The following is a 107,554-nucleotide window of genomic DNA, read 5'->3' as shown; positions in this document are numbered from 1 at the left end:
ACAGCAGCCCCTGGACCCACATACTCCCTTCCTGGCTTTGTCCACTCTGTGGCTCCAGAGCCTGGGGTTCTCAAACTCATTCCCTGGACCTGTCCACTTACCTCTTCTCTTGTCAGTACCCATCTTCTTCCCAGAATGCTTCTGCCCGCTTCATCTTGTTCCCTGCCCATCAGGCTTTCCCATCCAGATCTCCTTTATCCCACTCCTGACTCTGCTCACCATCTGACACCACCTCCTGACCAAGATCCTGAGGTGGGAGGGAGGGGAGTCCTCTGCTTTCCTCGTTCCGCGTGAGAAACAGCCGTGGCTCCGCAGTTCTCCACACGCTCTATCCTGTGTCTCCCCCCCATGCCTTGGAGTGTGCTGTTTCCTCTGCTAGGGAATCCCTTTCTCCTCTCTTTGCCGGGCTATTTCAAGAATCAGCTCAGACACAATGGAAGCCTTCCTTGATCTCTCACAGACCCTCTCCTTGGCGGTTTGCTGTTCCTCTGAGCTCTTTTCGTGTCCTGTTGACCTCTAACATGGCCCTTACCATATGACATTTAAATTGCTGGGAGATGTGTTTGTTCCCTTAACCTGACCATGAGCTCTTCAAGGACAAGGCAGGGTCCAAGGTCAAGGGCCGTGTCTCGGTCATCTTTGGATCCACTGCGTGCACAGCAGAGCCAGCCACACAGTGGACACTCAGTGTATACCACTTACTGAACTGCACTGAACACGAATGAAAAGAACACTGGTGGATTAATCAGCTCAGGCTGCCATAACAAAACAGTACAGATTGAGTGGCTCAAACAACAGACATTTATTTTCTGGAGGCTGGAAGTCCAATATTAAGGTACCAACAAGGTTGGTTTCTATTGAGGCCTCTCTCGTTGGCTTGCAGATGGCCACCTTCTGGCTGTGTCCTCACATGGCCTTTTCTTCTGTGCTTGTGTGGAGAGAGAGATTTGGAATCTCATCCTCCTCTTATAAAAAGATGCCAGTCCTGGGCACCTCGGTGGCTCAGTCGGTTGAGCATATGACTTTGACTCAGGTCACGATCTCACGGTTCATCGGTTTGAGCCCCACATCAGGCTTTGTGCTGACCGCTCAGAGCCTGGACCCTGTTTCGGATTCTGTGTCTTCCTCTCTCTGTCCCTCCCCTGCTTGCGCTCTGTCTCTCTCCCTCTTTCAAAAATAAATAAGCATTTAGAAAAAAAAAGATGCTAGTCCTACTGGATTAGGGTCCTACCTTTATGGCCTCATTTAACCTTAATTAGCTTCTTAAAGGTTCTATCTACAAATATAGTCACATGGGGGGGTGAGGGCTTCAACCTATGAATTTTGGGGACACACAGTTCAGTGCATAACAACTGGTGAACTTGAATTTAGAAGATAAGAGCTCAAGTACTAACTTTACCTGAACCCAGGTGAGAACTTTTAGGCATTAAGTCTGTTATGTTCTAGGAACTTCAACTGCTATATCTGTGACCTGTGACCAATTTTACAGGGTTGTTGAGAGGCTGAAATGAGGCCACGGCTGGAAGACATTTTATGAACCGTAAGTTCCTACACAATAATAATGACTTGCAGTTTACAATGTGATTCAAAATTCAGTATCATTCAGCCTATGCTCAAGGAATCATTGTTACAGGCACACCTAAAAAAGAAGTTTGTTTACAATCCATACCCACTTCTTACAGAAGGGATTCAAGACAGTTTCTGAGGAAAACTCTCTCGCATGAAAGGGCATTTACCTATCACTTCTCACAGAGGCTGCAGAAAAGTCCCAAGAAGCTGTTGATGAAATGAATGACCACCAGGAGAATCTGGAGGAGGCTGACGCACAGAAGGGTGGAGAAGAAGGACACGTGCCAGATGACGGCTTTAGAAGGCTCCAGGCAGACAGAGTTCCAGAGTGAACGGTCATACAAATAATTCCTATCCCCAAAAATAAGGAGACCAGGGTTTGAGGAAAAAGAAATAAAAGCCAAATAAGCAACCTCGATAGAAACCTGGTGCCTCCCCCAGCCAAGGTCAAAGGACTAGACTTTTGAGGGTAACTATTGCTGCTGCATCTGCAAAATTCTGAGCATCTTCCCAGAGAAAGGAGATGCTAGAATGTGTGACCAAAAGGAGTTTGTGTGTCTTTCTGTCATCTTTCTCTGCCTCTGTGAAAAGACTCCATCCATTTACCTGTTATGCAAGTCTTTGAATGGGTAACCATATTTCCAAGCTTGCATCTGATTGAAGGATGAGGCATCGAACATGCATAAAGGGCCATCTTTCAGGGCTACACCAGAAGTGATAAAGCAAATCAAGGCTCCTAGAAAAGCCAGACTACTGGACAGCAGAGCAGTGAGCATCTGTAGAGGGAGAGAAGAAGCCATAAGGTGAGACGGGGTCGTGACCAAGTGGTGGGGTGATGGGGACAAGTCTAACTTCTCTGGTGCTCAGGCTTCCCCCCATCATATCACATGGGAATAATTCTGCCCCTGGCACCTCCTTTAAAGGATAACCAAGGCAAAGGTGACTGATGTGGGGTCAGTGGTAGAGCCAGGAAGTGTGGGGGGTAGGGAGGGAGAGAAAGCACTGAGAAGGGGGAAGCAGTAGCACATGGACCTGGGTCTCCCTGACCCAGCAGGCTCTCCAGAGCTTCTCAGCAGGTTGGCATTAAAAGCTTTTATACTCAGACTGCAGCCATTCACCCTCTGGGTTGAAGGGTTTGATTGTCATTTTGCATATGCCCACTTCTGACTCTTCTAAGGGAAAGCTGTGTTCTCAAAGCTTCCATACTCCCATCCCTGATTCCTCACTTTCTCAAATCAAGCAAGAAAGGAAGCAGGGGAGGAAAGAGGGAAGGAGGGGAGGAAAGAAAGGAGGGAGGGAGACAGAGACAGAGAGAAATGACAGTCAACTCTGAAGTGACTCCAGTGCTGTCACTGCACTTTTCTAGTCTTTGTACCACTCACTTCCCTCCTAAAAGATAACAATGAGTTGGCAGGATTCTAGCTTGCTTTTTTTTTTTTTTCCAATGTTTTTTTTTTTTTAATTTTTTTATTTTTGGGACAGAGAGAGACAGAGCATGAACGGGGGAGGGGCAGAGAGAGAGGGAGACACAGAATCAGAAACAGGCTCCAGGCTCCGAGCCATCAGCCCAGAGCCTGACGCGGGGCTCGAACTCACAGACCGCAAGATCGTGACCCGGCTGAAGTCAGACACTTAACCGACTGCGCCACCCAGGTGCCCCTCTAGCTTGCTTTTAAATTGGCTTCTTTCTCAGGATACTAGGTCATTTTCTCCCTTGCAAAGAGTACATATTTTAAATTTTTAAATAAAAAATATATATGTATGTATATATATGTATATAAATATATATGTATGTATATATATGTATATACATACATACATGTATATATACACATATATACATACATATGTATATACATATATGTACATACATATATACATATATATAGCTTTTATACAGAATCACAGAGTCATTTTATGTCAAGCCAGTTTGGAGCTTGGGAGGGGCCAGGGAAAGGCGCATGGTCAGTTTTGACTCTAAGTTAAAGATTCGAGGTGAACTAGTCTGATGGAAGCCTAGGACAGTGGTTCTCAAAATGTGATCCCTGTCCTGGCAGCATCACATCACCTAAAACTTGTTAGAAATGCGCAATTTCCCACTTCACCCCACTCTGAATCAGAAAATCTGGGGGTGAGGCCCAACAATCTTTTTTTTTTTTAATTTTTTTAATGTTTATTTATTTTTAAGACAGAGACAGAGCATGAATGGGGGAGAGTAAGAGAGAAGGAGACACAGAATCTGAAACAGGCTCCGGGCTCTGAGCTATGAGCACGGACCCCGACATGGGGCTCGAACTCACAAACCGTGAGATCATGACCTGAGCTGAAGTCAGACGCTTAACCAACTGAGGCACCCAGGCGCCCCCCCTGGTTTTGGTTTTAACAAACCCTTGAGGGATTCTGATGCAGGCTTAAGTCTGAGAACTACCCACTCGCCTAGGGGAAAACCAGGAGAGACTGAGAACAGATTGTGAATGAAATGCGTGGGTGTTGATATTTAATTCTTTAGCATATAATTCTGAATCAGAGGAATTCCCAGTACATGGGCCGCAGATAGCAAAGCAGGCTGTAGAGTTACTGCAAGGAGGCCACAAGTTCATGTGTCTGAGACTGAATAAGCAATATATCTTATACTATGTATGTACTGAGATTTTTCCGAAATGCCACTGTAATTAATAAGTGCAGATTTATTCTGGGCCTCAGTTTCATTATCTGTAAAATGGAGGGGTTAGACTAGAATCTAGTCTAGTCATTAGATGATTTCTGGAAGTTTTTCTAACTCTAAGAAAAGTTACACAAAATAGCCAGGAAATTTTCTATCAGACACATGATTGCAGTGCACTTAAATCGTGTCCATATTGTTCAATAGGCTAAAAATAATAGTAACAGTTCCTACATGATTATAGACATTTCTGGCTCATTAAACACCTACTCTGTTGACTTGATCCTGTTCACTCCCATTTTACAGAGGAGGACCTGAGGCTCAGAAAGGTTAAGGAAGTTGCCCGATAGCTTAGGATTATTAAGGGATACAGTAAGCACCTGACTTCAAGCCCCAAGACTGACACTGCCTCTTTACCACTCTGCCTGTAGAGTGACAGAATGTAGGGATATTCTAGGTGTTGGAAGAGTAGAATCTGGTGCTTACACTTTGACAGGGCCCACTTTCACTGAAGCAGCCATATCTCCAGCCCGTCAAGGAGATGAGGGTAGCTGCAATGAGTACCTGGGAGAGGAGAGAAGAAAGGTAAAAAGAGATTGGGTAATTGACATTTCTACCTGCCACCTGTGGCTGTTGAAATAGATTGGCTGGGCACCTCACATGGACTTGATGATCCTATCTTTCCCAGAGGGTTTGGCTTTGACTGTCAGGACCCAGTTGGGTGACTAGCCTGATCTGCCTCTCTGGCCGGCAACGTTTACCCCTGGCCTGCTAGTCCCGAGCCAAAGTTCAGCCACAAGACCTGACAAGTCTTCCTAGAGTCTCCTATTCCTCAGAACTGATATACAACTGAGACCAGCTTGCTAGGTCAAGCATTCTTTTTTTTTTTTCCTTTAAGATTTTATTTTTGAGTAAATCACCCAACATGGGTCTCGAACTCACCCTGAGATCAAGATGGCACATGCTCTACCCGTTGAGACAGCCAGGCGCCCCCGAGATCAAGCATTCTTGCAAGGAACCAAAACATGACTCCCCTACCACCTCCCTGTTCCACCCCGAGGGGTGTCTGGCAAAGTCACACCTGGGGAACTCAGAACACTTACCATGAGGCCTCCTCCCCAGAGCCCAGAGCCCAGCATGGCTTGCTTGCCAATGAGGCCTCTCAACAGGTAGCTCGCATCCCAGTTGGGAAAGAGGAGCACTGTGTTGGCTCCAGCAGCAAACAGGGCAGTGGTCCCGAGGCTCAGCCCCAGGATGCGGGAGCAGGTCCGTGAGCATGCCATCACACCAGGAGAGGACAGCATCCTGGAACCAATGGACGGAGGGTCATGGTGGCTCTGCTGCTGGGAGCATCAGGAAGGAGAACACTCATAGCAAGGGTGGGGTGGGGGAGACAGACTACAGGTACTATGACCTCCCAGGTACAGATCAAGAAGAGCCAAGGAACCTGCTTTGAAACGCTGCCTTTTATAAATATGCCCCAATGGGTAGGATTTAATTGCTCCATTTTCTGCCAGCCCCCACTCACATGCACACACTCCTCATCCCCTCATGTTTTCCTGTACCTCTGTTACAGCTAGTGATTATTTCTATTTGGTACAGAAAAAAATGTTTAAAGGTGTCACCCTCTCTCTTTAAAAAATGCCATTTTAAAGATGTCTACTCTTACCACTTCCATTCATTATTGTGTAGGAAGTGCTATCCAGTGCAATAAGAAAATAAAAAGAAGCAAAAGCCATAAGGATAGGAAAGAAAAAAGTAAGATAACATGATTATCTATGTAGAAAATCCAAAAGAATCGGGGAGCCTGGGTGGCTCAGTCAGTTGGGCGTCCGACTTTGGCTCGGGTCATGATCTCATCGTCTGTGGGTTCGAGCCCTGCATCTCTGCATCAGGCTCTGTGCTGACAGCTCGGAGCCTGGAGCCTGCTTCGGATTCTGTGTCTCCTCTCTCTCTCTCTGCCCCTCCCCCGTGCAAGCTCTGTCTCTGTCTCTCTCAAAAATAAATAAATATTTTTTTTTAATTTTTTTTCAACGTTTATTTATTTTTGGGACAGAGAGAGACAGAGCATGAACGGGGGAGGGGCAGAGAGAGAGGGAGACACAGAATCGGAAACAGGCTCCAGGCTCTGAGCCGTCAGCCCAGAGCCCGACGTGGGGCTCGAACTCACGGACCGCGAGATCGTGACCTGGCTGAAGTCGGACGCTCAACCGACTGCGCCACCCAGGCGCCCCAATAAATAAATATTTTAAAAAATCAAAAAAAAAAAAAAAAAAGAAAATCCAAAAGAATCTATCAAAAAGTTACTAGAACTAGTAAGTGAGTTTAGCAAGTCACTGGATAAGAACTTAATACACAGGGGTGCCTCGGTGGCTCAGTCTGTTAAGCATCTGACTTTGGCTCAGGTCATGATCTCATGGTTTGTGAGTTGGAGCCCCCATCAGGCTCTCTGCTGTCAGCAAAGAGCCTGCTATGGAACCTCTGTCCCACTCTCTTCTGCCCCTCTCCCACTTGCATGGGCTGTCTCAAAAATAAACATTAAAAAATTTTTTTTAATTGAAAAAATTAATATACAAAGATTTTGTTGTATTTCTATACACAAGCAATGACAAATTGAAAAAATTAAACAATATCATTTAAATAGTATAAAATAGGGGCACCTGGGGGCTCAGTCAGTTAAGCATCCAACTCGTGATTTTGGCTCAAGTCATGATCTCACGGTTTGTGAGTTCAAGCTCCACATCAGGCTCCATGCTGATAGTGCAGAGCCTGCTTGGGATTCTCTCTCTCCCTCTCTCTCTCTGCCCCTCCCTCCCTCACTCTCTCTGTCTCCTGTCTCTCTCTCAAAAATAAATAAATAACTTTAAAAGATTAAAAATAAATAATGGCATAAAATAGAAAATACTTATGGATAAATTCAACAAAATATGTGCAAGACCTGTGCACTAAAAAGAACAAAAGATTCCTGAGAAAAATTAAAGACCTAAATAAATGGAGAGATATACAACATCCATGGGTCAAAACTCTCATTAACATGTCAATTATCTCTAAATTGATGTTTAGTAGAGGCATTTGGGTGGCTCAATCTGTTAAGCATTCGACTTCAGCTCATAGTCTCGCAGTTCTTGGGGCTCTGTGCTGACAGCTCAGAGCCCGGAGCCTGCCTTGGATTCTGTGTCTCCCTCTCTCTCTGCTCCTCCCCTACTCTCTCTCTCTCTCTCTCTTTCTCTCTCTCTCTCTCTCTCTCTCTCTCTCATTCTTTCAAAAATAATGGATTTTTTAAATAAACATTAAAAAATTAAAAAAAAAATTGATGTGTAGATTCAATGCAATCTCAGCCAAAATTCTAGCAACATTTTGTTGCAGAAATTAACGAACTGAATCTCAGTTTAGATGGAAATGCCAAGGTCCTAGATTAGCCAAAATAATTTTGAAAAAGAACAAAGTTGGAGGACTTACACCATGTGATTTCAAGACATTATAAAGTTACAGTAAAGGTACAGAAAGTAAAGTGCTGGTGCATAAAGACATACAGACCACTAGAACAGACTAGAGAATTCAGAAATAGACATACACAGATATGAGCAAATGATTTTTAAAAAAAAAAATTTTTTTTAACATTTATTTTTGAGACAGAGAGAGACAGAGCATGAACAGGGGAGGGTCAGAGAAAGGGAGACACAGAATCCGAAACAGGCTCCAGGCTCTGAGCTGTCAGCACAGAGCCCGACGTGGGGCTCAAACTCACGGACCGTGAGATCATGACCTGAGCCGAAGTCAGACGCTTAACCGACTGAGCCACCCAGGTGCCCCGAGCAAATGATTTTTGAAAAAGATATTTCAGTGGGAAAAGGATAGTCTCGAACAGTGCCATGACAATCTATGTGCAAAACAATATATATATAATATTATATTGTTTTATATATATATTATTTTGTGTTAGATAAAACACAAAAAGTACAATCCATAAAAATGAGAAGTTAAACTACTTCAAAATTAATTTGTTCTACAAAAGACACCATGAAGAAAATAAAGAAGCAAACCACGGACTGGCAGAAAATATTCACAACATAAATTTTGTAAATGTGTATGTGAATATGAGTGCATACACATCTGATAACACACTGTAACTAGATTATATGAAGAACTCTTACATCTCTATGAGACAGGTTGATTTAGAAAATGGCAAAAGGATTTAAACAGATATTTCATTCCATCTCACAGAAGAAGATATATGGATGATAGCTAAGAACAAGAAATGATGCTGAACATCATTAACATAAGGAAACACAAATTAAAACTAAAATAAGATCCTACTGCAGACCCAGCAGAATTGTTTCATTAAGTTAAAAGGTTGGACTACACCAAGTATTGGGGGGGATGTGAAGCAACCAGAACATTCATATGTAGCTGGTGAGAATGCAAATGGTACAAACCACTTTGTATTTTATTTTGTTTGTTTTTAAGCCTACTTATTTATACGAGAGAGAGAGAGAGAAAGAGAGAGAAAACACACAAGTGGGGGAGGGGCAGAGATAGAGGGAGACAGAATACCACACAGGTTCCGCACTGTCAGCATAGAGCCCGATGCAGGGCTCAAACTCAGAACCAAGAGATCATAACCTGAGCCAAAATCAAGAGTCAGTCACTTAACTGACTCAGTCACCCAGCGCCTCCTCCCCGCCCCTGCCCCCCCCCTCCCCCGCGCCAGACCACTTTGTAAATTAGCTTGGCAGTTTCTTATAAAGTTAAACATTGAACTTACCAAATGATCAAGTAATTCCACTTCTACATGTTTATCCAAGAGAAATGAAAGTACACGTCCACACAAAGATTAGGACTTGAATGTCCATAGCAGCTTTATTCATAACAACTACAAGTTAGAAAAATGGGAACAACTTAAGTGTCCACCAACAGATGAATGGATAAACAAAATGTGGCATGTGCATATAATGGAATATTATACAGCCATGAAAAGGAAAGAAGTTCTGAAGCATGCTACAACATGGATGAAACTTGAAAACATTATGCTAAATGAAATAAGCCAGACACTGAAGGATAAATATTGTATTATTTCACTTAAGTGAAATATCCAGAGTAGGCAAATTCAGAGAGACAGAAGTAGATTAGCGGCTACCAGAGACTGAGGGTGGAGGAATGCGGAGTTATTGTTTAATGGTTACAGAGTTTCTGTTTGGGGTGATGAAAGAATTTTAGAAATAGATAGAGGTAATGGTTACACAATATTTTGAATGCAATAGATGCCACTGCATTGTGCACTTTAAAATGTTTAAAGTAATAAATGTTATGATATATACATGTTACCATAATAAAAAAAATTAACTGAAAATGAGAAATAATTCAAATGTTCATCAATAGGTGAATAAATAAATTGTGGTATATCCATTCAACTGAGTACCTCTACCAGGCAATAAAATACGAGGTTATTGTTTTTTTAATTATGTAACAATGAACTTGAAAAATTACATGTCTCCACTAGATAAGGTAAAAAATGCCACCTAGGCACCTTTACTTATAGCCGTTTCTCCTTTTTACATTTTCACTGATACATGCGCTTCTTGTTGTTTTTCTAAATGTGAGTTAGAATAAGGCTGGTGAGATTTGGTAGACTCCTGTCAATGCGGATCTGAAAAATATCAGTGCTTTGACATTCCGAAGAAGTTGCCTGTGCTGCTTTGCAATTTAGCTGAGTCCATGTCACCGTAAGGCTCTTGACACTCCCCTCCTAACACATTACTTTGCACATAATCAGAAAATATGTGTGAATCAGGGACCCGCTTCTCTCTTTTACACACACACATACATATACATACATAATAAAATATCTCAGAGTTTAAAACATTAAACACAATGTATATACTTATAAGTTCTATGGAAAAGCTAAGCAACATCCGTATAAATACAACCAGCTTACAAAACAGGTCGCTATCACTAATATTATTGAAGCCCTATGTGTGCCTATCGATCCTACATTTTTTGTCATACCTTTTTAAAAAAAATTTTTTTTTTAAGTTTATTTTGAAAGAGAGAGAGCATGCACACAGGGTAGGGGCAGAGAGAGAGGGGAGAGAGAATCCCAAGCAGGCTCTGCACTGTCAGCACACAGCCCAGTGTAGGGCTTGAACTCACAAAACCATGGGCTCGTGACCTGAGCCAAAACCAAGAGTCAGGCACTTAACCAGCTGAGCGACCCAGGCACCCCTATCATACCTTTTCAAAAACAGCTTTGTGAAGTGCCTGGGTCACTCAGTCGGTTAAGCATTTGGACTTTGGCTCAGGTCATGATCTCACGGTTCGTGGGTTCAAGCCCGGCTCTGCACTGACAGCCTGGAGCCTGCTTTGGATTCTGTGTCTCCCTCTCTCTCTGCCCCTCTCCCACTTGTACTCTGTCTCTCTCTCAAAAATAAACATTAAACGAAAAAAGCAGTTTTACAACTTACAAAGTCAGTTCTTAAAAACAAAAACTTGATTGGCCCAGCATTTTGTATTTGTCCGGCTGCAGCTCATGGTAAAGAGATTGGTGCCAGACACAGCGCTGAGCAGGCCTTTGCGTTGGGGGTTATGTTCCTGTGCCCTTCCCATCATTCCCCAACCCCTGCAGCCCCTAGGGACCTTTGCTTCCCCTAATCTCGGAGCCCAAGCTTGCCTCTTGCAACTCTTCCCAAGGGAGAACTTCCAGCTGCAGGGGCTAGTGTTTAGGGTGGAGAGTTGTCTCATTGTGTGCCCTTGCCCCAGGGTATTTGCTCCTGAAGCCATTTTTCTCACAGTGAATAAAAGAACTTGCCCCTGGATGAAAGTAAGTTCAGGCCTCCAGGGAGAGGGAGTTGGAGGTAGGATGTGGGGGAACAGTGACCCTTAACCCAGGGATGGGAGGAAGCTGGAGGGAAGTGGGGACCAGGGATCAGGAGGGATGCTGTGGTTTCTTCCCCCTGCCCTCTCCCAGCGGGCCCACTGCAGGGGGCCTCTTTTCCTGAAGTACTTGCTGCTGCAGCCTGGGGCCTTTAGGGTGATGAGCTGGCCCTGCTGTCGGGAGACAGGGCACCTGTAGGAAAACAGTTCTCCCCACAGTCTGCCCACCAACCTTCAGGATGTAAGTGCGTGTCTGCGCAGCCTCCCTCCCAGACTGTTCGGTCATTGAGTGCAGGGCTCTCAGTGTGTCCGTGTTGCTCGAATTAACCCCTCAGGGGTGTTAGCAAGTAACTTTAACCCGCACCCCCTCCCAGAGGACTGACATCTTGTCAAGGGCCCAGGTAAGGACCAGTGTGTGGTTGGACTTTCAAGCATGCGCTGTAGACCACGGGCTGGGAGGAGCTTTTGTTCAGGAATTCGTTGGGCCACCTTTGAATCCACCTGTGACTAAGTCCTGTCTAGACTTAGATAACCACCCCCCTCCTGCCTGGACGATCCCTTCTGTGGAAATATTTCTATCAGGAAAGAGGTTTATAAAGGAAACTAAAAAAAATATACACACGCAGAGGGAAAATTAAGAAGTTGAGCACGGCCTTTGGGATGAGTGGAATTCAGAGAATCCTGGCCGTCCACTAATCTTCTAAAAAAGCATTTGCTGGGCTGCCTCAACTAATTCAGATTAGTTTCAATTTCACTCCTTCTCCCTGACTCTGTTCCCCAAGAAATCACAACATTCTGAGAAACATTTCCACAACTCTGAGCCAGAAATTAGCAGAGTTTGGCCAATTTGATCTCTGAAGAGAGAAGCAGGTTCGTAAGGTGAAACCTTAAAACCAGGCTTTCGGGCAGGCCCTGTTTTATTTTTATTTATTTATTTATTTATTTTAACATTTATTTATTTTTGAGACAGAGAGAGACAGCATGAACGGGGGAGGGTCAGAGAGAGGGAGACACAGAATCTGAAACAGGCTCCAGGCTTCGAGCTGTCAGCACAGAGCCCGACGCGGGGCTCAAACTCACGGACCTCGAGATCATGACCTGAGCCGAAGTCGGCTGCTTAACCGACTGAGCCACCCGGGCGCCCCAGGCAGGCCCTGTTTTAACCTGTGATCCTGGCCGGGTAAACAAATCACTGGCCAGATGTCTAGGCAACAATAGAAGTGATCCGCTAAGTCATATGAAGGAAAAGACTGCATATTCTCTGTGTGTCTATCTACCTCACTCATCACCCCGACAGCCTTTTCTTTCATTCCTTCAGCAGTCAATATTTATTAAGTGTAAGTGACTGCTTTCTGGCAGTCACGATGCTAGGAGCTGGAGATACCACGGTGAATCAGAGACGGTCTCTTCTCTTGAGGAGCTTAAAGCCGAATGGGGACAATGACAGGGCAATTAACAGGTGCTGAGCAGAGGCCTCCAACCAAAGGTATAATGGAAGCACACCAGGGACCGCCTAATCTTGTCCTGCAGAAGTGAGGTAACACCTTCTGGAGGAAGTGCTGACCAAGCTAAGACTTCACAGACAACGAGGCATTAGGCAGGCAAAGTTGGCAAGGAAAAGTATTCTAAGCATGTGGAGAAACCCAAAGTTGACAAACCGAGGCAAAGAGAAGTGACGTGAATTGCCTGAAGCCACACAGCTGCTCTGTGGCAGAGCCAGGTCTCATTCGAGTTGGAAGTTTGTGCCCTTAACTGTTAGGCCATACTGTTCCCTGGCTATCTCCTCACTGAGCCCTTTCATCTCTGCTTACCTGCATCCAGTGGCAAGAATCAGGATGGGAGACAAAGAAGCTGGAGAAGGGCTCTGTCTTCAACGTAGGCCTGTGCTCCCACAGCCCCGGCTGGGACTGTGACTCCTGCAGGGCAGGCCAGAGGCTCCCGTTTCAGGACCCTCCAAGAGGGCAGGGTGGCTCTGTATATATGGGGAGGTCACCCAGGCAAGCGAGCCTGTGAGTGTGCATGCGCCCCCACACCACTGCCCACAGGCCTCCATTGAAGGAATTTTCTCTTCTTGGTGAGCCCTCTCCTGATGACCCACCCTCTGCTCATTCTCATGTGACCTTAAGGAAGGAACCAGGAGCCATGGCCTCGTGAGCTAAAGTGTCTCAATGAGTCAGACAAGAACCCGTGAGAAATACCTTATCCTCCCGTCTTTCTCAAGCAGCAATACTTTTTCACATACTAGCAGCCCGTATCTTTCACTCATTGCAGAATTGGGGCTCTTTGGAAAACCAGCACTGGACAGAGCAGCCACCATGTTTTCCTTATCACCCTCCTTACTTTGGAGATGTTGCATGGTTCCTTTACTAGCCTCCTAACTTTCTTGTTCAAGCCCCAGGCCACCATCATCTTGTAGCAGTCACACGAGAGTGCTGAGCATTTTGTGGTGCTCTCTGCATGGGAGATCTCTCACCCCCTTCTGACACTCTCCTATTCAAGATTCAGTTCAATCATCCCCAGGGAAGTCTTCCCCGATTTCTTCACTCAGAGTTAGGCACTTCTTTCTCTATGTTCTCACTGTACTTTATTATTTTTTAAACTGAGGTGTTCTATACACACAATAAAATATGCCACACTTTTATATTTTTAAAGATCTTTTTAAAATAATCTCTACACCCAATCTGGGGGCTCAGACTTACACCCCCAAGATCAAGAGTCACATGTTCCACCAACTGAGCCGGCCAGGCACTCCCACAAATCTCAATTATAAAACTTAATGAATTTGTATATGTGTACCCAGGGTAACTGGGTCATTACAAATCAAGATACGGGACATCGCCAAAATCTCCAGAAGATTCTAGTATGTCCCCTCTCTTCATTATCCCTATCCCCAGTGTATTTATTTTGGCTTTTATCACCAATTAGCTTTTGGCTATCTTTGAATTTCATATAAATGGAATCATATAGTGTACACTTTTTTGTGTCCGGTTTTCTTCACACAATGTTGTATATATAAGATTCATCTTTCATATAATTCATTCTTTTTTATTATTCCATTATATGGAATTATATTACAATTTATTCTACTTGTTGGTGGACATTTAAATTATTTCCAATTTTTACCTATTATAGATAATTGCCACTATAAATATTCTTATATATGTCTTTTGGAAAACCTATGCACTAATTTTTCTAGGGAATATACCTAGGAGGGGGATTGCTGGGTCATAGGGTAGGCAGATATTTAATTCCAGTAAATGATATTGTTAGTAGCCCAAAGTGGTCCTGCCAGTGTGCACCCAGCAACAGTGTGTGAGTTCCAGTTACTTCCCATTCTCACCAACATTTTTAATTTTAGGCCTTCCAGTGGTTTAGTAGTTTCTCATTGTGGTTTCAATTTGAATTTTCTTGATGAGTAAGCACTTTTTGTATACTTACCCGGCCATTTGGAATTCCTTTTTTGAGAAGTGCCTGCTCAAGTCATTTGCTCAGTTTTTATTGGTTCTTTCTTACTGATTTGTGGGAGTTCTTTATAACTCCCAGACATGACACCTTGGTCAGATGTATGTATTATGAATGTTTCCTCTCGTCTGTGCTTTGCTTTTCTGCTGATGATGATACCTTTTGATGAAGAGAAGTTCTTGATTTTAATTAAGTCCCATTTATCAATCTTTTCCTTTACGGTCACTGCTTTTTGTTGCCCACTTCCAACGGCATTTGATTTACCTGTGCCGTTTTTATGCCTCTTCTCCCACAACTGTGAGATCCCTGAGGGCAGAGGCTGTATCTTACTCTGTTCTGTATACCCAGAACCTACCATAGAGCCTAGAACTTGGTAGGAGTTCAGGAATCACTTGGTTAATGAATTAATTCATCCACCAGACCAAGTAACACGCATAGTCTCTGTGCACAGATTTTACTTCTAACGATGAAAACAAATAATCCTGAGAAAACCGTTGATGCATGTATATGAGAAGGGATAATTGTAACAGACTATTACATTTTTTTAAAACTACATACGAGCTGCTTTCTTTTTTTTTTTTTTTTTAATTTTTTTTTTTCAACGTTTATTTATTTTTGGGACAGAGAGAGACAGAGCATGAACGGGGGAGGGGCAGAGAGAGAGGGAGACACAGAATCTGAAACAGGCTCCAGGCTCCGAGCCATCAGCCCAGAGCCCGACGCGGGGCTCGAACTCACGGACCGCGAGATCGTGACCTGGCTGAAGTCGGACGCTTAACCGACTGCGCCACCCAGGCGCCCCTTTACGAGCTGCTTTCTATGTATGCAGATGTACATGTGCCTGAAGACAAGCTGGTAAATAACTATTGGAAAGTTCATTAAATAGAACCAGTTTTCATTTTCACTGCAAAAGGGAACCATTTAGAACCTAAATGAATTCTTGTGTCTTTCCAGAGAACTGAATTTTGATAAAAGATACTAGGCTGAGTATTCACAAAGCTTTATAGTAAGAAGAAACATTTATTCACCTTATACAACACATGTACAAACTATCTCATTAGATCTTTACAACAGACTTACAGCAAGTAAAATACATGTTAGGTTAGCTTTATTATGCAGATGAAGAGATTCTAGAGCAGAGGAATTTGACTTGCTCAGAGTTAACAGTGAATGAGATTGGGGAAATGATCCTGTTATCTGACTGTACGCTCTACACAATTCCACACACTTCATGCTTGAGGTTTTGTTTTTTTTTTTTGCCCCCAACCCAGATTCCAACCATCTTAAAGTATTTCTTCTTAGAGGCGGTACTGTGGTGCTTCGGCACCTAAGGGACCTGGGTCTCAATTCCTGTCACAAATACCTATTAGCTATGTGAACTTGAGTGGTTTACAGAGCCCCAGTAATAATCTGGGCCTCAGTTTTTCATTTATGAAACGATGCCTACCTTGTAAGTTTATTTTGAACATTAAATAAAATGTGAGATGCCTAGAATGAGTTAGTCCCCTCCCGCTGTCCTTGGATCTCAGCTTAGCAAAAGGATTTTATATGCATTATCTGTTAGAAATCTGTTACTTGGGCCATTAGAGTGATCTGATGGCTAACTGCCAGATCTCGCTCAGATTTTTAGAAGGGGTCTCTGTTCCCAACTCAATGGCTTATCTAAGAGCTGACACTCTCATATGGCTATCATTAAAATGGTGCTTGTGGAGCAAAGGGAAGTGATGGAATTTGGCTTTAACCCCTGAAAGAAAGTACCAGACTTCTTTGGGGCTTATGATAGCAGCTGTAGGTTTTTGTTCTTGGGGTAAATGTGTCACACTTCAATGATTAGTCTTACCAATAAGATACTTCTTTTAGAAACGGCATACTTGCAACAGTTTTACTTAGTAAGGCCAGCTTTAGTTCAATTCTTCACGTCCCTGTAGGAAGCCTCTATGGTAATGGAGGCCTGGACACGGCCACAAAAGAACTACAGCATTACCTTTTTACCGATGTGTTAATAATCTTAGAATTTGGCTCCACTGGAGACACACCTACTAGTTACCACTTTGGTGGTGACATTTCTAGGGAGAAGCAGATGGGAGTCTAGGAAAGGCACACATTAAGAATGGGGCTTGGGTGGGAAAATAATTTGCCTAATGCCATAAACCAAGACTGAAAGGCTTAGGAGAACAGGAGAGACAGATGTTCCATTCTAAGGGATACTGGGGGGTCTGGAGGCGGGGTCTGAGCAAGGAATAGAGGAAGCCGAGAGCATGGAATTCACTGGCAGAGGGAAGGGGAAAAGATGATGACCATCAGGCCAGTCTTCCCCAAATAAAAGTGACAGACTGTCAGCTTCCTTGTGGGTGGGCTCTGACCTCAACTGACAGCTGACTAAACAGGAGAGCACATTCCCTTAATTGGAGGGAGATAAAAAGGAAGATAGATGTTGAAAGAATTGCCATTCATACCAGTCCACTGAAGAGGAAGTATTGTTTTTCTTTTTATTTCACTAGTATACAAATATTACAAACGTTAACCCACTCCAATTAGGCTTCCGTTTCCAACACCACACTGAGATTGTTCTTGGTCTCCTCAATGACTTTTTGCATCTAATAAACACTTCCCTGTCCTTTTTACTTGAGCCTGAGACAGAATTAGACCTAATTGGCCTCTAGAGCCTTTTTGAAATTCTTGCTCTTCACTCCTTTGACACCTCACTCTGGTGTTTCTCTTCTCTCACTGGCTGCATCCCCTCGACTGGGCCTCTTTCTGTTGGGTGATCTCCAGACCTGGATTCTGGACCCCCTGCTTCAACTTTGTCCCTAGGTGACCTCACTCTTTCTCATGGGACTAATAAACTCTGTGATGCTGATGGTTTTTCAGATCTCTAATTCCAGTCCACCTCTCCTCCAAGCTTCGAGCTCACATGTCCAACTTCCTGTACTACACCTACCCTTGGAAGTATCACAGTGAACACGTCCAAAATGATCTCTCCCCCGACCAAACCTGCCTGATCACATCTTCCTGCCTCAGTAACGACACCGCTACCTTCTCCCTGCCGGAAACTCATGATTGATTTCGCTTTCCTTCGTTCCTCCACATCTAATCCGACAGGAAGTCTTTCCATTTCTACTTTCATGATGCATCTCTAATCTATACACTACTTCCCAGTTCCACTCTCACTCTTTGGTCCAGGCGACCTCTGTTTTGCTGTTTGATCACTGCGACAGTCTCTGTTCTTGCTCTCTTCCAACTCACTGTCCACATGATAAGGTCTTCTCATTACACCTGGAACATGATCTGGGCTCCTTACCAGGGCCTACTAAGGCCTTATATGACCTGGCTCCTGCGCGCTTTAGGCCACTCCCTTTGCTCACTACACACCAGACCCATTTGCCTTCTCTCGACACCTCAAGTACATCCTGTCCCCCAGCTCTTCAAGTTGTTGTTCTGCTTGGAGGTTCCGCTCCTACTCTTGGCATGGCCACTTTCGCTGCATCCTTTGGGTCCCAGCCTAAATGTTAACTCCCCAACATCTTATTTAAAGCAGAATTCTCTATCTGCTTTTCTATTTTTTTCACAGTATTTGAATCAAACCTTTGTCTTTAAATTTGTGTATTGTCTGTATTCATTGAAAATACGTTCCTTGAGGACAGGGCTGTGCTTGTTGTGCTCATCCCTATATTTCTATTATTTGGCACATAGTGAGGTCAGTTAAGAATAAGTATCCTGTGGCTGGAGGAATGGGAGACCCCCTCTCAGTCCAATTTAATATTTAGGTCCAACCCTTGGCTGACCCATGTGGCCAGGGAGACCTAGTCTTAGAAGAAGATGGCAAGTCCCATCAGGATAGGTTGCTGAAGTGTGGGGATGAGGAATAGTTCCTTAAGAGCAAGAGGCAGGGGCACCTGGGTGGCTCAGTTAAGTGACTAACTTCAGCTCAGGTCATGATCTTGCAGTTAGTGAGTTCGAGCCCCGCGTCAGGCTCTGTGCTGCCAGCCCAGAGCCTGGAGCCTACTTCAGATTCTGTGTCTCCCTCTCTCTCTGCCCCTCCCCTGCTCACGCTCTATGTCTGTCAATAATAAATGTTAAAGAAAAAAAAAAAAAAAGAGCAAGAGGCATAGCACAAACTGGTTTCTGGGGTTACCATGAGCTAGGCAGTGACCTCAATTTCTATGATATAATACAATCATATCTCCTGGCTTTTCTCCCATTAATTTAGTAATTCTGTTTTTCCTTTACCTGTTTAAACTGAGTCCTTAATCACTATTCCTGCTCTGAAAGATTACATGCTTGAATTGCCTAAATATCGAGTTATAGGATCCCACTTTCCTAAAAGGCTAGCTCACCCAAAGATTTCATGACAATTTCACTAACATTTATACAGCACTTACCATAAAGTTTCGACATACTATTAAAAGAGAAGCTAGCAAACATTATCCTTGACAGTGCGACTATGAACTAACCTCTGTCAACAAATACTTCAGGATCCTAAACATGAGAATATGAGGGCAAGCTTTTGAATCCTGAATGATATTAATTAAAAGTAATATCTAGAGAGAGTCGTCTCTCACAAAAACAGTAACAAAAAACTAATACTGAAAAGTTTTTGATTTTATTTCCAAGATCAAATATTACAACAGGACATTTACATGTATTTATAAAAAAATGCAGCAGTTGAATTTATAGATCAGAGGTTTCCTTGAGTTTGGTCCCTCTCTCAGCACAGTGAGCTGATGTCTTCAAAAGACCGATCGTCCCACTCCCCTCCCGCCCCCACCCCAAATGTCCCACCCCACCCACCCCGTTCAAGTTGCAGTACCAATATAAAGCAACTGGGTACAACACAGCAATATTCACAATTTGGTACAGCCAAAACCAGAGGATCACCAACTGAAAGACCCCCATTTTGGAAATTATTTACCTATAGACTATGTGTATCTATAGATACATCACACCCAGTTATCTAAGATTTCCCTGGTTTTAGAGCAAGTGGAAGTTCCATGGAGTCTTAGCCAGCAGTCACAGCTCTGCTTTATCTAATGGCATGTTTTTTTCCTCCTCCAAGTTTAGATTTGCTATCGCCTCCATGTGTCTTCAAATTTAAGGCTTTCCCTAGCACCTTAATTATCACTTGCTAGATGTACAGGAGGGTCTCTAATGTGTCGTGAACAAAACAATTTAGTGGATGATCCAGTTGCCCCCTTGCTCACTGGTCCCGAACCCTTCTTCCCACTTTTGAGAAGAGCTGCAGAAACAAATATCTCCTAGCACCATGGGATTAAAAACCCAGAACACAGAGAACTCTATGTGCCTTTTAAGGAGCACTTGCCAGAAACGCTACAATAGGAGCACTGTCTCTGTCCGTTATCTTCTTGGATTCAATAACAAAGTTACACTACAGATTAAATTTAGAGCCTGTCCTGCATTAAAAATGCAAATCTCACTAAGACCACCACTTTGTCCAGAATAAGGATTCCCAGGGAATCTCTAAATACTCTTAGGAACTGCTTGAGAAACACTTTAAAGCAAACACCCCAAGCTGACCTCACTCAAGTCCCCAACCCACCCCCATCCCTATTCCCCAAACAAATTTCATTCCTTGATTAACCTCTCTGAATAAGATGGGAAGTGAGGTTTGGGAAATGATGTGAAAAATGTTTAAAAAACACAATTAGTGAAGACATGCCAGAATTGGGACATCCCAGATGATTCAAAACGCATTATTCAAACTGAACTCATACAAAGCATGCACAGAGCCTACAAACACTCCTGAGAGTATTCATGGAACAATCAATACCTACTCAAAAAAGGACTTTTCTTAAAGGGTTAAAAAAAAAAAAAAAAAAAAGAAAGAAAAGAAAGAAGACACCAGATGCTTAGAAGTTGTTAACAATCAAAAGGAAAACCATTCTAGAAAAGATTTTTAAAGGAGTGAAAAAACTGTCTATAAAAGATTCATGCCAAAGCTTGGATGAAAGCCCCTCAAAGTCTAAGTATCATGTTAGCATCAGCTGGTACTCATTTGTCTATATCTAAGACTAGAGGATTATATCATAGCTTTACCGTCTGTTTCCCAGCAAGAGTTTTAAACAGGCTTTCCAAAATTGAAGGGATAAACGTAAAAAGTAACAAGGCCCAAGGCCCAAGGCCCAAAATGGGTAAGATAAACAGCCCCTACTACAAGCTTGCTACACTCCTTAACTAAAAAGTGGAGGTCACATACTACTTTCATTCTAATTAGCAGGTAAAAGGGGATTTTCTGGTGGCAATGGTAACTTCATGTGAGGTTTAATGTACAGGGCAATAAATCATCAAAAAGTTATTAAGAACATATGATTAGGGTAAAAAACCTATTTATATTTTGAATCACATAATTTATTGATATTTTCCATTATTAAGAACACAGAAGCTCCAAGAAAAACATACTATAAAACCATTTTGTTGAAAACATTCAGATACCCAGCTGAGCATCAGCATTCCAAAGTCATTAACTTGAAATAGAACCTGGTAACATGTACTCTTCTAAAGCTAGCAAGCTTGACAAAAGGGAAAAAAAAAGCAGAATGGCAGGGAACAGTTCCAGATCAAGAATCTATCCCTTATTAGTTAAGATGCTCATACTGAGTCTATGAAAAAAGCAAATAAAAGATTTTAAGAAGGGGAGAATTCAATTCCAGGTCAGAATTTATCCAATGATTTGAAATGTCTCCCATTTTATTTATTTACATCTAATAAATGAATGATTCGTGGTAGCCCAGTTAGATTAATAACTTTTTTTGATGCAGATAAAATTTTTCACGTTCAGTCCAGCATAGTTTGACTATTCTTCCTATTTGAAGACTCAAGTGACCCTGTAAAAGAGAAAATCTCAGGGCATTTTGGTCCGTATATAGGAAATACCAGACAACAAAAACTTGCTATTTGTTGCCACAGAATTAAGTATAAGAAGGCAACTTCTCGTATTAAGACATTAATGTGGGATTGTTTAGGCAAAACACTACCATTGGTATTTGTATCTCTAATCCAAGTAAATCTGGTCATCTCTTGAAAATACTTTTCGGAAATGCTAAATTGTTTTACTGAAGTAGTTCATATTGGATTGCCCACCTCTGCTTTGAGATCATATGGTAAATAAAGGCTTGAACCAAAAATTACCATGTTTATGAGAATGACAGATTCTAAGCAGTACAGAACATTCTGTAGGACAAAGAAGGGAGGAAGGGTATCATGGAGCTAGCCGTTCTATGTACGGAATAAGAGAATTCTCAGGTGCAGAGAGAAAATGAGCTATAAAACCATTTGCTTCAAATTCTTCCCTTATATATTAATTTATGAAAAATTAAAAATGTTATACATTCAAACTTAGAAATGGAACTTCTTAAACATAGCTAATTTCATTAAAAGTCATGACTAATTTTCAGAAAATGGAATCCAAAAAATTGAGAATAGAGAATGGAAAAGTAAAAGAGAAGGTAGGATAAAAAGACTTTCTAATTCACGGCCTCATAATCACATTCAATAATTTAGTCACAAGTTCACTTCATGGGAAAACGATCAAAGTCATCATAATCTCTATAAAAAAATATTCTTGATTCTAAACTGTCTCTCTAGCAGAACTGACACACGGTTGAGTCAAAGACCAAAATAACCAGCACTCAAATACCAAATGTCTACATAACAAGAGAAATCAAGATAGTGCCTTGGTATTCTCTGTTGGTTATTTTCTGTACTAAACATTCTTGCCACTAATCTAAACTGTGCACAATGCAATACTAAGTGTCAAGGCAAGACAATAATTGATATGCTATGCAAGGCAAATCAATGAAGTTGAATATTCATAGGACACAGCTGTCTTCAAGTAGCCTTTTCATCAAGGCTTGTGTTACTGGGAAACTGCCATGTTCATCAGTAGGGTTGGTTCTTCCTATCTCATTTAATTTTACACAAGCCATCACTTACTCAGCAGCCTGCATCCCATGATTTACTATTGAGTAGTTAAGTGAAAGAGGGCCAGACTGACAGAGAGAGAGAGAGAGAGAGAGAGAGAGAGAGAGAGAGAGAGAGAGACAGACAGAGAGAGAAAATATGAACAACATAACAGAGATGCACTCTTGTGGGATAAGAAATATTTTTAAAAGTTGGTCTAATTAGATCTTGAAAAAGTTGTTTCTGCTAAAACCAAGTGTAAATTTTACAACTTAGTCAAATCAATTTCCTAACAATTGCTCATCCAGTAAAGTGCTTTAAGCACACAGGTAAAATAAAATTTAATTCTGGTGTCAGTGAAATATTTGGTTCTCATTAATTACATTTTAGTCCTACTTAACACTGATTCAAAACACAGCATGAAGTTTTTAAAATTGATGAATTGTGTTTAAAAGATCATTACTAGGTCTAGAACTATGATACTCTCCTTTTTGGAGATTTTGGTCACACAGTGAGGTGAGATGAAGTTACTGGGAAATCTGGACACAGAAAAAAAGCAAAAGAACTGATTAACAAGTAAACTTTTAATTAGCCTAGGGATAATATGTAATAAAGAGGAGAAACTAGAAGCATAAAAGTTTAGAGTGGAAAGGACTTCAGAGATCATCTCATTCGGTGGTCTACAATCTGTGGGTTCCTAGAGTTTTTGCAAAGGGTCTGCAATTTCATATGCACGTTTTCTCCAGCTATGGTCTTAATGTTATTAATATGTAAACCCCACAATTCCCCACCCCTGCCAAACTTGAATAAGTCCTTTAACGTGAAAAAACAGAACTACTGATCCAGTCCAATTCTCTATTAGTATAGCAGAGCTGTTACCCGAGTGCACTCATGCCTACATACAGTGCCCCTCTATATATTTCATTTGTACTTGGGTACAGAAATTAAGTCTTTCCTTCACTTTCCAGCTGCTAGTGGCTCCCTCTGGTATTTTCCTAAGTGTCCAAGTGAGATCCTTGCTAGCTAAAATCTTTAGTCCTAGGATCAATAATCCTTTCCTACTTGGGTGCTGGATATACACTACCAATAAATGTTGTGCCCTAAGTCTAGCAGTTACAAAAGGTGGAGCTAAAGAATACGGGTGAGTCAAAAACTCTGAGCTACAGAGTTTGCCACTTTTCAGTTTTAGTTTTCTGTGGCCTTTCCTAACGAAAGCCTACACAAGTCTTTCCCTTTTCTAAAGTTTTATTGTAATTATAGTTCAGCCCCAGAAAGGTAAACATTTGCACCTTCTTCAATTATCTCATGTGTAGTGTGTTTTTCCAACTGGATAAAACAGGAAGAAACCAGGTATTAGACTTCAAGACATTTCCAACTTTGATTAAGGACTCAATAAATATTTGTTGACTTCTAGAGTCAAGGAAGTAGAATTTTATAGAAGATTAAAAAATATACACATAGCTCAATTTAGGTATGGATGGGACAAAGAAAACTGTATCTTTTCCAAAAAATGGTTTAAAAAAGATAAAATTATTTTTTAGCCTTTCCATCTATTCTTGGCAAATAATGCCACATATTTTCCTTTCACATTTTTATCAGTGCATCGTTTTTAAAAAGGAATAATCAGTCCCTCAAAACAGTGGTGTAAATAAGAACTTACAGGCATAGTGCAAATCCCACAAGCTTTAAAAGGAAACAAACCAAACGATAATTTACAGAGCCAAACACAGGAAGAGAACCTTTTGGGTAAATTGATTCCCCTGTTGTGGGCGACTACAGCAAGGGAGTAAAAAAAGCATGGACTCTGGATGCCTCTTTTGATTCTGCCAATTACTAGCTGTGACATCCTGAGCGGGTTCTATGAACTTCACTTTCTTCCTGCCTACAAAATGGGGAAAGTGTGTATTTTGTAGAATTCTTAAGAAGATTAAAGGAGAAAATGCACATAAAGTACCTAGCACATGCTAGCTACTCAGAATTAGTTCCGCATTCTTCCCTCTGTTCTTTCTTTGGCTGTTCTTTCTCTTCTCTGGTTCCTTTCTAAATCAAATTCAAAAGATGTTTCCTGTCACTTTTTTCCCCACTAATTTTCATTCCATCTCCCCATCTTTGTTTCTTGTCCCTCTCAAAGTCTATCTTGTCCTTTTCCTCCCCATCTTTTCTTTTGAGCTGTTTCCAATACCTATAAGGAATGACTATTTTTAACTAATCTTACTAGCCTCATTTAATCTATTCAGTAAAATCTTTCCTCCAAAGAGCAAAGGAATTTGCAGAGCAAAGAAGAAGACAAACTGGAGGAAGCATACTCCTTTAGTGCATTGAGTTCATGAGCGAAGCAGTACTCCTTTTTATACTTACTCTTCCCATGTATAATCCATAATCCCTCCCCCATGGGCTTCTATATCAAGCCCAGGATAATTACACTTCTGCCTCAAAATAAAATAAAATCCTCTACATCTTGTACTCTAAAAACACCAACTGTATCTAAGTTGGATCAGTATCTCATGCCCTAAGTCTTTGATATGCTTACTTAAATCACTTTATATTTACTCGGTCATCTCACAGTTATCCAAGTTGAAAAAGTCACTTTGGTTTCTCATAAATGGATATGCCACAGCTGACCTCATCAAAAAGAACTACATCCTATCATTAATGAGCATGTCTCGGATTCTTGAGATACGTTTTATAGAGAAGTTAGTGGGTAAAAGAATGAAACGGAGTCCCACAGGGAAAATTCTTGACTTCACATTTTTGACAGATTTGGACTTTAGCTGTGACTTTGCTGAGAGTGGAGATGGGTGCCAACACAGCACCAAAGCTGGGCATACCCTCAGTTCTTACCCTGTGCCTCCCTGAATTTTTAATTTCTGACTTTGTCTACTACCAACAATTTTTAAACCTTCTACTGCACCTTTGCTAGTATATAGCTCTATTCCTCAGATAGCAAGTATATTATCCAAGTTCAGAGATACAATTGAGGAATTAACATGAAAACCATGTTTCCTCAATAAATGAGAAGCTGCTAGTTAGCCTCGAGAGCCTATGAGAAAAACACCGAAATGGTATTACTCAGTCACCAATCTAAAGAGAGAACTTTGACTCAAGGTATAAATGAAATTGTAATTATATAAATATATTTATAAATATTTATACAATTATATACTTATACATAAGCACTTACACAGACTTAGAAAAAAATGTAAGAACATTAATTCAAAAGGACTCACTGAAGAATAAACAGAATTTTCCATGATTTCCTTGAGGAGATACATACTCATTCTTTAGGAAGGGTCCCTCAAAATCCAACCATTAGAAACCATATTCTCTAATTGTGTACTAGCAACACAATAAGCATCTTTTTTTTAATCCCCACGTTGCCGAAAGAGTGATCTTAAAGTAGATGGAAACCTAAAGGTCTCTGAGCAATAGCAATTTATGTTCCTCAAGTAGAAGAATCAATCAATCCAAATCCCCAACTGACAAAATAGGTCCATTCTATAGAACAAGTTAAAGTTCTGATTTTGCCACCAGAATCACTACTACCCCTTCAGAGGACTCTATTTAAAGCTCAAAGTAAGAATTGAGCATATGGTGAAGGTGATAAGTCAGACAGTATTACATAGATTCAAGATGGCCTCTTCTAAATAATACTGAAAAAAGCTTTCACCAGCTAAGTCTGAATGTGGCTTTTGTCGGCAGAAGAACTCCACATCTGAAGATTACCGGTAACCTTCCCCACCTCCCTTACTAAATGTGGTCTTATAAACTGAATTTAAAGGTCTTTGCCTTAGAGAGGCTTTCAGTTTTGATACCTTTTGCAAGAAAACGGTAGAGGAATTAAGCTCATTCAGTCACCAGAACCTTTTAGGAATTGTTCCAACCAGGGGTAAAAAAATGAATCATTCTTTCTAACTGTAGGAACATGGTTAGCGACTCTCAGCTGCATCTTTTTTTTCCCCCCCACCCCCCCGGGACATACATAAGTATGCCTTAAAGCACATAGGACAATCAATTACCATAGTGGTTACAACCACAAGCCACTGTACTGCATGATTAATTGAACAGTTGCTCTCCTACAGATCACTTGTGGACCCAAACAATGGAAGGGCCAAAGGAACTAATATGCTGTACTGGCAAAAACAGCAAGCACCTTCCTATCCGAGTCACCAAAATCGCCTTACTAAACGTCCGTTCCAGGACTAGCAGGATCAATACAATTTATAAAGTAATAATGAAGAAAGCTGTTTCAGGCTAGGATATTGAAAGCCACTCCATGCTACTCACCCTATATTTAACACTCAATCTGCCAATAACACATATCATGGAAAATAATTTTAGGTGGGAACATGGGAATCCTTTGAAAAAAATTTTTAAATATAATGAACAATAATTATAAGGGATGCTTTTTCCATGTAAACAAAAGCCTGAATATTTTGTTACGTGATATTTCTTACATGAACAAAGTGTTATAGAATTTCTTTTCTCTACCAAAAATGGGGCTTACAAAAAAAAGGAGGTTGTTCTTATTCTGAATCTAGCCATTCTTTTACCAAAGGAGCCTGAGGAGTAACATTATCACTTGATCCCAAAAAAGTGCTGTGCAAGAGACCACTTATTGGAACATACATTTCCTGCAGCCAGTACTAGGAGGTCTAATTCTTTCACTTCCATTTGGTCACCAGATTAGGTAAGAAAGAAAGAATAGTAGGAAAAAGAAGAAAACAGAAGAGGAGTGAAAAAGGGGGTTGGGGGAAGAGACTGAATATAGGAGAGAGCAAGAAATAAAACAGAAGGCAGGTGACTTGCTTGCCCAACTTTGGCTCTATGGTCCTATGAGCCAAAATGCATACTTAGTGACATGGTATCTCACAGGAAAAGGGATAAAAGGGGTAAGCTGAGAGAGGTCAGGCCATGATGTTAATTTCTTTCCTGTACAAAGACAGTCTCTTGAGGACAAAGGCCTGCCTCTTGTAATGTAATGTCATAGTCCAGATGAGAGAGTTTCCTTCGAGGGAAGTTGGTGAGAAGTTCAAAACGTTCATTTGGATATCCTTTAGACTGGACATGCTTCACCAAAGCCTATGAAAAACAAGAGAAAAGACAAAGCTGTTAGATGGAAATAAAAAGAAAGAATATATTAAGGTATTAAATATCCTATGTTCATTTTTATCATGTCAGATGAGATATCTGAAGTTTAAGTTATTCTTTCACATAGCCAAAGCTTACCCTTGTGGAAGGGCCAATATAACTCTTTCGATGGGGAGATAACCTGTATCCAATAATTTAGGACCATTAACTGATACTGAAATATACAGGATTATGTTTGTTTCTCCAATAAACCCAATTTCTATTTGTAAAATTATTGTCCTCTTTTTAAAGATTTTATCAATTTCTTTTCTTTTCATCAGAGAAGATATGTCCTTCAGTCTACCTACAATCTTGCCTCCAGTGCACTGAATCCCTTCTTGCCTTCTTAGAAACTGTGCCACTACAGAATATTCCTTTGTAAGTATCTTCAACATCTCCCTCTCTACAGATGCTTCCCATCAGACTTCCGCATGTTCAGTCTTTCCTTCAATCATTTTTTCCCCTCTGGTTATTGCCCATTCTCCCGCTAGCTTCAAAACCAAACCTCTCAAAACAGTGATCTAGGGGCGCCTGGGTGGCACAGTCGGTTAAGCGTCCGACTTCAGCCAGGTCACGATCTCGCGGTCCAGGAGTTCGAGCCCTGCGTCAGGCTCTGGGCTGATGGCTCAGAGCCTGGAGCCTGTTTCCGATTCTGTGTCTCCCTCTCTCTCTGCCCCTCCCCCGTTCATGCTCTGTCTCTCTCTGTCCCAAAAATAAATAAACGTTGAAAAAAAAAATTAAAAAAAAAAACAGTGATCTATACTTGCTCTGTTCATTGTCTCATCTCCCATTCCCTTCCAAATGCTAGACCAGGGAGATAGCTCTGGGTATCAGCACCAGTGGCCACAGCCTACTTGTACTCATAGTCTTGAAGAATCAGATTAACTATCTCCTGCCACAGCAAGCAGCTAGGTATGGACACTTGATCTAAGGGGGATTCACTCATACACTAGGCTAAGCCAGTCAGACCCATTCTCTTTTCCAGGGGTTAGAAAACACAGAGGAAAGGCCCATTAGCTGTGGACTTCAGAGGAAAAGGCCCTCAAGCATCACTATGATGAACCATGTACAAGCTGAGAGGTAAATAAAAACCATCAGTATAGAGAGAAGAATGGTGTAAAGCAGAAAATCACAAGAGGGAAAGAAAACAAGCCCCATGAGAAAGACACAGGAAAACAATCTTGGTTCTTAACCAACCCCTTTGCAGTTTCAGCTACTAGGAAACCCAAGAGCCCCACTATAATGTTCAAAATAACCACCCCACTCCCCTTTGCTAGGTAATAACTTCAGCTGGGTTTCTATCCCATGCAGCCACGAACAGAAAATCCTTGACTGGATAGACCCTTATGTAACTTGCCTAAGATAATTCAAGAAGGTAATAAAATACTTAGAATTAAGATTCACTACAGTAAGTTTTCAATTAGGGGCCAAACTAAATACCATCTATTTCAAAGACTCATAAAGCCAATTATGCCAATTAATTCGTTTCTCTGCTTCAAGTAAACACTTCCAATTAGATATACTTACCAGCAGTTTAGCTTGCTCTGGAAGAGTGATCTGTTCCCTTTTTCCATCTGGATACCGCAACATCAACTGTGCTTTTGGTCCTAAAGAAAGGGTTTAAAAAAAAAAAAAAAAAAAAAAAAAAGATACAACAGCTTAAGACAGAAGACTAATGTAAACAAATACATAAACCCCTCCAGTAACATTCAAGTTGTAAGTAAAGCAGGTCTAGAATGTAACTCACCATTTACATCTATGCCCTCCACTATTCCATCTGATTTTTCAGGTGACATCTCTAGTATTTCTGAATCCATGGCTGGCAATCCTTGGTGGTTTGTGGCTGTTCCAGGCTCAGTTCTGGCTGGGGGCTCAGTCAGTGGCCTTCTATTCTCCTCTTTTCTATGCCCCAAATCTTTATGGGGAGATTTTCTGGACTTGGCAAGATTCTCTATCTCCTCTTCTTCATCAGAGCCACAAACGGATATGAACTCCTCACTGCCAGAAAAAAGTTCAGATTCAGATTCTTCATCTGAGCGGCTATCCTGTTTTGTCTGTGTTGAATCAAAGTGTGTCTCTTGCAAGGAGGCTCTGATGGCAGCTTCTAGCTGGCTGTCTTCACTTGCATCTATAAGGCTCTCCTGCAAGTTGCAGTCATAAAACATGGGTGGAAAGAAAAAGAAAACAGTTAAACCCAAAAATAGATAAAGTCAAACAGGACATGAGAAATATAACAGCTTGCCAATATTATTTCCTGCTGAATGTTTCTCTTTACTAAATTTTAAGCTATTTAAGTGCAACAACTTTGTCTTACACAGCCAAGATGGAATGTATATTTTAAAAACAAAAATAAAACTGTGCTACGACCTGCCACAACGGTGCTGCAAGCACAAGTTTTCTTTACATCAAAATTAACAAAATCAAGAAAACGGTTTATTCCTGGCCCAGAAAAATACAAGAATTAAGGTTTTAAATATAAAACCAAACACTAGTTTTTAAAATAGTCAATACAGAAAAGGATGTCTACCTTGCTCCTTACTATATTCTTCAACTAGTACTGCTCTGACACAGAGAGGATAACAACAACTCGGTAATCACCATTTTGCAAAAAATCTAACAGATCTGTAACATTCAAACCAAAATAAAACAGCATATAATAAATAGGGAAAAACAACAATTATATTTTCCCAAGCTTAATTACAATGAAGGTTTTCATTGTGATCATGAGAAAAGCAAATTCCAACAGTTTTCCACTAGGTAAAGTTCTGTCACAAGTATCACTAAACTGATTAAGTTACAAAATATGGGTTTTTTTGAATGGAACTTATTTAGATCCTAACTCAAATCATTAAAAAAAATTTTGTAAGTTAACAAAATTTTGTAAATGTTGTAAGCTGAACAGTAGACATCTCCTGATATTAAAGAATTGCTGTTGGGGCGCCTGGGTGGCGCAGTCGGTTAAGCGTCCGACTTCAGCCAGGTCACGATCTCGCGGTCCGTGAGTTCGAGCCCCACGTCGGGCTCTGGGCTGATGGCTCAGAGCTTGGAGCCTGTTTCTGATTCTGTGTCTCCCTCTCTCTCTGCCCCTCCCCTGTTCATGCTCTATCTCTCTCTGTCCCAAAAATAAAAAAATAAACGTTGAAAAAAAAAAAATTTAAAAAAAAAAAAAAATAAAAATAAAAAAAAAAGAATTGCTGTTAATTAAGGACGTGTTACTGGCATTGTGATTGTGTTTCAAAAAAATAAAGAGCCTTTATTTTTTTTGTGGTTTTTTTTTCTTTTTTTGTTTTTTAACAGTCTTTACCTTTTAAAGATACATGCCAAAGCATTAATGAATAGAAAATGAATTCTTAGATTTATTTCAAAATAATGTGAATAGGATGGAATATAAATGAAACAAGACTGGCCACATGCAATAATTACTGAAATTAGTTAATGGATACATACAGGCTCAATAAACTCCTACTTATGAATATGCTTAAAATTTTCCACAATAAAAAGGCAAAAAATATATGGGTCAATAACAAAAAACTAAAGGAACCTCATTTTGGCTTTTGTATCATATAGCAAAAAAAAATTAAATCATATAGCAAAAAAAAAATAAGGAAAAAATGTTGAATAAACTTAAGGCTAAGCTACCACCAAAAAAAGGGTAAGTATGTGACCTGCAATGGCTTTGAAGTGGATTGCAGGTTCATAATAATGACGGTGCACAGCATGCAGTTTGATTTTAAAGACTGTCTAACATGGCAGACACTACAGACTTCCTATCCAATATCCATTCTCCTTTCTTTCTTTACTTACAGAATCCTAATCATGTCTAAGAAAGAAAGCACACCCAGCTAAAAAATTCCATTTATCAATTTCCCTTTCAGCTAGAAAAAAATTGTGATATGGAGCTAGAGAAGCACTTACAGAGAAATTACAGAACTCAACACACATAATAGAAAAGTCTGAAATTAATGACTAAGTTTTCATCTTAAATTAAAAAAGTACCCACACAGAAAATGAAATTAAATCCAAACAGCAGAGAAGGAAAGAGAAAGAACAAAAATCAACAACCTAGAAAACAAAAGAAAAATTATTAAAACCAAAAGCTGGTTGTTTAAAATCAGTTAAACTGATAAGCCTCTAATCAGATTGTCAGGAAAAAGAAACCACAAATTACCAGTAACAGGGGATTAATAACAATCACTATAGATGCTACAGGCATTAAAGAGAATAACAAGGAAATATAATGGACAGCTTTATGTCAATATATTCAACACCTCAGATAAAACGGACAAAGCCCTGGAAAGACAAAACCTACTAAAAAGCTCATTAAAGAAGTAGTAGATACTTGAGTAGTCCTATATCTATTAATAAGTTGAATCTGTAGTTTAAAACTTCCCACAAAGACTCCAGACCCAGGTGGCTTTATTGGTGAATGTCATCAAACAATAAGGAAGAAATAAAATCAATTTTACACAAATTCTTCCTGAAAACAGAAGCAGGAAAAAACACTTCCCAATTCATCAAAAGGCCAGCATTAACCTAATACCAAAACCAAAAGAAGGCATTACAAGGAAGACAAATGACAAAGAAACTATAAACCAATATTCCTCGTGAACATATAGACCCAAGAATTCTTGACAGAATTTTAGCAAATCAACTGTATCCATAAGAAACATATAGCTAACATCAAAGTTAATGGTAAAAGAGTGAATACTTCACCCCTACACCAGAAGCAAGTTAAGGATGTCTAATCTGACTACTTCTATCTATCTTTGTATTGGAGGTCCTAGTTAAGAAAAAGAAAAGGCATAGAGATTGGAAAGGAGGAAGTAAAATAAGTCTTTATTTGTTGACGACATGACCATCTATATATATATATAAAAAATTCTAGGGGCGCCTGGGTGGCTCAGTCAGTTGAGTGTCTGACTTCGGCTCAGGTCATGATCTCGCAGTTCACGTCGGGCTCTGTGCTGACAGCTCAGAGCCTGGAGCCTGCTTCAGATTCTGTGTCCTCCTCTCTCTCCGCCCCACCCCTGCTTGTGCTCTGTCTCTGTCTTTCAAAAACGAATAAACATTAAAAAAAAAATTCTAAGGGATCTACAAAAAAGCTACTAGAACTAGTAAGTAAATTTAGGAAGGCTGCAGCCTACAAGGTCAATATACAAAAACTGTAAAATATTGTTCAGAGAAATTTAAGACTTAAATAAATGGAGAGATACATGTTCATGGACCTGAATACTCAATATTGTCAAGATGTCAATTCTCTCCAAAATGATCCATAAAGCAATGCAAATCCAATCAAAATCCCAGCAGCTTCCCTTGCTAAAAGGCAACCAATAGGGGCGCCTGGGTGGCGCAGTCGGTTAAGCGTCCGACTTCAGCCAGGTCACGATCTCGCGGTCTGTGAGTTCGAGCCCCGCGTCGGGCTCTGGGCGGATGGCTCAGAGCCTGGAGCCTGTTTCCGATTCTGTGTCTCCCTCTCTCTCTGCCCCTCCCCCGTTCATGCTCTGTCTCTCTCTGTCCCAAAAATAAATAAACATTGAAAAAAAAAATTAAAAAGGCAACCAATAGAATGGGAGAAGATATTGCAAATGACATACTGGATAAAGGGTATTCAAAGTCTATAAAGAACTTAACAAACTCAACACCCAAAAAAACAAATAATCTAGTGAAGAAATGGGCAGAGGACATGAAATAGACACTCTTCCAAAGAAGACATCTGGATGGCTTACAGACACATGAGAAGATGCTCAATATCACTCATCATCAGGGAAATATAAATCAAAATCACAATGAGATACAACCTTATACCTGTCAGAGTGGCTAAAATTAACAACTCAGGGAACAACAGAAATTAGTGAGGATGCAGAGAAAGGGGAACACTTTTACACTGTTGGTGGGAATGCAAACTGGTGCAGCCCACTCTAGAATAGTATGGAGGTTCCTCAAAAAATTTAAAAAAACAAAGTGACAAACTGATTCTAAAACTTATGTGGGAACACGAAGGATCTGAAATAACCAAACAACTATAAAGAAGAATAAAGTTGGAGAACTTACACCATGCAATTTCGAGATTTACTAAGCTACTATCACTAAGACAGAGAAAAGTGGTGTAGAGAAAGACATAACATAATCACTGGAAGGAAGAGTCCATAAACCCACACATATATATGACCATTTTTTGACAAAGGTGCAAAGGGCAATTCAATGGAGAAAGGATAATATTTTCAACAAATGGTGCTGGAACAAGTGTACAGCCATATGCAGACAGACAAAAAGCTCCAACTCAACCCTATCCTGACACCATATACAAAAATTCATTCAAAATGGATCACTGACTTAAGAGCTAAAAATAAAAAAAACATGGGATAAAATCTTGGGTTAGGCTAAGATTTCTTAGATAAGAGACAAAAGCACAAAGTATAAACGCTGATAAACTGGATTTCATGAAAAATTTAAAATTTGCTCTTCAAGGGGTGCCTGGGTGGCTCAGTCGGTTAAGCATCTGACTTCGGCTCTGGTTATGATGTCGCGGTTCATGGATTTGAGACCCACACTGGGCTCTGTGCTGACAGCTCAGAGCCCGGAGTCTGCTTCAGGTTCTGGGTCTCCCTCTCTCTCTGCCCCTCCCCCACTCATGCTCTGTCTCTCTCCCTCAAAAATAAATAAAAACATTAAAAAAATTTTTTAAAAAGCTGTAACTTTTTTTATACCTGGCTGGCTCAGTTGGTAGAGCATGCGACTCTTGATCTCAGGGCTGAGAGTTTGAGCCCCACATTTGGTATAGAGATTAAAAATAAAATCTTTTTTTTTTTTTAAATAGCTGTAACTTTTCAAAAATAAAATAAAGGCTAACTTATTACAAACATAAAAGCAAATAGATATGCCCACATGACATGCATGGCTTTGACTGCAGATAATAACACTCTGTACCATGTATGTTGATTTTAAAGAATGGCACTATATCAGACACTACTAGTTTCCTATCTCATATCCAGTCTTCTTTGCTTTCTTAACAGGACCTTAATTGTATTTGTGCAAGAAAATATGTCCAGCTAAAATGAGCCGAACTCTTATCTGTATCTGTTTACTTTTGTACAGAGGCACTACCCCCATCTTCCTTGTCCATGCTTGGATATAATGCCTGGGAGCAGAGCATCTATATTGTGATTGTACGAACAAGCCAACAGTAAGGATGGGGGGATGGGAGGGAGGAAGAGGAGAAATCTGGTTTCTTGACATCCACAGAAGTCACATTCTAGACTGCCTGCCTCGACTTCTTGTTGAACAAAGTAGATGTCTTCTTTGTTTAAGTCATTATCTGTTGGTGTTTCTCTTGCACACAGTTGATCAATATTTGTAACATTCATCAAATTGTATCAGAAGTGGGGTCTGAGGTACTGATCACCCAAATCATCCCTATGGATTTGTCCAATGTTATGGTCCCATTCTTTCCCACTAAACGTCTTACTTTTTTCATAAGAGACCTGGTGAAGTTGTTAACTTAATTTATGTTGTTGTAATTCAGCAACTCACAAGCTCAGGCTCTGGTTTTTGAAAATATCAGCCTTAGGTATGACTGCAAAAGATAAGAAACTCTCTCAGGGCAATTATAAAGACTCTTTGGGGTTTTTTTTGCCTTAAAAAAGAATTCTACCTAAGCAAAACTTCTCAGAATAATGAAAAAAACAAAAAAAGTTGAAACAATGTTTTAGTTTTGTACTACTGTATCTACCTCAATAAAAATTTTCTAGGGGGGGGGGGGGGAAGAATTCTATACCACCCCTTGGCAAGCACGCATACCATTCTGTGCCTGTGTGCTTTATTCTAGGTGATAAACTTAAGGAACAGTTTCATAACTGCATTATATGGACTGCTAAAGTCATATCCTCTAAAACTAATTTTATTCTCACTGCCATCAAACCCAAATAGCTCCTACCACCAAATGAGAGTCCCATTGTCTCTGAAGGTCTCTTACTCACCACCAATCTTGACTTCAATTATCAAACAGGTCTGCCTCATAATAGCGTATTATAGAAATTAAGTACAGAAATAATCTCTGGGTGGGCCAGGGAGCCAGACCCCAAAGCTATATAACCAGTACTAATGTCCAGCTACACTATGAAAGCTGTCTAGGAAAAATACCATTTCTACTGTTGCTTAGACTTGGATACCAAAAGGCCTGACATGCTACCCCTGAAGAAGTGGATAGCTTGCCGTTATCAGTTCTCCTACCTACCGGTACACATTCACACTGTTTATTTCTAAATCCAGGTCTCCGGTCACATGCCCTTACCCTAACTGCAAAGGAGACTAGGAATATGAATCTTATAATCTCACTGAGAAGATAGGACACCTATGTGGGAAATTATCAAAATATAAGGAGGGTGTCTAAGATGTGCAGCCACAGACTTTAACTTTTACATTATTACCTTTACTCAAACATTTTACACAAGATATTTATATGCAATTACACTTAATTGCCCATCACCACTTCTCAGTCATACTTACTGAACGGGCACATTTTTTGGGGGGACTGCTAGAAAGTCCATCCAGTTGCCCATGTTCACCCAGAAATCCTGTCACTTGGTCCAAGAAAGAAGATACATCTAATTGGTGCCACTCTACTAGCTTCTGACCTAAAAATTAAAAACCAGGGTATATAATAAAATCAATACTCTTTCTGAATATTCTCATTAAATATTTCTTTTGGTATATGCATAATTAAATTATTGGGAACACACTCCACCCCTCACCAGCCTAAGTTACATAGTATGTTCATAAACTAGAGGATACATTAATTATAATCAACCTAAGCGATTCCTGGCCATCATGACAGAGCAGCTACTTTACCTGCTGATATCATTAACTGCCATTTAGGAAGAGGTTCAGACAAAGCAGTATCCGTATGAAACTCAAATTAATAATAAAACTAACTCTACCCTCTGCTTCTCTGATGGGATTACAACAGCCACTGAACAATCTTAATATTTTAATGATAGAAAACCAAAGGAGATTCCTTATAAAATAACAAGAAAGAAAAAGTTATTCTTTCAAAGGACAAAACTATACAAAAATATAAAAATACTCCCATCTCCCAAAGTTACCAGAAACAGACTCCTAAATATATACTTCATAGATATTTAAATATTTCTCACGGACATGAACAAAAACCCTTCATCTAAAGTATTACAAATAATTCTCGGGATGCGTGGGTGGCTCAGTCGGTTAAGCATCGACTCCTGATTTTGGTTCAGGCCACGATCTCACAGTCCAGGGATAGAGCCCTGTGTAGAGCTCTGCACTACAGTGCAGAGCCCACTTGGGATTCTCTCTCTCTCTGCCCCTCCCCTGCTCATGCTCTCTCTCTCTCTCTCAAAATAAATAAATAAACATAAAAAAACAAATAATTCTGAAACTGGATCCAAGTCAAATATTAAAGGTCAATTATTTAGATAAGTGAAAGAGAAATAAGTTAAAGGCTGTAAGCGGACATAAATCTTACCTGTCCGTGGATCCAAGATAGAAACATAGGGGAAATCCCCTAGCTTATAAAACTGTATGTATCTCTGACCTTCTTCACTGTCGTGATAAACCTGTTAAGTCATAGATATTAAAAAAAAGTGTCAACTATATCTTTGTTAAATATACCAACAGCAATTAATTATCCAAATACACCTTTGGTATATGTTAGATTTTCACTCCTTAGATAATTAAAGCCATCTGATTTGAACTCCCTCAACTTCCTGCCTTCAATGCCTCTGGAAACTTGTATAAACATATCACTCTGTTCTTTCTCTCTTCCCAGTTCAGAAGAGGTATTGCCCTTCCTGTTGTTATCTGTCCATTTATGTCATTCCTGACTTTCAACCATATACATCTTAATAAATCACAATGTACTATATATTATATGGTTCAAGTGCCTGGCATAATGCTAGGCAAAGAGATAATCAACAGGTGCTGAATAAAAGGTTACCATTCAGAAAAATCATGTTGAATTTAGGGGCCTATAACACACGAGAACAGGCAAATCAATAGCATATCTTGCATTGGGAAAAGAATTAAGTTCATTCAGAAGTTTTTATTTTCAATTTATTTTTCATAAAATAAAAGACCAGAGCAAGATCATCTAACCTTAGCTTGGATCATTTATATAAAAAGAAACTAGAACCAGTAAGACCCTAAGTGATAAATGTAAGGACACACAGATGGGAGTATCAAACTCAAGCTAAAATCTAGGCCTTAGTCAAATGTTTTTCCATTACTTCAAGAACTTCTATATCAGTACTGTCAATTATAGTAGCCACTAGAACATGTGGTATTGAAGCACTTGAAATGTGGCTAGTCAGATACTGGTTAAATATAAAATACACACCAGATCTTAAAGACTTAACACCAAAAAACAAACAAACACCACCACTTCATATTTTAATATTAGTTTTATATGAGAGAATGTGACTTTATAAAAATATATTAAAATTAATTCCACTTATTTCTTTTGACCTTTTTAAATGTGGCTACTGGAAAAATTACTTATGTAGCTCACATTATATTTCTGTTGAATAGTATAGTTGTACATTCTATTGAAATATATCAACTCTTCTGAGATATAAATACTACATGGCTTACATGGGTTGGTTCTTTTTCCTCCTTCCCTTAGGAGTTCTTCATTGCTGACCTTATTTTCACTTGTCCTTACTACTTCAGCCATTATGGGTAGTTTTACTTTTTCATATATCACAATTTAACTGTTAATTTTTTTCCCATTTTATAACCTACTGCCTCCTCCCCAACATCTCATACTACAATAGTAAAATACTACAAAAATTTTGATTAATTCTCCTCACCTGCCAGAAAATGAAATGTTCCCGGATAATATTCTTCACAGCTTCATTGCTCCACACATCACGGTTGAGGCACTGGCATGCAAAGTCTTGTACATTTTGAATGTTTATCATTAGCCACTTATTTTGCATCTGGCCACACTCTTTGGCCTGTAAAGTTATATAACATTTGTCAGAAACACTTTCTATTTGGTAACTGATATGTTTCAGAATTCAGAAGCTGTCCTCATATAAATACAAAATTTTTTCTCAAATATGACATCTAGAGTTTTCAGTATCTATACATTAATTTGAGTATATGTATGTAGTTACAAGGTTCATTTTCAAGCATTTTTCAAATTTAAATGAACTGCTTTTCATTTATACACTGTTATTATTCTAATGGCTAGATTTTTTTGTACATTAAACATCTTTACCTAAAAAAGATTCCACAAACTAGGTCAAAAAATCATGTAATCCTATCATATCGTCTCTTCCAATCCCTATCCACAAATATCTCTCCTTTTAAACAAATGTAAGCAGTATGTGTCTATTGCTATTTTATAGAACTACCCTAGACATTTCAGTAAAAGCTGTTGAGGGTTTCTTCTCTTGGGGTTATTATTCCTAAGAATGGGTTTCAAAAATGAGATCACAGGATCACAGACTATTTCAGAATGATCTCCAAGACTCCCCAATGTATAATACAAATATCAATCATGAGTATGTACTTTTTGCCTCACAGTTCCTCATTATCACAAAGACCTAAGAAATGTTGATGAACAGGAAAAGAATGGCACAAAAGCAAATGAGCAAATGCTACCTCAAACCTCTGCACAGGAAGTGAAATGAAAGCCATAGTTTTGAATAATTTTGTCCTGGAACAATATTCTTTTCCTAATCAATTTGACATGGGAAAATCTTAAGAATCAATGGGGCGCCTGGGTGGCGCAGTCGGTTAAGCGTCCGACTTCAGCCAGGTCACGATCTCGCGGTCCGTGAGTTCGAGCCCTGCGTCAGGCTCTGGGCTGATGGCTCGGAGCCTGGAGCCTGTTTCTGATGCTGTGTCTCCCTCTCTCTCTCTGCCCCTCCCCCGTTCATTCTCTGTTTCTCTGTCCCAAAAATAAATAAAAAACGTGGAAAAAAAAATTTTTTTAAAAAAAGAATCAATTAACTCAGATTAATAACAATTGAAAAACATCACATTTTGAAAGTATCATAAAATGCAAAACTAAGAATATCTTCTGTTTTAAGGTTTATGCAATCTTGAAAATACTATTATCCTATTGTTTTGTATGAATCCCCCAGAGAAAATCATTTTCTAATATTCACTACTGATTCCACAAGTGAAAACCCAAGTTCTAAAAAGAATTATCCATGTATTTGAGTCAGAAAGCTGTATTCAAAGGCGTAAAGTATATAAATATAATAACTCCTTGCTCCTAGGATGTAGTAGTGCCCCCACTTACTTCCTTACCTATAGCATGCATACAGATTTCATAAATGAGTAGTAAGTATACTGTTTTAATGGAAGAAAAACTATTTGAGAATAAAGAAAAAATTAACACACAAGGTAAATTTACATCTGCCTCGACTACAGCACTTGACAAGGAAAAAAATGTGTAACGTCAAAAATAATAAAAGTCCAGGGGAGCCTGGGTGGCTCAGTCGGTTAAGCATCCGATCTCAGGTCAGGTCATCACAGCATGGTTCATGGGTTTGAGCCCACGTCAGGCTCTCTGCTGTCAGTGCAGAGCCTGCTTTGGATCCTCTGCCTCCCTCTCTCTGTCTCTGTCCCTCCCCAGCTCGTGTGCTCTCTCTCAAAAATAAATTTTAAAAAGCTCAGAGTTTAAAAATGATGCATTCATTTGATTTCTATTTTTTAAAAATTCATTCATTCACATTCATGCTTTCATTAGTTCAGATTCATTCATTCACCAAGTATTTGAGTATCTACTATGTTTCAGGTACAGTTATGGATGGTGGGTTATAGTAGTTACCAAAACACAAAAACCCCTGCCTTCTTGAAGCTTACATGGGGCAAAACCTTATACCAGCAAAAACATCTGAAGATCTATTAAGAAACTACTGCTAGAAGGAAGGAACCACAGAAGATACAAATTTCATGCAAAGCAACATCTGGACTAACTATAAGAGAGTCTTAACACAATCTCACTTAGTATACAAATTATATGAGTCAAGGGCTAGAGGTGTAAGTGGACCATGGGACAATGATGAATCTTCCCTCTTGGAATCTATTAGGCTGTTCTGAGTCAATATTTAAAAGCCATTACAGGGAGACGCAAGGGTAAATATGGCTACACCAAATAGGTATGTGATGGGATTTATCATGACAAGGGGGAAACAGCAAAGACTAACCTCTCTCTCAGTCCCAGACAGATCAGGAAAGTATGAAAAACAAGGATATAGAGGAAATATATATATATATATATATATATATAACACTAAGAAGGAATATACACAGTACTTTTTTATGGAAATGCTAATTATTTTTATTCACATTTATAGCAAGTACTTTTGAAATTACTCTTAGTAATTAGGACTAGGTGCATGTGTAACTGAATGGCAACTTTAACAAATATGCATTAAGGAATATGAGGGAAATTGTTCTGACTCTTTCTGTACAATGTACTCCAGATTATGCCATTCAATCATTTGACACAGATTTAATGAGGGCCAACCTTGTACCAGAAACTCTCCCAGGCACTGTGGAACAGTAAATAAAACAAAGTCCCTGTGTTCATGGAACTTATGGGCTAGTGGAGAAATAAGAAAACCTAAGAAATGTTCCGTTGCCCAGGACAGATCATTCATTCTAAGTGCTATGCTCACTCAGTTCCAGCTACACAGGTTTTCTTGGCTGTATCAGAAATAGGCCTAGATATTTCCAATATCAGTACCTTTACACTTGACTATTTTGTCTGCTCTTCCCTTGGATATTCCTATGATTCATAGTCCTTCACTCTATTCAGACTTCTACCAAATCTCATCCTTTCATAATCTTCCCTGATCTTACTATCTAAAATAGTTCTGTTCTATCACAATTATAGACATATGTGAAACTTATGAAATCAACCTTGCTTTTAATTTCCATTAACAACACTTGTACCTTTAAAAAAAAAAAGTTTATTTATTTATTTGGGGGGGGGGGAGAGGGAGGGAGGGAGGGAGAGAGAGAGAGAGAGAGAGAGAGAGAGAGAGAGAGAGAATGAATCCCAAGCAGGCTCCGCATGCATGGTCAGAGCAGAGCCCAATGCAGGGCTTGATCCCATGAATTGTCAGATCAGGGCCTGAGCCAAAATCAGGAGTTAAGACACTTAATCAATTGAGCCACCCAGGCACTGACAGTGCAGAGCCTGCTCGGGATTCTCTCTCCCTGCCCCTCTCTTGCTTGTATGCACACATGCATGCGTGCTCCCTCAAAAATAAACATTAAAAAAAAAAAATAGCCCTCTCTCCTTCCCTTATTCTATTTTTCTTTCTCCCAGCAACTATTATAACCTGAAATTTTTCTTCCTCTCTCCCTCCCTTTCTGCCTCTCTCTCTATATATATACATACATACCAAACACACATATAAAATATATATACACTAAATATATGTTATATATTATGTTTTTTATTTGTTTATAGTCTGTTTCTCCCCCTAGATTATAAACTCTTTGATGGCAAGAACTCTGTAGAGCTTGTTTATCACTATCTCCCTATGGCAGAAACTGCGTATAGGTACCAAATACCCATTTTCCCCTTCTCCCTCTTAGTAACAGAGGCTCCAATTTTTGCTAAGCATCTGGATTTCCTAGTGTCTCTTATAGCTATGTGTGGCTATGTTGTTGAGTTCTGCTTAATGGGATGTGAACAGAAGTGATATGTACAACTTTTAGGTTGTGCCTTTCAAGGGAAAAAGTGTGCCCCTTCCCCCCCTTCATGCTGGCTGGAAAGCAAACAAGGTGGTGAGCCATCTTGAATCATATGAACAGAAGCAAGCAAGACCTAGGAAACAACAGTGAAATACAGAAAAAAACTCCACTCCTAGTAACTTTATATAGCAGAACCACTAACAATCTGGACTTCTATCTTGTTTTAAGCTGTTTTTTTTCTTCCTGGTCTCTCTCATATGCCGTCAAATCTTTATCCCAACAAATATAATCCCCATTACCTAGAACAAGACCTTATAATAGAAGGCTTTGATAAATAGTTACTGAGTAAACAAGTGAATTAATCAGTTTCTCATTTGGTTAGCATGAACCAGAACACCTGAACATACTCTACCTCTAGTTACACTAAGAAAGTCCAGTTTCTAAACCTGTAAAACTGTAGCTCAAATCTACATCTAAAATGGCGCCCAAACCTATGGCTTTTGCCTGAGCAGCAAGAGTGTCCCTCTAATTTTTAACATTCACCTCCTTAATCTTCAGTGACTTAATTTTATATATTACCTCCCTAATTTTTATAAAACTAATGGATTTACCACTAGCCATAATTAAATGCCTACCTTTTGTGGGAGTGTTTATGTCATTTAAAGACTTGTAAACAATAAAGCTTAATATTATCAGTAAATAAAAGATAGACTGCTGCGAATAATATAGGTCATGAAATACAAAGAAAAACAGGTCATATAATAACTTAAAGTGAATCAAACTTCAGAGGACAAGATCAAACAAGATTCACATTTTCCCTCAACGAACAAGCATCAAAGTAACTGCTTTTATCAGCCCAAAGGGATCAAACGAAATCAAACTCAGTTATTTCATTCAGCCCTGAGCAACTCAGAAGCTACTAAAAATGGGAAACATGGCAAAACAAACTCAAGTCCTTTTTGCCTTTTATATTGCTGCTATTCTCTCAATGGCTGAATTATCACCAGAACAGTAGAGAGGATACACAGCTACCATATTAAGATCACAAGGCAAAGAAAGAAAACATCTTTGAGCTGACTAATGAACACCAAAAACTCCCTCAATCAACTCTAGTCTTCTTTACATGACAAAAAGAAATGCTTGTTTAGTCAAATCACCATCAGTTGGATTTTCTGTTACTTGCAGCCAAACACTCTGAGATTTTACAATTCAGAAAATTAAAACTGAAGAATGGGCTTACAGTTAAATTTTTAATCCTGAGTATTTCATTTAGGCCACTACATGAATATGTCAAAGTACAAAATCTTTTTAAAAAATCAAGCATAACTAACTTCCAAATATGTATCTACAAACTTCATTTTTGTGATTATTGTTTGACCCACTTTATCCTAACAGATAAGACTTACCTAAAATTTAAGTGATTTACATCTATGGAAATGCTATTCTGATTCAAAAGAGCATTAACATGCTAGTCAACACACAAAAGCAGCTGTTTGAACACTTTAAGAGAAGGGTATTTAAAATCCTAACTAAACTCATTTGTTTAACAAATACTATGTTTCTATAAAATACCATAAACTGGGTCTCAATGATTACCAAAATAAAAAGAAACATGTTACCCCTGCCCTCATTAAGCTTATAATTTAGCAGACAATCAAATAAACCTGCTCTGGAAAGTTTTTCTTTGGCGTTAGCCAAATTAAAACCAAGAACTGAGGGAGAATATATTCTGCAACTACATAGATACTCTTTTAAAATACAGTAAGATTCCCATAGAAATATGGGCAAAAGACCTAAAATTCACAAATGGCTAATAAACACAGGCACACTAGTCTCAGTACTAATCAAAGATACACACAAACTAAAACACATTAAGATTTTTTTCAAAAGCTACCAAAATGGCAAAGATTCTAAAGTGATACCACACAAGGGTAATAAAAGGATTTTTATCAAATCATCTCATTTACTGCTGGCATAAATATAAATCATGTAAACTTTTAGGTATCTCACACTTGTGTCATACTTATTAAGATGCCGATTCTCTATAGGCTGGAAACTTTTTTGTTCTTAGAAAGAAAAAAATGGCATTGAAAATGCAAAAGGATTCATACCTAAGGCTTAAAATTTCCAACAACTTACTGTTTCAAAGCTGCCTTTATGCATCAAATCAATGGGTGGCCGGAAAAGATCTGCAAGGGTAGTCAGTTTCTTATCTATTGCTCCTCCATTTCTTAATTCCTGTTCTTGCCGAACTGCAGCACAGGAGGATAAGGAAATTTCAGTTAGCCAGAAAATAAAAGCCGTGCATCCAGAAATATAAAAAACATGCATCAACTGCAAGAATTACTGAACAACATGCCTGACCCCAAATGCAAATATCTAATGCTGATTCTAAAAACAAACAAACCCCAAAACAAAGCAAGGTGGGGAGGGAGTCTTAAGACTTAGCTGGTGCCCTCAATCCAAATGTAAGGAAGGATAAAAGCTGAAAATTATAGTAGAGTCACACAATGACAATATTTCCTTTTCATATTCCAAACCAACTTTAGCAGAGGAGAAAACTCCATCTCCATTTATCCAGTTCAATGATCCTAATGTATCTGCCGTTTCTAGCTACATTCCCAATCTTCAAAGATTCTGACAGTAAGAGAACACCACCACCTGTTGTCACCTTCTCCTGGAAGTGCACAGGCTTCCCTGAATGACCAGAGTTAGTCTGGGTTCCCTTTCAACTCTCTCCAAAGTTACAAGGCCTATCTGTGCTTCAGTGAGCTCATTACAAATCAACTACAAAATCAAGCATGGTCTAATAGTTTTTCACATATTCTCTAAACAACTTTCCTTTTAAGATTCCATTGTTGGGGCGCCTGGGTGGCGCAGTCGGTTAAGCGTCCGACTTCAGCCAGGTCACGATCTCGCGGTCTGCGAGTTCGAGCCCCGCGTCCGGCTCTGGGCTGATGGCTCAGAGCCTGGAGCCTGTTTCCCATTCTGTGTCTCCCTCTCTCTCTGCCCCTCCCCCGTTCATGCTCTGTCTCTCTCTGTCCCAAAAATAAATAAACGTTGGAAAAAAAAAAAAAAAAAAAAAGATTCCATTGCTAAATAAGTACTAAATCCTCTAAAAGAATAAGGCCAAGAATCTCATTCTGACTTAACTCCACAGAAAGATATAAACCTATTCCAAAAAAATTATAGCCAAAATGTTAATAGTGGCTGCTTTGGGTGGTGTGGCTTTTTCCTGTTCTGTTTTTCAATACACTACAATAATCCATTTTCATTATGGTCATTCCTTTAAACTGACAGCTATCGGGATTTTTTTTTTTTTGGCCAATTATTCAATTATTGTTTTAAGTTGAAATATAGTTGACACATAATATTCTTTTACTTTAAGGTGTGTAACACAGTGATTCAACAAGTATATACATTACAAAATGCTTACCACTGTAAGTGTAGTTACCTTTGTCACCATACAAATTATTACAGTATTAACTGACTATATTCTCAATGTTGTAGTTTTCATCACCATGACTTTTCTTTTTCTGAGAGAGAGCGAACAAGCGAGAGAGCACACCCACATGCATGAATGCAAGCAGTGGGTTGGGGAGGAAGGGAGAAGATGGAGATCGAGAATCTTAAGCAGGCTCCACGCCCAGCACAGCCCGACATAAGGCTTGATCTCACGACCCTGGGATCATGGCCTGGGCCGAAATCAAGAGTCAGACACTTAATGGACTAAGCCACCCAGGCGCCCCTGTATCTCTTAATCCTCTTCATTTATTTCACCTATCCTCTCACTCACCTTTGGCAACTACCAATTTATTCTCTGCATGCAGGAGTCTCTTTTTGCTTGTTTGTTCATGTTTTTTTTTTAGATTCCACACGTAAGTGAAATCATATGGTATTTGTCTTTCTTTGACTTATTTCACTTAGCATAATATCCTCAAGGTCCATACATGTTGCTATGAATGACAAGGTTTCTTTTTTTTTTTTAATGTTCATTTATTTTTGAAGGAGAGAGAGAGGAGCATGATGGGGGAGGGGCAGAGAGAGAGGGAGACACAGAATCTGAAGCAGGCTCCAGGCTCCGAGCTGTCAGCACAGAGCCCACCACAGGGCTGCAACTCACAAACCGTGAGATCATGATCTGAGTCGAAGTTGGATGCCCACTGAGCCACCCAGGTGCCCCAGTTTCATTCTTGTTTGTGCCTGAGTAATATTCCATTGTGTAATACCGTATCTTCTCTACCCATTCATCTATTGATGGGCACTTAGGTTGCTTCCATATCTTGGCTACTGAAAATAATGTTGCAATAAACACAGGGGTGCATATTTCTTGTTTTCTTAGGATAAATACCAAGAATTGTAATTACTGAGTCATATGGTATTGCTATTTTTAATTTTTTGAGAACCTCCATATTGTTTTCCATATGCTGCACCAATCTACAATCCGATCAACAGTGCACAAGGGTTCCCTATTCTCCACATCTTTGCCAACACTTCTTATTTCTTGCCTATTTGGTACTATCCATTATGACTGATGTGAAGTGAGATATCAAGACCTTGGGGGAAACCACCTTTTTCTTTTATTATAGTCAACATTTAAGTGCTCGTTCAAAAGCTGATTAACTTTGTAAATTACCAGATTTCTTACATTTCTCCATCACTCTTATTATTCTATCATCAGTTAGGTTAGCATTTGGAACAATTCAGCTCAAGGGGAAGTTAGTAACAATCACAGACTGAACTCACAATTTCCTTTTAAAATAAGGTATTTCAGGGGCGCCTGGGTGGCTCAGTCAGTTGGGCGTCCGACTCCCGATTTTGTCTCAGGTCATGTTCTCACAGTTTGTGAGTTCAAGCCCCATGTTGGGCTCTGTGCTGCCAGCACAGAGCCTGCTTGAAATTCTGTCTCTTGCTTTCTCTGCCCCTCCCCTACTTGCTATCTCTCTCTCAAAATAAATAAAAAATAAACATAATAAATACATATATAATAAATAAAACTGAAATGAAATAATAAAATAAAATACAATAAAATACAATAAAATACAATAAAATACAATAAAATAAATTAAGGTGATTTCTGGGATATCTGGGTGGCTTAGTCAGTTGAGCATCCAACTCTTGACTTCAGCTCAGGTCATGATCTCACAGTCATGAAATTGAGCCCCAAGTCAGGCTCTGTGCTCAATGCAAAACATGCTTGGGATGCTCTCCTTCTCTGCCCCTCCCATGCTCTCTCTCTCTAAAATAGTAATAATAAAAAAATAAATAAAAATAAATAAAATAAAATAGTAATAATAAGATAAAATAAAAATATTTTTTAAAAATTTAAGGTGATTCGTGGGGTGCCTGGGTGGCTCAGTCAGTTAAGTGTCCAGCTCTTGATTTCAGCTCAGGTCATGATCCAGGGTCATGAGATCAAGGCCCATGTTGGGCTCTGTGCTAAGCATGGAGGCTGCTTAAGATATTCTCTCTCCCCCTCTCCCTCCCTCCCTCTCTCTCTCTCTCTGCCCCCCCCGCCCCCTCCCCAATTCACACACACTCTCTCTAAAATAATTTTAAAAATAAATAATAAGGTGACTCCTTAGATTAATCTTTTTCCTTTAAAAAAAAAAACAAACAAAAAACAAAAAAAACCTATATAAAACAAACCAAACCAGGATCTTGACTTGTAGCAGAGTGTATGGGTGCTTTTCCAACTTGTGGTTTTCTATGTGGGAGAGTGAGGGGAGAGAACAGAAGAGAGAAGAAGGAGGAAGAGAGAGATAATAAACTGGCCCAAGATACCTACTAGTTTCAGTTTGAAAATCTCGGAAACCATCAAATATTGAACGTGCAGGCCGTCGTCTTTTAGGAGCTTTAGGGGAAAAAAATAAAATTGATACAGAAATTTAAACCTTAATTTTGAAACAACTCTAAAAACTTCCTTATCTGCACATCTTGCTTTAAAACACTCATAGATTTATAAAGGTGTCCTCTTCAAAAACTAAAATATTTTAAAACCTTTAAGTCATTCATATACAAAAACTCAACCATCTTCAGCCCAACCATTTTGTTTTACAAATAAGAAAATTAAGGCCCAGTTAAGAGACTTAACCAAACTTATGTAAAAGACAGGAAGAAAGAAGATTTTGAGGAGGACTCCCCCTGGTGATGAAGCTATATACGTGCTGCAAATATCTAATTTAGGTTAGCCTAAGGAATCGGACTACCCTTTAGTTGACACTTAAGTACCTAACTTCTAATCCCTAATATTATATATTCTTAGTGAGTGGATTCACAGAATTATAAACACCAAAAACATTTTTAATTTTGGAAAAAGTTTTTTTCCAGTTACACAATGGTTTAATGAGAGGAAAGTGAACAGAACCAAGGTCTTCTGATACTCAGTCTAGTGTCTATTACCCAATCCTTAAGTATTTTATAGATGAAGTTTAGAAAGCAATAATAAAAATGTTATCTTCCTATATGCATATGTTCAAATCATTTGCCAGATCATGTATGTGCATTACAATAAACCAGATCATTTATATATAGTAAACAAGGACACTTAACAATTCTTAAAATATGGGTAACAATTATTAAATTGGCTTATGGCATGCTTGGCCAGCATGTAAACAGAACAATGCTTTGCGTTAATAAATGATAAATTGAGCAGTAAGGTTAGATACAAAGTATAAAAGTCCTCCACCCATGTCAAAGCATCTTTCCCAAAAGTCTGTGTATGTCATTATATAATTCTTTCTAAGAGCAATGGAATAAAAAAGCAAAATGCAGAACCATATATTTTAAAAACTCATTTTTGTTTAAAGTATTATTTGTCTGTATATAATTTATCTACTTTTGTGTATTTATGTTAAAGAATCACAATATTATTTCTAGGAAAAGAGATGTGATTAAGAAAAGGAGAAAGAAACTTCCATGTTTTAGTTCTGTATTGGATTTTATTTATATGAGTTTAAAATTTAAATACTGCAGTATTTTCTCCTCCCTTCAAGCAGCAAGAAATGTTACTCTTTTCAATCCTGGAACTATTTTTAATCAAGAGTTCCTATTTCAAATGTATGTTTCTGGCAAGAATAATATGGCCTGTCAAATAATGCCTTCTTAAAACTCATTATCAGATACTTTTTAACCATAAATTAAGAAAGTAAGGGTATCAAAGGATAAGGCATAGAATGGCTGCCTAAAAAGAGCATATTATGATTGGGGAGGTAGCATATAAAAGATAGTTTTCTTCTACTTTTAAAACTGCCAAAGGCAGGCCACCCAATATTCTACACTATTTCACACACACATACCCACTCTCTTCCCATTTTAGCCCTTTTCTATTAGGCACCTGATGTCTCCTACTTCCTCTTTTGCTAGCCTTGAACCCAACCCCTTTGATTTCTTGTGCTCATTATCTGCTCCTATTTGTTTCCTCCTCATTTATGCTAAGTCTAACCTAGAATCTGTCCCCAGAAAAAAAAATAAAAGGGGCGCCTGGGTGGCTCAGCCAGTTAAGTGTCAAATTCTTGGTTTCGGCTCAAGTCATGATCTCAATGTTACAAGATTGAGCCCTGCATTGGGCTCTGCACTGAACGTGGTGCCTAGTTACGATTCTCTCTCTCCTCCCCCTCCTGCCCTCTCCTCTGGTCACCCTCTCTCTAAAAAACAAAAAACCCAAAAACCGAAGAACCTCTCCTCAGTCCACACACGACACACATCTAGTACTAGGATCATTATTATAGGCATACCTCAGAGATAATATAAGTTTGGTTTCAGACTACCACAATAAAGCAAATATCACATTAAAACGAGTCAAATGAATTTTTGAGTTTCCCAGTACATACAAAATTTATGTTTACACTAAAGTGGACCATAGAATAATACAGAATTGAACTGCAAGGCTCTTCTTATATGCGGATATTTTTCAACAAATACAGTAAAGTTTTTCTCTTATGATTTTTTACTAACATTTTTTCTCCAGCTTACTTTTTTAAGAATACAGTATATGATACATATAACATACAAAATATGTGTTAATCAACTGTTTATGTTATTGGTAAGGCTTCTGGTCAACCGCAGGCTATTAGTGAAGTTTTGGGGAGAATCAACAGTTATATGCATATTTTCAACTGCTTGGGAGTCTGCTCCCTTAACCCTCGAGCTGTTCAAGGAACAACTGTATATTGTAGTCCATTACGTGTGCAATAGCACTATGTCTTTAAAAATGTACACATTAATTTAAAACATTTTTCTTGTTGGGGCACCTGGGTGACTCAGTCAGTTGGGTGTTCAACTCTTGATTTCAGCTCAGGTCACGGTCCCAGGGCCATGGGATCTAGCCCTACATTGGGCTCTGTGCTAGGCATGGAGACTGCTTAGGATTCTCTCTCTTTCCCTCTGCCCCTCTACCCCAATGGCACCCTCTCTAAAATAAAATTTTAAAAAATGTATTGCTAAAAACTGTTAACCATTGTTGGAGCTTACAGCAAGTTGTAATTTTTTTTTGCTAGTGAAGGGTCTTGAATCTACGTTGATGGCTGTGAGTGATTACAGTGGTTGCTGAAGTTGGGGTGGCTGTGGCAACTTCTTAAGATAATAAAGTCTGCTGCATAAATTGACTCTTATTTTCACAAATGATTTCTCTGCAGCATACACTTTTGTTTGACAACATTTGAGATGAACTTCTTTCAAAATTGGGACTCAATCAAGGGGCGCCTGGCTGGCTCAGTCAGTGGAGTGTGCAACTCTTGATCCTGATTGAGGTTGTGTGTTTCAACTCCACATTGGGTGCAGAGATTCTTTAAATAAATAAATAAAATTTTAAGAACTGGAGTCAATCCTCTCAAACCCTGCTACTGCTTTATCAACTAAGTTTATGTAATATCCTAAATCCTTTGTTATCATCTCAACAATCTTCACAGCATCTTCACCAGGAGTAGCTTCCATCTCAAGAAACCATTTCCTTTGCTTATCCCTAAGAAGCAACTCCTCATCCATTCAAGTTTTATCAAGAGATTGCAGCAATTCAGTTACATCTTCAGGCTCTACTTCTAATTCTAGTTCTCCTGCTATTTCTACCGCATCTGCAGTTACTTCCTCCACTCAAGTCGAAGTCCCAAAGTCATCCACGAGGGGTTGGAATTACTGCTTCCAAATTCTTGTTAATGTTATTGTGACCACTTTCTATGAATCATGAATGTTCTTAATGGCATCTAGAATGGTAAATCCTTCCTACGAGGTTTTCAATTTACATTGCCCAGATCTATCAGAAGAATCACTGTCTATGGCCTTATGGGATTCATTTTTTTAATAGTAAGACTTGAAAGTAAAAATCACTCCTTAATCCATGGGCCGCAGAATGGATGTGTGCTAGCAAGCAAGAAGACAACATTAATCTTGTTGGACATTACCATCAGAGCTCTTAGATGACCAGGTGTGTTGTCACTGAGCAGTCATATTTTGAAAAGAATCTTTTCTTCTGAGCAGGTCTCAACAGTGCGGTTAAATATTTGGTAAACCACGTTGCAAACAGATGTGCTGTCATCTAGGCTTTGTTGTTCCATTTACAGAGCTCAGGCAGAGCAGATTTAGCATAATGCTTAAGGGCCTTAGGATTTTCAGAATGGTAAAGGAGCACTGGTTTCAACAAGTCACCAGCTACAATAGCCCCAAACAACAGAGTCAGACTCTCCTTTGAAGATATGAAGCACTGACTTCTCCTCTCTAGCTATGGAAGCCCTAGATAGCATCTTCTTCCAACAGAAGGCTGTTTTGTCAAACTGAAAACCTGTTGCTTAGTGTAGCCACCTTCACTAATTATCCAAACTAGATCTTCTGGATAACTTGCTATAGCTTCAACATCAGCACTTGCTGTTTCCCTTTGCATTTTTATGTTATGGAGATGGCTTTTTCCCTTAAATGTCATGAACCAACCTCTGCTAGCTTCATATTTTTCTTCTGTAGCTTCTTCACCTCTCGGCCTTCATAGAACTGTAGAGTTAGGGCTTGCTCTGGATTACACTTTGGCTTAAGGGAATGTTGTAGCTCGTTTGATCTTTGATCCTGACACTAAAACTTTCTCCATATCAGCAATAAGTTATTTCCCTTTTGTATAATTTGTGTGTTCAATGGAGTAGCACTTCTCATTTCTTTCAAAATTTTTTCCATTGCAGGGTGCCTGGGTGGCTCACTTGGTTAAGGTTCTGACTCTTGATTTCAGCTCAGGTCATGATCTGTTTGTAAGTTTGGGCCCTGCATCTGGCTCTGAATTGACAGCGTGGAGCCTCTTGGGATTCTCTCTCTCCCTCTCTCTCTGCCCCCTGCCCCACCACCCCCCACACACGCTCTCTCTCAAAAGAAATAAACAAACTTAAAAAAATTTTTTTTTTCCTTTCCATTCGCAACTAGGCTAATTGGAACAGGAGGCCTAGCTTTCAGCCTATCTCAGCTTTCAATATGCCTTCCTCACACAGCTTAATCATTTCTGACTTCTGATTTAAAGTAAGAGATATATGACTTTTCCTTTCACTTGAACACTTAGAGGACATTGTAGGGTTATTAATTGGCCTAATTCCAATATTGCTGTGTTTCAGGGAATAGAAAGGCCCAAGAAGAGGGAGAGACAAGGGAATGGCTGGTTGGTGAATCATTGTATCAACCAAGTCCACCAACTCATAAGGGTATGGTTTGTGGTGCCCCAAAACAATTACAATGGTACAAAGATCACCATGACAAATATAACAGTGAAAATGTTTGAAATATTGCAAGAATTACCAATATATAACACAGACACACAAAGTGAGCAAATGCTATTGGTAAAATGGCACTGATAGACTTGTTCAACACAGGGTTACCACAAACCATTCATTTATTTAAAAAAAAAAAAAAAAAGACAGTATCTGCAAAGCACAATAAAAAAGGCATGCCCATACTCCCACTTGCCTCTTCCATATGTGGTTTCCTGACTCTTCCAAACCATCTGCTATACAGCAAACATCAGTCCTTTGTATTCTCACTCTACTGCCCACATACCAGGAGTGCTGGTCACTGAGGTCAAAGAGGCTAAGCTATAAAAAGCTAATAAAAGATTCAAGAAGAGCTTCATAGAATAGGGGAGTGGGACAGGTAGAGAATAAATATTTAGTAAGAAGAGTGGCACTGCACACATTTCACAAATCCTTATTAATAACTGACTTAAGCGAAGATATCTGGATTTTCAGATCCACTTCTGCATTCTATCTGTTGTTATTTTCAAAGTTCAAATAAATGAAAAAAATTAAAATTCAACCTAACACAGATACATAGTTGTAAGGGGAGGAGTATTTTAATAGTGTTTTAAGATCATTGTGAATATTCTCCTTTGATACTCAACTAGTGGTAGCTTCTTAAAGGTTAGTTGCAGCATGGAATCTAAAATCTTATCAATGAACTTTTCATTATCTGTTCCAATAAAATCCACTGGTCTATGTGGTAAGCAGTCTCTAGGATGGCCCCCAATTTTCCCAATCTTCGATATTCATAACCTGTGTGTGAATATCTTGAATATGGGCAGGATGAAATAGAATGTGAAAGAGGTGACGTGATGGGAGGTCACTTCTAAGATTAGATTACAAAAAGATGGTGACTTCTATAATGGGCTGCCTTTTATTGCTCTCTCATTTGCTCTGTGGTAAGGAACTGATGTCTCCAGACAACCAACAGCCACATGAGTAAGCTTAGGAGATCCTCCTCTATTCAAGCTTTGAGATGATTATAGCTCTGGCTGACACCTTGATTACACCCTGTGAGAAAGTCTAACCAAAGACACCCAGCTAAGTCACTTTTGGATTCCTGGACCATACAAACTGTGAGATAACAAATGTTTGTTGTTTCAGGAAGCTAAATTTTGGAGCAATTTGTTATACATCAATAGATAACTTTTATGCAATCCATCTTACTGTCTGAATAGATCTTTTACCCATGCACAATTTTGTAATATGGTATACTGGTCATTTGAATATATTCGTCACAGCTCTTTCTGCCCATGGGTCCTGTCCCTGTGCTTTATTAAAACCATCCTTTTTGCACCAAAAAAAGAAAAAGAAAAAGAAAAAGAAGAAGAAAAAGAAAATATTTGTTTACTGAGTTATGCAAACATTCCAAACACCAAACATTTCATTATACAATAATAATTTAAAAATCACCATCTGTTAAGGCCACCACTAATCTTATCAGAAAGCTTTTAAGTATTGGGAAGCTATCAAGCTCATAATTATGGATATCAACTTGCTAAAATCCTAATTTCTGCCTGAAAGCTCTTTTTTTTTTAAATAACTGGTAACAAATAATGTCAGTTGTTTGTCTTAAAGCAGTAATAGGCTTTTATTCACATTCAAGAAAATGTCTGCCAAATGCCGAAGTCTAAATCACCATAGTTTGTCAGGAATTTTTCAAGTAAAAATAATGTTCCATGACAGAAGCAGCTAGTTTAGCTCACAACTCAAACAACTGTACAAGTGCTTTTCCTTAAAGTAATCACAGTACTTTTCAGTATGCAGAAGTGCTTTATGCATACCCTATTTCATAAAACAGAATGGTTTAAAAAATGTATACTCAGGGGTCAAGATTTAATGAAATTAATTTATACTGCTTCATCAAGCAGTACTGCTTTATTTATTATTAAATAAAATAGGAGTTCTTTTTAATTTTTATTGTGAGCGTATAGCAGTGAAGACTTTACAGTTTGGTGCCACTGTCCTGTTTCAATTAAGATGCAGTTTGATTCATCATTGCTTTTGAACCATCAGTCCAAATGTCAATAATGTAAAAAAGGCAAATAACCTATGAAAATAATTTTGACCTCACACACACCCAGACCACACTTGAAATCAATACTGTCATAAGAAGAAAACAGTACTCCAAAGACCTTTATCAAGTTAATAAGGTCTAATATGAAAGTTAGGACTAACTTCCTAACTATATAGTCATTCTCATCCCCCTGTTTGCTGTGTATCAAACCTGAGGGAAAAGAAGGAAATGGTTCCCAATGGGAACTCTTTGGCCTCTCTACAATGGTAAAACAGCACAGAAATTTATTTCCTGTAGTCTACCCCACTCAGAAATCCTGCCTTATTCCTGGCAATAAAGAAACGATAAAGCTTCCAAGGGCATCACCCCCTCAATTCCAAAATCCATTCATAACATTTATATGAAAAAAATCATGAACAATATTTTATTACTTCTGGTATATTAACAGCACAATGACTGGCTGAATCAAAGTCCAGAAAGCCCATATTATACTTCAATATTCAGTTCTTACAGTTTTCTTCCTCCCATCTTTATTTCTGAATCTAGACAGTACATTCTGTTATTTCTTACTACAGTAAAGTCCAAAGCTGCCAAGTCAAAGATTGCTTTAAAAAAAACTCCAACTAAGGTGTTTTTTCAAATCAAAACATATGGTTTATATCATTTTGTTCATCCTTTTCTTATTTATTTCTTCTCCTTTATTCTAGTTTACCTACAAAACTTTATATAGGTCTATTTCTCTGCATCACTGTTCTCAATATGTACAATATACATTTCTATGACTTTGCCTGCCCAGATTATAACTTTGTTTCCTATTTTTTAATATACCTATTAATGCCTAAAATATTTGGCATGCAAAAGGTAAGTGTTTATTAATCTAAAACTATAAATTTTCTTTAATTCTAATTAAATGTACCATTTTCTATAGTCTCTATATGCACCCAGATTGATATCACAATTTTTTGCATGGATAAGGTATTACTTTCTCCTTTCAAAACAGGAAAAGCGCTTCTGGAAATTAAGAAAGAGTAAAGATGGATATGGCAGTCAAGTAAGTGCCCCCCAAAACAAAAAATACTCGGAGTCTTTAAATGATAGATTTGTTCCATTACAAGGTAGTAGTTCTTTTTGCTAATTTTCCTCTTTTTGGCCTTCCACAACAAATATCAACTTTTTAATCTGGTTCTCTCCTTGGAGACAACTATGCAATTTTCCTGGAGGGAGTACAGAATTATAAGATAAGAATTGACTCTACACTTGAAGTAATAATCTCTGAGTAAGACTTCATATCTTTTGATAGCTTTATTAAAACTCTAAAGATAACAACAGAGTCCAACAAAACTAAGGAAAAAAAGGTGAACTTACCACCAAACAAAGGTTCTGGTTCCACCAATATTTCCTGTTTTTGAGGAATTGGGGCACGAACTTCTTCTCTATTAAAAGAAGTAGGAAAATATCAAAAGGAAAACTGTTTTCTGCTACATGTTCTCTCTGTAACTATTGTGAATACATTCAAATTAACAAGTAACATGAACATCAAACTTAGTGACTTTTAGGAACCATGGTGTTAAATGACTGCTAGATGGTTTCCATACAGAGGTCAACTAGAATAAAGTACCTGGCATAGATGGCTCAAATGATTTCCGAAAAAAGAGAACAAGGGTGTCCGGGTGGCTCAGTCAGTTAAGTGTCTGACTCTTGATTTTGGCTCAGGTCACGATCTCACGATTTGTGAGTTAGAGCCCCGCATCGGGCTCTGTGCTGTCAGCGCAGGGCCTGCTCGGGATTCTCTCTCTCCCTCTCTCTCGGTCATGCGCCCTCTCTCTCTCCCTCCCCCCCCTCAAAAATAAATAATAAACTTAAAAAATAAATGTAAAAATAAAAAAGAAGAGAAGAGAAAAAAAAAATTTTCCCCTTACCTCCCAAGGTCTTTACCCTAGATTCTTTTCACACACACAAAAAAAAAAAGGGAGTTTACCAAAAACAAAACAGAAAATCAGACCAAAAAATTAATGGAGGGGCACCTGGGTGGCTGAGTTGATTAAGCATACAACTCTTGATTTTAGCTCAGGTAATGATCTCATGGTTCATGACACCAAGCCCACACTGGGCTCTGCACTGACAGTACAGAGCCTGCTTGGGATTCTTTCTCCCCTCCTCTCTCTGCCCTTACCCTGCCCAATTGATCACACATGCTCTCAAAATAAATAAACATTTTTTTTAAACTAATGGAAAAATATAGGCATAATAAAAGCAGTATTACATTACTACTGCATCAAACAATACATCACACAGATATATTAAAATAAGCTATATAAACAAGCAGTGAATTTTATGCTAGCTATAAAGATGGTTAACATAGGTATTACCTTGGATTATTTATTAAGTAGACTCCAATACATAGAGCACAGAAAAATTATTAATCTTTTAAAGGCCTATAAACTCTTCAACGTTTATCTCCAAAGAGTTTACTAATGACCTATCTCTTCCAGTAAAAACTACTCATTTAGAAATACTGTAAAAATGGTGTACACTCCTTTAAATATATTTAACTATTTTATAGTTTAACCTCAAATTTTTTTTATTTTTTTTTAATGTTTATTTATTCTTGACAGAGAGAGAGAGAGACAGAGAGAGAGAGAGACAGAGAGACAGAGAGAGACAGAGAGCCAGCATGAATGGGTGAAGGGCAGAGAGAGAGGGAGACACAGAATCTGAAACAGGCTCCAGGCTCTGAGCTGTCAGCACAGAGCCCAACGCGGGGCTCGAACTCACAGTGAGATCGTGACCTGAGCCGAAGTCGGATGCTTAACTGACTGAGCCACCCAGGTGCCCCTAAACTCAAATATTAATCTCTACTTATTATTTTCACAGCAAGGAAAAGTGAATTCCCAATTTATTATTGTCCTGTTTACGATGTTAATTTAAGTTAGGCCTATGTTTTTCATTCAGGTGTTTCTAATAGAAGTAACTGAGCTTAAGGCCCTGCTTTTGATATCAAAGAACTGGAACTCTAAAACATACTTTATGAAATAAACTATGAATACTCATTTGTCAACAAAAACATCCAACAACAACAAAAAGAACAACTGGCTGGACAAATACAATAAGCCAAATGATGGATAAAGGGCAATTCAAAATTATGTTACGTGTATCAGTCACTGCTCACACAAAAAATTTAAATCATCTGAAGTAATAGACAATGCATCTATAAGAGGAAGAGGAAGCTCTATTAACCCTCTTTCATCAAAGAGAATTAATCTATTATCTTAAGAAAATTAAGAATTTAGAAGACCTCTTTTACCTAAATAAATCTTTCCATGATTGCTATCATTTTACAGCATAAATAAAATTATCTCAATCTAAGAGAGAAAACAATTAATTACTCAGAAAACAAACCTTAAATCTGATGAAATACATCAATTAGGGGATGGATTAAGTAGTAGTCCCTATACAAGAAAACTTGGTTACTACATGTTTGAGGGTATCTGTTCCAAGATTTTAGCTACCTAACAAAATGAAAGAATGGAACAGAAAAAGGTAAACTGTAAAGAGTGAAAATTATAGTTTAGGAATTAGAAGCCATTATCAAGTGTTAATCAATTATCAATACAAATAATCTAAGTCAAATTATAATGTAATTCAGTAGGAAAAGACATTCATCTATCAAAACTAGTTTTATTTTTATTTTTAATTAATAAATTAGTTTTTCTTTAGGTAGACTCCATGCCCACTGTGGGGATTGAACTCATGGCCTTGAGATCAAGAGCTGCATGCTCTATTGACTGAGCCAGCCAAGCGCCCCATATCAAAACTATTTTTAAACACATTTAAGAAAACATGTTTTGTATAATGAGAAGTTATATTTCCCCAAATGAGCTGTGAATACCTGTTACTCAAGTTTCTGTAAACTAATCATGTTTTCATATTGATTTCCATGAAAATTTGAGCTATGTTGGGGGAGAATGGGATATCAACATCTGAAATACATGGCCAACACTGCTAGGAAAAAACTTTATTAAGTGTTAATAATGATCCCTAAAGTTCACTCTTCATGTGGAAACAATTATTACTCTAGAATCTGGAGCTAGAGGCAACTCTGTCTTGAATGTTATTTAGATTTTTAAATCTATCTCTAATTTAAAAATAATATCCATCCATGTCTTTAGTCTATTCCCTTGGGAATTCCCTCTAGGAATCCCTAGAGGATTCCTCTTGTCTAGTATCTGGTGTTGTAAACACCAAGAGTTATAAAGAAATCTAAGTATTAAAGTCTTATTTAAGGATCTGCATAATTTTGTTTCAAAAATCAACGGTTTTCCTTGAGTAGCATTCATCCCTAGTATCTTCCAAAGACTTGGAATTTTGCCTATAAGGTATTCATTTCAAATGCTCATTGGTATCAAATGTAAAGGGCAAAAAACATCCAAATCTGTTCACCATTAATTCTCAGTCTCTACAGACTACAGTTCCATATGTTAAAGGTGCTTCTAATTTGGGGCACTTGGGTGGCTCAGTCGGTTAAGCGTCTGACTTCGACTCAGGTCACGATCTCACGGTCCATGAGTTCGAGCCCCACGTCACGCTCTGGGCTGATGGCTCGGAGCCTGGAGCCTGCTTCCGATTCTGTGTCTCCCTCTCTCTCTGCCCCTCCCCCGTTCATGCTCTGTCTCTGTCTCAAAAATAAATAAACGTTAAAAAAAAAAAAAAAAAAGGTGCTTCTAATGATTAACTACATGTAACTATCTTTAAGGCATAAAGGATTGTAATTATTTTTCAAAAAATTTTCATGGCAATGCAAAACTCTCCTGGAACAATGTAAGTAAATGTAGAATTGGGAAATCTGAGCCGTAGTGGGCTTTAGTTCCATCCATATCTGCGAAGTAATTACTGTGTAGCTTAGGAAATTGGCTATGCCTCTGCTTTCTCATCTGTAAAATGTGGATAATAACGTCATCCTATGAGTTCTTTTGAAGATTACGGGGGTGCCTGGGTGGCTCAGCTGGTGGAGCGTCCAACTTCGGCTCAGGTCATCATCCCCCAGTCTGTGGGTTTGGGTCCGCATCGGGCTCTGTACTGAGAGCTCAGATCCTGGAGCCTGCTTCAGATTCTGTGTCTGCCTCTCTCTCTGCCCCTCCCCCACTCACGCTCTGTCTCTCTCTGTCTCTCAAAGTTGAATAAATGTTAAAAAATAAATAAATAAATAAATAAATAAATAATGACATCCTATAGAGTTATTTTGAAGATTAAATAATAGACATGACTGTGCTCTAGAGAATTTAAGGTATATAAGTATAAAAATTTCCACATGACACTTTTTCAGATGCTTTCAACTTTTAATTTTTTCAAAACCACAGAATAACCTAACTGATAAAAATGCAACTGCGCAATTTAGGCAAGGGGTAGCTCCTAACAATAAATAATAAATTCATACTCTGTGTGAGGTCTGACTGTGGAGACACTTGCTGAACTGGTACTGGGCTCTTCAGCAATTCCTCCACCATCCAAAAACATAGTAACTGCCATCTCCAGATTATTGTTGCAGGCTTCGAGCATATGTTTCCCTACACTTTCACTTGCACCTGAAATAGCAAAAAGAGAGGGAAAAAGTTAAAAAAAGAAAGACTCCTTCTTATTATATTCAGTTCATGTTAGAATACAGAATTCCCAAGCAAACTAACAGTACTTTTTCCCTTTTAGAATGAATGACTTAAAAAAAAAACAAATAAACAAAAAAACCCACCTTGTTTACTTTTACAATGTTGGCTGATTAGTAAATATACAAAGCTAGAAAAGAAACTAACAGCATTAAAATAGTGGTCTTCCTTTACAATAAAACCACACTAAATAAAGCATGTCTTTAAATGGACCAACTACATATTTATTAATAAACTGAAAAAAAAAGAGAAAAATGAAAGACTACATTCTAGCAAATGAGAAACATTTTGTTAGAATGCATTTCAGGCAGTTAGCATTTCTGTTTCCATTAAAAAGAAAGCATTTTTTTAGTAACAACGGAGAGAAGTGAGATGGGACATTTTTGTCAATAATATAACCAAGTCAAAATCTGGTTAGAAATGTCAATCTTCATCATTTAAAACTGGCCCTATCACACATTTATTTATTGGTAAAAGTAAAGCCAGCATAGTCTCTTAGATGCGATATAAACTGGTAAAGCCCTTTACAAAAATTTTTACACAATTTTACAACATGTATCAAAAAGTACTCCTTCCTTTTGACCCAGTAATTTGGGCTTTCTAGTAAAAAAAATACCTATTCTTTTATTTATTCCACATCAAATACTACATGTATAAACACGTCCATATACATGTCTAGTATTGTTTCAGTATTGAAAACTTGGAAACATAAATATACAATAGTACTAGAGTCTAAATTGTAGAATTTATTTGCTGGAACATTTCGTGACCATTAAAAAGCATCTCAGGGGGTAACTAGGTTTCTCAGTTGGTTAAGCGTCTGACTCTTGATTTCGGCTCAGGTCCTTATCTCACAGTTCATGAGATCAAGCCCTGCATTGTGCTGTGGGCTGACAGCATGTTGCCTGCCTAGGATTCTCCCTCTCTGTCTCTGCACCTCCTCTGTTCTCTCTCTCTCTCAAATTAAATAAACATTAAAAAAAAAAAAAGGCATCTCACGTTTTCCATCTGGGATGACTTTCCTTCTACCAGAATCATGTCCCTTACAATTTCCTTCTGGGGGGTGTGTATGTGTGTGTTGGGTCTGAAAACATCTTTATTTTGCTGTCATTCCTAAAAGACAGTTCTATTTGGATATTCTATTTTCAGGCTGATAGCTATTTTCTCTCAGTAAAGACAGCATTCCAATGTCCTCCGGCTTCTGTTGTTGCTGCTGGGAAATCAGTTGCTAGACCAGAGAAAATCATTTTTATGGCAATCTGTTGTTCCTCTCTAGTTGCTTTTAAGATTTTTTTCTGTCTTTGGTTTTCTGCAGTTTTATTCTGGTCTGTCATGGCTGATTTTGTTTTTCTCCTTGGGATTCACTGCACTTCTACCATGTAAGGAATGTTATCTTTGATCAATTCTGAAAAATTCTCAGCTATTTCTATTTAACAATTACCATACTCCTTCATTCACACTTATTTCTTTCTGAAACTCCAATAAGATGTATGTTAGAACTCTTCACTCTATGGTGTGCAAGTCTGGTTTTTTGTTTTGTTTTTTTTTTTTTAATTTCAGTTACTTTTTTATAATTAGAGTTCTGTTTTTGTTTTTTTCCTAATATGCCTTACCATGTTTCAGAGACCCTTCATATTCACATTTCAATCTTTTTATTTCTTCAAACATATTGATCAAACTTATTGGAATTACTAAGAAAAAACAAACTTTCTGCAGTCTACAGAGGTCATCATCTCATTTCGGCTGGTTCTTGTTTGTTTCTGGTGGTTCTTGTCCTGTGCCATGGTTTTTGTGCATTCTGTGGTTTTTTTCCCTGTGATCTCTTGTGCCTTGGGTTTTTAAAGTAGTAGTTGAAGATAAATTCCTCCTAAGAGGATGTGATTTGATACTGAGTTTTTTTGTTTTGTTTTGTTTTTTTATTGTCAAGTTAGCTAACATACAGTGTAGTCTTGGCTTCAGAAGTAGAGTCCCATGATTCATCACTTACATACACACCCAATGCTCATCCCAACAAGTGCGCTCAATGCCCATCACCCATTTTCCCCACCCCCATCAACCCTCAGTTTGTTCTCTATATTTAAGAGCCTCTTAAGGTTTGCTTCCCTCTTTGTATCTTATTTTTCCTTCCCTTCCTCTATAGTCATCTGTTAAGTTTCTCAAATTCCACATGTGAGTGAAATCATGTAACTTTCTCTGACTGACTTATTTCACTTAGTGTAAATACTCTCCAGTTTCATCCACGTTGCTACAAATGGCAAGATTTCATTCTTTTTCATTGCTGAGTAATATTCCATGGTGTGTGTGTGTGTGTGTGTGTGTGTGTGTGTATCACATCTTCTTTATCCATTCATCAGTTGATGGACATCTGGGCTCTTTCCATACTTTGGCTATTGTTGATAGTGCTGCTATAAACATTGGGGTGCATTGCCCCTTTAACTACATTCTTTTTATTTTTTGTTAATGTTTATTATTTTTGAGAGCGAGACAGCATGAGCGGGGAGGGGCAGAGAGAGAGGGAGATACAGAAACAGAAGCAGGCTTCAGGTTCTGAGCTGTCAGCACAGAGCCCGACATGGGGCTTGAACCCACAAATGGTGAGATCATGACCTGAGCTGAAATCAGATGTTTGACTGAGCCACCTGGGTGCCCCTAAATATATTCTTAAGTTGGGTAAGACCACATGGAAAATGTGACCCTATAAAGGACCCTTATTATAAATTCTCAGTGACAATATCTCCTGCCACTCTCCAACTGCCAAGGTTGAAACAAAATCTCAGCTTCATTAAGGGGAAGGGTCTCCTTTCAGACTCCTTTCCTTAGGAAGGTCACAGGCTTTGTTTCCCATTTCCTGTGGCCTATGAGGCTATCAAGAGAAGTTTAAAGCCATTCAATTTGGGCAGATTCCACTAGGGTGAAGGCTTGCTTTAAATCTAGCTAACATCTGCATTCCCAATTTCATTTCATTTGTAGCCTCAGAGTATTCCTTATTTTCTCACCAACCCAATGACGTATTTTGAAAAAAAATTTTAAATACTCATTTCATTTAGGATTTTTCTCAGCAAGAGGGTTATTCATGTTATCTCTCTAGTTTACCCCTACTGCCCGGCAATAGAAGTACTGACTCTACTTAATATCTTTCATTTGTTTTCTCTTCTCCACTCTTCTTTCTAAGGCTTTAAATCAAGCCCGTAACATTTGTTACCTGGATTACTACAATAGACTCCTAATTGATCATCATCTTATCTTCTACCTTGCTGCTGAGGTTATGCTCCAAAATACAAGTCTGATTCTTATTCTTCCTCTCCCTCTCCCTCATCCCCCACCTCCCCTCTTTCTCTCACACACACACCCATTTAAAACTCTTTAATGGCTCTCTGACACCACAGTATACAGTATAAATTCCAAAGCCCTCATGATCTGGAAAGCCCATTCTGATCAAACCTCAGCTCATCTCTCTGGTTTTGCCTCTCCTCTTTCCTATCCTACACAATTCAGTACAGTCATACTGAATTACATGCTTGGAATGTCCTTATCTTCCTCACCTCACCTTCATCTAGTTCATCCATGTTCAAGAATTACCCTAAATGTTACTTTGCCAATTTGTGTGCTAAGCATTCTTTACACTACCTCCCCACTCCCATCTCTATGACACTCTTCTATTATGTATGTACATGAATATACTACTAAGCCTCAGAGTATTCCTTTACTGGTTTACTTTCTGGCTCCTCAGAAAGAGTAGAAGCTTCTTCCACACAGGGACTGGCTTCTCTCTTGGTATCCCCAGCACTTAGCATTGTGTTTGCTTCCATAAGATCAATGTCTAACAAACTGACTTAGAACTATCTCACAGTACTTCAGCTCACCAGTTAATACACCAGAGAAAGGTCAGGCTTCAGCCAAAACAATGCTTCCATATCCTCTGAATTTTATACTGTGTGCATATGTTTATGCTTTAACTTTCATTTATAAAGCAATATGGTTACACTGTGCAAATCACAAAGAGCAAGATATGTGTTAAGATTAAATTTCCAGTGAGAGAATTACATACAAATTTTAAAAGTGCTCAACCTCAAACAATGTAAGGTGAAAATCACATGTTCCAAAAATCTGTCAGATGATACAGCAGATATAACTTTGTCAGATAGCTGACAAAGACATATACCTAGGATGCCAGTGAAAAATTATTTCATGAAGGGTTCATGGGTGGCTCAATAGGTAGAGCATGTGACTCTTGAACTCAGGGTCATGAGTTCAAGCCCCAGGATGGGGGTTGAGTTTACTTAAAAAAAAAAAAAAAAAAGTAATAGTAAGACATGAAAAAAAAATTTCATGAAATACAAGTGAAAAAAAACATGAATACATAATATTAGGATTTAATGTTAAATCAGTAAAAAAAAATTACAAAAAACATCTGATCATTTCACTTAGATCCCAAAAATTTACATATTTATGTCAGCAACAAATCTCTCTTGAAATTAGGATAGCCTTTCATTTGGGGTTTGCCATATATCTGGGTATATATATATGGTCATTTTAGTTACACAGAGGCAGGGAGGCTTTTTCCTTTAAAAAGGCTTCATATATTATTCAAACTTAAGAAACTTCCAACCCTTCTCTCTCCTTCAACTGCAAACATCCCATCAGTCAACCGAAAACCCCTACAGGTTCCATATAATTGATACCACTCCTAACCATCCTGTTCACTCTATGTCCATTGCTATAATCTTAGTTCAAGCCTTCACCTCTTACATGAACTAGTACATCTCTCTGCTCTTTGTCATGCTCCCTCTGATACACCTTCTACACTGCAAAATAATGTAAATTTGATTGTCTTCCTCTGTATCAACAGTTCTGCACTGCTGACTGGAAGTTTTCATCTCTCTCAAGCTGCCATTAAGATCTGGTCCTCGTTGGGATGCCTGGGCGGCTCAGTCGGTTAAGTGTCCGACTCCTGGTTTTGGCTCAGGTCATGATCTCATGGTTCATGATTTTCAGCCCTGCATCAGGCTCTGCACTGACAATGTGGAGCCTGCTTGGGATTCTCTGTCTCCCTCTCTCTCTGCCTCTCCCCTGCTCATGCTGTCTCAAAATAAATAAACTAAAAAAAAAAAAAAAAAAAAAAAAAAAAAGATTTGGCACTTATTTATTACTGCTTTCAAATGATACCCCTCCACTCTCTCTCACCCTATACTATTCCCTCCAGCCACACAGGTGGTATATCCTATCTAGCAGAGCCCTTGGTGGTACTTTTCTTTGCATAATATGGATAGTGATATCATCAAATGAGTCCCTTCATTTTTCTTAGAAACACACCAAATAATGACCTTTCTGATAAATTTTGGACCCTCCCACCCCTCCTCACCCTGAAGTAGATACAAATAGACACTTTTCCATTCAGTCTCAATCTCTATCCTTGTCTCTGCTAGCTTTCCTACTTTGCAAACTTTAAAAACTCACTGAACTTGCCCAGTTCTCACTTTCTCATACCAGTTATCTCTCCCTAAGTTCCCAATCAAGCTGAACTAAAAATTCTCCAGTTCTAGTATGTACAAATTTACCTTCTCACCAATTAATAAGAACACTTTTAAAAAATGAAATTTCAAAACACAAACAAATGCAACTTTTTGAGGGGAAGGAGGAGTTCAAATATCCCAATGGCCAACCTTACATTAGCTAATCTCAGGGCAAACCCAGCACAAATCTGATGAACAATTTCAAGACTCATGTGCTTCCATATTTCTCATAAAACCTAAGGCTTTGTTTTAGTGCCTTCCTTATATTTTTCCATTATGTCCAGTTACAGTGTGTTGTATTAGTTATACTTCTTAAATGCTAGCCTATAAGTTCAGTGTCTATTGTACTCCATTTTAATTTACTTACCTAAGCAGCAACTTCTAAAAGTTAAAAGGTTCCTACAAGTAGACTCCTCTGGCTGCTTATTCTAGCAAAGAGATGCATGAACTGTTACATTATCTACTAATCTTTTCCTTTTCAGAGAACGAAATGGCTGAGTTCATATCATTTTTGGCTCTTGTCTTTCTAGGTGCTCACAACAAACTAAAGCACCATAAAAAGCACAAAGAACTTGTTGGTGAGGGAGTGAAACTCCCTCTACCATAATCCAACCAATGCTCGCTGCTTTCACCCCTTCTGAAATGTGTTCATAAGGAAATTAATTCAACTTAAAAATGACCACTGCATACAAATAGTTGCCATCCTCTCCACCACCCTCCAGCTATCACAACTTCAACGCCAATGACATGGGAATCCTTTGGAGAATTTGTGGGCTCTGAAGTAAAATAAAAGATGCTGTTAAAATTGGGAACTTGTAAAGCCAATCCTCAAGTAAGCTAGCCTGTCAACAATATGGTCTGCCTATCCTAAAAGTCTTTTCATAGGTGCCTAAATTTTTCTTTTACTTTATTATGCTGCCTAAAATGCAACCACCTAAGTAAGAGATTACAAACATGCTTTTTAAAATGATAAACACCTACTGAACAATTAAGGATGTATCGATTATTTTACAATGTGAATTAATTCAATCATATTGCTTCTCCCTAAAACTCACTAAGAGATGAAGGTTAAGACACCTTCAGGAAGCTGGGTCAGGAAAAAAGAGATATAAGTAGCTTTAGCATCCCAGGTACCTTTTGGAGGAGAGCTAAGAAAGGTCTACATGAAGTGCCACATAGGGATGGGAATAAGATACTCGGTACCTGGAGACAGAGACACCAAACAGCTGTAATAGAATAACATTTTTTTTTTTAAGTTTATTTGCTTATCTTGGGAGAGAGAGAGAGAGAGAGAGAAAACACGCACATACACATACCCAAACAGGGCAAGGGCAGAGAGAGAGAGAATCCTAAGCAGGCTCTGTGCTGCCAGCATGAAGCCCGATAAAGGGCTTGATCCCACAAACCATGAGATCATGACCTGAGCCAAAATCAAGAGTTGGCCACCCAACCAACCGAGCCACCCAGGCACCCTGAGAATAACATTTTTCATATTCCCTTTAGTTCTCAGGCTAGGGAGTATAATATAGATATTAAGAGCCTAGATACTACTCAGATAAACCTGAATTTGACTTCTAGTTCTTTCATTCACGAGTTATATGACTTTGATCTAGTTACTAATTTCTCTAGCTCTCAGTTTCCTCAGTTATAAAATGAAGATATTATCAACTTCATGAAATACTTGTGTAGATTAAGAAAATTCACAGAAGGGCACTTGGGTGGTTCAGTCGGTTGAGTATGTGATTTTACCTCAGGTCACGATCTCACGGTTCATGAGTTTGAGCCCCAGGTGGGCTTGCTGCAAAGCCTGTCAGTGCAAAGCCTGGTTCACATCCTCTGTCAGTGCAAAGCCTGGTTCACATCCTCTGTCCCCCTCTCTCTTTGCCCCTCCTCCGCTTCTGCTCTCTTTCTCTCTCAAAAAATAAATAAAAACATTAAAAAAAAAAGAAAATTCACATTAAAGAACTTGGCACAGTTCTTTATTGGCAAACAGGCAGGCAGAGTAAGAAATCTCACAGTTTTCTTTCCTTCATTCATCTGATGTATGAACATGTACTTCACTCATGTTAAACACTCATTTTTTTTAAAGCAGGAGTAAAATAAGAACTATCACTCTAGAAAAAGTGAATGTTATAAAGAATGAAACAATACCAAAAGAGATCTGCTTTAAAGAAATTTATAACATGGGGCGCCTGGATGGCTCAGTTGGTTAAGCGCCTGACTTTGGCTCAGGTCATGATCTCATGGCCCGTGGGTTCGAGCCTCACATTGGGCTCTATGCTGACAGCTTGGGAGCCTGGAGTCTGCAGCCTGCTTCGGAGTCTGTGTCTCCCTCTCTATCTGCACCCCCCCCCCCCCCAACGCTCTGTCTCTCAAAAGTAAATAAAAAAATTAAAAAAAAAAAAAAGAAATTTATAACTATGCAGCATTCCAGTATGACTGAGAAGCATCAGGAGCTGATATAGAAACAACAGAAAACTTAATAAAAGTATAGGTAAGTATTCCAAAATCTCCTAGGTCTATAGGTTTATTGAACTTTATGAAAAGGGCTTCTAAAGGGAATTCTTTAAAGTCATTCTTAAAGGGAGTGACTTTAAGACACAAAAATAAAGCCCTAATAAAGGAAACATAACTGTGATATTTTAGGGGCAGATGGTATCAACACTTGAGGCCTAGAATTGCCATCCTATTTATAATCCTTACTTAACCATTTGATGTCAGAATCTAAGCTGTAGGCAGCATATCCCAGAGATGGCCCTATCATATCTCTGCTGACAATCTGACAGGACAACCTGCATCACTGGAGCTTGTCAGGATAGTGACCTGTAAGAGTGTTTCAAAAAAAAAAAAAAAAAAAAAAAGAGGGGCCTCTACCCATGAATATTTATTTTTTAAAGGAAGTACATGCTAAATCTTGGCAAGACTGAAGAAGGTAGTATTAGAGAGGGACCAAAGAAACAAAGTACACCATTCACTTTCTGAAATAAAGTCAAATTATCTGAGTCATCTTGCTCCTATAATCATTCTTGGTGTATCACTTGTATCATTTAGTGTATCATTTTAGAAACAGAAGACAACAGAGAGATAATTAAAGGTTCCAGTGGTTCTTTATGTTGGGAAGTAGTAGAGGTATTTAGTAATGTGAGAGACCATTTTTGGTGTTTCATGACTGGAGGCTGGGGGAGCACTACTGGCATTTAGTGGAGAAAAGCCAGGGATGTTATAGCATATTGAAAAATGCCTCCCCTTCCCCAAAGACTGCTCACACCTTCATTTCAGACTTACCACCTCCAGAACTGTAAGAGAATAAATGTGTGTTAAGCCATGCAGTTTGTGGTAATTTGTTATAGCAGCCACTGGAAACGAATACAAATGCCAAATCTTCTGCAACAGATGGAACAATCCTATACAATAAAAAATTGTCCCAGCCAAAATGCCAGTAACACTCCCACTGAATTAAACAGAAGAATATGAAGAAGTGAAGGTTAACTGAGAAGGCAGAGGAAAAGTATGGAGAACTAAATGATACATAGGGGAAAGAAACAGTAGTCAACAAGTTTAATCAAGTTGCAAGTTTTACCCATATATTCAGAGATAATAAGTATTTCTGATGGGTCAGCTATAAAAAATGTGAAGCTTATTACATTCAGAATAAAAACATACCTTTTTTAAAGGGAAGGGGAACTAATAACGCAAGTTTGCAGATTTATTTATTATTATTATTTTTTTAAGTTTATTGAGAGAGAGAGAGAGAGAGAGACAGAGAGAGAGAATGAATCCCAAGCAGGCTCTGTGCTGTCAGCGCAGAGCCCAACACAGGGTTCAACTTCACAAACCATGAGATCATGACCTGAGCCAAAATCAAGAGTCAGACATTTAACTGACTGAAACGCCCAGGCACCCCACAAGTTTGCAGATTTATATTATCTGTATAATTGTTTAAATAGGCTTATTTTGAAGTCTCAGTATTATAGGTAGCAACAGGATAGCTTAATCTAACCTTGCATCTTAGTGTGTTTGGGATGCTGTAACAAAAATACCATTGACTGGGTGGCTTAAACAACATTTATGTCTCACAGTTCTGGAGGCTGGGAAGTCCAAGATGAAGGCCCCAGAAGATTTGGTGTGGGGTACAGGCCCGCTTCCTGGTTCAAAGACAGCTACCTTGGGGTACCCAGCTGAGTTGGTAGAGCATGCAACTCTTGATCTGAGGGATTTGAGTTTGAGCCCCATGCTGGGCGTAAAGATAACTTTAAAAAATAAAAGAAATTGGGAGCACTCGAGTGGCTTAGTTGGTTAAGCATCTGACTCCTGATTTCAGCTTGGGTCATGATCTCAGTTTGTGGAATTGAGCCCTGTGTCAGGCTCCGTGCTGATGGCACAGAGCCTGCTTGGGATCTCTCTCTCCCCCTCTCTTTGCCCCTCCCTGACTCACACACTCGCTTGCTCTCTCTCTCTCTCTCTCTCTCTCTCTCTCAAAATAAACTTTAAAATACATAAATTTTTAGAAAACATATATAAAAAAACAAAAACAAAAACTGTTGTCTCCTTACTATGTCCTCACAGTAGGGGCAAGAAGGCTTCCTGAGGTCTCTTTTTTTTTTTTAATGTTTATTTATTTTGAGAGAGAGAGACAGATCATAAGCGGGGGAGGGACAGAGAGAGAGCGAGACAGAGACTCTGAAGCAGGCTCCAGACTCTGAGCTGTCAGCACAGAGCTCGATGCAGAGGTTCAAACCCACGAACCGTGAGATCGTGACCTGAGCCGAAGTCAGACACTTAACCAACTGAGCCACCCAGGCACCCCTCCTGGGGTATCTTTTTTAAGGATACTAGTCGTCCTCATGAGAGCTCCATCCTCATGACCTAATCACTTTCCAAAGGCCCCCACCTCCTGATACCATCACACTGGGGGTTTAGGATATCAACATATGAAATGTTGGGGGGGGGCGCGGAGGGAACACAAAAATTCAATCTGTAATCAATGGCAGGAGCCCCACTCTACTGTTTCTCACTACATACACTCTTTTTATTATACCCCTATCTTTTCTTCCTTCTATCTATTTTAAGCTTACTAATGGCACCAAAGTACATTGTTTAACCCATCCTATGGTACACAATTTACCAGTCCCCATTTCTTTGCTGTGGCCTCTTAGTTCACACTCTCTCCGTTACTGTTATGATATGGGAAATAGCCCTAACACAGTCCACATCTCCACTACAGCTGGAAGAGTCAAGAGATTCTTCAAACTATAGTAGTCCCTTATGCCTTTTTTCTACATTACTTTCCAGTGCCAAAAAAATGACAGTCTCTCCACTACTATCAAGGAGCCAAAGTATAGCAGTCACAGAGACAGAGACAGATAAAAAGAAAGAAAAGAAAGAATCCCTCTATAGAGCCCTTCTTATCCCAGAAGGATAGAGAAGAGAAATGACAGAGACACAAAGAGACTTCTTTTTGGTTCTACAGTCCCCCAGAAATAATAACAAAATAAGCTAGACTGTCCACCTAGGAAACAGGAGTGGGTGATAGTTGCAAGAAATACAGTGTCTCATCAGTATCCCATCCTGAAGTTCTTAAACATTCAGGAATAGAAAGCATTACAAAAACCTTTATACCCAGAAAACTAAATTTACTAAGTATAAGAGGAATGAAATGATTAGGTTCAGGGACAGATAAACAAAGATAATTTTTGTTGGATCAACAAAAAGGAAACTAGAGTGAGGTAGTAGTAGTGATATGGTGAAAAATGCATGGGCCTAGGAGTAAAGACACCAGAATTCTAGTCCTTGTTCTGCCATTATCTAAGACCAGTGCTACTCAAAGTGTGGGCTTCACACCAGCTATCTCTAGTCCATGACAAGATTAAAACAGAAATTCCAGTGCAAGCATTTAGAAATTTTTATGACAATTTGATAGAGTAATTTTATGTCTGTGGAATTAAAAGTTCAGGCTTGAAAAATTTATGGATGGCAAATTACCATATGAAAAAATGGCCAGTATCATTAGTCACTAGGGAAATTCAAATTAAAACCACAATACTATACTATTATACACCTATTAAAATGACTACAAAAAATTAAAACTACCAAATGGGTAACTGAACTCTCATATATTACTGATGGGAATGCAGAATTGTAATCATGACCTTGGAAAACTGGCAATTTCTTAAAGTTATACACCTATCACATAATCCAATAATCCCACTCTAGGTATTTATCCAAGAGAAACAAAAACTTACATTCACACATTGTACACTAATGTTTTTAGCAACTTTATTTATAATCTCACAAAGTGGAAACAACACAACTACCCATTTACTTAATGAATGGATAAACAAATTGTAGTACATTCATTCAATGGTATACTATTCACCAAAAAAAAGGGGCAGGAACTACGCATACCACAATGATATGAATGAATTTCAAATGCTAAGTGAAAAGAAGCCAGACTCAAAAGGCTACATACTGTGATGCCATTTATATTACATTCTAGAAAAGAAAAACAACAGACAAAAAGATTAGGCTACAGGTGGGGGGAAGGGTTGACTACAAAGGGGCAGGAGAAATTTTCTGAGGATGACAGAATTGTTTTGCATCTTCACTGTGGTTACAGAATTGTACACACTTATCAAAACTTATAACCACACACTAAAAAGGGCAGATTGTACTGCATGCAAATTGTACCTTAATTTTGAAAAGAATTTGGGCTTATATTTTGTATGTGTTTTATTTCATTTTCGAAGCCATTAATTTTTATCGTATTTTATAAAAGTGCTGGTACACAAAGAATGGAAATTTTTAAAAAAAGGTCCTTTCCTCCAAGTAAGTTTGAGGAGCACTGACCTAGACATATAACCCCAAGTCACTTTACTTTCACTTGATAAACTCAGAAATGGGTCAACATGGTTTTTAATATATCTTCCAGCCCTGACCCCCCCCCCCCAAAAAAAACAACAAAAACAAAAACTATGAATGTTAAATGATTTCTGGTTTCCTCAAATGCCAACATAATACGAGTTACTTCCACACTCCTAATGTTGGAAGCACCGTCACATTCTCCTGGTTTTCCTCCTATACCTTTGGTTTCTTTGGAGTCTTCTCTGTACTTTTTCCTCTGCAGTGCGTCAGAGTAAGTGTTCCTTCAACTTTGGGTCCTGGAGCCTACTGTTTCCTCACAGTACACTCTCCCCTGCAAGAAGCTATCTACTTTTAATAGCTTCAACCGCCATCACTATGACTCCTCAGATGTCTCTTCTCTTTCCAGACCAATACTCATTTGCTTATTGAACAGCTCTACTTGGAAGTCTAATCATCTTCTCCCCAAACCTCTCCTACTATCCCGTAACATTCACAAATAGCACCTTTATATACCTAGATGTCTGAAACAGAATCCTAAGCTTCATTCTGACTCCTGTGACTTTTTCCCATCTTTCTTCCCTTATCTTCCACTTCTCTGCCACAACCTTATTTCAAGACACCAGTATCTTCCTTGGATTAATGCAACAGTCTTCTACTCATCTCTATGCCTACCCCTTCTCCACTATAGGCAAGTAGCTCTTTCTAAAAAAAAAAAAAAACCAAAATCTGGTTATGTCACTCCTCCAATTAAATTTTTCATTGACTCCCCCTACACTTGGGATACAGCCAGATTTCTTAACATGGGTTACAGGCCTTTCCTAATCTGGCACCTGCGCTCTTATCTCTTCAGCTCAATTTACTGCATCTCCCACTAGCTATGCCCTATTCATTTGGAATTATCAATTCCCTAAACCTATTGTCTCTCCTTTCTTGTCTGTATATGTATATATCTGTCCCTCTCTCTTTCTGCCCTTCCTCCTTCAGGCCTTTGTACATGTTCCTCCTGTCAGAAACATCTCTCCTCTAGGTTTAGCTAAAAACTTATTTCTTCTAGGAAGCCTTTCTTTACCTCCATGTTTTGTGCTCCCATAATAGCTCCCTACCATTCTCCAACTGTATTGTAACACCTATTTGTGTCTGTATTCTCATTAACTTTTATGCTTTTTGAGCATAGACACCTTGTCTTGCTCACAGTAGTATCCCCCAGATCTGAACCATGCCTGGCACACAGCAGTCTATCATATTAAGTTTATTAGTAAGATTCCATTCACAACTCAAAAAAAATTTTTTTTCTAATGTTTTATTTATGTTTGAGAGACAGAGAAACAGAGTGTGAGCAGTGGAGGGGCAGGGGGAGAGGGACACAGAATCCAAAGCAAGCTCCAGGCACTGAGCTGTCAGCATGGAGCCTGACACGGGGCTCAAACTCCCGAACTGTGAGACCATGACCTGAGCCGAAGTCTGACGCTCAACCGACTGAGCCACCCAGGTGCCCAAAGACACTACTACTTCTTGTTTTTTTTTTTTTAATGTTTATTCATTTTTGAGAGAGAGAGAGAATGTGAGTGGGGGAGGCAAAGAGAGAGAGGGAGATGCATAATCCAAAGCAGGCTCCAGGCTCTGAGCTGTCAGCACAGAGACTTACATGGGACTTGAACTCACAAACCGCAAGATCATAACCTGAGCCAAAGTCAGACACTTAACCAACTGAGCCACCCAGGTGCCCCCACAACTCAAAATTTATTGCCTCTCTAACTTCTGCTCAAACATAATCACCTTCTGAAATAGTTTTTAAAATTCCAAGAGTTGTCTCTTGATATCTAGAACACTTACAACCACCATTCCTGACAGAGAAACACATTTTAATGTTAACCAAAGAGAAATAAATTGTAGAAAAGAGTATGTATAGAAATTAGCCACAAAGCCAAATACTACACACATCAGTTTTCTAATTTCTGTAACTAATATGCGTTCATTCAACAATTTTAGAGAGAGATTAAACTAAGGTCTCTTCTATAACTGAGATTTTATAGTTTCATTTAGTGGAGCACAAGGGTGGCTCAGCCGGTTGAGCATCCAACTCTTGATTTCAGCTCAGGTCATGATCTCAGAGTTGTGAGATAGAGCCCCCCTCAACTCCCCCCACCCCATGCCCCCTGTCAGTCTCTGTGCTGAGCATGGAGCCTGCTTAAGATTCTCTCTCTCTCTCTCTCTCTCTCTCTCTCTCTCTCTCTGCTCTTCTCCCCCACTTGCACACTCTCTCTCTAAAATAAAAAAGTATATAAATTTAATTAAGTATGTGAATGCCTACTATGCACAAAACTTTACAGAATTCTATCCTAACAACCTTTTGTACTCTCTCAGCCTCCACTTTCTACTCCCTCACAGTTTGTCCTTACCTTCTATTGCCTGTTTATTTCTTCACCAATTCTATAGCATCTATGTATCTTTCATCTAACGAAATTATTCTGATTACATCTGTGCATTTTGTCTATGTGTGCCTGAATGTTAGCCTAAGCTGGTGTTAATGGGATACTGCCATGGTTCAAAACTTTTTTTTAATATTTATTTATTTATTTATTTATTTATTTATCTATTTAAATTTTAGTCCTTTTTTTAAAAAAGTTTTTATTTATTCATTTAAGTAATTTCTATACCCAACATGGGGCTCAAACTCATGACCCTGAGATCAAGAGTCACACACACTTATGACTAAGCCAGCCAGGCGCCCCGGTTCAAAACATTTTTAAAAGTTGTTCTTTTGGAGGGCGGGGGGGGGGGGGGGGGTGGGGGGGGTGGGGGGGGCATGTTGGGTATAGAAATTACTTAAACAATTTTTTTATTGTTCTTTTAGATTTACCTTCAGATCTAGCAGCACATTCCTTCCTCATGTTTTGAGGACTAATGTGACTTTTGAAAGCAGTCAGCAGTCATTCAAACCCAAGTATGATGAATATCAAGAGAGATCAAACTGAATAATACTGCAAAATGTAGTAGACTATAAAGTAACAGGACTGGTTTTCTATGCAGCTTCAAATGATTCCAACATCATCAATGGTAAAGGTATATAGTTTCTCAATGTTGATTATTTTCAAAGACTATCACTTCCCTTGGCTATCAGAGTTTGATCACAGAAAAAATGTTTATGATGTAATATTAATTGAAAATCTTACAATTCTAAATTATGTATACTATGATCCACAATATAAAAATAAGAAAAAGTAAAAATAAAAGTATGCAAACAAGATTTGGAAGATAATATGTAAATAAATAATGCTGCTGTGAGAGATTAGCTTAAACTTCTTTCAAAATAGTTTCATGTTGTGATTTTTTTTGTGTGTGTGATTTTGAATTTTTTTTAGTGTTTATTTTTGAGAGAGAGAGAGAGCACGAGTGGGGGAGGGGCAGAGAGAGAGAGAGAGAGAGAGAGAGAGAGGGAGAGAGAGAGAGAGAGAGAGAGAGGAAGATGCAGAATCTGAAGCAGGTTCCAGACTCCATGCTGTCAGCACAGAGCCCAACGTGGGGCTCGACCTGAGCTGAAGTCGGACACTTAACCAACTAAGCCACCCAGGCACCCTGTGTGTATGATTTTTTTTAATAATTTTTTTTTTTTTTAAATCAGAGTCAGGGTGCCTGGCAGGCTCAGTTGGTAAAGCATGTGACCCTTAATCTCAGGGTCACGAGTTCAAGCCCCAAGTTGGGTATGGAGCCTATTTAAAAATAAATACAAATTTTAAAAATAAAACAAAATACTAAAAACAGAACAAACTGAGGGCTGATGGGGGGTGGGAGGGAGGGGAGGGTGGGTGATGGGTATTGAAGAGGGCTTCTTTTGGGATGAGCACTGGGTGTTGTATGGAAACCAATTTGACAATAAATTTCATATATTTAAAAAATAAAATAAAATAAAATAAAATAAAATAAAAACCAGAGTCATTACACCCGACGCTAATAAAACGTGTGTCAACTAAACTCAGAGAAAAAAAATTCAGAGCCATTATTTCATACCCATATATCATATACATTTGTTCTTCTTAGTAAGAAATAAGACTTAAAATTCTTTCAGTTTTCTATTTTTCTAAATGGCACAGGAAAGGTAAGGCTCACATTTTTGAAAATATATTGCTTTAACCAGAATGTTGAGCGTCCAGATAAGTAAAATCTTTCTGAAATCAGAGCATAAGCTCTTAAGGTCAGATTAATTCATTCAGCAATGAAAAAATATCAAATACCCTTTTGTCATAAATACTACAATTTAAAATATATGTGAACAGAACCCCAAACTATCTTTTTAAAATATATCGAAAAGGCGGCGCCTGGTTGGCTCAGTCAATAGAGCTTGATGTGAGGGTCATGAGTTTGAGCCCCACATTAAGGGCAGAGCTCACTAAAATAAAATAAAATAAAGTAAAGTAAAGTAAAGTAAAATAGAAATGTGAAAAAGACTAAAGGGGTCAATCATGTGTTTCTAACAGTTAATTACTCTCTTGTAAAAAAAAAAAAAAAAACCAAAATTATTAATAGAGATTCATAATACATCAAGGACAATCTAAGGTATTTTCCCTTCTGCAGACTTTCAGATACACTGTTTACTAAGGATCTCCAACATAATTCAGGAATAGAAAGGCCTGTGACCAAGAAATAAGCCATGTGGGCTAGCAAACAGAAACAGATTTAAAGCAAATAAGTGAGCCATTTTATCTCATCACACTTTGGGTTTTGTCCCAAAAAGTTCCATCAGAAGAAATAACATGAGGTTCTGAGTTCCTGAAGGGGTGGTTGTTACTATAAAAACAGTCTGAGTTCCTGAAGTGGTGGTAATTAGCATAAAAAACTGAAATTAAATAGGTGGCATCTTAAATCAACTCCATAAAAATCTAAAGATTAATAATAATTACTTCCATATCTGACTCACTACGAAGATTTTTCTATGAAAACATAATGCTGCAACATTAACTTATATACACAATAATTTTCTAATTTTCCCAATAACTGTGATCTGCTTAGACATTGGGAAGTGTATTACATCTTTAACAGTCCAATCACAAAAGTTTTAAAACATTAAGAAAAGATCATTCCATTCCTCATCCCAATTTTATTACAAATCTTACTTTACCGATTTTGATGTAAACGTTTCATGCCCACCAGCTAGATAATGTATGAAACATCTAGTTGTCATTGCAGAACAAAAGATAAAACTAGCTTTAAACTGTAAAACGGCAACTTGCATACAATCTGTTTGGTTAGAACAATGTAAAATTTTACTTAACCAGATCTCATACGTCAAACTCTAGGTGCATTAACAGTAGAAACATTGTCTGCACCTAACAAATAACCAGATAAAGTATAGATCTGCTCAGGGAGGGAACTAACATTCTAACCTCCTTCCAAAATGACAAACTAGAACGGCAAAATTACACTCAGGCACATGGAGTACTCTTCTCTCAAATCACTCCACAGAGAACTTCATCATTTGCTCCGCCCTCTAATAACTCATGCAAAAAAAGTTCAGCACCATCAGAGGGAAACAAGGCATAGAGAATTCATAGAATGGCTTAGGGCCTTTCCTCCAGGCGGTAAGAGGATCTGCGTGTGCCCTTCGCAGGGGTCCAAAGAAAAAGAATAACTGGGGGCTTGGGGAATACTGACACCCAGAAACTGACTTTCTCTCCAAGAAGTTTCTGCCGCCATCCCTATTTTATCAGCAGGAGGATCCGGCGCCATCGTCCCAGTCTTTATGATTTTATTATGGGGAGGTGGGAAACGCCACCCAGGATTCCTCCAGGCCTTCCCTCTTAAGGTTGGAGGGGGGGGGGGCTCCCCCTCATTCTTTTTCTTTAAACCTCTGTCTTGAAGGTACTCCTCAGAACCCCTCTTTACAGCGGCCTATCCCCCAGGATCGGTAAAGGCGCTGTCGAAGCCACCATCCTCGCCGTTAAGGCGGGAGGGCCCGAGCACGCCAGGGCCACGGCGATGGCTCTGAGGGGCCCAGAAAGGGGAAGGGCAGGCCAGGGACTAAGGGAGAATGACCTGACTAAGGAAGAATGGAAAAAGGAGGTGAGAAGATGCACTGCACCCCAGGGCTGCACAGAGAAGAGAAGATGATGAAGAAGGAGGAGGGCGGTGGCCCGGGTGCGGCCCCCCACCTCTCCCGCCCCCAGGTCCCCGGACCGGCGGGGGCGGATGGGATCGGCCCATTCCCCGGGTCTTAGCTGACAAGGGGGGGTGGTAGGGGGGTGGGGGTGTCTCCCTCCACACTGCGAAGAGACCGAGAACAAGGCATGGGGTACGCGGGGGGGCTGTCTCCCGCCTGAACCCGGAGACCCGACGCCGTCGTCGCCTCTTCCTCAGAAGGGAGGACGGGAGCTACGGGTAAAGCCCGAGGGAGAAATGCATGAAGGTAAGGGGAAGCCCAGGGCGGAACGGCGGTCCGCTCCAGACCCCACTCTCCACCTTCCGGTAACCGCGTCTCTTACCGGTGATGGCGGTGAACTGCTGAATTAACCCCTTCAGCGCCGAGGACGCCGCGGAGCCCCCGTGGGCAGCCATCTTACCGCCGCCGCCGCTGCCGCCGAACAACAACACAGACACACACGGACCTCCCTCCCCCACCTCGCCGCGCGGTTTGCGCAGGCTCATTGACCGCCCCCAAACTCCGCCCCTCCCGCCCCGCCCCCCCCGCGGCAGTCAGCGCAGGCGCACTTCCAAGCCCGTCCGGGAGCGCTCTCTGCTCTCCGGGTTGGCTGCCCGGTTGCTGCCTGCTGGCTGCATCCTTCCTTGCAACCTCTGGTGCCTTCCTCTCCAAGCTCTAAGGCCGGTGTCACAGATGCGATATCTGTTCCTGGTTTCCGAAATAAGCTGAGGGCTCGGCAGGTAGTAGGCTCTTCGCGTTTCAGTTTCACAAGGTTTATTGACAGACCCAACTGCCGTTGACAGTTTTTCCTTCTTTTTTTTGCAGCTCTACAGCCCTCTGCTAGGTTTCCTGCAGCTCCTGTCAAAATACAAATCCTACCTCATCGCATTGAAGCGACTTTCGCACCTGCTCGCCAACCTTTAAACTAATTGTTTGGCTAACCTGGTGCGACGATCTATCCAACAGAAGTAAAATCCCAGAACCCTTCTGTGCCAATAAAGCACTGGACGCAACAGTCTGACATATAGTAGATTTAAATAAATGATTGTCCAGTCCACTTTCCTTCAATACATTCGTCAATCCATGCCTCCCCTCAAGATTTCACTTAGTTTCCTGGCCTATAAAACGAAGAGGTGTCATTTATGTAAAAAGATAACGTGTATATGTATATACACTATATGTGTATATGTATAGAAAGGGCACTGGAAAGTTGTACACAAAACGTTACTGGTTACCCCTAGAGAAGGGAGCAATGGGGGGATGGCAAAAAGAGACTTTGAGGGCTTTTTATCCTTTGTTTTCAAACAAAGATAATATTAGTATATTATATTTTTAAAACAATTATAGGGATGCACGCAAATCTGATTATCCTTCCCTTTATTTATGAGAATAAAATTAAGGAAACTTATTTTTAGGTTCTAACCTCCCACCCACATACTTTGCAGCTACATAGGAAAATGGCCCTATAAAAGATGAGTCGTCTGGAGAATTGACCCACCCTGAGTCTAAATGTGCTATTGGGGTGAATTAAGAAATAACCACGTCTAGGGCGCCTGGGTTGGCTCGGTCGCTAAGTGTCTAACTCTTGATTTTGTCTCAGGTCATGCTCTCACCCTCATGAGAGTGAGCCCCATGTTGGGCTCGGCGCTGAGTATGGGGCCTACTTAGGATTCTCTCTCTACCCCTCTCCCACTCATTCTCTCTCTCTCACAAATAAACATTTAGAAAAAGTTTTTTTTTTAAGTTTTTTTTAAATGTTTATTTGTGAGAGAGAGACAGAAAACACGGGCGAGGGACAGAAAGAGAGAGGGGGACACAGAATCTGAAGCAGGCTCCAGGCTCTGAGCTGTCAGCACAGAGCCTGATGCAGGGCTCGAACCTACCATTGGTGAGATCATGACCTGAGCTTAAGTAAGATGCTTAACCAACTGAGCCACCCAGGTGCCCCAAAATAAATAAACATTAAAAAAAGAAATAAGCAAGTCAAATCAAGATAACTATAGAGTTATAGCTGCAGGAAATATGACTGATATGATTGAAGCTATGACTGCTATGATATCAGGAAACAGGCTCCTGAAGTGCCTGGGTGGCTCAGTCAGTTAAACATCTGACTCTTGATTTTGTCTCAGGTCATTATCATCCGGTTCATGAGATCGAGCCCTGAATCAGGCTCTGTGGTGACAGTGGAGAGGCTACCAAGATCTGTAGATTTATTTCCAAGGTCTTAGAATTCAGTGATGTGATTTTTAGGTTAATCTTGAGAAAGTGGTAAAGATTATGCTATCCACAATTCTAGAAAATATTTTGTAGAGATTAAAAAAATAAAAGATAATGAGGCAGGAAGTTAATAATACAACTTTGAAAAGCCTTTTTCAGGGCACCTGGGTGGCTCAGTCAGTTAAGTGATTAAGCATCTGAATCTTGATTTTGGCTCAGGTCACCATCTCACAGTCGTTGTGTAATTGAGCCCCAAGTTGGGCTCTGACTGAGCATGAAGTCTGGTTGGGATACTGTCTGTCCCTCTCACACTGACCCTCCTGCACTTGCACTCTCTTTCTCAAAACAAATACACTATATTTAAAAAGCCATTTTGAACTAACATATGAAAGATCTTTAGAATCATAAGAAAATATCTTGAAATACATTCCTCAAATCATGAAAATACGTTTTAAAAAAACGGGCTATCCTCAGAAAATAAACTGCAAAAATATTATATATTGAATAATGAAAAACTAAAATTTTAGATAACAAAGTAAATATCCCAAAGCTAAACATCAGTTACTATTTGAATTATTTCACCAAATTACACTAGGATTTGTTTTTAATTTTAGGTCTGGGTTTAAGACTTCCCGTCCCAAAACAATTTGTAACGTGTTACTGTAATTTAATGAAACTGGACAGAGTAAATGAGCTAGAAGGTACAGTCAAAATAATCTGATTCAACACTTGCCTTTTAACACTTGCCCTCCTGAGATTCAGAGTTTGAGTTGTTCAAGGTTATAAAATGGTAGGGTGGATCCTAGAATCCAAATCTCTTGAATCCTAGACAAATGTACTATACTTTGACTTTAAATGGCAATATTCCTTTTGTTTAAAAAACATAGAATTATAGGGGCATCTGGGTGGCTTAGTCAGTTCAGCATCCAACTTCAGCTCAGGTCATGATCTCACAGTTCATGGGTTCAAGCCCTGCATTGGGCTCTGTGCTGACAGCTCAGAGCCTGGATCCTACTTTGGATTCTGTCTCCCTCTCTCTCTGCCCCCTGCCCCCCCCCCCCCCACCACCACATGCTCTCTCTCTCTCACTAAACATTACAAAAATATATTTTTGAACCAGATAATTATATTAGATAGCTTTTAAAAATTCAACTGTTGACACAAGGCATAGCTAAAACATAAGGATAAATGTTGAAGGGAAATGTAAAAAAGACATTCAGAAGTAGTATTAAGGAAATGAAAGCCAGAGTAGATTTTAAAGCAAAATGTATCATTAGAGATAAAGAGGATCACTACATAATGACAAAAAGAACAACCAGAAAGATAAAATAATTCTAAACCTGTATGCACCTAATGACATGATCTCAAGGGCGTACAAATAAAGTTAATGTTTAAAGAAGAAATTTGACAAATATGCAATTATACAACCCCTTTCTCTCAGGCAAAAGTAGTAAAGATACAGAAAATACTTTTTCTAGTCAAGCATATGTGGCACAAAATAAAAATTGACCGCAAAGTCTCAACAAATGTCAAAGAACCATTATAATATAGAACATGCTCTTCAAATACATATCAATTAAAAAATAATAAATAAATAAATAAATAAATGAATATCAGTTAAATTAGAAATTAGTTTTAAAAAGGGCACCTGGCCAGCTCAGTCAGTAGAGATGTGGCTCCTGATCTCAGGGTTGTGAGTTCGAGCCCCACATTGGGTGTAGAGATTACTTAAATAAATAAACTTAAAAAATTAGTTTTGAAAGAATAACTCAAGCTCATATACTTGGAAAGTTAAAAAGAAACTTCTAAATAATTTGTGAACCAAAGACAAAATAAAAATGGTGTATCATCCAGAGTACCAACAGATAACAGATTAAAGGAACAAATTATGAAGGTGTGGGTGGGATATGCTGGAATCAAGGCACAGTGGAGGATGTGCAACTTGCAACAGCAGGATAGTCACAACCTCTGGGTCCAAAGGGATGAGAGAGGGCTTCCTGGAATCCCAAAGGACAGAGAATCATATTTGTAAAGTAGGTCACTTTTATGAAGCAGTGACCTGTCAAGGGTTGTAACCAGCTTGAGGCAATCTCATGGAAGAGACCAAGGGAATAAATACCCTGACCTTGCTCTCCTCCTTTCTCATCTCCTGCCAGGAATCCCGACTGGCAGAACCCAACAAGAAAACAAGAGGGCACAGCAGCCCACTGATGTCTATACAGACAGTCTGTGTGCCAGAGAGCAGGGTAGAGAAAGGAGGAAGTGGGTCTGGAGGGGCAAAAGGAAGTCGATAGGCACAAATAGAAAGTGGAAAATATTTAAAATGGAATGATCTTGGAAATATATATCAAAATTTGTGGGATGCATTTTTCACAGTACCTTAAGGAAAAAAATGTAACCTTAAATGTTTACATTAGAGAAGATTAGAAAATGAGTAACTCAACATCCCTAAACCTAGGGAAATTTGAAGGGGGAAATGTAGGGGAGCTCAGTGGGTTAAGCGTCCGACTCCAGCTCAAGTTACAGTTTGTGAGTTCCAGCTCTTCATCGGGCTCTGTGCTGACAGCTTAGAGCCTGGAGCCTGCCTCGGTTTCTGTGTCTCCCTCTCTCTGTCCCTCCCCCACTCACGCTCTCTCTATCAAAAATGAGTAAACGTTAAAAAAAAATTTTGGAGCCTGGGTGGCTCAGTTGGTTAAGCATCCGAATTTGGCTCAAGTCATGATCTCATGGTTCATGGGTTCGAGCCCTGCATCAAGCTCTGTGCTGACAGCTTAGAGCCTGGAGTCTGCTTCCAATTCTGTCTTCCTCTCACTCTGCCTGTCCCCCATTTGCACTGTCTCTCTCTCTCTCTCTCGAAAATAAATAAAACATTGGGGCGCCTGGGTGGCGCAGTGGGTTAAGCATCCGACTTCAGCCAGGTCACGATCTCGCGGTCCGCGAGTTCGAGCCCCGCGTCGGGCTCTGGGCTGATGGCTCAGAGCCTGGAGCCTGTTTCCGATTCTGTGTCTCCCTCTCTCTCTGCCCCTCCCCCATTCATGCTCTGTCTCTCTCTGTCCCAAAAATAAATAAACGTTGAAAAAAAAAAAAAAAGAAAATAAATAAAACATTATAAAAAAACAAATATAAAAAATAAAATTAAAATAAAAAAATTTAAATAAAAGAATATTATGAGCAATTTTATGCCAATGAATTAGGAATAGATAAATGGCAGTTTCCTGCAAAGATATGATTTACCAAAACTGATTCAACTATGAGTAGACTTATGACAATTAATGAAATTGAATCCACCATACCAATAAACAATCAGGCCCAGATGATTTTACAGGTGATTTCTATCAAAAGAATTAAGAAACAGATAATCCCATATGTAATTATTATGCATATATAATATGCAAATTATTCCAGAAAGAGAAACAAATGGGACAAACAGCTCCTTCTCTGAAGCTAAGATAACCTTAATATCAAAACCAAACAAAACAGCAAATGAAAGCTCAGCCTCACTTAAGTTTACAAAAATAAAAATATTAAAACCAAAATTTAGGAAGCCAGTTATACATGCCCATGTACATGCATATATGTATACATTTTTTAAAATATAATTTATTGTCAAATTGGCTAACCTACAGTGTGTAAAGTCTGCTCTTGGCTTTGGGGGTAGATTCCCGTGGTGCATCGCTTACATCCAACACCCAGTGCTCATCCCAACAAGTGCCCTCCTCAATGCTCATCACCCATTTTCCCTTCTCCCCCATCCCCCCCTATTTTTTAATTGGATTTATCTCAGGAATGCAAGCATAATTTTACCGTAAAATGGTCTTTCAATGTAATTCATGATGATAGAACAAATAAGGGAAACTATTTAATCCATTTGATCAGATACAGAAAAATCAATGATATAAAACAATATCGCTTCGCAAAACAATAGCAAAAAATACGTAATAATTTAGGTAGAGAAAGAAGCTTCTTCAACCTAATGAAGTGTATTTACCAAAAGCACAGAGTAAACAGCACTATACTTAATAATAAAATATTTATTTGAAGTATGCACTCTATCACTATTTTTATTCAACCAGTATGCTGGAAATTCTAGCCTTAGCAGTAAGATAAGAAAGAATATGTAAAAGAATTTTAAAAGAAATTAAAGAGTATTATTATAGACTATATGTTTGCATAGAAAATCTAAGAAAACCAACAGACAATCTTTAGGACCAACAAAAGAGTTCAGGTATATTTCTGGATATGAAACCAATATACACATTTTAAAACTATATTCCTAAACATGAGCAGCGAACAGTTTGAAGCTGCAATTTTAAAAAACCCACTCATGGGGTGCCTGGGTGGCTCAGTCAGTTAGGTGTCTGACTTCAGCTTAGGTCATGATCTCATGGTTCGTGAATTCGAGCCCCACATCAGGCTCTCTGCTGTCAGCACAGAGCCCCCTTCGGATCCTGGTCTCCCTCTCTCTCTGCCCCTTCTCTGCTAGCTCTCTCTCTCTCTCTCTCTCTCTGAAAAATAAATAAACATCAAAAATAAATAAAAATAAAATAAAAAACCCATTCATAATAGCAACAAAAAATGTTTACATGAGGTATATACCTAAGCATAGATTTAACAAAAATGCAAACTTTTATGAAGAAAATGATAAAAGTTTATTGATAGGCATTAAATAAATTCTATACTCATGTCTGGGAAGACTCAGCATTATAAAGTTGTCAATTTTGTATATATTAATCAATAAATTCAATGTAATTCCAATTAAAATCCCACAGAGTTTCTCAAGTATTTTAATAAGGTTATTTTAAAATTCAAGAACAGGGGCACCTGGGTAAACATCCAACTTTGGCTCAGGTCATGATCTTGCGGTTCACGAGTTCGAGCCCTGTGTTCGGCTCTGTGCTGACAGCTCAGAGCCCGGAGCCTGCTTCAGATTCTGTGTCTTTCTCTCTCTATCCCTCCCATGCTCCTGCTCTGTCTGTCTGTCTCTCTCTCTCAAAGATAAACAGAAACATTAAAAAATGTTTTTTTATTTCAAGAATAAAGGATTAACAATAGTCAGGACACTTTTGAAGTAGAACAAGAAGGAAGTTTTACTCTACTAGATACCAAGAATTATTATAAATGTATAGTAACTAAGTCTGTGAGGGATTGGTGGAAAAGACAAATAGAGTACAAACGGAGAGTTCAGAGGTAGACACAAACATATATGAACACTGTACAGAAGTGACTACAAATCAGTGAAGGAAAAGATGGACTAAAGGATGGCCATCAGTGGCCGTGGGACGAAATAAAATTGGTTCCCGGCTCCATGTAAGATACAAAACTAAACTATAGATTGATTAAATATTTAATTAAGAAGAGCAAAACTTGACAATTTCAGAAGAGAATACAGGGGCCTAACCTAATGATTTTAAAAGTAAGACTGCTTTGCACCCGTTAAGGAAGGGATGCCACGCACTTTGTACACCAGGGGGCGCCATTCACGTGAAACACAAGGTGATTGGAGGAAAGCCTTCAAGCGGATCATAAAAGTCCTGATCCAGGAAGGGAAAGATTCCTTAAAGAAGATATAAAAATCACAAATCATAAAGGGAAAAAGTCATACATTTGACAACATTAAAATTATAAATGTCCGTAACATCAGGGGTAAGACTGGAATTTAGACCCAAACAGAAATGAACTGACAGAAATGCTAAGGAGTGGTGTGCACAGCAATTATAAAAAGAAAATCCAAAGAATGAAAATATTTCAGTTTTTTTTTTCAGCGTCTTTCAGGTGAGCCCAGTATTACTGCCATGAACAAGGTATATTATTGTGACCCAGGCATTAAGTCATTTAGGATAGTATGTATTATATAAGGAAACCCTAACTCAGCCTACTAAATAATAAGGAAAGTTAGGGTGGGGTCTATATCCCAGGACCACAGGGCTTCAGCTCTGCTTCTGTTTTGACTTCCCTTCATCTGTCTGAGCTTTGCCCTATGCTGGTGGCAAGATAGAAACAGCAGTTCCAAGCCTCACATTCAGATACATACAATGACATCCAGGGGAAGAACTACTTGCCTTATGTCTCTTAACAGGTCTTTTTTTTTTTTTTTTTTTTTTTTGAGAATTGTTTTCTAGAAGTCCCTTGGGAGACTTCCCTTCAAAATTTATCAGTCTGAATTGAGTCAGAATTTTGTTCCGAAAGCCATCCCTGCCAAGGGATGTGAGATAAACATAACTGGTTTAGTAAAGCATATGGTGTTGTGGAGGAAGGTGGATGCCTCCTTAAAGTCTGATGCTTTTACGGAGAGAGAAGGAGGGGAATAGAATCTGCTCCATTCATAAAGCTTCACCCTGAGCACGATGAAATATTCCTCCACTTCCCTTTTTTCTGATTCTACCTTTACCTAGAACCTTTCTTTTTTTTTTTAATTGATTTATTTATTTTGAGAGAGAAAGAGAGAGCAGGGGAAGGGGCAGAGAGAGAGAGCGAGAAGGAGAGACAATCCCACGCAGGCTTTGCACTGGCAGCACAGAACCTGACGTGGGGCTCAAACCCACAAACTGTGAGATCATGACCTGAGGTGAAACCGACTCGGATGTTCAACTGACTGAGCCACCCAGGCACCCCTCACAGCTATTTTTAAATCCATGTCTGATAATTCCAGTATGTATTCATTCTGTCTATTGTTTACACTGTTTTTTTATACGTAGTGCCTAGGTTTCTGTGGGTGTGCTTAGTTTTTTATTGTTTTTACATGACGTGATTAGTTTTTGCAAAAGTATTTATGGCAATTCTTCGAGGTCTTAGGTGGAGGCACATTTCTCTAGAGGAGATTTACCTTTGTTCCTGCCAACCATTTAGGGGCACTACCATACTGGGACCAATCTAAACTAGATACAATTTTGATGCTTTCTGAACCATACAAGTGATATGAATTTGGACTACAAATTGACATGTGGGAGCTGGTCTGGGGCTACATGTTGTCACAGACAACAACCACTCTCCATGACCCATCTCCAAGGCAAGTTTCCATACAGCCCCACGGTGACAGGAGGTAGAAGGGTTATTTACTTCTGGTTCTCTCTCTTACCGGAGGGGTCTTAGTGTTACAGGGAATGTTTCATATTGTACTCTTTTTATGGGCTGAATTGTGTCCACCTTCCTGCTAAATTCCTATGTTGAAGTTCTGACCCTTAGTACCTCAGAAAGTGACTGCATTTGGAGATAGAGCCTTTAAGGGGGTGATTAAATTAATTGAGGCTGTTAGCATGGGTCATAATCCAATCTGACTGCTTTTCTATATGAAGAGGAAACGTGGAAACAAAAGGAAAGACCAGGGATGACTATGCACAGAGGAAGGGCCATGTGAAGGCACAGGGAAAAGGCAACCATTTGCAAGCCAAGGAGAGAGGCCTCACAATTAAACCAAACCTGCCAACAGCTTGACCTTTGATTTCCAGGCTCCAGGGACTGTGAGGCAATAAATAAATGGTTTAAGCCACCAAGTCCGGGGTATTTTGTCATGGTAGTCCTGGCAAACTAATAGAACTCTCCACTTTGCATGGCCCTGGCCTTTGACTTCTTTATTCTACACCCCAAGTCACTGTGAAAATCATAGTTCAAATGCGCCAGATTTGGTATATGCCCTCAAAGAAAGGAGACTTCAGTGTTCCTTTTCCTTTCTGAGATTCTACACTCTCTTTGACTTTGGCCCAACAATTCCTTATTATCTTTTGTCAGTTCTTCAGTGGTTTTAAGAAGTTGTGTTTTAAAACAGAATCCAGCATTTTTAGTTGGTTTCTCTAACACAGCGTATCCAAACACCTCTCTACTCGGATCAGCTCTGCTGGAGCTACAGCTCCATCATGGTGAGGAGTTAATGGAGTTAATGTAAAGACACCCACAGTCCCAATACTGGAAGACTTCAAGAAGGGAAGAGGAAGGGAGGTGGAGGGGAAAGGGAGGAAGGGATAGAGGGAGGCAGGTGTAGAAAGAAGGAGGGTAGAGAGTAGGAAAGAGGGAGAAGGAGAGGGAGAGAGAGAGCGCGAGGAGAGAAAGAAAAAAGAAGAGTCAAAAAATAGCACATCAGACATAAGATATAAATAAAAAAGTGAAGGACAACCTCAAATCTTCAAGCAGAGGAGAAGAAAGAATGATGGTTTCCATCAAGAAAGTTGGAAGAAAAATGAATTTTCAGAGAAAATGACCACGAGTACTGTTTAGAGTGATAGTAAGACATCAAAGGATAAAACAGGAATAACAGGGGCGCCTGGGTGGCTCAGTCGGTTGAGCGTCCGACTTCAGCTCAGGTCACGATCACTCGGTCCGAGAGTTTGAGCCCAGCGTCGGGCTCTGGGCTGATGGCTCGGAGCCTGGAGCCTGCTTCTGATTCTGTGTCTCCCTCTCTCTCTGCCCCTCCCCCGTTCATGCTATGTCTCTCTCTGTCTCAAAAATAAATAAATGTTAAAAAAAAAATTAAAAAAAAAAACAGGAATAACATCTTCAGTCAAATGAGAGCTACCATATAGTAAGTATAAAATCTTAGCTCACTAACTCATGTAACAAAAAACGTAATTTTATTTTTCCATAACTCCATTTACTTTTTATTATTTCCAGACCGAGGGGTCTTCAGGTATTCCAGAGGTAGAGTAACCTGGTTACTAATCGTCAGTTAATCTCCTAGATCTATACCCCATGCTGTGAGGGTTTTCTTGTTTTTGTTTTTGTTTGCCACCCTGAGGCCTAGGTTTTAAGATTCAGAAGCCAAGGATGGACTCAATTTCTTTTTCCTGCTTTCTACCATGTCACTGGCATTAATTAGGAATGGTTTTGGCTGTCCGTAACAGAAAACTTGAATACCATTGGCTTGAGTAATAGAGTGCTGTTTTCCTTACATAACAAGATATCCAGAAACACGCAGGCTGGTACTGATTCAGTAGAGACAGGGCTGATAACATTTGGCCTTTTTCTCATACTTGGGAGATAGCTTTTGTAGCTCCAGACATCACACCTATGTGTGGGCAGGAGGAAAAGGAAAGGCAAAGCAAAAACTTGCCCAGGAACCTCCAGCAGATTCTTGTATTTTTCTCATTGGCCATGATTGTGTTATAAGGCATAATCACTAAAAAAAAAAAAAAAGAAGAAGACTTCTTATCCAAAAGTCCCTGACCTTCATGGTGAGGGAACTTGGGTGTTTATCCCAAATTAAATTCCACAACGTAGAAACTCCCTCGTACAAAGCAGCTCAGGGCTGTGTTCGTGATACTACCTGTGGTGATTTTTTAAAATATCTAAAAACTCTTTGACATACCTCCCTTCAGAAACTGGCAACTAATTACTCTCCTCTTTAGTGTGGGCCAGCTTAATTAATTAATTAATTAATTTATTTATTTAGTGTGGGCCAGATTTAATGACTTGTTTCTAATGACGGCAGTGGCACTACAAGATTTCCAAGCCAAGGTCATAAAAGGTACTGCGGCCTCTACCTGGCTCCCTCTTGGATCACTTGCTTGGGGAAAACCAGCCGCCACATCATAAGAACACTCAAACAGCTCTGTGGAGAGACTCATGTGGCCAAGAACTGAGGCCTCCTGCCAGCAGCCAGCACCGATGTGCCAGCCTCAGTCAAGTCTTCAGATGATCGCAGCCTCAGATCTTGACTATAACTATAGCATTGAGCCCTAGACAAACCACCCAGCTAAGTCACTCCAGAATTTCTGACCCATAGAAACTAGGTGGGATGATAAATGCTTATTGTCATTTTAAGTCACTAAGTTTCAGAGTAATTTGTTATTGGTTGCTAGTGTTTCAGCTATGCCATCTGCCATCTTCCTTCTCACACTACATAAGCCAACGTCAGGGCCTAGGCTATCTACCTAAGAGCAAAAATGGGCACTAACCAAATTAAGTATCATGGAGACTCCCAGATTATTTTCTAGCTTCTGAGACAGTGTCTTCCCCAAGGCATGACTTAGCTTCTGCATTCATAGCTGAGTTCTGCTTGTGAATTGTCCATTTTAACAAGTCCTAAAATGTTAGCAGTAGAAGTAGAGGGAAAGAGAGAGAGGTGTTTGCACTTCCCTAAACTCTTAACAGCAATCTTTTTTTTTTAAATATTTTTTAATGTTTATTTATTCTTGAGAGAGAGAGAGCGACAGATCATGAACAGGGGAGGGGCAGAGAGAGAGGGAGACACGGAATCCAACACAGGCTCCAGGCTCTGAGCTGTCAGCATAGAGCCTGATGTGGAGCCCAAACCCACGAATGGTGAGATCATGACCTGAGCTGAAGTCGGACACCCAACCGACTGAGCCACCCAGGTGCCCCTTAGAAGCAATCTTAAGGTTCTAAATAATTCCTCATAATTCCACTCCTGGGTGCTGGGAGCTAGACAGTGCTGTAGAGACTAGCCTCATCCTCCAAAACTCAGGCCACCATTTTTACAGCAGATTAAGAGGTGTGCCAGTTTTGAAAGGTTTCTTTTGGGGTGGGGTCTTCTCTCCTTTGGCAGCTGGGGTAGATGCCATTGAAATTACTCTTACTTTCTTAACAAAAGGTCCCGTATTTTAGAAATTTACCCTGAGACAAGGGTTGCATAGTGACTGTATTAGATTCCTAGAGCTGCTGCAACAAAATACCACAAGCTGGGTAGCTTTAAACACAGAAGTTTATTCTCTCACAGTTCTGGAGAATGAGTAGTCCAAAATTAAAGCGTCAGCAGGATTATACTTTCTTAAAGTTTCCAGGGAAGAATGTATGCCATGTCTTGCTCTTAGCTTCTAGTGTTTACTGCCAGTCGTTGGCATTTCTTGGCTTACAGCTATATAACTCCAATCTCTACCTCTGTCATTACATGGCATTCCTGATGGGTGTCTCTGTGTATTCACATGGCCATCTTCTTATAAAGACATCAATCATATTAGATTAGGGGCCCATCATAATCCAATCTGACCTCATATTAACTAATTACATCTGCGACGACCCAATTTCCACATATGGTCACATTCTCAGGTACTGGGGGGTTAAAACTTGAACATATCCTTTTGTAAGGGAGATTCAGTGCAATCGATAATAATGACCTTACTCATTTATGATTTAGGAAATTTAATCATGAGCCCAAACTCTAACGGGTGCCTTCACCCTCCTTTATCAATCATCTTACGTACATCTAGGGAATCTAATCATTCTGTAGGACTCTTCATGCTTGCTCTTTATTTATTTTATTTTACTTTGTTTTATTTTATTTTATTTTATTTCATTTCATTTTATTTTATTGATTTATTTTGAGAGACAGTGAACAGGGGAGGGGCAGAGAGGAGAGAGAGAATCCCAAGAGGACCATGCTGTCAGTGCAGAGCCCAGTGCAGGGCTTGAACCTACAAACCTCATAACTTGAGGTGAAATCAAGAGTCGGACACTTAATCCACTGAAACACCTAGGCGCCACATTTCATGTTCGTTCTTATCACTCTCCACTGGTATTTCTGAATCAGCAAAGATTGCTGAAGGGTCACATTAGCTCTACACAACACATTTCCAACCAGATCACAGACTTTGTCTCAAAATGACTTGGCTCTAATCCTGATCTAGGGTTAGTATTCAGTCTTCAAGCAGATATAGGCTACCCCAGAATTCTGACACCCTGGATGAGCCCCACAAATAGCCAATACTTATCAAGAACAAGAGGTAGTTGTGCTATAGTTTTGCTCTTCTATAATTCAATTTAATTCCTATTGTGAGCCCCTGTCATTTGGGGCGGCAAAATTTATTTTCACTTAAGTTGTTAAGTTGGTTTCCTCACGCTCTACCTAAATTGTGCCTAAGTCTTGCATTAAGCCCCCTGGGGGATGTATATGGTCCTTGCTTGTCATCTCTCTACACCAGCATCTCTGAGATATTGGCACAGCCTTGCTTAGTGTTCCCTCAGGCACCATGGGGTTCTCCCTTGTTCCCACTTGCAGGATTTCTTTGGGCCCAAAGACCATCTGGGCTACATGTCTGCGTCACTTTTGAAAATACAGGAAATGTTTTACTGCTCCCATCCCACAAAGGGGGCAAAGGAAGCTCTAAGGTTGCCTTTTATGTTTCCATGTTGTTTTGAAACATGTTTCTAAGACATGTAGGGGTCTGGGGTATCTCTCTTCCTAGGGACACATATTATACCTGCACTTGTAATACTTCTCCCTCTCTACCAGCCCAGAGATTCTTTAATCTGAGAACAGTGAATCCTGTCTTACACATGTAGGGGAAGAAAGGAATTTTTCCCTCTATCCTCTTAGTTCATATACTTGGGCCATGTAAAGTAAACTAAGATGGCTGCCTGGGTGGCTCAGTCAGTTGAGTGTCCAACTCTTGATTTTAGTGCAGGTCATGATCTCATGGTTCCTGAGTTTGAGACCTGTAAGATTCTCTGTCTCTCTCTCTGCCCTTCCCCCCTCAAAATAAATAAACATTGAGAAAAAAATAAAATAAACTGACAAAAGACAGATTAATGAGACAAAAAAAAGAGCTTATTTACACGGGTAACACACATACATGCTAGAGAATTCAGTGATGAGTAACAACTCATAGGAGGGGTTAGAATTTAGGGCTTCTATACCATCTTTTTTTTTTTTTTTTCAAAAAATTTTGTAATGTTTATTTGTTATTTTTGAGAGACAGAGACAGAATGTGAACAGGGGAGGGACAGAGAGAGAGACACACAGAATCCAAAGCAGGCTCCAGGCTCTGAGCTGTCAGCCCGGAGCCCGACACAGGGCTCAAACCCACAAGCTGTGAGAACATGACCTGAGCCGAAGTCAGACGCTTAACCGACTGAGCCACCCAGACGCCCCTATACCATATTAATAGGTAAAGAAGACTGGGAAGAGAAGCACTTACAGGAAGATAAATGACTTTTTAGAAAGATAAAAAATGTTTGGGTTTTCAGGAGATAAGAAAGTTGTAATAATGCTTGTCTATACACTTACGAGTGGTCTTTCTGTCTTTTTCAGAGCCATAAAATTTCCCTGGAGAAGGAATTTGGGGTAAACTTTATTCTTGTTCTCTCTTCTGGGAGTAGATCTTCCCTGAAGAGGTATTTATGGCAGCCTTATTTCCTAGATGTTGTTGCTTTTAGTCACATAAGGGCTTTCTTATGTGAAGGCTATTTTTCTGCATCTGTTGAATCTCAAATGTTCTTCAGCTTAAAATAATCTTTATACTAAGTGGTATATTTTAGGGTGGCATATTCTGATCTCTCTCACTCATTCTTAGGTATTCTTACAAACCTATTGTTCTTGTGTTGAGTTCTCTGTGGCGGCTAGGTTTTAAGACTCAAAAGCATACAACTAACTTCTTTTTTCCTGTTTTTCTTCCTACGCAAACTTTCCCAGAAGAAATAAATGTCAAATAGCCTCAATGACTAAATGTGACCAAAAAAATGCAAGGACAGAGTAAAATATTCGTTAATATTTTAAAACCTGATCCTGCCATATAAAATCAATGCTCAGAAATTGTTTGTGTTTCTATACACCAACAACGAAGCAGCAGAAAGAAAAATCAAGGAATCGATCCTATTTACAATTGCACCAAAAACAATAAAATACCTAGGAATAAACCTACCAAAGAGGTGAAAAATCTATACACTGAAAACTAGGAAGCTTATGAAAGAAATTGAAGACACAAAAAAATGGAAAAATATTCTATGCTCCTGGATTGGAAGAACAAATATTGTTAAAATGTCGATACTACCCAAAGCAATCTGCATATTCAGTGAAATCCCCATTAGAATAACACCGGCATTCTTCACAGAGCTAGAACAAACAATTCTAAAATTTGTATGGAACCAGAAAAGGCCCTGAATAGTCAAAGCAATCCTGAAAAAGAAAACCAAAGCTGGAGGCATCACAATTCCAGACTTCAAGCTGTATTACAAAGCTGTAATCACCAAGACAAAATGGTATTGGCACAAAAATAGGCACATAGATTAGTGGAACAGAAAAGAGAATCTAGAAATGGACCCACAAATGTATGGCCAACCAATCTTCGAAAGAGCAGCAAAGAATATTCGATGGAAAAAAGACAGTCTCTTCAGCAAATGGGGTTGGGAAACTGGACAGCAACCTGCAGGGAAATGAACCTGGACCACTTTCTTACACCATACACGAAAATAAATTCACAGTGGATTAAAGACCTAAATGTAAGACAGAAAGCCATCAAATCCTAGAGGAGAAAACAGGCAACAACCTTTTTGACCTCTGCCACAGCAACTTCTTACTTGACATGTTTCTAGAGGCAAGGGAAACAAAAGCAAAAATGAACTACTGGGACCTCATCAAGATAAAAAGCTTCTGCACAGTGAAGGAAACAATCAGCAAAACTAAAAGGCAACTGACAGAATGGGAGAAGATATTTGCAAGTGACATATCAGATAAAGGGTTAGTCTCCAAAATCTATAAAGAACTTATCAAACTCAACATCCAAACAACAAATAATCCAGTGAAGAAATGGGCATGAATAGACACTTCTTTTCCAAAGAAGACATCCAGATGGCCAAAAGACACATGAAAAGATGCTCAACATCACTCATCATCAGGGAAATATAAATCAAAACCACAATAAGATACCACCTCACACCAGTAGGAATGGCTAAAATGAACAACTCAGGCAACGACAGATGTTGGTGAAGATGCGGAGAAAGAGGAACCTGTTTGCACTACCGGTGGGAGTGCAAACTGGTGCAGCCCACTCAGGAAAACAGTATGGAGGTTCCTCAAAAAATTGAAAATAGAACTACCCTATGACCCAGCAATTACACTACTAGGTATTTATTCAAAGGATACAAAAATGCTGACTCGAAGAGGTATGTGCATCCCAATGTGCACTATTGACGTGCACACTATTGACAATACGTACATGCAGCACTATTGACAATAGCCAAAGTATGGAAAGAGCCCAAACGTCCACTGATGGATGAATGGATGAAGAAGATGTGGTGTATATACACAATGGAATATTACTCAGCCATCAAAAAGAATGAAATCTTACCATTTGCAACAATGTGGATGGGACTAGAGTGTATTGTGCTAAGTGAAATAAGTCAGAGAAACACATATATATTGCTTCACTCATATGTGGAATTTAAGAAACAAAAGAGAGGAACATAGGAGAAGGGAAACAAAAATAAGATAAAAACAGAGAGGGAGACAAATCATAAGAGGCTCTTAAATACAGTGAACACACTGAGGGTTGCTGGTGGGGTGTTGGGTGGGAGATGGGCTAAAGGGGCGATGGGCATTAGGAGGACACTTGTTGGGATGAGCAGTGGGTGTTGTAAGTGACGAATCACTAAATTCTATTCCTGAAACCACTCTTACACTCTACGTTAACTAACTTGGCTCAAAAAAAAAAACTTATCCTGCCTACGTATGCCATATCATTGCACCTTTTCAGCAATTCTGTGAGGAAGAGTTTGTTGTCTGTTTTTTTACAGTTGTGGAAACACTCAGAGAGATTAGGACTTCACAGCCAGAAGGCAAATTTGAATCCACATCTATCTGATTCTAGAACCCTAACCTTGTCATCTCACCATACGCTACGGATAGGCATTTGGAAGTGTAACCTAGAGGCTCCGGGCCTTATCAGACTGTGGGTTCAAACGAGGCCACCTTAGCACTTACTCAAAATTTTGCTGCCAGGTCACCCTTCACACAGGATCTCAGCCTGCTCAAAGTGTGTCCCAGGAAGATTCTTCTCAAAGATGTTCAAGAATATGTTTACTTTGCTAAGTACTGCTGCTATCTTGTCTCTTCTCCTTGGCAAGGAGAACTGAGAAACTTGATGCTCATATTGCCTGCTGTGCCGTGAATAATGAGGTCCTTTTTCTCTGACCCAGCAATCTCAGGGCTTCTGCCAGGATCAGTGAAGCCGTAATGGGCTAACTTCTTAGCTTGTAAGTAGGGTAAAATCAAATCGCAGACCAGACACGTGGCACGGGCCATGTGACCAGGACTATGTGGCAGCAGTCACACAGCAGCTCAGAGCCAAGGCAGAAATGGTTGCTGTAGCAGTGGCTGGAGTAAGAGGCAGGTAAAACCCAGAGAATCCGAAGAGATGATGACGTGTCCCCTACTATGGCTCTCTCTCCCCAGATCTTGTAAGCCACCCTCCCTGCTCACTCTCAGCTGAGAACGTGAAAACTGGAGCCATCGGGCAAGAACTCCACTGACCTGTAGCCACTACACCCACACATGTACATGCAACTTCACTCATCCTGTCCTCTCTCATGACAGAAAAGCCGTCTCTCCTCTTGCCCAAGACTTATCCCTTCTTTTGCCTACCTGTGTAGAGGAAAATGTTCCCTCTCGACTGGACCTTCTCTACTGGCACTAAAATGTGTCCAGGTGTGCTCCCCACCCCCCCCCCCCCCCATACCTACACCCTAATCACTCCTACCTCCTTTCAAAGCAGACTTCCCTACATCACAGTCTACACGACCATCTCCATTTTTTTCCCCTCCTACTCAATCAGAAACTGCTCTGTTCAGATTTCTTCTCACACTCCACACAATCCACTTTTACTAGGGCCCCTAAGACCTCAAAGTTGCTCATTCTTATAGATGTTTATCAGTCTTTAGGTTCACCGAATTTTTGGTAGAATTTGGCATTTGCTTACTCCTCCTTCTCAGAAGTCTCACTCTTGGCCTCCGAAACACCATCGCTGTGGTTTCCCTGCTGTCTTTCTGGTCCTCCTTCTCCTCTGCAGTGTGTTCTTCTCTGGCAGCCTTTTACTGTCCTTGGGACTGCTCAGGGCTATCCCCGTTTTCCTTTGCAGGACAGGAAGTCTTCCTCAGCTTTAACACCAGCAATAAATGTGACTTACATATCTCAGGTGTTATAGAATACATTAAATCCTTATATTTATTTTATATAATTTATAATTTAACAAGGCAGCACATTTTGCTTAAGAGAAATGGGCTTTAGAATCTGATCTGGATACAAATTTTGACTTTTTCCACTTACTGTCAGAATCCCTTTGGGAGGAGTTAACTTCCCGGGTCTCAGGTTCTTCCTGGGGCACACCATCCCCTTATAAGGTGTCTGGAGCAGCACACAATCCCTTCCTTTTTTCCTTCTAAATTAGATCCTCGCTTATTTCCTTCCTGAGTAGAATAGAATCAGAGAGTCCAGTCTCTGAAGTCAAGTAGTCCTACGTTCAAATCCTTACTCTGCCTCATTCTTTCTATCTGATCTTGGGCAAATTACTTAATCTCTTTAAGTTTCAGTTTCCTTCATCTGTACAATAGGCATAATGATAGTATCTACCTCATAGAATTGTTGAAATTATTAAATGAAATGCTAAGCACACAGCAACACACCCTAGCCCATAGTTAGTTTTCAATAAATGTTAACTCTTGGAAATATTATAATCTCATACACTTAGGCAGTCATATTTCAGTTTTGATTACTTGAAACTCTAGAATCATCCCCAAACAAGATGTAGTTTAGAGGTGATTAATGAAACTGGATATCTTGAAAAAGTTGGCACACCTTTTACCAAGGGTAACACCAGAATAAGTTAGGCTCCTGAGTGTGACCCAGCAGTATCTTAATCCAAAACTCAGACAATTGATGCCTGTAACTGGGACTTTTTTTTACATATAATGATAAATTAATCTTTAAAATTAATTAATCAATTTTTTTTTGAGAGAGAGAGAGAAAGAGAGGCAGAGAAAGAGAGTCTCAAGCCCGACGTGGGGCTTGATTCAATGACCCTGAGCTGAAATCAAGAGTCAGATGCTTAACCAACTGAGCCATCCAGGCACCGCTGTTTTATTTATGTAAGTAAGCTCTATGCCCATTGCAGGGCTCCAACCCATAACCCCAGGATCAAGAGTCAAATGCTCTACCAACTAAGCCAGCCAGCCACTCCAGTAAGTTAACTTTTTTAGAGTGAGGGTGGAGGAAGTGAATAGCTTCTGAATGTAACATCTTTGTACCCCAAAGCGTGTGCTATTAGCAGTGGTGTCCTTGGCTAATGTCCTTGACTAATGTCCAAGTTATAATAAAGACCGACACATACAGAAGATCACATGATGTCTTTCTTCCTTGATGCCGCTCCTGTGCCCCTCCTAGAGCCCCATTACCACAGGAAAACTTTCTAGACGTTTACAAGAACCTGGGGAAGCACAAATGGGAAGCTGTTTTGAAAAGCAGAGAAAATTCTGGAAAAAGTGACTTGAGAGTGAGAATGGATGGTGGTATCATCCCAGGCAATGTCTCTCTTCAACAGCATTTTCAGAAATGCTCTGACTTTTAATTTGTTTTCAAATTCCTTGTCATTGAAATGAATGAAAAATATTTTGGACACAATAGTCACATAATAGTACCTGTGAATATGTTTCCTTTCCTCTTCACTACTGTTTTAAAATAGCTAAAATGAGGGAAGGTAGAGACAGAGTAGACGATAGTCTCCAAATTTAAAGTAAGACTGTCATTTACTAAGATCTGTATACAGGAAGGAGAAATAGAGAAGCACACATACAGGTAAGGTTCAACTCTCTTATCACCTTAACACTATAAGCTTTAAACAAATGTGCCTTTATTCAGAACAAATATGTGGAACCACTATAATAACTTGAGGAAGCCATGAAGATTTTTTTCCTCCCTGTTAACTATTTTCCTATGTGGTTCAGGGATCTCTTGAGATACAGGGGAGCATGTAGGCAGGGGTCCCTTGTGATATGGGAACTATCCAAAGGATCATTGTGCGATCCACAGAAACCAACATGCTTGGGTTAACAGATTTCACGGACTAATTAAAACAAATTTCTTTAAATGTTTATTTTTGAGAGCGAGAGAGACAGAGCATGAGCAGGGGAGGGGCAGAGAGAGGGTGACACAGAATCCAAAGCAAGCTCCATGCTGTGAGCTGTTAGCACAGAGCCTGACCCGGGGCTCCAACTCACGAACTGTGAGATCATGACCTGAGCCGAAGTCAGATGTTTAACTGAGCCACCAAGATGCCCTCATGGACTAATTTTTTTTTTTTAATTGAGATATAATTTACATGGGATAAAATGCATACATTTTTAAGTGTCTTGTTCGATGAGTTTTTAAGAGATGGAACATCTCCATGATTTTCAGTAACTGGTATGCTTCCTAGTCTAGCTAACAGTACCACTTAGGGGCCTGGCAAGAGATAGATGGCTCAGTTAAAACAAGATAATTTGAGAAGAGGGATTATTTATAAAGGCGTGGGCATGGTGTGGGGAAAGCACAAGATGGTTCCCTGTAGCAATGCCAGAGAGCTGTTACCACTCCTAGATCAGAAGGGTGGAGAGGAGGAAGCAGTTACCAGACCCACGAAAGACAGGCTGTGTGGTTGGTACTTCCTTCCAGGAGCTATGACTCAGTTGAGAGGCACTGCCGGCCAGACTGGGGTGATCCTGCAGAGGGGTGAGGGTGAGAAGTGCTCCAATCATACTCTCCCCTCTCTCTGGTTTCCTGCTAAATATAATTCAACTAGAAGTCAGAGGGTAAGCAAGGCTCCTTACTGGTTATCTTCTTGGGGCATTCCTAGGACAAGAGTGAAAAGTGGCATCTGGAGGGGCGATCAGACACTATGTGTTATACTGATAAATGAGTTTAAGGAAGAAGTAGCAAGACCTCTTATGGGAAGGTGTGGGAGGGGCAGGGGTGGTGAATGGGGAGGAAAGTCCATTTCAAACTCAGCAGTTTCTCAGGCCCTATGACCTATATCAGTTAACTATTGATGCATAACAATGTAACCACGGTGTCTTGAAACAACAGCACATATATTACATAGTGGGAACTCTGGGCATCGCTTAGCTACATTTTCTGCTTAAGGTCTTAGAAGGCTGCTGTTGGAAGTGTTGGCCAGGGCTGCGTTCTCATTTGGAGGCTACACTGGAGGCAGGATCTACTTCCCTGATGGTGTGGTTGTGGACAGGTGTAGCAGAGAGAACTTTGATTTTTGCTGGCTGTCATTTGGAGGCTATCCTCAGCTCCTAGAGGCCACTCACACTTCCTTGCTACATAAGTTTCCCCAGTAGGGTTCCAAATACTCTTCGCGAGAACAACCAACCAGGAAAGCCAAAAATGTGCGGCGGATCTCGAGAGTGCAATTGGGCAAGAAGGGGGAGGTGCCAAGGGGTCAGAGAGGTGGCACATCTCAGAAAAACATCAGCAAACATTCATCTTGAGAAGGCAAGCTTCCCTGTGTGCAGAACTTCTGTGTGCAGATCTGGGAACAAACAGGGCCAGGCATAGGCATTGCATGGGGAGGCCGGGGAGGCAGGTGGAGAGGCAAGATGCAAAAATGTGAACTAGTGATGGCGAATTTGAGTGGGAATCTTTAGAAAGCAGAGGCAGTCTCCCTCAGTAGCAGCCACTGTGATTGAAAGAAAGGGAGTGGTTAGAGGTGAGAGACCACCAGAAACAGAATGGGATCCTAAATTGATATGGGAAAGGAAGAAGAATAGGCAGGATACTTGCTCTATCATAAAATTTCAGTTAACTAAAACCGTGTGCTATCAACACATCAATGGATAGCGTGGCAATGAAACACAATAGGAAATCCGGACATAGACCCTAAAGCGTTCAGCATATGATAAGTTGGCATCTCAGATTAATGGCAATAATGGGCTTTTTAAAAAAAATGGTGATGGTCAGGGGGGCAGGGGAGAGGCAGCTGGCTGGCTCAGTTGGAAGAGCATGCAACTCTTGATCTCAGGTTTGTAAGTTCTAGTTCTAAACACTTAAACAGGGGCGCCTGGGTGGCTCAGTCGTTTGAGTGTCCAACTCTTGATTTTGGCTCAGGTCATGATCTCAGGGTTTGTGGGTTTGAGCCCCTCATTGGGTTCTGTGTTGACAGTGTAGAGCCTGCTTGGGATCCTCTCTCTCCCTCTCTCTCTGTCTCTCCCCTGCTCTCTCAAAATAAATAAATAATCTTAATAAATAAATACATAAACTTCAAAAATGGTGATGGGAAACCTGGATAAACAATGGGGAAAAAAAGTTGGACCATACTTACTCCCTTACACCAGGTTAAATATCAAATGAGTCAAACATTGAAATGTAAAACATACACGCATATTTAGGAGGGGGGGAGGAACGTTAACACCTTTATACCTGTGGAGAAAATCCTTTTAACAAAAACTTCGAAATCTGTGGGGTTTTTTAATGATTGAAAAATTAATAAAGATAAAAAATTTAAGCATGGCCAAAAAAAAAAAAAAAAAAGCCAATTTGTTTAGGATAAATTGGTGTCAAAATATAAGATCAACATTAAATACCTAAGACCCCAAATCTGAGTTTATTACTTATGAAAGGGGCAGCTATGCAGGTAGGTGGTCAGTGATCAGCATTTCACAAAGCAAACTGCCAATCTCATATGGGGAAGTGTGATAGTATTGACTGTGTTGGAAAGTGTTTATTGGCATTAGACCACCAATGATCAGCTGACTTTCAAAGCATGAGGCTGTCACTGATTGGTCGGTTCTCAGAGGTGTGTTCAATGAACCAAGTTGTCATTGATTGATTAGACAGGCTTATAACCTGTTCTGGTAAGGTTCTTTGTTACCATGGCTATAGAACAATCAATCTTTTGAGTGCGGGGACTTTTTTATTCCCGTTGGGAATTTTTTTTGTAATTTATTGCAAAGAAAGGGTCAGTCTTCCCAATACATAAAAAGCCCCTAGAAATGGAGAAGAAAGTCCAACAACTCAATAGAAAAATAAGAACGCAAACAAAAATAAATACTGTTCTTAGAACATTAATAAAAAAAAAAAAACACCTCAACCTTATTCAAAAAAGTATTTTCTATAGTAATTGCTCTTAAGACCCTGGAGAAAAACACAAACTACATTCCATAAAATTAAGGTGAAATGTCAAAATAACTCTTTGACATTTTGAAGACAATTTAATGCAAAAGCCACCAAACTTAGAATAAATGTTTCAGAAAAATACAAGATAGATACATCAAAGATTTTTTTTAAGCCAAAGAAAAGAGGTATAGTTTGGTTCAGTTCTCATTTTTTTGGTTTCTTTTACTATTATGCAACATTAAAATTGCTACTTTTCTCCCTCCCTCCAAAGACTTGGGTAATTAGGCCTCTTATCTATTTTTTGTTTTGTGACCTGCTCTTATCAGCACACCTCCAAAATTCTCTGCTTTAAAAAATAAACCAATTAAATTAATGTTATTTTAGTTTATACAAATAAAGGCTTTAAATAAAAGTTTGCTAAGCATTTGCCAGTAGAAGGAATCAAGTAGATTTTTTTTGTTTACAAGATGCTTTTTTTTTCTAAATAGTAAATCATTCTTGAAATCCTGAGAGTTTTGAACACTGTTTTCAATTCAATAAATTTAAAATACAGTTGTATAAACTACAGCACTTCTAGTTCTTTGGAAGTGGAAAAATTCTGTCACACGTTAGAACCAAAATTGATCTAGTATTGTCTTAGTGTCTCTTGCTAAAATTATATAATTCCTCTGTCATCTTACTTTTTTTGCAATCTAGGTTTACCCCGGAGAGTTACTTCATCATGATCTACTTCAGTTCCTCAAATGCCCTCCTTATAAATTTTATCCAGGTGTTCTAACTCTATTATCTCTGAGATGTACCCAGAAATACACTCCTAGGAGCTCTGGGAATTAAGTGATGATGCCTGAGGCCTCAATTTTCTATATAAGAAATGTCAGAGAGGGGTTCTTGGCGTCCGGATAGGTGAGGAACTGGAAAGCTTGTAGGGAGTCAGGACAATGGTGGCTTTAGGTGAGGTTAGTCTGTGTGGAGTGGCACACACAAAATTTTGAATTATCAACTCTGATCAACATGGGGACATTCAGATATCATCAGGGTGATAGAAACTGAATAATTGGGAGGGCTTTCCTCAGGTACTTGGGAAGGTTGTCCATAGTTGTCTTCCATAGATCCTTAACGAAGTTTCACTTCTGCACATTTGCATGTAAGCATCATTTTCCCACACAGTTTACTCCATCTTGTCAGGATAAGAACTTTCCACAATTTTGCCTTAGAAAATTCAAAACATCAAGGCTGGCTCAGTCGGTTAAGCATCCGAATTTGGCTCAGGTCAGGATCTCATGGTTCCTGGGTTTGAGCCAGGCATCGGGCTCTGGGCTGACAGCTCAGAGCCTGGAGCTTGCTTCAGATTCTGTGTCTCCCTTTCTCTCTGCCCCTTACCCCACTCATGCTCCCTCTCTCTCTCTCTCTCAAAAATAAATATTAAAAGAATAATAATAAATAGGGGGACCCGGGTGGCTCAGTTCATGAAGCCTCCAACTTCTGCTCGGGTCATGATTTCACGGCTCATGAGTTCAAGCCCCATAACAGGCTCTGTGCTGACAGCTCAGAACCTGGAACCTGCTTCAGATTCTGTGTCTCCCTCTCTCACTGCTCCTCCCCTGCTTGTACTCTGTCTCTCTCAAAAATAATAAACATTTTTTTAAATAAAAAAATAAGTAAACATAAAAAAAGTTTAAAAATTTCAGGACATCCTAGACCCGGAATCTATTGAAGGAAATCATCTCTGGTGTGGTTCCCCTCCCCCACCTTCTCTTTCAGCTCCTAAGCCTGCCATTCCAAACTCAGTTGTGATGTAAAAGACACTTTCCCAGACTCTCCCACACTCCTCCATCAGCAAGCTCCCTGCTCAGTTCTATTAACAAGTGACAAAAGGGAAAAAGGGGGCGTCTTGCTTTTTGCTGTTCCTCTCAATGTTACCCCAGCAGCAGCAGCAGACTCCAACTACCAAATTCCTTTAACTTTTCTTTAAAAAAAATTTTTTTTTCAACGTTTATTTATTTTTGGGACAGAGAATGAACGGGGGAGGGGCAGAGAGAGGGAGACACAGAATCAGAAACAGGCTCCAGGCTCTGAGCCATCAGCCCAGAGCCTGACGCGGGGCTCGAACTCACGGACCGCGAGATCGTGACCTGGCTGAAGTCGGACGCTTAACCGACTGCGCCACCCAGGCGCCCCTTCCTTTAACTTTTCTAGAACTAGATTCACTGGACCCTTTCACAGCACTAGTAATATCTGAGAGGGGTCTTTCTCAGAGCTCTAAACACCAACTCCGTACCATCGGCCCTCCTCCAACTCTTAAGCGCCTCATTCTAGTAACTGAAACCCTTTCTTTTCGTTTTCCAGCTTTGAGGGCGGTAGCCACTTCCTGCGGTTATCATCTCTGAATTATCTCAGTGTTCTCTTTTGCGCGAGCACCTGTCTAACCAATTCCCTATACTGTATACCCTCTGTTGAAGTATTGATTGTGGTTTTTCTTTTCTTAACTGGATCCTGATCAATACACTAAATATATCTAGTACAAACTGAATAGGGAGTGGGGTGGGTTCTCATCCTCCAGAAAAGTCCATGGTAAGTCAAAGATGGAACGGAAGGATACAAAAAATGGACACTCAGTGTATGACCTCCAACTGAAAGCCTTCTGAACTGAACTAGTTCCAGGGGACAAGAGCCTAACAGTGGAGAGCCTGGAGCTACAAAAGACATGTTGAAGAGAAATGTAAAGTCAGTAAAATGTAGAGTCCCCTCAGTTGAACTCAAGGTTCAAGTTACCTCAAGTCCTGCCAACATCAAGGTAACATTTGGAAAAAACAAATCAAACTCAAAATTCAAAGTCGTAATTGTTTATTAAGATGTCTATGCAAGGAATAAGAAACGGGTAAACATACAGTAGTGGCTCAACTCCCATCTTTTTAATCTCAAAATGGTTAGTGTTTCTCACACCTTTATGCACACCAACTATGAATTAGTATCGGCATCTGCGGAAGCCACTTAGGATTTCTGGGAATTAGTTCCCTCTGGGGCCAAGGTCTCTTGTGACCTGGGAGCTGTCACACACACCTGGCAGAGGAGAGGTGAGTGGAGTCTTCCTCAGTAGACAGAAGATGATTGCAATTTATTGGATGCCACGTTTGGAGATTGATGGGAGCACAAAGTCACTGCATGAAGTGAGACCCTTCCAGGAAATGGGCAGAGAACAGCCAGGGGGGAAGAGACCATCACTTATTCTGGTTCTTTTTTGAGTCAAGGCCTGTGCTAGTTGCTTACCACTTGATAGCAACTGGGTTAGTTACATTATGATTCCCATATAGAAATTAAGAAAGTGAGATAATGAAAGGCAAGTAGTTCACCTAAGTCATACAGGTAGTGACCAAATTAAGAAGGGAATTCTTTTCTTCTTTCCTGCACTATATACGTCCTTGTTTTTGCAGTCCAAAACATGCCCAAATTACTAGCCCCATAGTTAAATTCCTTATGGATTAAATATTTGTGAACTAAGGAATCTAAAAGCTAAATTAAAACCATTCTTAGCCCACAGGCCCTAAAAAACAAAGAGTATGCAGATTTGGCCCCTGGGATGTACTTTACCAGACTCCTGTGCCAGGGCTTCCAATTGAACTCCTGGTGTGTTTAACAGGCTTCTTTCCCCTGGTAGGTCATGAATGCTTTTTCTTTGGTCTCATCAGCAGTGTGAGCCTGATGACAATTCTCTCTGCTTTTCAGCCATTTTCAGCCTTTTAGCCTCTGCCCCAAGCAGTTTCAAAATTCTGCAATTACACCTTGATGGGAAAACTGGCATTGTGTTTGAGGACTCCACTATCTTCATTCCAGCTTCATCAGAAAGCCAAGAGCTCTGTTAGTTTCTGTTCACCAGCACCAGCCCTGATTCTTGTCCTGCATTCAAAACAGGCACCCGCGACCAGCAAAACCACTTTTTGGTTGCAAACATCAGTTCACTTTTCTGAAGTCTCCCTTCTCTAGAATCTTAGCCCCCAATTTAGTCCTCATTGTTTCAGTAGCTGTCTGCTTTTCAAAAAGTAGGCAATTTTACACTTTTAACTTTTTTTCATGTTTATTTATTTTGAGAGAGTTCATGCACAAGTGAACAGGGGAGGGGCAGAGAGAGAGGGAGCTCTAGAGAGAATCCCAAGCAGGCACCATGCTGTCAGTGCAAAGCAAGCCTGACTCGGGGCTTGATCTCACACTGAGATCGTGACCTGAGCCAAAGTCGAGTCAGATGCTTAACTGATGCTTAAACAACTGAGCCACCCAGTTACCCCTTTA

At 39.5% G+C, this 107,554-nt stretch overlaps 2 protein-coding genes across 2 annotated transcripts; both read right to left on the bottom strand.

Moving 5' to 3' along the window:
• Nucleotides 1–1,739: 1,739 nt before the first annotated feature.
• Nucleotides 1,740–13,002, bottom strand: TM4SF19 (transmembrane 4 L six family member 19). The gene is made up of 5 exons (XM_047875085.1): nt 12,913–13,002; nt 5,335–5,536; nt 4,718–4,795; nt 2,176–2,345; nt 1,740–1,920 (listed from the first exon to the last, which is right to left on the bottom strand). The coding sequence occupies exons 2-5, from the start codon at nt 5,533–5,535 to the stop codon at nt 1,740–1,742; spliced, it is 630 nt and encodes a 209-aa protein (XP_047731041.1). The 5' UTR covers nt 5,536; nt 12,913–13,002.
• A 7,179-nt stretch (nt 13,003–20,181) lies between these two features.
• On the bottom strand, nt 20,182–79,721 carry UBXN7 (UBX domain protein 7). The gene is made up of 11 exons (XM_047875406.1): nt 79,586–79,721; nt 60,513–60,660; nt 56,444–56,511; nt 48,093–48,158; nt 44,444–44,556; nt 38,449–38,595; nt 37,107–37,197; nt 36,113–36,240; nt 29,355–29,748; nt 29,135–29,214; nt 20,182–27,559 (listed from the first exon to the last, which is right to left on the bottom strand). Exons 1-11 carry the CDS (start codon nt 79,656–79,658, stop codon nt 27,398–27,400), a joined length of 1,470 nt encoding a protein of 489 aa, XP_047731362.1. The 5' UTR covers nt 79,659–79,721; the 3' UTR covers nt 20,182–27,397.
• Between the last annotated feature and the right edge of the window lie 27,833 nt (nt 79,722–107,554).

The sequence above is a fragment of the Prionailurus viverrinus genome, chromosome C2 (assembly GCF_022837055.1).
Source record: "Prionailurus viverrinus isolate Anna chromosome C2, UM_Priviv_1.0, whole genome shotgun sequence".
In the NCBI taxonomy this organism is placed as follows: domain Eukaryota; kingdom Metazoa; phylum Chordata; class Mammalia; order Carnivora; family Felidae; genus Prionailurus; species Prionailurus viverrinus.
Note: the sequence above shows the minus strand (reverse complement) of the source record. Positions and strands in the feature narration are given on the sequence as shown.

What these genes read in the sequence shown, in the direction of transcription:
- UBXN7 (XM_047875406.1), bottom strand. Translation starts at nt 79,658, where the DNA reads ATGGCTGCCCACGGGGGCTCCGCGGCGTCCTCGGCGCTGAAGGGGTTA. An exon ending in TATCTTGGATCCACGGACAG is followed by an intron (nt 36,241 to 37,106) that starts GTAAGATTTATG and finishes TTTAATTTTTAG; the next exon opens with GTCAGAAGCTAGTAGAGTGG. An exon ending in CAGAGCAAGCTAAACTGCTG is followed by an intron (nt 27,560 to 29,134) that starts GTAAGTATATCT and finishes TGTTTTTCATAG; the next exon opens with GCTTTGGTGAAGCATGTCCA.
- TM4SF19 (XM_047875085.1), bottom strand. Translation starts at nt 5,535, where the DNA reads ATGCTGTCCTCTCCTGGTGTGATGGCATGCTCACGGACCTGCTCCCGC. An exon ending in AAAGTGGGCCCTGTCAAAGT is followed by an intron (nt 2,346 to 4,717) that starts GTAAGCACCAGA and finishes CTCCCTCTACAG; the next exon opens with ATGCTCACTGCTCTGCTGTC. An exon ending in TTCAAAGACTTGCATAACAG is followed by an intron (nt 1,921 to 2,175) that starts GTAAATGGATGG and finishes TTTTGGGGATAG; the next exon opens with GAATTATTTGTATGACCGTT.